Raw genomic sequence first — 144,179 nt, 5'->3', positions numbered from 1 at the left:
TTTAAAAAATCAAATCAAAAAGTCAACACTCCGGTTTAAAATGTTATAAGAAGTTTCCACCCAACCCTGCATCAAAAGAGATTTCCTGTTGTGCAAATAATATTGATTGTATTTATGTGAGGATAAAAGTTTCTCAAATATTCCTTATGTAGCCTTCCTTCCACTGGACTCCATGGCATTCTGTCACACACATAGAGACATGCCCAAGATCATACAGTGCGGAGCCACCTCTCTCTTCCCTCAGGTTACACACATATTTCTGAAACCATTGCTTTCCATTGCCTTAAAAGGGAGAATCTCTTTGATTTAGAGAAAAGAGAGTGAGTGGACAATTATGTTATGCATGCTGCGTCAAGCTAGGCCAGATAATAGCCCTTCTGGTATGTTTGAAAAACTCCTAGTTCAATACACTGCCCCACCTCTTCGGCCAATCTCAGGAAATAACACTCCATTATCCACTTCTTTAAAACCAAATCTCACGTACGGCCACCCCAGTTGTCAAGAATTTTGGAAACGATTGCAATTCTGAATTTGGCTCAGCCACCCCAAATGTTTTTGATTTGCAGGTACAGTTATGGTAGATGGGTAGAGTTACTTTTCTCCTGGAATATTTCAGGATCTTCCTGCAAATTTTCATCAGAAAAGGCATGATTCTCATCCTCATACTTATGGAGGAAGAAATATTCTTTATTTCTGAAAATAATTCAGCAGCACATATTACTGAGACATTGCAATGCATAATAATCATTGGGTAAACCAAGCCTTCTGTTTCTTGGAGTCCGGCCACTCAGAATGAATGCATTGATATGACTGGCAAATAAAGTGGTTGTCTACATCATTTCCCCACAGAGCCTGGCCAAGCTATTTGGCTGCCTGAGAAGAAACAACCATGGCAGTCTACCTCCCTCCAGCCCATCCAACCGACTCCCACCACCCGGAATAACATACATAATGTTCAAAGCTGAGCAAATAATTCTGGCACGATGAGACAAAAGATTCCAAAATGTTTTCCCCTAAAAGTAAACATACACCAGCAGTTATTATAATAATAGTAAATTAAATAACTATGACACCACTCTACCTAATGGTAGGGCCAGCCTCATCTCCCTGCTTTATACATACCAAATCCTAGGCTCTTGAGTGGCTTTTATTTTAATAGAGTTGCATAGGAGAATTTCATCTGGGTTTCTTCTATCTGAAGCACAACTGGGTTTGCCAAAAACTTTCCAGCGCAGCTCAGGTATTCCTCATAACATACAAAAAAGGAATCGTCCTTAGAGTCAGTGCAAGAATGATGCTGTCATCTTAGAGAAGCCCATCCATAGGATCTGGGTAGAGCTAATAATCTATAATCTCTATCTCATGCTGGCTGGGGAATTCTGGGAGTTGAAGTCCACCCATCTTAAAGTTGCTGAGGTTGAGGAACCCTGCCATACAGTATATCCCATTTCATTTGATCTTGGAAGGCATCTTAAATCCATTTTAAAAAACTATGCTATTATTGGTAAGCTGGGATTCATAACTTCTCACCTACCTCTATTGTAATAACCAAATTATTTGGTTTCAGCATCCCAGGTGCCAAGTAGAACATTATGAATACCACATGCATTTGTTATATCTTATGCAAGTCAGTGCATACTGAGTCATAGGCTCATATCTGAGTGTCCAGAATCAACAGCTGAATGTTTTCTAGGTGTGCCCTCAATATTACATTTGGTTTCAGGAGGGGTTTCAATGACACATGAGCCTTAAATTTTAGAAATAATTTGAATTTCCAAATCAAGAGCAGCCATCCAGTTTAGAGATGGGAGGACAAATAAAATTGCTTCTGAATCTTTCTATAACCCCATCCTGTTTTATCATACAATAGTCTAACTGCAGTGTGTCACTGCCTAAACAAAGGCCAATCTTTATCTTGAGTGAAATATTTAAATAGTACCACCTCTTCTCCCATTTCCGAGTCTTCCAGAACTTCAGAGCTTGGTAACTTTTGCGTGGTTATCTAGTTCTGCATCAGGTAATCAGGTGTGTGCATGTGCATTCCAGATGAATTGCAGAAAATTGGATCAAACACGGGATAAGAACCTTGCCTCATTTTTGGCCTTTAAGGCAATTTCTCTTTTGGCTGTACCAATACATTGAAATGGGGATAGTCGGCATACATTGAACCTAAAAGGCAAAACAAACTTTTCAGTAATTGTGGAATGAGATTTCTTCCCATATCTTTGTTACTACCAAAACTAGGAGTCACCAAGGGTTTGGGTTTTTTAAAGAAAAAAACCTATATCCAGAAAAAAAATAAGCAAAATCAGACTTTCTCCAAAATCACGCTTCCATAATATATATAATTAAAATACTGACTTTCCTGCTTAGCACAAAATTTACTCTATTGAACTGGATGCTTGCAGCCACACATTCTATCTTGATGCAGCTTCTTGAATAGCTCAAGACCATAAGCTGAATTCCTAGTTACACCCATTGCCTAATACTGGATTCAAAATAAATATGTACTGATTATTTTCACATTACAGTTTGATTGTGTTCAACAACACAAACAACTCCACATCTCCACTCCCCGCAATAGATTCCTTGTGTGCCATGAGCCCACGACACAAGATGGTTGAGTTTATAGCATAGTAGCAAAGGAAGCTTCACTTCTCTCTCCACTTTCTGCCCTTGGTTTCTTTCCAGTAGTGCCACAGAGTTGGCACTATAGTGGACAGACTTGGGGAGACAATTCTGTTGCTCCCCCCGCCCCACAAAGGTGGCTGTAGTAGGATGCGATGAATACCAAGGCAGCAACAGAAGTGCCTTCTTTTCACACAGCCTCTCTAGGACATCTGTCTAAGTAGTGAGGAGTCATAGGAGCATCTGCAGGGAGGGTAAAAAAAAATTCAAGATGGCATCCACAAACATGTGATCAAAGCACATAAAAATGGTATGGGAACACCCCAAGGATAACTTAACTTAACTTAACTTCCTGGGGAGTAGTTTACACAATACAAGCAAAATTAGTTTAACCTCAAATAAGCTAAATTAATTCTTTAGGTTAGTTAAATGGGTCATTTCTATAGAATTTGCCCCTATGACCCAGTTAAATGTGTTGTACAGAATCTTTGTATCATAGGACAGGAAGAAACTATCCACCTGGAATCAGTTTGTTATAGGAATTGAGCAAAATAATAACTCTGTCAGAGGTAAAGTTGGGGCAGAATATGAGCAGGTCAAGTACTGGAAAATGGTTCGGATTTCTAAAATTATAGATCTGAATCATCTCCATGGGTGACAAAATAGAACTTTCAAAAGCAATTTAACCAAGTGGACAAAACAGAGAAGAATCTCCCAATCAATACCTGCATATATTGGGCTTAAGGGTCTCAAGAGTTCTCCAGCAAGTGTTGAAGGAGAGATTGTGGAAGGAATTAACAGAGAAAGAGGGTGTTAGGCATCAACATGGTAAAGAAGTGCCTAAATGGCAAATCCAGCAGAAGGATAGACAAGGATGAGTTGGTATAGAAATTGGCCAGATCTAAAAGTGTTGGTCTGGGAGGAGGAAAAATAAATGACTTTGGATTCTGGAAAGTCTAGACTGGAAATCCTTGGTCAAAAGAGATGATCAGAACTCCTTAAGATCAGTAAATTAAGGGCAACAGCAACGTTTCCTTGGAAATGAAATATTTTACAGCAATTCTCTCAAAAATATCCAAATACTTTGTATTATGCTTAGCAATACACTTCATATGGAAACATGGGTAAGCAATCTGTAGCCTTCAAGCCCTTCCCACAGCCCTCAGAACTTTCTAAAACTGGTTTTCAACGCTCAGTCAAGTCTCGCTCCCTCTTCTGGTAATGAGGAAATAGGAGAGGACATTGCTGCATAGCAGTTTCATTTTTCAGTGCTTGAGTATATTCCAAAATTTGGATGAACAATTTAAAAGGGAAAGTGTACTGGTCTGCAAAACAGACAAAGCGGTGGCAATCTCATTTCAGAATCCTTACATTCAATATAAACTATTTAATTTTTTTCTATAAAACGTTCTATACAAATAGAGAAGTCAGTTTTGTTAGTGCAAAACATGGAAGCAATTTCTCATTTTTGCATTTAGCCTTAACATAAGATCCGAGAAGAATTAATTTTTACATTGGCATCTCTGTTTCCTCCAGCTAGGTAAATTGATAAGTTTCATTTCTTTAAAAGAAAAAGAAAACAAAAAAGACACGAGGCAACAAAACTAAAGCCTTGGAGGCATGTTTCACTTTCTTGATGAAAATGTTTATTTCTTCCACAGGAATCAGTTGGCCGTAAAACTATTTAATTTTGACTGGATAGTAACACATCTTTGCTGTTGGTTACTAAGACCCAGCACCCAAGCCTATGATTGTTTCGTATTAGCATATGGCAGCCATCCCCAACCTGGGTGCACTCCAGATAAATGGATTTCAGCTTCCAGAATGTGCTGCCGACATGGGCCTCCTACATCTGGAAAGTGCTCAGGCTGGGGAATGCTGGTATATGGGATCAAGTTATTTAGTGCTGAGCATCGACAGTTCTCTCTAGCTATCATCATTTTGACATGGATTGATTCATGCTGTGCTACATAAGCTGCTTTATATTATTGTATCAGGAGATTGATTCATCTAGTCTTCCACTGTTTGCTTTAATTGGAGAAAGATCTTCCACATAATTTTACCAGGTGCTGCTGCAGAGACACTATGAAAAAGATCTGGGACGATATTGGAATATTATACAATGGTGTATCTCTGTGGAATGGCCTTTTTATCTATGAGCATACAGAACACAGAATATTTAATGCATTCATATACTAGGAACTTCATCCTTAAGAATCATCTACCAGAGAAATAATTAAAAAGGACAGGTTAATCCTATGACCTATTCCTACATAGATGCACAAAAACTTTGTTAAACCTGCTATTAATTTATCAGAGCTTAAGTTTCAAGCACATTTCTAACATGCCAAGAGAGCCAACATAGAAGTGCTTGATGCAATCAGCCCCTAGTATTTCTCATCCTGGATTCCTACATTTGCACCATACAGCTAATACTATATTTAACTCATTATCCCAAACAGCTAATAGTGAAAAATATGCTTCATGAAGGCATTAAAATGCCTTCAGAAAGAAGTGGGGACGCACAATGCCTCAGTAGAGAAATGACAGCAAGGATTTCATGGGCTGGCACAAATAAATGGAATGCATTTATTCTATATTCTAATCCAAGAATATAAATACACATTGCTCACTACCATTCTTTTCAAAGGGGTGTACTGGCAAAGCATCTATTCTTGCTGCAAGAAAAGAACGATGCTCCAATTCTTATATTTCCATGAAATACATCTTGCCACTTTTAATTTCTTTTACATACTGGCTATATTAAAGATGCCTAAATGCCACTGATGTAAATACAATTTACTTATACTATTTTCACAGGAGATAGACATGTTCAGCTATCTTCAGGTTGTATCCCATCAATAAATATACAAGCTTTGCTGTGAATCAGCACTAACCCATCTCCAGGGATTCTCCATTTGGTTCAATAAACACACTTCTTCAAATGTCTTCTCCAAGGATATGTAATCTGTAGCCCACAAACTTCCCCTTTTGTACAACTCCCCAAACTCTCCTAGATTGTGCCACTAAAATTTGCTAGTTGCCAAATTAACATAGCTATATTACAGAAACTTCCCCCACAAATTATGAAACGGCCCAACATTTCTGTCCCCACCCTGCCAGGGATGTCACAAGGTGAAGGGGGAAGAGGGAATGGCCTTGAGGGACAGAAGAAAGAGTCTCTACCAAGGCAATGGTCAGTTAGAAGGGGCCTGAGCCCTGGCCAAGAATGTAATGTGAGTAAGTGTCTCAGACAAGCTCTTCCCTGCCTCCATCGCAGGGAGATAAAGGGAGAGAGGGGAAAACACATTCAAACTTGCAAGATTCTGTTACTATAGCTTTATAATAAAAGTAGCACGGCACTGGTTTCCTAGTCTGGTCCACCTTGAAGGGCTGACACAAGCTCGCCTTTCCATCATCAAGAAACTGAAAAACACTGATGGGTGGGTGGGATACTGCCTCATTTCAAAATTGCCCACCCCGTTCTGGCACAACCTTTACGTATAAGAGTTGCATGTTCCACTACAAGACTATACGATCAAGGCATCTGAGTTTTAGATACGAGCACTTGTTCATTTTCACAAAATGTTACTGCCCTGGACAACGACCCATGAAAACAGTACAATCAATACTGTTTACAACTTTTCTTTCCCATAATAATTATGTACAAACCTAGGTCTAGCACATCTTTCTCTATATTTTTCTGAATACTAGTATCTTCCAAATAGATGAAAGCTATCTAAACTCATAAATATTAACCACCACTCTTAATGAAAGTAAATCCATAGGTATTTAAAAGGTTGCATAAAATGCAGAAGGCTGTGTTTTTGGGTGTTGGTTGTTTCAAACTTGCTGACAGCATTTTTAGAAATTATAGCCAACATTCTGGTAAAATAAAGATATGTGACTATTTAACTATGACAGAAAAACAACAAATTTTTATGCAAAAAGTTTAATAATACAGTCATAATTTTAATACCATCCAGTAAAAGTGTCCTGTAAAAATGTTCTGGGTATTAATTCATCTCGGAAAACATTACACTGCGATCCCATCCATTCTGACTCAGAGATAAGCTCTAACTGTATTTAATGGCACTTATTCCTGGGTAAGTATGCAGAGGATTCTTGTGCTGTAAATATTTGAAATAAAACCCAGCAAGATGTCCTGCTCAAAGCATCACTGAAGTGAATGGGAAATCAACCAGAGCCTGATTGGGGAATCTTCCCAGAAGATCAAGCCCTCGCAACATAGTGAGGTAGACAGTAGAAACAAAGAATTCTTCATTAGCACATAATTTTAAATCTTGCAAGAACATTTTAAAGAGAAAAAAATGATGACATTACAGACGTACAAATGAAACATTTGATTAATGCTTAAATCTGTACAGCTCAAATATATTTAAAAAAAAATATTAGACACTTGAGTGCATATAATGCTCTGGGCATTAAGGGAAAAAGGGAAATGTACATTGCTCACCTCCATTTTTGTACTTTGCAGTCTCTTTTAAATAAATATTTACAGCTTCAATATGAACAACACTGTATCCAAACCAAAGTGTGCACTTGCGTTTAAATTATCGCTCCTGGTCAAGGCTTTCCTTTATTAGCATTTTATATTATTTATCTATTTATTTATACACTCATACTTCTTTCCTTCACCCTCCCACCCTTTTGAAGTTCTATGAAATCCTGAATCCACAAGAGAAGGAAATGCCTAACGAGTCTCTTTCCAAGTGCATTTTCCTTCTCTGTAAAGCCTTATTTGTGGAGCAAGGAAAGTCAGCATTTAATGATTGTCTCTCTCAGCATCACATCTGCATTAACTACAGAACACCACTGTACCTTGCCAAAGCACCTGTCTACTTGCCCTTCCTGGAATTTATGGAGACATCTTGAAATCAAGGAACTCTTTCATGCCCATCTAAACCTACCTAGTGTGTCCCTCCTGTAGCTCTTTTCACAGCTTCTAATTTATAGATTTAAAGATCAGCCACCTAACTAATAATTATGGACTGGGGTTTATTATTATTTTTTTTTAGGAGGAAGAAGGGGGTACTTAACCTATTTCAAGATGGAAATATTTGTAAGGGAAACAATAACAAAAAATTCTGGATTCAAAGACCGTCGAACTAATTTTTTCTGCACTTGCTTTTTGTAAACCTTCTCTGAAAAGAGAGCCTGGAAGAGATCACCAGGATCACATTCTAAGAACAGGATCCTGCATTGGAAGTGAAGCACTCTGCCTGATCTATGCCTTCACTCCCTTCAAGTCAGAAATTAGAAGCCACCTAGTGTTGCTTCAACGCAGTTTGTCCGCATAGGCGAATGACACTGGGGCAGGATGAAAAGTAAAAGTCAGTTTTAAAACCTGAATATAAACCCCAAGTTCTGTCAACGAGAGGAGTGCACTAGGCTAGCGCCACTTACGAAAGGAACCGACGACTTGTGCCTTTGCCTGCTTCTCGCAATTCAATTTCTGACCCCAAAACGTTGCCTATCTTAGGGGACGCGGGGAACCTCCCTGATTCTCCTTTTTTATTTTCTTCCAAGGACTACAAGGGCACATACAAGAAGGAAAGGGAAAGGGAATGATCCCAGAAAAGCTTGCGTTTCCGAATTCAAAACCAATGCTTAATTTCTGAAAAATGGGTCACTACTCGTTTGGGTAGCTCCAGCCGGGGAGAGACGTCTGCTGCGCCGTGATCAACCGACCAGCCTTCAGTCTCCCCATAGCAACCTTTGCCACGTGTTTTCTGAGCAAAAACTCCCATCCTACGGATGGCTTTGCCAGGATGCCAAAACATCCAGGCTGTTCCGAAAATGGCGTTGGGCGCGCTCTCTCCCCGCTCTTTAGGCGGAGGAACCTGAACCCCTGAAGCAGAGGATGCGCAGACGCAGTCCGGATCGCCCATTCTGCCCTCGCCTCGTGTACGGGGAGGGCCGCACGCGCAGCGCTGGCAGAAGTGAGCTGCGCCGAGGCGGGCGCTCGCAAAGCTGTCTTGCGAAGGCTCGCCGTAGCTTGCGCTGCGGCCGTCCCCTCACGGGGCGCGCTTCCTTCTGCTCTCCCTCGCGTGTCTCTCGCGTGGGCTCGCTCTCTGCCGTGTGAGTTCCCTGATGCTTCTCTCGTCCGGGGGAGACGGGGAGGCGCGCCGCTACCTGCACCCGCAGGACTCGACCACCATGTCCTCGTACTGTTTATACACGACGTTGTTGCCCGCGTCCGTGTACAGGATGCTGATGGGCGTCAGCTTGGCCGGCACGCAGCAGCTGGGCGGCGTGGTGCCCGGGTCCATGGAGTTCATGAGCGTCTGGATGATGGCGTGGTTGGTGGGCTCCAGGTGCGAGCGCAGGGGGAAGTCGCACACGCCCTCGCAGTGGTAGGCCTCGTACTCGAGCGGGGCGATGATCCAGTCGTCCCAGCCCAGCTCCTTGAAGTTCACGTGCAGCGCCTTCTTGCTGCACCGCAGCCGCGCCTTCTTCCCGTGCCGCTTCCCGTGCCGGCTGCTGTACGCGGCGCGCTTCATGCGGCGGGCCTGGAAGCGCAGCTGGACGGCGCCCGGCGCTTCCCAGGGCAGCGCGGGCGCGTTCTGCGGCAGCGGCAGCGGCCGGGCTCCCAGCTCGTGGCGTAACTCCGCGAAGAGGTTCTTCCGCCTCGACTTGGTGAAGACCACCAGCAGCGCCTTCTCCTGCTGCGCCCGGGCGCCTCGCCCCAGGCCTAGGGGGCGCAGGTCCAGCAGCTGCGGGCGGGGGTGCGCTCGGGTGCCCCCGACGGCTCGCAGCTCCAGGCACAGCTGTGGTCGCTTCTTCCGGGGCCCGCGGTGGGGCTGTAAAGCTTGCCCCACATCAAATACCTCCCAGCCGCCACCGGGCCGGGCCGGCGCCGCCTCCTGCAAGTCCAGGGTCCTGGAGTCCAGTCGGCGGCCCGAAAGGCAGGGCGAGACCTGCAGACGGGCCAAGCCTGTCTGAGCCTTGGAGAAGGGATCGCCGGGGGCTTTCCGAAAGAGACGGAGCTCAGCCCCCACCAGCTCCTCTTTGTCTGAGAGAGTCGATACATCAAACAAATATTTTTGTCTCCTTAAAGCGCTGGGCGAAAGATCGTCTGCAAGATAAAAAGACATAATTGCAGTCAGTTTCACCTCTTAAGGGAGAACTTAAACGGCGGGGGGGGGGGCAGCCTTGCCCAGGTGCGCTGGACATTTTCTGGAGCCCTTGCGCAAGAGGGAATAGGGAGGGGTCTCCAGAAATTGGGTGCTCTTCCCCAGCATATTACTGAAACCTGGAGCCTATCAAAAGCAGTGGGACTTCCTAGAGTAGCAGGCAACCCACAGATTTCCAAATGGAGGGGTTTGCATCCAACAGCTGGTGACTTTTTAATCCAGGGTACAAAGTTTATTGATGCTGCACTCATTTGGCTCCCTTAAAAGTTAAGTTTATCGACATTGTTTTTACTTGCAAGCCGGTTAGAAGGTTAGGGACCCTCAACCTGCTTTATAGTTGCTGTTCAAATTGGATTACTGTACTGTATTTTCTCGCAACTTCCAGGCAGATAAGGAAGTTAAGGAATGTGTCCATTTGTTAATTGTAGTGTGTTTCCAAGGTGACACATCCCTCTCCCAAATCTTTCCATAAACTGAAATGATGGAGAGTTAATAGATACACATATTGACAGCATCTTTTTGACATTGTATGTCCACTTTTCATTGCTTAAAAATCTGATTTCCTATTTGTGGGCTATGGGAAGGTATTGTAATCACCCTGGAATTAATTTTGTTTATTGCTTTGAAACAGTTATGTACAAAATGCAGGCTACAAAAAGCAAATCAGATCACCCCCACTTTTCTACTTTCCAATAAAAAGCTTTATAAACTGGCAAATACAGAATTTCCCCCTGCCTCTAGGTCTCCCCCAAGAGCTAGTAAAAACTGTATGTGTTTTGGTAGTAAAATATCACCAACAAATACTGCAACCAACAGTCTCATACTGAGATGCAAGTTGGGGGGGGGGGGAACAGCTGCAATAGTCCTGGTCCTTTATGGATTGCAAAGTCACCAGAAATATTCCTAGTCAATATATTTTGTAGGCTAAGTGGTCTGGATGAAGCAACTTGGAAAAATGTATCAAAAATATGCTTATGATGGGAACCAAAAGTTCTTCAGATATGCCAACAAGAGAAAGACTGTTTTCACACATTGTGCTAATCTGTCATTTGGTTTGCTTGGTTCTGACTCTGCATATGGGAACCCAGACAATGTTAGCTTCCTCAGCAAACTCTGGCTTTAATGCCATGTACAAATTCGACCAAAGTGCCAGTAACAAATATGTTGGTCAGTTAACAGGACTTTTTGTTTAAAAACATGGTGGGAATAACAATCCTCCCCTTAAGGACAGCAAAGTGTTCTGCAGCTCATTTAATTGGCTTATGGATTTTATCCATCACTGCAATCTGATGCTTTGTTTTGAATTCCACAATCAGCACCTTTGCAATAAGCCTTGAAGCCTCTCCTAAGACAGTGTGTGCTTTACATGCTTGATATTATGTCTTTTACTAAGAAGCAGGCTCCACCGAATTCAGTGGCTTGCTTGTAAGTATTGCAGACTAGATTTTTGATCCCCTACTGATCGGTCAGTACATAATTAAAGGGGCCAATGGCAGCTTTCGTGGCACTGAGGACTGTTGTATTGTATTGAACAAAAGGCCACGTTACCACCATTGAGGCAAAGCAGACCAGCTAAGGGAAAAATATTACTTTTAAGTTGTTGGAGTGATTAAATTTGTTAGGCAATCCTTCTAGTCCTTGACAGTGGTTGGTGGGGTGTTTTAAATGTCTGCATATGGTTCTTCAACAGACAAGTTGACAAATGCTCAGGTTATGCCTGCATAGGTGACAATGCAGCATTTGTGATTCTATGAGTGTCTTGTCAAGTTAAATGGGGCTTATTTCCAGTTGGTGCAGAAAGCATTGCAGTCTTTTTTGTAGTCCTATGTGAATTCTACTGAATTCTAGCAGGAATTATCTCATAGAAACCTGAGGGCCTTTTCCATATCTTTTACTACAATAAAGGTAGATATGGACTGCCAGTTCTTTCCTAACACATTTTGATTGCAACTCCATGCTTGTCACCCTGCGAGTGTACCTTGGAATAAATACACTCAGATGTGCAATATTCTTACATTGATGTCTTGCCATTCCTCCAAGGAAGTCTCTCCATGTTATTCTCACAGCAACCCTGAAACTGGGGCCAAAAGACAATATAATGTTCATATTGTGAACTTAGTGGCTATTCAGAGACTTGTCCCTTACTTGTCCTAGATTGATTTTTTTTTTAAAAAAATCCTGGATTCCTTTATATATACAGTGACCACACATCCTTCATTTTAAAGGACAGTCCTTTATTTCAGAAAGCTGTCCTTTAGATTTATTTTTTAAAAACTCACATTTGCCCTTTATTTTGGTCATTTAACTTTTACCATACAAAGAGTACCACTTAATGCACAGTCTTTCACATTCATGTGAAAAATATGGAAATTGAATTGTCTTTTAAAAATAAATTTACATATACTGTTTGATTTTAGATATTTTTATTAGAATATGCATTTTTGTAAAGTTTTTCTTGGTTTTGCTCTTGAATTTTCCTTTGTAAAGCAAAGTTATAAACAATTACAATTTTTTATCCTTATGAGCCTCTTTCAAAGGTGCACCTTTTTCAGGTTTGTCCTTTATTTTTTCCAAGAAGATATGGTTACTGTACTTATATAGTACTTTCCAAATGTGCTAGGAATACAGTTCCCAGAATCCCCAGGAATTATCGCTAACGTCTGACAAGCATTACTTTAGAGGAAGTTGTTCTAATCACTATACTGTGTAGAGTTACAGAAAAAGTCTTAGTAAGGAACTGAAGCATATTTAGTTCTGCTATTCAAAATCAGCTTTGCATCATCCCCAAAGTTAATAGCCTGGTACTTCTCAGAACCTACTGCATTATTTTCTTGAAATATATCTATCAACAAGAGGATCTGTTGTGATACATGAATGCAGCAGCTTTATTTATTTTGTCCAGGCAAAAATAATAACTGCTTCAAATCTAATCCCAAATCTTTACATTATTTTAGCATTTTCTAGATTTCAGCACTAACTTGCTTTGTACGCAGTGCGGGCTGTGACTGTAGTTAATTTATTTGTTCCTAGCTCATTCAGATGAAACTTAGAGATCTGCCCAAATTACTAGACTCAAACTCTAGAAGTAATCCCATCCTGTCCTTGCAAACATTTGTGCAAAGTAGCATCTGCTTTCAGTCTGATTTCAAGCTGAAAGCTCATAGTAAAATCCTAAACGTATCTACTCAGAAGTAAAGTCTATTGAGTTTAAGAGGCTTTCTTCTAGGTAAGCAGAAAGAGCTAGCCCTCTAATATGACTCAGATAATTTCTCCACTAACACAGTGTCTTCTCGAGTCGTCCAACCATCACTGTGATAAAACAGCAATAATGAGAGCAGGCTGTATTCACTAGTGGGGAAATGGCCTTAAGGAAAGGAACCGTACCAGGTCTTAAGACATTTGCTTGGATTGGTGCTGAAATGAGTAGGATTGCTCAGTCCAAATTGCTGGATATCTATTCACTGTGTAAATATGCTGCTAAATTCTCTTTGCAATCAATAATTGCATTTAGACTGTATTAAGAATGTAAAGACAAAAATTGAACGCAGTTTAGAATGCAGTGATGCTTTTAAATCTTGTCAAAAAGCACCACTGATCTCAGTGAAGCTGATTCCTGAGTGAACACATATCCAAGACTCTTCCTGGGTTCTGCTTGCTCTTTTCTCACTATTGTGGTAACAGAGGAATTAGTGTCTGAAATATTGATGTCTTTTCAGGTCTGAGCACCAGATTTCTAATATAAAATTATGATCCAAACTGACTACTTAGGTTTAATGCTGGGCAGAGAAACTCTCTTGCATTTCTTTATATCCTCAGTGATGAAAGACAATTAGCTTTTGAAATTCTTTCCAACAACAAGAGTATTTTCAAAAAATGCTCATAGATGGCCAAGAGAATTGTGTTCCTTTACACAGTCTTCTCTGTAGCTGTCTGCAGTTTCCCTGGCTTCTCACACTTCAATTCATTCCATGCATAAGCTCTCCCAAAGGCCTTTTTCTGACTGAGAAACATGGAAGTTTCAGAATTACATAGAGATGCATACAAGTGACACCAGTAATAGCACCCCTTGTCACCTCTAACATTACGTTCAAATATACTACCAAGGGAGAATTTTATTTTGGGTACTTAGTTGTGTCATATTTACAGAAGTAAGTTTTAGTCTGTGCAAACTAGAGGAAGACAAATAGAATCCTGCAGAGTCTCTTATCTAATCCTCTTTTAAGTATCCCATACTCTGTAAAGAACTCAAGATAATGTAATCACCAGACTTTAGCTTAACCAAATTAAGGTGTTAGGTTAGTGTTTTCCCAATCTTTGCAACTTTCAGATGTGTGGACCAACTCTCAGAATTCCCCAGCCAGCATAGCCATTACTGAGAATTCTGGGAGTAGAAGTCCACACATCTGGAAGTTACCAAAGTTGAGTAACTCTGCTAGGTTGAGAGAGAGTGATTGGCCCAAAGCCATCCAATAAGAACCCATTTATTCCTGTTCTAAACTTCAACTTGCTAACTCATGCCTTCTCCAAACTGAGACTTTCCAGATGTGTTGGATTGCAACTCCCATTATCCCTGACACTTAATATAGATTGGTATAGACTTTTTTTTTCTCTTTTGCTGCTGTTGAATCAAAGCCTATGCTTGGAAATGAGGTTATGAAATTGAAAGATAAAAGTTCTTGTTCTCATAAGCCTGCTTGGTGTGGGGGAGGAACCCCAAGACTCTTGGGTGTGTGCTTTCTGCTCAGTTGCTAAAATACACGGCAGCCTTCCAGAAAGAAATGGGTAGCGACCTTATATGTTAACCAGCTTGAAGCAGATGACTTCTAATCTTGGGAGGGTAGGTTGGGTGTTGAAGAGGAGATTAGATGGCAGATATTGGCCAGAGCTCCACCAAATGAAAGAGTACAAGCTACATACAAAGAGCTGAAAGTAGTTTTGCACATGCTAAGAATTATTAACACACTGCATTGATAGAAACATCTTCCTCATCTTTCTAACAGAAATATAAGATTAGGACAACATTCTTCCATTTAGCACCTTGTAGATGAATTGTTACTATAAACCCCATCATTCCAAATTAGCATGGCTGGAAGACAAACTCAGACACCCGTTAGTACTTCAGGACTTATTGAGTCAGACCATCTGTCCTCCTGGTCTAGTACTGTATTGTCATTGCAGATCAAGTGAAGCAGAAAAACCCCAGAGGTTTTTGAAGATGCCAGAGCAGAATTTAAGGCTTCTGTCTAAACAAAACTCCTTCCCTGAACAAAAGCATGTTCTTCTGAAATCAGAGGTCCTTACAAGTAATTATAATTAAACTTTCCCTTGTCCATTGTCTCCCAAACACCTTTCTCATGAGCCAGATTTCAGTATGAGTAACAAGTTTGAAATGGGTGGTGATCCAGGCTACAATCTTACATCTGTTCAACTGGGAGTAAGCCCCACTGAAAGCAAAACAATTTACTTTTGAGTTGATATGTAGTCTTCATTCTTTAACCACACTTATATAGGATTACTCCACCTAATTTTAGTCATAAAATGTTTCCCTTAAGAATGAGCTGATGTAAAATTTAGACAAAGAAGTAACTATATAGCTGTAACCATACTTTTATTTTCCTCCTGTTTCATTCTGTTTGTCAAAAGTAAGCAATGCCTGGCCCACTGTTTTTCAAGCTTGGCAACTTTAAGATGTGTGGACTTCAATTCCCAAAAATCCCTAGCCAGCATGGGAGTTGAAATCCACACATCTTAAAGTTGCCAGGTTTGAAAAACACTGGTCTGTGCAGTGAGATTATTCTATGCACAAAGATGGAAAGATTCAGCACTATCCACAATGAAGGAATGGTTGGTGAAGAGGATGGAACTTAATGGGATGGCTAAATTGACTTATTTGATCAGAGAAAAGACAATATCTACGTTTATTGCTGATTGGAAACCCTTATGGACTTTTTCCGTAAAACAGAAAAATGAACTTATGATTTATGGTTTTGAGGATTAGACAAGATAGATTATAGAAAGAACGTTAAGTTGTAACCATAGAGTAAGGTAAATTTATAATTGTACCTTTAACTGCTATAAAGATTGGAAGCTACATCTTTGTATCTTTTTTCTTCTTTTCTATTTTTTCTTTTACTTTTGTTTTCCTTTCTTGCACTTTTAGCTTTCTCTTTGATTTCTTTCTTTTTCTTTTTCATACTTTATATTAGTTTGTATTTGTTATTATCTTCCTTCTTAAAAATCTTTAATAAAAGTTATATTAGAAAAGGAAAAAGAAAAACACTGGCCTAGCCCTTCTATATAAAATCTTGGGGAAATATATTACTTTTTAAACATTCAGATGTGATGTTCATACCATATGGCTATCTCCACCCAAGCTTGGCACCCATTTCTTTGAAGAACAAAATATTACTATAATGTATAGAAAACAAAATGTCCATAAAAATGTCTCTCTCTGTCTCTTTCTCCATGTGTGTGTATGTGTTTGTAGGTAGGTAGGTATATATCCAATGTTCTTCCAACTGCATCTAAACTATATATGAAAAATGGTAAAAGATGGGAGGTTATGATTGTTTGAATGGTTTTAAGCATCTTGGAATAACTATTCACAGGAAAAAAATATTTCATTTGTTCAGGTAATTATTTCAAATTGTCTGTGTCAGCTTAATACTGATTAAATAAGTGATTGAAGATTCTTACGAATTTCTGAAGAATAAATGTTCAAATTAATATGATTCCATGACTGATGGATTGATTGACTGTTATTATTTGTGTGTTTGGGCATACACACACACATTCTAAGAGAGAGACCAGTGTTACTGCCGTTAGACATTAAAAATATTGATGATATTGAAAGGGGAGAGGCAGACCCTCAGATTTTCATTATCTAAACTGCCACTTCTCTATGAAGGTTCTGGGTTTAATTTTCCTGATTTCCAACTTTTATCATAAGGTTTATATTTTAACTTCTATTTCTTTGTAGAATTCTAGTCATTATTGAACACCATTATGGACACAACTAGAAAGTTAATGTATGATCCTTTTGATATCTTGGCAGGAGCTTGGTTACTCTTTCAGACAGAATTTAGTAATATTTAGTCTTATAGGGTGGTTTGCAATATTTTGGAGTAGAAGTTTAAATTTTATCTCTGCTGTCAGGCTTCTCCCTTGCAGGTGGGACTTGAAACAAAGCACACAAGAGGCTGGAACTTCTGATCAATAAATGATACTATAGAAAAGCTAAGAAGCTCTTATAAAAGAATCCCAGCAATGGCTAAATGTTCAGATGCAAGTTATATTTATAATAATCCCTGTTCTCCTTTCTTTTTCTGGGTGGTTTCTCTTTTTAAATAAACAGTTGTAATACAAATGTGTATGTCCTGTTACTTTGAGTTTCCTCCCCCCTTCTCTCTCTCTCTCTCTCAACAGTATTACCGTTAAAATATGTTGTACTACAATTTCAATAATCATAGTCACTGGGGATGATTGTCTAACACATCTGAAGATAGGAGGAGGCTGTCTTATTGTACAGTCTATTCCATCCTTCCCCAACTTAGTGTCCTCCTTTGATCCTGCAGTTCTAGATTAATGAACGTTGTAAGCTAACACACTTGAAAGGTTCCAGCTTGTTTTGTACCACTGCTCAGTTTGTTAAGATGCTCAGTTTCACCTCTGCCTTAAAAGAAAATCCAATACATATATGTAGGATCTTTCAATGATTATTACTTGGCCAGAAAATATACTGATTCACTAACTAGCCAGCCACATCTTAGCCTAGTAGGTTGTGGAAACTCAATCTAAGTCCTAAAAACAAAGATTGGGAACTACCTTCCTCAGGACTGGTTATTCTAATTGGAGAAAACGCTTGTCAGTTCACTTTCCCAAGTGCTGCAGCTGTCAGAGGCTTGCAATGTTTTAACCTGTAGTTAGCTGAGCCATGGTTTACTCAGCCTAACTGGCTGCATTTGCATGATGTTTTGAACCACGAACTTCAGTAGTCAGAAGCTCAAAGTGCTAGATTAAAACGTAGTTGGCTACTTCGCAGTTTATGGTTTGTGTGGTACAAACTCAGTCATTGGAAACAGTCTATAAAAATAAGCGGTCACTTGTGGGTTTCTAAGAGCCATCTGGAAGACCTGCCTTTGGAAACAGGAGGCTGGACTTGATATATCTTGATGGTCTTCTGGACAGACAACCACATGTTGTATTCTGACCTTGCAGGGGAATTATTACATTATTAGAGTAATCCAGCAGAGTATTGTTGGTGAAGGAATTGGGACAACTAGAGGAACTGGTGGAGAAGGTTGGAAGGAAGGGACCGACCTAAAATAAGGAATTTCCTGACTGTGAAAACTATTAAGCAATGGAACAGCCTGCCTCCCGAAGCTGCGGGTGCTCCATCACCGGATATTTTCAAGAAAAGGTTGGACAGCCATTTGTCTGGGATAGTATGAGGGTTCCTGCACTGGGCAGGGGAGTTGGGCTAGAAGACCTCAAAGGTCCTTTCCAGTTCTAAGATCCTGTGCCCTGATCTTACTTCAGAAGTCCCAATGAATAAAGTGAAATGTTCTCTTATACAGATGTGCAATCTCTCCACATGCACAGATTTAAACTTCCATTTGCATGTGATTTCTACAAAATAGTTAACTCAGTATTTGCCAGTCGTTGTTCTTATCAGGGCTGACCCCTCCTTTTCCCTAGCATACTGACATCCATTTTACCATAAGCTTCCCTTGCCTCCCCTTTGAAAATTGAACCTTGTATTGATTCCAGATTAACCCAAAACATTTGGTATGAGCCATCTAAATCCTAGAAGAACTTCTGTTTTCTAACCAGATATGAACCTGACAGTTGATTTGGTAGTTCATATTTTCTTGAAACCATGCAAGTTTGGCTTGGAAATAAATGTAATTGTATGCAGTGGCCTTTGATTTAAAATTAGACTATTAGGATGGGGCAAATAGTAATAGTTGTTACATGAATTGGAAAATCTTACACTGGTCTGGTTTTGAAGAATTAACAGGCTGATCACTGCATGCATACAATTATCAAAAGAAAAAGCCAAAGCATGTAGGAATGGGGCATGCTGACTCTCTCATATTTAGAGCAGCCTGGCCCCAGTGCCTGTGAATGATGGAAATCATAGACTACAGACCTCTGATGGTTTGGAGAAGGCTGATTCATTCTGAATCTGTAACACCTGTAACAACTTAGTGTTTAACTACACTGTCCTCATTAGCATGTGTGACAATATTTCATGCCTGACATTGGGCAATGACTCACCAACGTCCTGGCTAGTATATATTAATCTCCCCACCAATGTTGCCATTCTTCCCCTGAGATTATGTCACCTGTTGGCATGAAAACATGCACAAATCAGGCTCTTACAACAAGGAATGGCAACGCATTGCATCTGTCCCGATGCCTTTTCACAGTTGTGTAACCTTCTTCAATTCCCCTATATGAACAGGGGACACAGTGATGTTTTTCCCCACTGCTCTGTTTCTAACTGTGAATCTCCCAGATTTCCCAATCTCATACCCTCCAAATGCATTATTCAGCTCCCATCAGCCCCAGACACAGGTGCTGGTGGAGTGACGGGAATTACAGTTGATGATGCTTGGAAAGCAACAGCTGTTTATAAACATGCTTCAAAATTAGGGATGGTTAAGTAATAATAACAGCAATAAACAATTGTCAGGTTACTCATGCAATTCACCTTAAAGCAAATCCACTGGAAGGTCATTTGTAGGAATGGACCAATATGGTCCCTATGGAGAACCCTAGAGAAAGGTATTAGCTGGATCCCCAATTAGATCCAGGCCAAATTCTGAGTTTGGAAGTCTAACAGCCAGAGGTAAGGGGACATGACCACATTTCCCCACATGGAGAAGATACATTTGTGGCAACACCCAGGAGCAGGTCATCTGATCTCATTTCCCAGAAAGGAGTGGCGTTCTGTGGATTTTGCACAGCTTGTAGCTGCGGTGAGACTGTGCCAGCTCAAGCAGGAAAAACTAGTTAAATTAAGAATGTGAAGAAATGGCACAAAACTGCTTAAATTCTTGGCTACGAGCAAAATAAAGCCGGAGTCATGTGAAGGATTGCCAGGACAGTCTGATGCCAATGTAAACTGAAAATGAAGCAAGATCCTAACTCTTGAATCTCCTTTGGTTGGCCTCATCTATCCTGATTAATTCACTCCTTTGGCTGTCCCAATGAGTGTTTAAGGAAGTTCAATATTTTTAAAGCGGATTATAAAGGCCAAGCCCATAGGCATCTGCAGCAAAGCAAGATTATCTCAAAACGGCGGCATGCATGCAGGGCCCTGCATTTTCTGTCACTTGAACCCCATGTCTCACCCTGTGGTTGCCCATGGATGAGCCTATCTCAATGATATCAGTTGTTAAGTAACCAGTTTGATTAAAACAATATAACATTCACTAGAAACAAATACTGCAACTTTTTTTAGTCTGTACCAAATTCGAAGGATATTTCAGATAACCTGTTTTGCATCCAGTTGGACTAATTTGAGTTTTGTCTCTCACACGCTAAGATTCATATCTAAATCCATAAATGAGGTAAGACTTTTAAAGACACAGAGCCAAAGCTTTGAGAAAACAATGCAATACAGTAATAAGCTAATTTGTTGCTGGCTTTCGACACAGTTTGCTGATAAAAGGGATAAGGGGAAAGGGGAACAACAGTCTCTGAAAACTTTGGAAGTGTGGTTTCTTTCCTACCATATGGCCACATGACATGAGTGAAATAGCTCTATATTCCAAGACAGGCAATTTTGCTTTAGGCTTACTTCAAAAACGTAGTCACAGGTGACTTGCTTGTATATCTGAAGCTGTAATCCTATCACATTTATCTCAGAATAAGCCCCATTCAAAATAATGGGGCTAATAGATTTTTCTATGGTGATATATATTGGCATTCATTGCAGTGTGGTTCCTCAACCTCTTTATTCAGTTCTAGGAGTTGAAATCCATATATCTTAAAGTTGCCAAGGTTGAGAAACACTGCCCTAAAATTTTAAAGGGTAACACCAAGACCTTACACTGTGCTGAGGAAGCAGTATAGTTTTTTTTTTTTAATAGAGACATCATGTGATCCCTGTTAGCAACCAAACTGACACATCTTGCATGAACTGCAATTTCTGAACACTTTTGTACACCATACAGAATTTGTAGAAACAGTTAAGACAATGGAGGGGGGAAAATGACGTAGAACGCAAAAAGAACAAGAAGGTAGGAGACTTGATGAACATTATGTTTCTGGTCTTCTGAGAAACTTAAAAGGGGCCTGGATGAGACTGCAACTCCCAGAATTCTCAGCCAGAAAGTCCAGGAGTTGGTCATTCTGGTACATGTAGTCCCAACACATCTGGAGGGCATCAAATTGAAAGGGGGCTGGTCTCGCCTCTGTTTTCACTCAGGCGAATTACTGTGATTATTCATATATGGATCTAAAGCTCAGCCCTTGGCTGTAATACCACTGCTGCTCTTCCTTTAGAGGGGGGGGGGAGAGAAATCTCTACTCTTTATTCCTAAATCCACTAAGACAGAATTACATTCCATTTATTTCAGTTGACCCTGCTTGCAAGAAAGTAGCTTAAGGGCGGCTGGAAATACATGTGATTTATTTAGTGGAATCCTAGTTAACATGTTAAATGACATCATAGCATAATTCTCGCCTTGGCGAGTCTCTCCCTCCCCGCCCTGCCTTGCTCCCACCACACTCCCACCCTTGTCAGTTCAACTACTTTGGATACTCTGGATTTTTCTGAAGTTGTGAAGCAATTCATTCTGGTAAATTTAGAATGGCCTGCTGTCCAAACGGGAAGGGGTGGGTGGTGCTGGTTTCTTTTCACCCTTTATAGGTTTAGTCTGAAGTAATTCCTCCTGAATTCAGTGCAGCTCTTCCTACCTACCAGTTTTGTAATCTGATCCTACACAAGGTTGAATCAGCAGTCAATCCCTGAATTCAACATTATGATTGATTGATTGATTGATTGATTGATTGTTGATTGAATATGTGCCATCAAGTTGAGGTTGACCATATAGATAGACCTTCTCCAGAGTGATTTGTCTCCAACCTGGCTCCTCAAGTCTTCCAATAGTGCACCCATTTTTGCTGTAATTGAGCTTATGCTGCTGGTTGTCCTCTTCTTCTCTTTCCTCCCACCTTTCCCAGCATTACAGGCTTCTCCAGAGAGCTGGGTCTTCACATAATGTGTCCAAAATAAGATAGTTTAAGCCTCAAGCGAGTACTCTGATTTATTCTATGATGCATTTTGTTTTCATAGCTATTCATGGTATTCTTAGGAGTTTTCTCTAATTCTAAAGGTCAAAAGCATCAATACTCTTTCTATCCTGTTTTTTTCAACGTCCAATTTAAGTTTCACTGTCACAGAGAATACCAACATACTTACTTCTGAGTAAACATGCATACTCCTTAATTCAAAGAGTAAATATGCACAATTTCTGTGCTTGAGCAGAATATTTTTTTGTGCCAGCATTTTATTTTGCTGCTCACCCATCACCATCACCTTCCATGCAGAAGTAACTGAGATACAAATCTGTAAACCAAGCAGAGTTTCAGTTTAGGACAGTGTTGTCCAAACTTGGCCACTTTAAGATGAGTGGACTTCAACTCCCAGAATTCCCCATTCTGGGAATTGAAGTTCCCATTCTGGGAATTCTGGGAATTGAAGTCCACTCATCTTAAAGTGGCCAAGTTTGGACAACACTGGTCTAGGACAACTCAGTGGTAACAATGAGGCTTAATTTCAAGGAAGAACGTTTGGGACAATTTGCACTTACATTTGTGACCCATCCTTGAAGGACTTGAGGGAAATGTTGTGAGCGAGCCATAGAAGTTTAATTTTTCATGAGATACATTTCAGACCTAACGTGTCCTTCTTCTCCCTCCTTCTCTTCCCTGTAATTTCCGAGGGTCTTCAGACAGATGCCATAAGCGACGACTTGCTAACAACATTTCCTCCTATGCATTGTGAGAACAGAGAAAGTCAACCATGCTATGTTGGGTGAAACTTAATTCTGCATCAGCTCAATGAAGAGTGAACTTCATAGAGTAGAGTCTTTAGTAATAGTTGAGATAGCACCATTAATTACAACTGAAGTTACTCTACGGATGCATCAACTGTAGGCAAATATCTTCCTTCCTTGAACATCTTGAACATCTCAAGAGTGTTGCTGGAATGTTTTTCAATTCCCTACTGGAATCCCTTTTTTTTTTTCCTTCTGCAATTGTTTCTGCTTTCTGGGGCAAGGCAAGCTTATGGTTAATGGAAGGGTGGGGACAAAAATCATATTTCTATAACAGTATTTCCTAAAGAAATTAATCGTTAGTAAAACTTCTCCAAACTGTCTTTTCTCTGAGATGTTCCAGTCCTTCCCTGTATTTTCAACTATTAAAAGAAAAAGGAAAAAGGAAAAGGCTGTGATCCTGTATACACAGTGGCCTGAGAATAAGCTTTATGGAACTTAGTATTTTTTCCAAGTAGAAATACAGAAGATTCCACTGTTAGTTTCTTGTCTTTTTCCCCCCTTTTCTTTACAGAGGAGGTATGGGCAGGCAGTATTTTGCCCCAGTGCTGCCTTCTAAGTACTAGAATTAAACCATTTAAAATATATTAGCTGCACTTCTCTTTGAGTTAATTTGCAGGGTTTCCTTGTACCCTGAGGGGCCTCACCACAACATTTCTGGCTGGGAGCCTAGCTGGCAAGTCATCTCACCCCTGACGCTTGCTTTCTTTTCTCAACGAAAGGCCAGGCAAGGCATGGGATAATTTTATCATTAAATCACTGGACGGCAAGGTACTAACGCTAAAGCTTCCTGCCTCACTCACTCGCTGGCTCCTTCCGTCCGCCGACTCTTTCTAATCAAAGGCATGCAGGCTACGCGATCCCCACTTCCTCAGGAGATGTTAGCATTGTAAGCCAGATCCCCAGACCTCGAGGTTTTACTTCCCTCCGATGATCTCTCTCTCTCTCTCCCCCCCCCCCCAAAAAAAAAGTACTGGAGAATTCCTGTGCTTTGAATTCTTAGCTCTCTTTCCTTGAAGCTCAAAAAGCGGCGGAAGATCGGCCGCCTTTGGAGACGGGCGGTTCCAAGCCTCGCTTCCCACAAGCGCCTCCAAAGCCCCGTCGGGGCCCTTCTTGGTGACAGGCGAAAGAAACACCGCGGCCTGCACAGTAACAGCCGTGACAGGGAGTGTGTTTGGACGGCTCGGAGGAGTTTCTTTTCCGGACTGCCGCGACGGAGAGCGCCCGAGTCTGGCTTTCCGCCTTGGGTGGTATTTGCCTCATGAGGGAAAGGGGTATTCTTAATATTAGTATTGAATTTCTCTCTCTCTCTCTCTCGTAGTACTGTAAGTATTTGGCAGGGAAAAGTCACGTCAAGGAGGGCGCATTTTCCTCCCACCGCCCCATTCCGAGGCGGTCGTAAATCTGCATCCTGATCCAAAAGGGTTTCCCCGCTAGTGGAAACCTCCTCCGCCCCAAAACGCCTGGTTTAAAATGTTGTTTTGAAGGCTGCAATAAGGAGGCCAGATCCAGGACAAAGGGAAGGGAAGGGGGCCTCCTCGGCCTGCAGGGCAGGGCTTCCCAGCTGGGGTGAGACGACAAACGCTCCCCTCTCGGATGGGGCAGAAGCAGAGCAGCCTCGGGGATGAGCGAGAGAGAGCGGGGCAAATATGCTCTATGGGATACACGTAATATCTCCGAACGGGACCGTGAAATATATTTTATCCTCTTCGGTAAAGCTACAGACAGTTTGAGACGAATAAAACGAGACGCTTCCATAGAAGAGAAGCTTAGAAGCACCTTCCTCCGTCCAAATACGGAGGGAGGGAGGGAGGGAGGAAGAGAGAGAGAGAGAGAGAGAGAGAGAGAGAGAGAGAGAGACGCTGCGAATAGGAGGCTGGGTCCCGCCCGGATGTCTTCTCTCCTCTTTCTAAAAATCTCTCGAAATACACAGTGGTCAATCCTGTTTTTCCTTTAGCCTCCCCAGATCCTGTTCAGCTTTGCAGAGAAGTAAGACCTCCCCCGTTTTTAGGCTTTTCTTAGATTCCGAGAGAAGGCTGCTGCTGTCGTCATTATTGTTACTTCTCTGCTGTATGTAGAACCGCCGGCCTGTTGGAGAGGAATCCTCTCCACCTTCCCCCCCCCCCCTTCGGCCCTTCCTGCCAGTAAGTCTTGACGAGCTAAGAGAGAGAGAGATTTAACGGAGATGGAGACCCGCCTAACTAGACAGCTTTAAACCAGGGAAAATCGGATTTTTCAGCGCTATCCAAGACTCTATTCTTTTCGTGTAGAAGACTAGCAGATCAGCGACACAATTATGTTAGCGTTTTTCTCACACGCTTGAGATTTTTGGCCGGGGGTTGATAAGTCATATCAGACAGCATGTAGAAAAAGAAACTCGTGATGTGAGAAGGTGAGTCAGGAATCCTTTCTACCACCGGAGATCGCCTGATGGAAAGTCCTCCCTTTCTTCCGACCCCTGGACTCATTGAAAGAGACCAGCTCGTTCCAGTCTCCTTCTCCTCCCTGGGAATCCCAAACTCTAGGCTTCCAGCCAGCTTCTGGGCTGACCTCTCTCCGGGCAGAAATCTCAAAACAAGGGGACAGACAAGTGCCGGGAGCTGACTGACTCGAGTCTCCTTCCCTGGTGGGGCTTCAGGGCAGAAGGCTGGAGAACACCCCCCCCCCCAAGAGAAGGAGAGGAGGGTCGTCAAAGATAGTAGGCTGCCGGGCCCTTCTCGAGGCTACCGAAGGGTACCGCTGTTCGCTCCCTCCTGTCTTCTTTCTCGCGGACCACCGCACCTCCCCTGGGTGGCGACTGAAGCGTCATTGTCACTTGCCAAAGCAGGAAAAAAGAGGGGGGTGGAATGTCGCATGATTTATCCTGGAGGAGCTCCACTAATGAAGGAAAGAGGGAGGGAGCTTGACAAGTCCATTCGCCTTCCCACACCTGAAGCGCCAAAAACATGCAGCGTTCCTTCATTACGTTTCACGGCCTTCCTTCCTTCCTTCCTTCCTTCCTTCCTTCCTTCCTTCCTTCCTTCCTTCCTTCCTTCCTTCCTTCCTTCCTTCCTTCCTTCCTTCCTTATCTTGTGCCCGAATTTGAGGCACCGAAAGTTAAGGATGGATTAAATAAATCTATTTATTTAATTTTCCCCATCACCGAATCGTGTCCCCCTGTAATAGGGGGTCGAGAACTGAAACAGGTGGGGGAGTTAAAGATGGCGCTTCCTTGATAAAGAGAATCTACAGGTTTTCTCTCGCTAGGCGCGCACGGCGGTAATGTCTCCTATCGATACATATAGCCTTCATGGGAAATGCCCAACCAAGGCCAGTAGAGGCATCAAATAGTAAATGGCTAGATGGGTCGATTTAGAAGGGAAGATTTAAAAGACCAGCTTGAGCCAAAACCTCTGAAATCCCCCGGGGACTCCGCGAGTGCGAGGCAACGAAAGGAGGACAGGCGGTGTCAGACGAGTTCGGTTTCTCTAACCGGAGCCCTGCTGGCCGATCAAAGGCAATCGGAGCAGCTCCCATAAATCCACACCTTTGGGAGAGCAAAAGAAATGCGGGGAGAGTGTAAAAAGAGGAAGGGAACGCGGAGGAATTATGATTTTGGATTAGGTATTGTTGAGTCAGACGACGAAGCAGATGCCTAAGCCGCTTTTAAAAGAAGTTGAAAAGCAGCTGTTTTAGAAAGAAATCCCATCGACTTCGGGCGCGCTTACTTTAAGGAACACAAGTGTAAGGCAGCCCGCAAGACGACCTCCAAGAGTTTACACAGCCTGAATGCAAGGCGGCTGCAGGCGGAGTTAACGTGCTTAGGGATCGAGCGGGGCTGCAGCGCAGAGAAGATGGGCGAGTTGTTTCTGAGCAGCCGTCCTCCTGACTCGGACACGCGAGCGGTCTTTCTCGCCATTTCAGGGAGATGCCCCGGTTCCCCAGGGAGAGCGCCTTGGCTGCAGCCTTGCCTGAAATGAACCGAGAGCGGCCCCAAAGCCGAGCGTTTGGTGCACGCAGGTGCTTCGCTGCCCACCAGGTCCCCCGGGAGAACGCCTCTTTCCTCTCCGCTCAGACAAAGGGAGACGACGTCTTTTTCAACTAAGAAACTTTTTCATTTAGTGGTTTTAACAGACGTGACTGGGGTGACCTATTCTGGCAAAACAAAACTAAGAAAAACCCCCATCATTCCTTCGTTGTTTTAAATCGGCGGTTCTGTCTACAAATACAGTGTACCAAAAGATCTCTTTCTGGAATGTGCAATACTCGCAAATCAGGGGATCGGCGGCTTTCGGAAGCGAGCTATCAAGACGAGCGCTGGGTGGGTGGGTGTCCCCACTGATCTCCTTCTATGGCGTATGTCCCCACTGATCTCCTTCTATGGCGTAGATAAATGCCCACCCGGCATTTAAAAGAAAGGGGGACGGGAGGGGACCCAAGAACAGAAGGGCGCCTAGATTGGGAGCGCTGAGGAGGGGCTGTTCCGCCGGGAGGGAATTCCTCCCGTTCTTCAAAGCGGTTTAAAACGGTGCCGTGGCTTTTCAGGCATACCTGGAGCCAGGGTGATATATGGGCTTCAGGGCGTTCGTCTCACAGTTTACAAATGGAATTGAAGCCCAACGTGGCTCGCCAAGGCCTAACAGGAGAATCAACTTTCTCTCTCTCCCCGCTCCCCCCCCCCCCGCAGTTTGAAGGCTGTGGGCTGGGGCTGATGGGACTTGTAGTCCAACCCTTGCTTGACCAAGATGGTAAATGGCGGTGGCGAAAGGGGTTCAAGTATCCTCTCTCAGCCCCGAAGCTCCTTCGGGAGAGTTGAGCCCAGGTAGATCGCCTGTAGAAGAGGTGATCGGTCAGCGGAAAAGGTCCCCAACCTGCCTGAACCGCCTTTTTCCCCTTAGCAGAAAGAGGATCATTGCGAGAGAAATCCCCGACTGCAAAGAACCCACCTTCAAACCCGCGAAGGGGCGTCTCCTCCGGCACTCGAACTGCGTCTTTACGCTCGAGGGGCTTGGAAGGAAGCGTCCCTGAAAGCCGGGAGGTAGGATCGGGACTATGGAGGGGCTTTGTTTACCACGCCCTGGCTCCCCTCGGGGACCTGCGCAGTCTTTTGGACGGGCTTCTTGGGCACAGTGCCTCGGCCTCCCCAACTCTCGGAGGTGGAGCAAATCGAAGTGCCTGTGAGTCCTACCGCGTTACCACACAGATCACTATAGTGCACGTTGCACAAACGGTCGGGGTTTGGGGAAAAGTAGGCGTTTCAGCGGCTGGGTCCTCACCACGGACTACCCCACAAATTTTAGCCAACCCAAACCTCTGGGATCACTTTCCTCATACAGCACAGTAGGTCCCGAGGCCAGAATACTGGTCTGAGTAAAACAAGTTAACCAGAAGTAACCGCGTCTTGAGAGCACAGGCAGGCGGTCACCTTACACCAGCAACTGTAAGATGTGTGGACTTAAATGCTGGCTGGGGAATTGAAGTCCACACATCTTCTTGAAGTTGCCAAGTTTGAAAAACACTACCTTACACATCTGAGCTCAACATTTCTAGTGGTCCAGGCGGCATAGAAAGGAGAGAGAAAGCCCAAAAGGAAGAAAAAACTCGTTGGTGCAAGTCAGTCCATTCACCGCCCCCCTATTCCTGGAGAAATCGCCCTGGAACGAACCCAGGCACCCCCAACCCTAATTCCAGGCAAGGCTGAACACGCTGGCTTTAGGGCGCTTCTTTTTGCCCTCCCCTCCCAAAAGTAGGCGGAGTCACACGCACTTGCTCCCCAGGGACAGTTGCCCGCTGCCTGCCCGATCCCGAGAAGGATGTGAGGCCTACCGAGTTCAGCTGGGTTATATCCAAGTATAAACGGAGTCGTTTTTTTAGGAATAAGTTCTACCGAACTGAGGGAGGCTTACTCCCAAGTAAGCTACCTTAGGGTTGGTGCAACAATGCCCACACTACAGATCAGCCAGCGGCCCCATGTGGTGCCTAGTCCTGGGCCCAGAAGCGATTGATGGGCAGAGGGAGAGGGAGGACTCTCAAATTATGTTCTCCTCTCCCCGATTTTCTACTTCCTTGCTGTTTGGGGTGTCAAATCTTCTGCACCACTCCAGTCTGCGCTGGCGTTTTTCACAGGAGGTTCTGACCAACAGAGGTCACCCAAGAAGTATGCGCAACCATCACACAGCCTGGAGAGAAGGCGCTGTCGAGATGGGGCTCCCTCGCAGGCACCCCACCAGCCTGGGGATCCACTTAGATCCACTTAGAAACCGCCAAGTTCCAGAATTTCAAGCGGGAGTCGCCTCACCTCTCTGGGTCACCCCGACCATCTTTGGGGGTTGAAGGGGGGGTTGCCAGCCCTTTCCACCTCAAGGCGTCCAAGAACAGCTGCAGGAAAACAACTCCCAGCTCCGTTTAGCTCGGGATGGGACTTAAGAGAGACACTCCAGACTGGGGCTAAGCAGTCTTCTCTGTCCTGGTGCCCTCCAGATGCATTCAATGGGATTTAGCTGGCTGGGAGCAATGGGAATTGAAGTCCAATCCACCGGTGGATACACGGTTGGAAAAGGCTGGTCTAGACTACACTTGCAGACACATCAGCCCCCATGGCCATGAGAACACCAAACCAGCACTGAGCCCTTTTCAGACATGACCCTCGGGCTGCAGAAATTCTGCACCCTCTTCCATGGGGGGAGCCAAGTGCTTCAGTAGGTTTTACTTTCGGATAACCCCAACCCGCAGAAGAAAGGAGCGCAGGGGTATCGATTTCTTGCACTGGTCAAGGTAACATCAGGCGAATTGAGGCGTCACACAGGATTTTAGAGGGGCACAGCAAAAAGGGGCCTCAATGCCTGAGGCACGACCTTTGCACACCCCACAACTGCTCAGCGGGAAGTGGGGGGCAACTTCAAAGGAGCCTGTTTAGCATCGGTTGTGAAATCCTTCCCAGATTCCACACAGATTTCCCCCACACACATGCATACACTTGTTTTGGTGTAACCTGCCATCCTTAAAGGCGCCATTTAACCCTCCCACCTCAGGCCCCATCGGGGGAAGAGCAACACGGGTTGAAGGCATGGAGAGACTAGCAGGTAGGGCAGTTCCGGCCAAAGCAGACTGTCACCCCGCACCTCCTAAGAAGCAGATCCCTTTGGGCTGAGCGGGATCAGAGGATCTGGAGACTGCGATCCTTCAGGCCCATTTGGGGAGTAAGAGTTTGGTAAGAATCACACCCCCCTCCCCCTTGGCTTCCAAGCAAGCCGGCATGGATGCGGGAACTGCAGTGACCAAGGAGGATCCCATCTCTGAGTCCGTCCTTAGCTCTGCTTGCAGCTGTGAAGCTGCCTGCACCGAGCAGAGGGAGCGAACACCGACTTCCTTTTCCTTTTTCCTAGCGCTGCGCTGGAAGGCCTTTGTGGGGATCCATCCTAGCAAAGCTTCTCCCCTGATCCTGAGCCCCCTAACTTGAAGCGAACTCCCAACAGCCATGGGGCGGAGGGGCGGGACAGGTCCCCAACGTGGCTCCCAGTCGTCTGCCTGTCCTGTAGAGCCTTTGCTCAGGTGGTTCTCCCCAGACTTGAGGGCAGCTGGCCAAGTAACCGGCCCACTGACCTGCAGCGCTGCGCTTCTGGCCAGTCCTTGGCGGCTCCCCCAGCGGAGATGAAGGGCGGCGGGGCCACGGACTGACAAGCCAGGGGAGCTCCTACTGTTTTGATAAACATCAGCGACAGTAAGAAGTGTTAAAAAATAAAGGCTTATCTGAGCGGAGCTGGCAAATCTGCTTAGTTTTCTTTGCCGTTGCCTTCGTCCAGTGTGTGCAGGTGGCCTTCCGCAGGTGGCCTTCCCGCTCTAGCCAGAGCCCTGGAATTGCTTAGTGGTCTCCTATCCAACTGCTAACTAGATCTGTCCCCGTTTAGCTTCCCCGCCCAGACAACGCCAACCAGGTGCTGCCACCTGCTGAGGCAATAAACATTATGCATTTATTAATCACGGTGCCAGCATTTAATCAATAGTGTTACTCATAAAGCCGCCTTCCGCGCTCGAAAACTAGTTTGGGGAAGCGCGGAAAGAGGCTCTTGAAAAAACAAGACCCTCCTGGGTGGTGGCTTTTGCTGCTTTCTCCCGGGCGCGCCTGCCAAACGTGGAGCCCGGCGCGGGATCGCGAGCTTGCCTTCCTTCGCCTCTTGCGCCAGGAGAGAGCCGAGCCGAAATTGGGGCCCGGCCTTTCCCCGCGCTGCTTTTCTCGCAGGTCCGAGAGAAGCCTGGAGGGAGGAGTGCCGGCTGGCCGGCCCGTCTGACTCCAGATGAACAGCCAGGCCTGCAGCTGGAGGATCCGCAGGAAGCAGGGAGACCCGACGGGCTGCAGGAAGCGGACCCTTTGGAGCTCTTTTTTGGTTTTTGGTTTTCCTTTTAATAGCAGTGGGCAGTATCGCCAACCCGTCTCAGCAGTTAACAGCTGAAGGGGAGAACCAGGACGGCCAGCCTGGAGGGAGATAGGCTTTCAAAGCAGAAGAGAAAAGGAAGCCGGGAGGCGTCTTCCCCTTTGGAGGGACGGGAGATCTCTGGAAGGCCGGACTGGCTCGGTCTGCTGGCGACTCCCCCTTCTTCACGGGAGACCAGACACTATTTGATCTGTTATGACAGCAGCGCTCACTTAGATCACGGAACTGAACTACTCCAATCAGGGACTTAACGCTCAGAAGTTCCAGCACCAGGTCACAGCCTTGACACATCAAATCAAAATCAGGGGGCGGGAGAAGGCCTTTCCCTCCGGCCAACCAGGAGGCTTGGGCGCGATGCCCTCCCTCCCTCTTCCTGAGGCCGCCCCCCTCCACCAAAAGTCTCCCAGCCCTGAAGATCCCGGGATACCGTCTTGTTTTGCTCACCAGAAGGGGCGTTGGGAAGGGGCGGTTTGTGCAAGCAAGAATGAAAATAAGCGTACCAAAATAAGAGACGTAGGTATATTCTAGGGGGAGAGGGCGGCGCAGCTGTTTTTCTGGCTGAGAAGCTTAAGCCTTTGAAATGAAATTATCAGTCACTAAAGGAAGACAGTGGGCGAGGTTTTCTCCAGGCCAGGCCCTGCAAACCCAGAGCATGGAAGAAAAGCGGGCACTCTTCCTTTCTCGCTTCATTCCGGCCGGGCGCAGCTATCTCTCGCCTGAGCGCAGCATCTCAGCTCTTAAGGCCTTCTTATGAAGTCCTGCACAAAAATGTCCACGTTAAATCCGTTCTTAAAATGCCACTGATGGGCAGCACCAAACTCAAGGCCTGCCAGGAAAAAACGAGACTGCTGGCGCTGCCGGGAGCGCTTAACGCTTCTCAAGAAGGACGACAAAACCAACTCCTCCAAAGTCCCTATTTGCTTCCCCGGACAAAGTTTCCTTACGGATCTTCGAGGAGATGAAATTCAAGGAAAATCAAGCAGTACAGTGAGGCCCCTGAAGAAAAAGTTAATTTCATTCATTCTCCCTGGAAATCTCCCGAATTACTGCAATCTAATTTTGGAGCTGGCTGGGAAGCGTTGTGGGGACGTCGGGAGGGTGTAAAATATGGTGAAGCAGGTAGCAATGACTACTGCTGGTTGACCCCTTAAATGAGATGGGGAAGCAGGTGGCAGATAGGAACATCCACACCTCGTCTCGAAGGAAGAGGGCTTCGTCTCTCTTCTTCCCCCTCAATGGCTTAGGAGTTGTTTCAACGCGCCCCCATCCTATTATAGGATACCTTCTTTTTCTTTAGGCGGAGGCCCAATGACTCACAGAAAACTTAAAGGAGCCACTATTTTGGAAAGATAGCGCTGGGTTTCCTTTTATTTATTCTGAAACTCAATATCCGGGACAGCTCGTCGATCTGATCCTGGACCTCGCTACAGGCACGGAGGACATGGATCACAACTGGGGGAGAGGAGAGAGGTAAGAAAGGGGGGGGGGATTCCGGAAATCGCAACTCCGTTTAATTAACTGATAATTGATAGTTGGCGCAGCTAAGCGTCGCAGAGTGGAGCCCCAAAGGATCGCCAGAGGTTTCCGAGAGAAATCTCCATTCCCTACAAAGGAGAGGCCAGACGGTGAAGCGGCTCACCCACGAAAGAGTAAGGGAAGCCGCAAGCCAAGCGCTCTTCACGCTGTCCCGACATTTGGTTCGCCCCGCGCAGGCTTCCCGCCTCGGGTTGGAGCCTTAGAAACGGTCTCTGATCTCCGCAAGTAAGACACCAAGAGCAAAGGAAAAGAAAGGGAAAGGGGAGTTTTTACACACACACACACACACGCACACCCGGTGAAACCGCGCGCAAACTCCTCTGAAAAGAAGCGCTTGTCACTCCTTCTTCCCCCTTAAGCGGAACCTTCGAAGTCGGAAGGGCCGAAGTCGGGTTCAGTCCTGGTGTAAAGAGAGGCTTGTCTCTTACCGAAGGGTAATAGGGAAGAAAGAGGTGGGCATCAGGATCGGGACCAGGGAAGGACGAAAGCAGGTCACAAGCCGGGACCCTTCCGCGGCTTTCATGGTAACTCCGAAGTACCTTGTCGGACTCACGCTCCGCTACACGGAGCAAACCAGCCGAAAGAGCTCTACTACTACTAAGTGAATGTGCCACCAGGCTCAGTGAAAATAAGGAAGCAGGGGCAGGAAGGAGCGCCCCCGAGCCAGACTGAGCCTTAGTGCACTTGGAGGAACCCTAGCGCTGTTTCTGCCGTCACCCTGAACAACTCAGCCACGAAGGCGCTGCTCGTTTCAGGACCGATAGCCAGAGTTCACCACACATATGCTTATTCCGAAGTAAATATCGCTGTTTATCCGGGATCCCCATTTCCGGTGCACAATTGCTCCTAAGGAATCCCAACGGGGGGGGGGGGGCTACTCCAAAACCAGGAGACCCAGCATATAGGAACATTGCACCCCGCCCCCCGAACAGAGGTTTTTCCCAATTCGTGTTGGGCTATAACTCCCATCGCTCGCAGCCAGCGAAGGCATTGCTGGCTAAAAAGTGCGGATGCTGTTGTAAGCTCACCCCAGCCCGAAGGGGTCGGAGAAAGCAGCTGGGAGTGATGTTGACGGCGGCGCAACGCTGGTGCTGAAAAGAACCTGCCGGATGGCGGTCTAGAAGCCTGGAGTCGGGGAAAGGACCGGTCTGAGCCCTGGGAGAGACGCTGGCGGACGCGACGCCAGGAAAGCGCATTCGAGCGCGCCCAGGTACAGTGGTGTCAAGGGAGAAATGACCGGCGGGAAGTGGGGAGAGATCGCGGATCGATCGATCGCTCGCTCGCTCGGCTGGCCAGCCGGTCGGTCGGGATGGGCAGGGTTGTGGGCAGGGTTGGGGGGCACAGGAGAGAAGAATCCCGGCCGGGTGCTGAGCCGCTTACCTCGCCCCCTGTCCACAAAGCTGGTGATGGTGTTGGCGGCTTTGGAGGACTGGAAGAAGCTGGCGTTGATGCCCAGTTTCTCGGCGATGGAATAGGTCCGGTAGAGGGAGAGCATGTACTCGTGGGGCTCCACTCGCGGCTGGGCTGCAGCGGGTCCCTTTCTGGCCGCGTCTCCAACCGATCGGGACGCTCCGCCCTCCCGGCAGCTCCGCTTGCCCTTGGGGGACTCCCGGAGAGGCGGCGCGGCGGTGGCGGCGGGGATGGTGGCCTGTTGGCCACAGGGCAGATCCCCCCAGAAGAAGCCAGCGAGGAACACGGCGGAGAGCAGAGCCCGGGCCGCATTCATAGCGAGCGAGCGGCTGCCCCGGAGCAAAGCGCGCGCCCGCTCCGCCCAGCCTCCTCGCTCGGCGCCCACGGCCAGCACCAGCCCGTCCAGCCCAGCCCAGCCCAGCCCGCCTCAGCTCCCTCCGGCCGTCTGCAGCGCGGCGCCCCCAGCTCGAGAGGCCAGAGCCCGGCCGGGACCCGCCCCCGCTCCTCGCCGCGCCCCCCGACACACCCCTTCTTTGGTTGCCGGTCACGCCTCCCGCCCGGGAGAAGGGGAGCGGCTGGCAGGAGACGGAGCTGGACGCTGGTTCCCGAAACCAGCTAGAGCGCCAGCAAGAGTGCCAACCAGTACAGGAGAGAAAGCCCTCCCGACTATTTACAGACTTTTCTCCCAACCCACGCATTTTCTTGTGAGAACCAGAACCACACGGGGCTGCACAAGCCAGATCAGAGGGGGCACGGCTAACACATTTGGCTGTAGAAACGACAGGCGAGTCAGTTCTGGGAATGGGTCTGAGTTTTCTTATTTTTCATGGAGAACCAGCCAGGAATGCTCCAGGCCCTCAGAAAACCCCAGCTTTTTTATCTGCCCCAGCAGATCATGGCAACCTGCAGAATTACTCTGTATCTCTTTCTGCACTCCATGCTCCAACTGAAGAGCTGCACCAGTCAAGTTGCCTATGATTTCACTCAGGTTTAATTGTAATCACCAGCAAGGTATCTCTGCTTTAACGTTTTTAAAGGTGTTTAGAAGCCTCTTTGGATTTGAACTACTGTGGCCTACACCAAGCCTCTAGGACAGTGTTTGTCAACCTTGGCAACAATTCCGGAATTCTGGGAGTTGAAGTCCGCACATCTTAAAGTTGCCAAGGTTGACAAACGCTGCTCTAGGATGACAGATACTCAAACAAACCTTGGGGGGAAAAACTACTGTGAACTTCCTGGGAGACTGGGCACTAGGCCTAAAGAGAAAACAGTTGGTGAATGTTGGGCTAATGCACATGTAAGTACCCTTATCAGAGCTACATTTATTCTTTTAAAATCTATAAAACCAACCCTAAGGGAAGCCTGGACATGGAAGAATTGCCAAACTAGTAGTGACCAAGTGCTCAAAGGTTGCCAAGTTAACTTAATGAATATGGAGAGCAGAATGTGGGCAGATGAGAAGTATTCAGTTAGGCCAATGCATTTTTAAATACTTTCTCAACATACAGTAGTCTATCACATGTTCTTAAATTATCCTCAAATATACTTGCTGAAGGCCAACTGTTGGTGACCATTATTTTGTACAACTGTGATGGCTGTTGCACATAAAAACAGCTTTCATGGCAGCATATGAAATGGCATGAGATCTGCATATAGTTTGCTATTAATTCTTATTGCACAATTATGGATTGCCTTCAAATATCAAGGCTTCCTATAGCCTATAGATAGAATGATGGCAATGCATATCTTTATACTTAATTCAGTTTCATATGGGAAATGTCTTCTTAAATCCCTTGTTATGTTAGATTAGATTTGAAATGTCTCAGTAATATAGAAGAGGCACACCGTCCCTGTCCACCCTGTTTCATACATTTATAGGAGGCAAAGCAACTACTACTCATTCAAATACTTTCACACATGGAGAATGTAATATTGGAAAAAAAAGTAATACATCATAAACTAAGGGTGTATGATCCATTCTACCTTACCAAGCTATTCTGCTACCACCTTCTCCCTATGTACCCTAATCAATAGGGTTTCCCCTCTAGAATATAGGGTGCTGTCATACTAAATTAGGCCATTTATCCATTTTGCTCAGTATTCCCCATAGCGGCCTTCCAAAATCTGATGCTTTCCCATAATTTCCAGGTGGAAATTGTCGCAGTTGAAATCCAGTACACAAAGCTGGAGATACTAAAAATTAACCCAGGAACGCTTTCCATGTAAGGCATATGTCTGCCATTGACCTGTGGTTCATCTGTCTACTTTATTCATCTCCGGCCATGGAAACCTTAGTCTTTCACAGCTCAGTGCAGTAGCTAAATCAGTCCTTTTTCCTTTGCTTTAGTTCCTGATCACTATTATTTGGTTCCTATCTTATTCATGAGTTTAATCTGTAAGTGGATAAGCTCAATTTGATATTGGTGGACAAATCAAACCATATCTGATGTAGTCATGTAATGCTGTAATGCTGAGCTGAAAAGAGAAACTGATTTTGGTTGTGAATCTTTTTGACACCACTGAAAATTCCCCACATTGGGATGATTTTTTTTTTCAGGTATCAGCTAGAAAAAGACAGGAGAGCTTATTTTTGGAAAGTGCTGATGAAAATAGCTTTGCTTGCAAGCAGTGATGTCAAACTTGTTTTATTTGTTATTAATGATGTCAATAACACATAAGTGATGTCAAATGATAATATAGCATTGTAACATCCTGTTTGTGATATGACCCCTGATTTATTGCACATTTTGTTATTTCTGAAAAGAAACAACCCAGGATATCTCTGTGCATGTGAAATGAAATGAAAGCTGAGGAGAATCATAGAAAGAATGTGAGTAAATGGTAGTAAACAAGAAGGATATTTGCGTAATTGAGCTGGGGAATCAGGAAATTATTCTGTTCCCCACCACCACCTTCATTTTTTTCAACTCCAAATGAATAGTCTTTTGATTGCAAGAAACAGAACATTGTAATCTGTTCCAACAGGCCTTTTTGATATCTCTTTTTTAGACATATAACTATCCTTTTTAGCATTCAGTATAGCAAAAAAACAAAAAAACAAAAAACCTTTTTCCAATTGAAAGAAGATAGTACAGTAGTGAGATCCAGCATCTGAAAAGAATAAGATCAAAATATAGCCAGCATTTGTATTTATTTGGAACAGTTTTATTTTGTTTTGCTTTTTAAAGAAAAGGTGGTATGTCCCTAAAAGGATACAAATCATTTTTTGAAGGGGAAAGCTGACTTAGCTAGATTTTCTGCACTGCATTGCATGGCTGATTTTAAAAATTATTAATGCAGATTTATATATTGAATGACACAGAGAGAGGAAGGGAGGGAGTATGTTGAAATGAGGCCCTTTTATAGCACCAATAGCTTTCTTCCTGGTAAATTGAGGAGAGGAGACATTAAGCCCACCTCTACTCCCCCCCTCCCAGTTATTCATCTATGTCTGCCTTTCACTTGAATGTGTATGTGTTATTAATGAGAAAAATTCTGAATATTTGTCCTCTGCATATTTCTTTCATTCAGTTAACTCAGAAGATTGTTATGTAAAGCTCCAGAGAGAGCAAAACAGTGACAAGAATTTTAACTGGCAAGGTTCTTTCACCATGTGAACTAACAACATTCATGGACTCTGCCCAGCAAATTTAGTCTGCTTCTGAACTCAGTCTCAGGATTTCATTGTCTGGATTTATCAGTTCTTTACTTCCCAAGGGGAGGTATGAAGTAACAGACCTATTCAGGCCCCAGCATAGGATAGTAAAATAGTTGGAACAGTTCTTGACGGCAATTGTTGGACGTGGTAGTTAGCTCAGCTCACAATTTAGTTAAGACAGAGCTAATCTATTAGCCACAGATTGGTGCAGCCCAGTGATGTGGGCTGAAAAACATTCCCTATTTATGGATCCTTATTATCTGCATATACTATGTATTGTCTATTTACATGTATTGTAACTATACTATATACCTGGGGATGAAGGTTTGGAACGATAATTTTCTATGAAATCTAATATACACATGTCATTTTATTAAAAAAAAATCAACATATCAGTGGAGTTGGAAGGTTATCTACTTTGTAAACTTTAAAGAAGCAATACAAACAGGAAATGTTACACAGGGGATCTAGAAACTGGAAAATTATAAGCATGTGGTTACTTTGCATGAGATCTCCTGTATACTCTTATTTATTAGTACTCTGGGAAAAGAGAGCTTCTCAGATTCAGAGTTTATTTACAAAACGAGAAAATGTCACAGTTCCCATTAATTTGTCATAATTTGTATTTCTGCTTAGAGACTCCAGCTATATAAACTCAACCCCTGGTTTTACTATCATTTGTGACTTACCCAGCTGTTCAGCTAACTCTACAGGCGGTGTGCCTGTTCTGCATTCAATTCCCCAAATAAGGCATTATCTGTAAAATTATGGTGTAATCTCTTCTCCTGAATTTGTTTCTGAGGCCATACTTCTTAATTCATTGGGGATTACAGCTTCAGGCCCTAGACTTACAACCACCTCCACATTTTTGCTCAAAGAAAGAAAGAAAGAAAAAGAGGAAAAAAAGACTCTGTCTGAGACTAGAGCCAATTTTTGTTACTGTTGTTATCAGTGGTCATCTACTGTAAGGGGCACCCCTTGCTGTGCTGCTGAAGTATGGTTCATTAAGGCATACTTCTGTGCATCTCTCCCCTTCTTTCTCTCATATGGTCAGATGACTAAATCAATAAAGTTTCTGTTCTGTTCCTTCTGTTCCTGTTCCCGTCTTTCTCTCTGTATTATATCCCTCTTATCAAAATGTATAGAATTACAAAGTTGGAAATTACCTCCAAGGCAATAAATTCCTAATCTTCTGCTTGGTGCAGGAAATGCAGTACCACAGTATCCCTAGGAAATGGGTATCCAGACTCTACTGATTAAGCCACATACCGTTAAAAATACTAGCATAACTAGATTCTCACTATAATATTATCTTGACACTGCAGTTCTAGGCAGCAAAGATGGCAACCTAGGGCCCTTCAGTTGTTCAAAACATCTGGTGCCAGCAACCCTCACCAATGGTTTTAGTGGCTAGATCCTTTGAGAGTTGTAGTTCAGCAACATCTGGAGAACTATAAGTTCCCCATCCCTCCTGTGCACACTTATAAAGGAGCAAGCCCCACTGAACTCAGTACATTTCCAAGTAGCTGTGGGTATGATAAGGCTAATACACGCACACCCACACAGTATTTAAACTTTATGCCCTAACAGGATCTAGCTTCCCATTGTGTCTCTGCATATTGGTCCTGCCTCTTTAGTCTCTTATCTTTCCATGCTGAGCAGAAGGTTCACTAACAACGTCTACTTGTGTGTACCAGAACAAATGCATCATGCCATCCGTTGGCTTGCTACCTGTGGAAAACTGTTTCCATAGAGGACCCTAGTGGGCCCTAAGCAGGTAGCCACCCTTTCACAGTGCATTCCTGGTGGTGGCTATCTGCTTAGCATTGCATCGCCCTGGAGCCGAAAAGCAATGCTGCCTTGGAGCTCCATTTCTATCAGCACAGCCACCTCACCCCCATGAGTGGAGACTGAAGTGAAAACCACCACTTGCCCCAGGTAGTGGTGAAAAAGAGGGGAAGTGTGCTGTATAGGTGGACTGCCTGCTTACTCCCTGTAGAAAACAGCTTATTTGCAGATCAGGCCTTTGAGTGTCTGCTTCTGGAAAAGGCTGTCTGCCTAGAACTGCCTCAGCTTCTTGGCTCTAGGGCTTCAAAGCAACACAACCCTGGGAGCACTGGGGGGTATCGGGGGGAGGGGGGAAGCCTAGAACAAATACTGAAGTTGTAACTGGCAATGGTGGGAGGATGCAATCTGGCTGGTGCAGGGAAATGAGCGCAGGTCAATGGCTGGACTACCTTTGTTAAAGTCTCAGCCTAACAAAGAAAAGGTGACAGCTTGGGTGACAGCTTTAATTTATTATCCTGCTATAAAACCTCATTATTTCAAAGCTCTGGAAAACCTCCCTTAGCAGTGTAATGTAGATGTGAACAGCAAGGGAGCACGGAGGATCCCCGTGGGACTCCATAGATCCAAGGTCTAAGTATAAAATAATTCCTCAGCAGCATCTTCTGGACATAGCCTGGCAAAAGGGACTGGAAGCACTCTAAAGTGGTGCTCTCGAGCCCCAATTCACAGGTAGTCCAGAAGAATGGTAGGCTTGATGCTTGAAAGCAGCTGAGAAGTCCAGAAGGAATGACATGGCTGCACTTTCTTCCTCTGATCTCCAGGATAGGTCATTCACCAATACGATCAAAGCCATTTCAGTGCAATATCCAGGCCAAAAGCCTAATCGAAATAGGTCCAGATAAGCAATGTAATTCAGATGTACCGTATCTGGAGCTGTGGGGCTCTGCCTGTCAGATTTCTAGGCAAGAAATAGGAATGATAGATTTTGAAGGACATGGAAGCTCAGATAAGTGCCTTTATTATAGGAAACCTAAAGAAGTCATTATAAAAGAATTTCAGTGGCTTCTGTGAATCATATGCAAGCCCTATTTATAATGAAATCAAAGTTCTGGTTCTTATGCCTCCTTCTCCCACCTGTGTGACAGATGGGCTAGAAACTGATCTCTTTCTGGCAGGAGTGGCAGTTTCCACCTCTCTGTTGTTTTATTAGCAGATTAATCTGGTATCAAGCTTGTGACCATCTGAGAACTAGCTTTTATACTACCTTCCTGATCATTTTTTCCCAGAATTGAATATTTGAGACTGTATCAATATCCTAACTTAATTATAACTGGAGATTAATTAAGTTCTATACAAAGAACACATTCCAGAAAATGAAAACAGTGGGAGAAATTTAGATATGCATGTACTGAATTCTCTATTAATGTATTTGTTGATATAAATCTTGTATTATGATGAATCAGAAAGAATTATAATCTCTATCAAACCATTTGGACACAAGCTATAATTTTACAGTGTGTTACATTAAGCCACTTTTGATTTGAAACTCTTTTAAAATAATTAATGTGCACTAGGACAAAATGGTTCTGTGTTGGTAAAGAAATGATTTAATCTCAAATAAATGATAAAAATCCAATAACTCCAATAAACATATATAATGTAGAGCTATATTAATTCATAGTAGACTCTTTTCTTTCCAAAACCTTGTAACAACTCAATCTTGCCATATTTCTAAAGAGTTGTTTCTGAACATGTAATAATTGTTTTAACATCTTTATATCCAAATATTTAATAAGCAAAGTTTAGCAGACATTCTGCTTCTAATGTTCTTAGAATTTTTCACTGGGGAAATATCATCTTAGATCCACTCGTACTGACCTGAATATATCAAAACACCTGCTTTTCAAATAAGCTATCTTCCTTACTTTAAATGCATATTTAGATCTAATATTTAAGATACTAGTTACTAGGTCAAATACTGCAGAGATACAACTGTTGGAATTTTAATAATTTGAAATTTTAATTTCCAAAAACATCACTTCCTCTAATAGCAACCTCAGGTAGATAAAAGACCTGGAGCAAAATGAGCCTCCTAAAAATAAAACCAAAGTATTTGTATGCTTGAGTCAAACCTGAAGTACCCAGCATTGCAATTTTTTAAAAAAAGACTCCAGAACAGGTAATCCTCCTCTCAAACAGCATAATATGAATTGAGCTTGAAAAATATGGGGTGCAAGGGAGAAAAAAGGTAAGAAAGAAAAAGAAAACTGGTGGGTGTAAGTGAACTTATCTCCTTGAACTTTTAATAGATGTTTATTATGTTTTTACAGATAAAGGATTTTATACATGTTTATTAGACCACCATGGTGGAAGTGGACTGATCCTGATGCTACCATTTCCATAGATTGACCCAAAGTCAGTTTGTGTGTGTGTGTGTTTCAAACTTTTCTTCCTTAGCTGCAGCCCTTAAATTCCTATTCCGCCGAACTGTAATAAAATCAGAGCCATTTTCTGTTTTTATAAAGATTCTTGGACTAAATAAACTGAAGATTATTCTCTTTTTTCTAACTGATATGAGACACACAAAGCATAATTCAGTGATTCCTCTCCCAAACTTTGATCCCCATATGTTGTTGGACTATAGCTCACAGAGTTCCCAACTTGTAATCCAACAACAGCTAGGAAACTAAGGTTTGGAAATTCTGTTCTAATGGTTGACTGGAAGGTTCTTATTCTGCCTGAAATCTGGCAGATTATCATTCAAAACTCCAGAAAAATAAACAGATTCTATTGCCTAGTGAAATATTAATGCAGCCAACCCAACCTTTAGGCCAGATCCAAAGACCCCCTTCCTCTGATGGATAACTACAAGCAAGCTTCAAATCCAATGTATAAAGTACACCTTCAGCCCAATCTAATCCATGATTTTTATCATTTTATTTGCAAAACAAAGATGACAATTCTTTTGAATTCATGGATCATTAAATTTTTCAAATTAACTCCATTTTTAGTTTCGAATAAAATTATGTTTTCAAATTTAGAGTCTCTGGTGATCCAGTCTCCAAAGGCACAATTTAATGAGGGAAAAAAAGACATCTTGTTTTGAACATTCAAAATGCAAATGTATGAAACTAGGTCAAAGTTTAAAACTGCAATGTTAAAACTGAAGCTTGGAGCTTAAATTTTCATTTCAAATTAGAATATACGTACACAAACACAATTCCCAATATTAAAAGCAATATTGATTACAGTTTTGAGTTTTGTTTCTATTTTTGTTTTGGAATGTAGGTGGCTTGTCAGTTGCTTTGCCCCCCAAACAATCAAATCTGGAGTTGGTCCCACTTACTACAGGTTAATACAAGGTCAGATGTTACAAGTACCATGTGGCTGCTATTGAAAGGAACAGTGTAAAGTTCTTCTCTCTTCTAAAACTGGTAATGCAAAATACATTGCATATAGCAGCTAATTAAATTAACTTTTAAGGGGGAAGAAGAAGAGACATCACTAAACTTTGATTTTCAGTGGCATACAAAATTCTGATCTGATGCTTCAGTTAAAAGATCACTGATAGGAATATAATCCAGGAGTTCAGATAAATAGGATTTGAACTCTAGATTTAGTAATTTGTGTGTGTGTGTGTGTGTGTGAGAGAGAGAGAGAGAGGGAGAGGGAGAGGGAGAGAGAGAGAGAGAGAGAGAGAGAGAGAGAAAGAGAAAGAGAAAGAGAAAGAGAGAGACTTTGAGTCAGTGTTGACTCTTGACGACTGCCTGGACTAGTCCCTGCAGTTTTCTTGACAAGATTTTTTGGAAGTGGCTTGCCATTGCCTCCTTCCTAGAGCTGAGATAGAGTGACTGGCCCAAAGTCACCCAGCTGGGTTCATGCCTAAACTGGGACTAAAATCACAGTCTTCCAGTTTTTATTCTGGTACCTTAACCACTACACCAAGGTGGCTCTTAGATTTAGTAATTATATTACATTATTTAGTAATAATAACCCCATCATGTCATCTAGCAAGAATGGCTTCCCATTTCTTGCACTTTCCATTTTTAAAATATAAATTCTATTAAAAGTTTTAAAGAGAACATAAAAACAAACACAAACTAATACAGAAATAAGGAAAACAAAGAAAGAAAAAGAGATAGAAAAGTGCAGAAAGAAAACATAAGATAGAAATAGAAAGAAGCAGCTTCCAGTTTCCTTTGTAGCAAATATAAGTATGATTATAAAATTATCTCTTACTCTATGATTACAAAACAAGCTCACTTTTTCTATTATCCAGTTTTTTTTCCAATCATCAAAACCACAAATCATAAATGCATTTCTTTCTGTTTCATGCAAAAAGTCTAGAAGGGGTTTCCAGTCAGCCATAAATGTAGATATTATTTTTTCTCTAATCAAAGAAGTCAATTTAGCCATCTCTGCAAGTCAAACTTTTCCACTTTTGAGCATATAGTAATCTTGCTGCAGTTATCATATATAAGAACAAAGTTCCATGCTTTTTTTTCTAGCTGTCTGCCTATTGATTCCAAAAGAAAAATCTCTGGTTTCAATTGTACATTAGTCTTAAAATCTTCTGAATTAATGTATTTATTTGTATCCAAATGTTTTTTGCTTTTTTATATGTCCACCATACATGATAAAATGTCCCTTCATGTTATTCACATTTCCAGCAAAGATTTGAAGTATTTTTATACATTCTAGACAATTTCTCTGGTGACAAATACCAATGATACATCATTTTATAAAAATTCTATTTAAGGCTGGAACATAATATAAATTTTAATCCTTTTAACCACATATTTTCTCATTGATCCATTTGTATATTGTAACCAAATTTTTAACTCATTTTATCATACATTCTTTCACTTGTTCTGTCTCATATTTCAACAAAAGTTTATACATTTTAGCAATAACATTCATCATTTGTACATAGTTCTATTTCAAACTCAGTCTTGCATTGTTCAAAACCATAAAATCTTTTATCTACTTTAAATCTTTTTGATAACTGTACATAAGAAAACCATTGACAAGTATATCCTTCTGTTATCAAATCTTCTCTTGATTTTATTTTACAATCCCCTTGCACTTTCCATTTTTTAAAAAATATTGCTGTTAAATTAGCAAAAGAAGTGCACAGAGTTTTAAAAACACGTTTATCTTAATTTTCAACTATTTATTAAATGACCCTTCTGAGCTTACACACATTCTTTAAAAATCCTTGCTTGGTCAAAGATTTACTTAGCCCAGCATTCTTTGTAAGATTCCCAGTGACAGAAACTCCCAGCTGATCCAACAGAAATTGGTTGGCAATCTTTTGCAGCATGGTGGATTTATTTTTCTTCCCACTCGTAAGTAAAACGATAAGTAATGCTTTTTAAACTATGCATTTGAGTGCCTTGGCTTTGATATAGAATGTAAGATGCATGCACAGTCTGGAACAATCCCTGATAGCTTTCCCCAGCCTGATGTCGTCCAGATGTGTTGTAACTATACTGCCCAGGATTCCAAGACAGTATGGTCAATGTTGGGAAATCTGAAATCTTAGGATACTAAGTTGGTTTATGAGAAAGGTTGGTCCGTAAGTTCAATGGCAATGACCTTTGTTGCATTCAAGGAGATCTATATAGGATTGCCTAATAAGTATAACTTAAGTTTTCAGAACATCTGTATATAACTTAAATGATAATGCCAATATCTTGCCCCAACCTCCAAGCTGAATATTTCTGATAACTTGTGACAGGGAATAAACATTTAATGGAAGTAAAAAGTCCAAAAAATTGTTTACCAGTTTTTTTGTTTCCTCTGGGGGAAATGGAAAGGAGCTGTTTCTCAATAGCAGACTATATGTCTTGCATGAAGAAGACTCCTGGGTCAATCCCTTGCATCTCCAGTTAAAAGAATCGAGAAATATGTGACCTGACAAACTTCTGCTTGAAAATATGTTTGCTGAGGCAATGCTGAGCTAGATGTGGGCTAGACAATATGGTGCCCAGAAGCATCAATGCATCCATAAGACTTGTTTTGGTCACTATCAAGCACCCGGGATCATTTTTATTTTCAAGAAAGTTACTTCCAAGACTATTTTCAAAAAGAGAAAAACAATTTTGGGAAAGAGATGGACAGTAGCCTGAAATGATCAGCTTCTTGTGATCTGTATAAGAAGTGCATAACTTACATTAAGTTGAAGGCCACACCAGGTTGTGTGTGTCATGTCCAGAACTACACTCCAAAAGCGATTTGAACACAGTAGGATCTTCTTTTTAACAAAGGGATTCAGGAGTTTCATGGTATCACATTTCATCGCATAAGGTGCTCGAGCCCCAAGAGTATATTTTAAAAGTCCAACACTGGGAAAAAGAAGCTGGAAAAACAGTGTTAACTGGTTAATCCATGTGGGAATCATAGGTGCTAGACTGAAGCTCATCTTTTACTATCTTTGCCCTTCTTTGCATCAGATGGTCTTTTTAAAGATACCACAAACACAGTGATTCATTATTTTCCAAGTTAGAAAATGCTATATGGGTTTGTTTCATCACTGATTCCCAAAGTTCAGATGGAATGTGTAAAGTGTGTCACATCTGGACACAGATTTTTTTTTCTCCAACAGCAACATTGCAACTTCTATTGGGTGACAGTTGTTTATAGCTTAAAGGTATTATTAGAGACTGGTGGAGTTACACCGCCATCTTGTGGACAGAAGATAAATGAAACAATTGTGTAAGAATGAAACAAGTCCCCTGATAAAAAGAAAAGTTAAAGAACAACATAATCTGGCTATTATAGTCCAGCACGGTGTTTCTCAACCTTGGCAACTTGAAGATGCTTGGACTTCAACTCCCAGAATTCCCCAGCCAGCCATCCAAGCATCTTCAAGTTGCCAAGGTTGAGAAACCCTGGTCCAGCATAACTCAGAAGGCATTCCTTAATTATGAAAGAAACTTTAAAAATTTATTTGACTTCTTTCTTTGCTTTGGTGAACCCACATTTCTACTTTCTAGATTATTACTTTCTTTCCAAGTGTTGCTTTGGATCTTTAAGGCCCTAAATGGCTTAGGTCAGGTAAAAAAGGGGACCTTTTCTCCAGGTCCCCTCATGAAAGGAGGTGAGGTGGGCTCTACAAGGGAAAGAGCTTTTTTGTGGTAGCACCCCATTTTAGATATTTTTTTCTTGTGCATGAATTGTCCCAGCTTAGGGCTGTTACTCATGACCATGTTAACTTAAATTTTACATTATTGCTTTAGTACAACAAAGAAGAAAAGTAAAACAAGCCATGTGAAAGAAAACAAAATAATAAAGCCCCCCCCAATAGATAACTCAATAAAATACAATTACATATGTTTGCAAAACAACAAATTAAACCTTAACCTCATGAAATCATATTGTACGGTCTTTCTATGCCATTAATAAAGAAATAATGTGAAGTCTGAGAGTGTACACATTTATCAAACCAAGTTTTGGTATTAGGTACACATCTCCCTTTCCAAGAACACTATATATATATATATATATATATATATACACACACACACACACACACACACACACATACACACACACACAAACACAAACATAAACATACACACACGCGCGCCCACACACCCCAACAATCTAGGCTTGGCACATCCAGCATTCTTCATATATAGATACATTTCAGTTTTTGGAATATAATTTCACAACCTATTAGCATCTTTAATTCTTAAATTTTCCAAGCCTTATTCAATATTAAGACTATTCGGCCAATATGGAACAATTAGAAGACAAGACCAAATCAGGTGTGCTAGCATATCTTCAAATGCATTGCATCTCCAACATAGAAACCAGCTCTTTTATATATCCACAGAGACCAATAGACGCCCCCCTGCAATAATTTCTGATATATTGATCTTATCTTGATTTCATAAGAAATATATTTAACATTTTTTTAAAAACCTGAGACCATTGACTTGTTAAAATGGGAAACTCCAATTCTCCATTCTAAATCAATAGTTATCAATAGGTTTTTTTAAATTCTTCATTTGTAGATAAAATGATAATAGTTGGTTTTTGTCAGGTTCAGCCCAAGAAACTCTATGAGACAGTACTGGAACTAACTACAGCTCAGTTATTTTATTAGCTTGCACCTGCTAGACAGAATCTCTCCAGACTAACTCTAACTCCCAAAGTCTGCAACTAAACACTATGAAGTCCTTAGGGTGGTGCCAGTCTCATCCTCTTTGCTTTCCCAGGCTCACGATGTGGGCTGAGGAAATGCTTCTGTCCTTGAACCTCCTCATCCAAGTCCTCCATCACAGTTTTGCTAAAAATCAAACATATTCAAAATATAGATATTTCCAAGGCTGCTACTACGTCCAGTCTAAACTGAGAACGTAAGAGATGTTTTAATTAAATGTCCCATTCAGCAGATACAGGTAGGCTATATTTTCACAACTTTTCAAAAATTTCAGAAATATTCTTCACAGTAAGATCGTCTAACATATAAATCCCATTTTGAATCCAGTCTTTTTCAGGAAAAGCGTTTACCCAAAATTTTTAAATAGGGATTATTCCAAAGGTCAATATCTCATGAGAACAAGAGTTAAAAATAAATTTCATCCCCAATAACATCCAAATATATCTGGCTATGTAACACCAGAAATGCAGTAAGTTTCCAACTTTAATTGTAACCAAGTGCTCACCAAGATTTCAGTGAGAAGTTCCAAATAATCAATCTCTAATAATACTCATTCTGTCTTGTTTTTAGATGAAAAGAAACAAACACATAAATTACTATGTAATATGTAGGAGATTTATGTTCTATTATTAGTTAAGGAACAACCTCCTTATCAGTTCATAGAGGAGCCTTTTTTACTATGTGAAACCTGGGAGATAAATTGAAATCTAAAGGGGGAAAACAATCCAGTGGCTGAGATTTCTGTAACTTGATCCTATTTTCTTTCAATAAATCTTGGGAAAGAGACTCTGAAAAAAAATCTTACTTTCTGTGGAGATGGGGAGAGATGGAATATCAGTCAGCCGTTACAGAAGGAAACAGATGAGATTCCTTAATCCAAGTGAAGAGGGCAAGTGTGAGAAACAAACTCAGAGTAACTGCCTTGAATATGTTAAGTATAAGTTGCGTTGGAGAGTTTCTTTGACAGGCTTTCAAGATTCTATCAGAATAACCTAGCAGCACTAAAGATCTCCTTTGCATTGGAGGATTCAACTAAATTAAAATCCTGGGCCACCAATATATGCTCTACCTTTAAAAATATTAGTAAAACATCCATGTAAAAAAATCTGGTTGGTTTACCTCAGGTTGGACCATAAAAATTAACAAGTGCCACCTGAATATCACCATTTCTAGCAATTATGGTTATGTAGTGGTCTTCAATGACTGAACTTTCTTGTTCAGTTATCAAATGTGAAGACTTCTTAAATAAAATAGCAAGTCCTCTGGCTATTTTCAAAACTCTGGTTTCTCTTCTTATCGTATAGCCACATCCTCTAGTCTGTGAATTGGAAGAAAAACATTTTGACATAAAAGTGCTCTAATGGTTGGGCTGTAATCTTCAGTAAAAAGGTCAGTGGGTGGCACAGTCCTTTCAATTTTGATATGGGAAAAGTCAAGGAAAACAAATTATGGATACTCTAGAGCAGTGTTTCTCAACAGTGTTTCTCAACTTCAACAGCTTTAAGATGTGTGGACTTCAACTCCCAGAATTCAGAAAGCTATGCTGGCTGGGGAATTCTGGGAGTTGAAGTCCACACATCTTAAAGCTGTTGAAGTTGAGAAACACTGTTCTAGCTGTTTTAGGTCTTTGTGCCAGGAGTAAGAAGAAAGAGTTAACTATTAATTTTCAATTCCCTGTTTTCAAGACATGGCTGATTGGGGAGGTATTGGGGGGGCTAAAACTATTCTCCTGTGGTTCCCCTCTCCTTATTGAATGGCGTTCACATGAAATACTAAATCCACCCATACAACAGTTAAACATGTGCAAGCAGGGCCCATCTACTTTGCCAACCTGAGATTTGTGTGCTTGGACTATAGTAGAGATTGTGTAACTAGTATAGGAATTTGGTCAGTTCGTTAATATTGTTCTTCCCCCACGTTTTCCTAGAGTCTGAGAAAGTTTGCCTTGACATATTTCCAGAAGGGAAACATATTTTAAAAGCAAATTAAATGTAACAGTTGAAAAAACATGTGGTCCGACTGTATGGTCAACAGTTTTTTTTTTAACTGTGAATATATTCACTTTTATATATTGAAAAATAATTATTGCTCGAACTTCATTTGTAAGTGGTCACCACTCAAAGTCTTGGGATGAAATCAAGATTAATTCTCATTGTCATTTTTAAGTGCTATAAATTTCTATGAGCACAATATAAATGCAAAGAAAATCCGCTAATGGAAAAATAAATATAATATGGAGCTGCAGTAGAAAAGCTAATGTGACATCCACAAGGACTCCCTTCCTTGAAAATATGTGAATAACTGTAGCCAATAATTAGTGGAATTCATGCCAGTGATAGCAACGGCAATTGCTTTGGCTGGATTGCGCCCATCTCTATGCAGCTTTGTTTCTTTTCAGGGTGGGCAAACCATTTCCATTGTAATGATAATTTTGAGGCCACATTCTGTTCCTTTTCTGGTATGACTGAAAGATGATCTGAATCCAGAGTGCACTTAAAAGAATATGAATGAGGAATTGGTTCTGGAAAAGTTAAGATCAGATCAAATTCTGCCTTACCTTTGTAGATCTTGGCTCTCTGAGTTGTTTCAAGTTACAGCTTCTTTGAGGCAGACTCATTGGCAAAATTCAGTGATAAAACAGAAACCCCTAAGGTCATTATTTCCGGCTTGGACTTTAAATGATGGGAAGGCTGAGTGTTTGGCTGGAATACACTCCAAAACCCATCATCTACTCTTTTCTGGCAAAATTTTGAGACGGCTCAGCCTTAGATACAAAATTATATATATAATACAATGCAGTGTCTGTGTATGTATGTATACAGACACACACTTTCTCACACACACCTATACGACTGCTTTGTTACCAAGTCAGTCATGATCTATCCAGCTGTGTGACTGACAGTCTCTCCCCAGAATGTCACTGCCTCTTCTCATAATCCGGCCCTTTATTGCCTTTTATATATGAAATTCTGCCTGGCTGTATCTCAAGGGGACATTCACAGTGCCATACGTGATGCTTTCAGTAACGCCAGCAGTAGTTGATATGGTCTTTCTCATGTTCTTCCAAAATGAAATGCACCTTATGAACAGCCTAATCTTGACCATCTTTCACCATAACAATGTAATCATTCAAATTTGCTGTTAGATAGTTCCCATGGATCTTATATGGCCTGAATAGCATTGGTGGTAACATAGCTGTTGTAACAGTCAACATGCCCTTAACATATCCCCAAAACTTAACCTACCCAAACTTTGGCCTTGGGTTTCTTCTACAGGCCAGATTCGATAATGATATCCTACCTCAGAGATACAATTAGACATGGCAAACATCTACATGAAAAATATATATTAAACTACTCCAGTACATCCTCATTAAGTATTTGTAACTCTTAATACTCAGACAAGGCATGTAAATATAAGTCTAATTGGAGACACTGTATTGTTACTTTTTACAACTTCACAAATCAATAACACTGTAATGAGAATGCTGGTTTTAATTTAAAAATTACCTTAAGTATGTTAAAATAATAGCCAGGTTTTAACAGTTCCAGATTTTATTCAGTGTTTCATTGACTTATTTAACAGCTAAGCAATAAAGTAAAAGGAAATAACTACAAGTGATTAAAGAACAACAACAAAAAAATCCTGAAACAAGCATCCCATAATTTTTTGCAGGAGATATATTAGATTTCCTTACATCAATATACAACTTAGTTGTAAATTCACCTGTGGGTCATAAATTCTGAAGGTGCTGTCATCTTGCAGAATGTGTGTTTAAAGTCATAGTAGCTGAAGGACTGCTTTGTTGATTCCAAGTATGCTTCTGGCCAATGCCAAAGTTAAGAATGTGTATGTACAGTAAGAAGCTGCTTGTGATGTATTAAAATATGTCATTCCTTATTCATATTAAGTCTTATGATGATCTGTCATGATGCTAGGAAGCCATCACATTCACTTGTCTTTATTAGAAATAATGTTTTAGTAGCTATTGAAAAGTACAGTATAGTTTCCCCAACTGTATTGGGTTTTTTTATATTGATGTTCTCGAATTGTGTATATATATATATTTATATTGATGTCTACCTAGCTCAGTGTTTCTCAACCTTGGCCATTTTAAGACGTGTGGACTTCAACTTCCAGAATTCCCCAGCACTAATCAACTCTGGGGCATTTTAAAACAGAACCTTGAACATACGTTATTTAAAATATTGCTAGAAACATAATACACACCTTATGAAATTATATCGCCACTAAAGGTGCTCAGGGAAGGGGTTAATAATTTCAAAAGCTCCACCCCTTTTTAACAAGTGTTGCATGCATGCAAAAAGGCATGGGGCTTTCACCACCAGATCTGATTGCCATTTTGACTTTGCTGAACCCTGCCGCGGACGTCTCTGCATCTGTTGAGTTATATTGGTGACATGGGCAGCAGTTTTTCATGGTTTTAAACACCTCCCCCCCTCCCCCCCAGCACTATCTGGAAAGGCTTGAGAATCAACCCAGGACTTTCTACACACAACGTGGGTGTTCAGGGTAGCTTACAAGGCTACATAAAACACCACTTTCATGAACCATGGGGCATATTAGAGGTGATTGGTGCAGATATAGGTTTAAACACCTCATTCTGTTGCTGTCAACTTTCTTGCTGCCACAACCAAGACTCCAACCAAATCATTCCTAGGAAATAGTGTATGAACACCAGAAATGTGATAGAAGTTTTTATTTTAGTCTGTGAAAAAAGCAATTTAGTGGGGTATGCAGGGGCCACCTGTTCTGATTTAAAGGTCCAGCCTTGTCGAAGTTGCTTCAGAGAGAGTACAATCCAAGTTGATGCATGATCAGGAAAAAAAAATGTTCCACTCTCACAGTTTAGCATGGGGAAAAGACAAATGGTTGTATTTCCAAATTATACTGCTTTACCTCAGGACCCAGGCTTCTGCTGAATTTGATGCTCACCCTATTAACTCAAAATTAAATTTTGAGTAAACTACGTCAGTCTTATGGCTAGCAACTCACCTTGGAGGCTTCGTATTCAGAATTTCCAGACAACTGTAGAAACACAGCACTGAGTTAGAATTAAATACAATTCCTACACTGATACTCTTCAACATCTAATTGATCATTTGGCATCAAGGTGAAGGAAATACTGATCAAATTTACAGGTAACATAATTTTGTGGCAGATTTCATATTCAAGAATAGCTTTCCCCACTCTGATTGCTCTCTTTATATGGACTTTAATTCTCCATAGAATTTTGGATGGATTCCAGGTTAAGGAAAACTTTCCTAGAAGACAGAAACAAAGTTTGAAAATGTTCTTGGTAGCTTAGAGAAAACAACTGAAAACAAAGAATGAAATCTAAGAGACAAATACAAAGTTCCTCATTTGGCAAAAGAAATCAATGCACAGGAATGGGGGATATCTAGATGGTATAATCTTAGAACTGTAATTGTTCACAAACTATAAACAGGAACTTGACATGGCTGTAGAGAAGACAAATACAGTTTTAGATTGCATTAACATTATTTGATTACATGCCATCAAGTCAGCATCATCTCTTAGTGATCACATAGATACACTTTCTCCAGGATGATCTGTCTCCAATCTGGCCATTCAAGTCTTCCAGCAACGCACCCATCACTGTTGTAATGGGGTCAACCCACTTTGCTGCTTGTCCTCCTCTTCCACCTATGCCAGCATTATGGACTTCTCAAGGAGCTAGGTCTTTGCATAATATCTCCAAAACATGGTAAATTGAGCCTGGTCATTTATGCCTTGAGTGAGAACTCTATTCTATGATCCATTCATTTATTTTCTTGACTACCCATGATATTCTCAGGATTCTTCTCCAACACCAAAGTTCAAGTGTCAGTAGTCTTTCTATTCTGCTTCTTCAAAGTCCAACAAAGTCCATAGTTTCAAAATCATGAGAATAGTTCCATTCTGTTCTGAATTGGTTAGACCTTTAGCACCTTAGAATATAAATTCAGACAGCAGCATGCCAGGAGGAATCAAAAGCATCCAAATAGTGGGTGTGACTCGGCAAAACCCCGGCCTTTTTACATGCATTGCACACATCACACACATGTAAAAAGGAGCAAAGCTTTGATTGCTTGGTCATGCCTGCCATTTTGATGCTGTTGACCCCTCTGCAAACATCCTTGATTTCAGACAAAATAGATGCAGAGATGAATGCTGAAAAAACTCTTATTGATAGACCCGTTCAAGACCTTATGCCGTTCAGTGACTACAGAAGTATATACATTAGGGATAAGTAAAATATTTTGAATGAATCATTTTGAATTCAAAACACTAAAATGCTAGATACCTCCTTTCATGCATGAAAAAGCTGCTTCAAGCATTTTGGAAGTGTCTCAAGCAAAACGGCAGAATTTCACACTCAGAGCAGAACTACTGAACTCAAAACTCTCCTGAACTTCTTTGTTTTATATTCAGAATAGTTATTTCACACTCAAACTGGAACAGTTTAAAACTGAAACATTTTGCTTATCTCTAATCCAACAATTTTAACCACGCCAGCAGTGGGACAGAAATAAGTTACCCATCATCTCAAACTGGCTTGCCTCAGTTATTTTCCTCTTGGCGAAACTCCAAAATCACACCAGAAACCAAAAAGCAAGGGAGAACATTCTAGCTATTCCTTTCTCTCTTCTTTAAACCACCATGTCTCACATGCTTTGTATGAAGTCTGGATCACCAGAGTGAAGAGCTACTGCCCCATTATTCCTTCAGCCAGTCCTGAGAAAGCTGAAAAAGGTCATGAATTATATTCTGCAATTTCCATTTCACTACCTCTATTGGGGCAGTACTTAATAGGAATATGGGGCTGCTGGGTACTTTAAAAATATTTCCCCTCAAGCAAATATCTTCTGACATACAGATAATTTTGTGATGCAAAGGAATTCTGGTATCTTGGGCATTTGGAAAGAAAAAAATCTTACATGATTTCTTGGTAGTAGTGCATTAAAGAAATTGTGCTCTGAAAACCATGAAATTGGAATGCAAAGGCCGCTATGTGGATGATCCTATTTTTGGAGAATTGGATCTCTGATGTTTTGTTACCTGATTTAATAGAATTGATATGCCTTAATGTGTACATTGGTAACACTATTGCAGGATCTAATTCTGCAATTCCTCTCTTCATAGGACAAAAAATTGAGTCTCTATGCAGAAGAATAAACTGACACAAAGTTGATGTCCAAATTGGCAATATTAAAAAAACAGCAATATATTTCAGTATGAGGTTATTCTGTGACTGATCTTAAATAAGTCATTCTTGAACAAAAGACAGTCACAGATTACAATGCAAAACAATTGAACTCTAATTCATCAGCTCTATTCTCCCACAGATTAATCACAGGATGTATCACTATTCAACTCATCAGTGCAAGAACATGCTTTGTGAATGACCCCTAAGGAAATCAGTAACACCTATATTCTCTGGATTTACTTTCTGACATCACTTACAACATTTTTCCTCCCTTTGCTTGCCAAGAAACCCCTTGAGTAAGTGGTTACAATTCATGAAAACTCATACTAAACTAGATGTAACAGGGCTGAGTAAATCTTTGAGGCAACAGTAACTTTTGAAACTGCCAGTCAACTATTGGAAGTCACTTTGGGATATTCCAATATAACAGGAGATTGAGAGATAAACAAGCAAATCCTTTGTTTAGGCAAATAAAATCCAATTTATATAAGCCTAAAATAATACTTACATTTTTATAGCTAAGCAGTATCAGATATTTCTCTGGAAAATAAAGATGGTTTCATAACCCAGGTAACTCTTGGAAGCATATTGCAATACCTAATTGCCAGTTTTTACACAAGTTGTTCTGTAGTTCAGAGATTCCAAAAAACTTGGGGATATTATCCAGTTAAATGAAAATGTATTTTAATTAAGATACATGAATTTTGATGGATGTATGTATACCCACTGGATGAAAATTTGTACCCTCTTCACTATAGAAGTAGCTCCTAAACTGATGGGACAGTCATTCTGTGTCTATTTTTTTTAAAATAAAAGGAGTATCTGAAATAGCTTGTCTGCATAATAAATTCATGCATAACCAAGGAGCACAAAAGTAATTTGTACTCTTTTTCTGCCAACAGTGGCAGAAAAGTGGGTGCGACAGTTGAAGGGATGATGTTATTGTTGTTTGACCGATATGTAAATGCCAAACTCCATCTGGAGCTTGCTAATTGTAATGTAGGCATTAGAGGAAAAGTGGGGAAATGCATTCCTGTTTTTCTCCCACTTAACAAGGAGTCTCAACAGAAAAGAAATATTTTCATTCATGTTTACAGTTAACCCAATGCAAATAATAAATTACTGCCAGTGAGAGACCACCATCCTTTATACAGTACAAATTTCAACTTTCATAGCCAAATTTTGAAATTTTCAACACCAAAGTGGATTGAGTTTAATGGGATCTTTCTCCAAAATGAACCCAAGCTGGTATATTTAGGTAATTTGTCAAGGCTGAAGTTACATTCAACTATTTAGTAAATTCATCCAAGTGACTAATTCAGATTAAATGAGGCGATTGGCTTTATTTGAAAATTGGCAGGAACTACACATTTCAAAAACATATATTAATAGAGCATTCCATTTTTCTGGTTAGATATGATGGGAACTATGTAATCCTGATTTCACATCACTGTTACTGACCCAACTTTCATGCCTCTATTTCCATCTCCAGGAACAAGATATATACAATCATTCTGCACATGAGCACCTCTTCTTTTAAAAATGAATTGGAATAACAGAAACAGAAAGGAATAATTGCTTATCTATCCTCCCAGCTGCAGGAAACATCTGTATTATGACAAAAAAATTACTCAAACAACTGGAATGAAGATCACCATGTCAACATGTAACGTGGCTGAAAAGGCTTGCACCAGTTCTTTGCAGTTTAGGAAAGAGGATTCCAAAAAGATTTGGTAACATTTATTTGAACTGGGTGAACAAATATTACTAAGCAAAGAATTTTTTGCTCAGCATTCAAATGTATTCAACATCTCTGCCCAAACAATTTAAGTTCTAAAGAAGACATTTGCTTAAATAAATGACAGAAAGTTATTTATCTCTTAATTCTTGTTTTTCGCGTCTTTCACGAAGGACTTCCTCCACATGTGGCCAAAGATAACGCTTATCCTAAAAAATTAAGACAGAGAAGACAGCCATCTAAATTTAAAATGATTGATACGAATTGCATTAATTCCCCTCCTCTGCACAGATGCTCATGACTAGGGCGACTTCATAGAGCGTATGCAATAATACAACTATTTGTCTTTTAGGGTATCACAAGATAGGTTTAAACTGTAAATGATTACCTATTATCCTTATGGAAGTTATTTCACTAAGCGCTGGGCAGCTAGTAAGGGACCTCTTTCATGGCTCTCTTCTTGTACCGTATTTACTATGCACAAGGCACACTACCTTCCTCTAATCTAATAGAATATGTATCAAGGGTTGGACTACATTATATTGGTCTTCCATGTCACTTTTTGTTATACTGCTGGCGGGGGGGAGGGAGAGGATCTCATCGCCGGATTCTTGATATAGGGTGACAATGTTTAAGGCCAACTTTGCTCTTTATCTCCAGCAACTCCAGGATATAAAGTAACTAGATCTTATTCCTTCAGCTGAGAACAAGATTGCTTTTCATTTTGTGGACTAAACAAAGTAAACAAACTTTGCTTTTATCCATGCAGCTTCATATCAGGATTCTGCAATTCACTTCTGTTTTAAGCATGATGCAGTACTAAGAACCACTTTTTATAAAGCAAGATAGAGCTTTATTATGACTCTTAAAATGGAATAAAGGGAGTACTGAAAGTCATGTATTAAGCTTCATGCTGCTAATATCTGAGTTAATTCTACACCATGTTAGCTTATTGACACTACTGGATCCTGATGATGCTAATGGGCGGAATGACCCCAATCTCTTTTTGGGGTCAGACCACTCTGTGGCTGGCTTCACACACTGCATTACACCATACCCTGATTTACTGACTAAGCCCAGTGGCAGAATTCAAAACAGCTAGGTACAACCATAACTGCGAACAGTAAAGAATGCCTTTACTTCAATGTCTTTCCTAAGATGGATAAGGCTCCTTGGAGATGATGAGCATTAACCAGTAAGTAGAATGGAGAGACCTCATGTACTAGAGAATCTGATGTACTACATTGGATGATTACTTGATTCAAAGTTTCTCACATAATCTTCTCTCACACACATGCATTCATTCTATTCAGATTAGCAGAAACTCCTTTGGGAGGATTTTTACTATAAATATTTTAAACCAACTAATCTCTACAAGGACACTGGAATTCCTGCCTGCTGAGAACCAACCTTCCCTATAAAATGAAGCTTATTCCTTTTATTAATACGAATGCAAGAATTCATACCTCTTCATATTTTGTCCACTGATCTTTAGGAAGGATTTCATGCATCAGACTCAACTGGACTGCTCTCTTGATGCGAAATATTCTTTCATAATATACCTCTTCTGGAAGTCTCTTTATTGCTTCTTTGACAACATCAGTTTCATGTATTACATCATCACGCATTAATCCTGCAATGGAAAGATATTTCTCACATTAGCTAAAATACCAGTCAATCAATTAGATGAGAAAAATGTATTTAACATTTAAAACAGTATTTAAGAATACTAAGGCCTTCAAGCTTGCATTTGGCAACTCACTGCACAATTAACTGCTGCATATGACATCAAGAAATTAATTTTTGTAGCTCTGTTAAAAGTATCTGGACAATGGATCACAGATGAATCACCAAAGCATCCCGCTTGAAACTCCAGCATAATAACTATAAACACCCTTTTAAATGTTTTCATGATGGTCGCATGACATCACCATTCTAGAGTCCCTTATCTGGAACTTCTGAACCATTCCTCTTGGAGTAACATTAAAATAAAACTACTAAAACTAAAAAAATATATTAATATTTCAGTAGCTGTTTCTAATTTGCCAGCCTTATCCTCTCAATGAGTTGGATATAGACTAAAGCAACAATTCTGAATATACTTATATGGTAGTCTGTCTTACTGAACTTAACAGGGCTTATTTTGAATAGGCATGCATAAACCTATATTATAAACTTTGATCTAGCAGAAATTATGAGAAACATTAGTAACCTGAATCCATTTCTGCACAGGGAGTTACAGAGTAGATAAGCTCATGAAGAAGAGGCTACCATTACTGCAGTGAGCAATAGATGCTCAGTGATCTTGTTACTGATGACTTTGGTTATAATGTGGGCACACGCATCTTACCCTTTAATTGTAACAGGATTTATTTCTGAATAAACATGTACAGGGGTACATAGTTCACCATATTCTTGTTTCTCTTCAGTGATGCCTGTAGCTATAGTTGGCAGTAAGACATTTATATTTGATTGCTTAGAAGTCAGCAGCCTTATATCCATCCTAAGTGAAATTGATGCCATAATGAAATAAAAAAAAATTGGGTTGATACCCAAACGGCTGGAACACTTCACTGTTTTACATTAGACAAATATATACAATCCATTGACACTGTTTGGTCAAACTGACTAACATAAGCTATACCTGTTCCTTTTTTTAGTTGCAAAATAAACTAAATAATTTAAAATAATATATTTTAATTTTTTATAATCTATTTTGTGACTAATTAAATAAACAGCAACCTTCTATATTTTTATGGATTGCTTGTTGATCGAGATTAAAAATATTATTCTATTTCAATAAAGAACTTACACACCAACAAGTAGTAGATTAGCAAATAAAGTTTATAGCTTAAAAATATTCACAGAAAATGCCCACCATATTTGTTGAATCCTTGTGCATTGTAATACCACTTGTAAAATCTCTCAAGCAGACGACCGCTGGCTGCAACTAGAAGTATGAATCAGTTAGATTAACAGCAGTACACATGTTACGTATCCAGAATCCAACACCCCCAAAACTATAAATATAGAAAGATGCTGCAACACTGTCAATAAGAAAATAGGATTGTCAGCCCAGAAAAATTCAACAGTAAAAACATGAGTACAATATTTTTCAGAAAGAAGAATTTGTATATATGTATATCAACTCTGAGACCCTTACTAAAATTCTGGGTGTAAGCAAAAAGGGCTTTTTGATATACAAGTTCAGACAGATGCTATTAACAAACTTTGTTACACCTATTGACCATTACCTTGAATGAATGCATAGTTTTAACTGTATTCAGAAGAATAAAATTGCTGGCTTCATCCAACAATTGCAGGTAACACATTTTATAGATGAAAAAATATTTTCTTCCACTTTGTATCATATAATTTCAAATGTATTAGTGGTTACAGTTAAAGACCAGTAATTCAAAGGATTAGACTTCATTATGCATGTGCAGAATGATACCTTAAAAACTTTAAAATAATGCATCTCCAAGAAAAATATGAGAAGTAAATACTCAATTTACTGCAGTAGCCAAAAAAAAAAAAAAGTATAACACCTCCTGTAATGCTTTTACTGTATTCTGATCTGAATATTGCTCTTCTAGCTTCCTTATCCCTTTATGCTGAAATGGAAATACGTGGGTCCTCCAGATTTACAATGAGCTAAGTTAATGATCAGCACTAAGCCACTACGAGGCTGGACCTCAAGAACATATGCTCTTGATCATGAACTAAATAAAAGAAATACTAGAACACATAATTTGAGGGCCATATAAACCCTAACTAATTTAGGTTCCTCTTACCAGACTTCCTTTATATAATCACCCACATAACTTAATGAAGATATTTTTATTATATTTTTGTGCCTATACAAAACATTAACCACACTGGCAATACTGCAGAATATTTGTTTTAAAACTGTAGGGGATAAAGCTGGAATTAGAAAAGGGAATAAACTTTGGGAAACAAAGAAATGTAGCAGCATCTTTGCATTCTCCCATTTAGGAAACAGTTAAACAGTTGACAAAAAAGCCCCTTTGGTTACCGACTGATAAAACAGATAGGGTTATCATCTTTTTCCCCTGATCAGTAAACTCCTGTGGCCACTAACAGCAATATCAAGACCAAGTGAAGTGAAGCAAAATGTATACTCCTGCCCTGTTCCCTCTTCTTCCAAGGTTGATGTATACCTTTTCTTCAAACCATCCTCCACTGAACAGCCATATAGCTTTCAGAAACCACTAGAAACCTTACAGATGGCTAGCAATATAGGCATACATTCTGAGCAGAACAGGAGACAGGAATGTGTAAGTTAAAAACGGCAGGGCAGGGATGACAGCTACTAGTTGGTGTCCTAGAGATCACTTTAGAGTTCCCTTTCATATCCAAGTGTTTCAGGGGAGTCCCAATTAAGGTCCAAATTCGTCATTTCATCAAAGCTTGACCGAAAAATCCTCTTGGAGCAGTGTTTCTCAACCTTGACAACTTTTAGATGTGTGGACTTCAACTCCCAGAATTCCCCAGCCAGCAACATTACTCAGAGCCTATCTAGGCGCCTGCAGAAAAACCATCAACCTACTAGAAACTCGCAAGATACAGGAGACATAAACGAACAAGCTTCTCCATCAGCGACGAGAAGCGGTTTTACTTACTGCCCTTCGGCTGGCGAAAATTTTATTTATTTATTTAGATTTATATAGCCACCCATCTCACCAACGCTCTGGGCGCCGCAGAACAAAACAAACAGTTAAAAAGAAATATAAACAACTATTAAAAACAATCAGACATAAATAAAAAAGAAAAATAAATAAAAACCAACACGCAGCAGCCTTCCCCAATCCGGCGACGGGTATTACCATTGGGGGGGGGGGGGAGACAGCGTGTCTGCCCTTTCCTATATACGGCCATTTACTCTCTTACCAGAGTTCAAAGCACAGCTAAATTCAGTGGGGTTTTCTTCGAAGGAGCCACGTACCAACTGCGATGCAGCCACACCTGGAGGCCGAGAACCACCCTAAGCCCCTTATCGCTTCTTCGTTCTCTTACCATCATTATCGATTAGACCAGGCCTGCCTGGGTCACGCAACGACACAACCGCAATTACACCGCTTTCTTTGGCGGTTAAACTGCCCAGATTAAATTTCCCCTTTACTTACGTACCTGGAGCCCTCCCCGCCATCTTGACCTCTACAAAAATCGCATTGCCTCTCGGGAAATGGACGTACGTCTTTAGACCACGTGCCCACAGCACGTATTGTCACGTGATGCTGACGTCTACCGCATGTTATTAACAGTTCTGGCTAAGTCCAAGATGAGTTTGGAAGGTTTCAGCAACGTGTCTTTTCCTGCTGCGTAAGAATGGGCTAAGAGAGTAGCTCCAAGCAACCCTAAAATGAAAGCCAAGGCTATTATTCCCTTGTATGATATTATACAATTGGCATAGGACAGAAAGACCCTTTCTTTTTTTATTTAAAAATGTCAAAATAGTGATATGTGTTACAGATGTTTGAGAACGTTTAAACATTGAGATTTCCAATATTAGCCCTTTTATTAATCTTCATTCAACTCTCAGGCTGTGGAAGCTGGAAAAAAAATCCTGTCATGCAGCGAAGGCCGTGAAAGCTGAAAAGAGGCTGAGTATTGCAGCAAGTCAACAATCTGAAACTTAACTCCAAAGCATCCAAGAAGAAGGTGGTTTATCAAGGCAGGACTTATTCTCCAGGAGCTAACTTCTATCATTCTAGTTTGTCTTTTTATCAGAAGCAGTTATTTCAAATTAATTCAGTGACATTCACATCTCACACTAGATCTTGGACATCATTTGGGATTAAATTCAAGTTACTTCCTGCTCTTAGATCCTGGCTGTTGTAGAAACCCATGCATATACTGTATGTGAAGAAGGTTTTCTCCTACAGACATGTACGTTCAATATATTAATGTCTTGAAAATATGCCATTTAAACTGTTCTGGTGGAATGGGTACTATGTGGTAAAGCTTCTCATAGCTTTTATAAAGCCTTAACAGGACTCAAGTTGTCCTAAGTAATTTAAAGTGATTTTTTTCTTTTCCATTTTTGTTTTGACAAGACATGCCTTTACCCAGTTTATAATAAAGGGTAATTGAACTCATCCATTATTGCAATACATGGTGGATTTCATTCTCCATTTCAAGAACACCTTGCCATTTTGGTCAGGGAAACGGGATACAGCTATCAGTGCCTTCTGAAAGTTTTAGCTTATCATAGATTCATACTAATAAAAAGGGCCATTTAGCACAATTCCCTGTTTTGGTGTACATATCTAAATTAAAAGGTGCCCAATACCTGACTGCATTGTGGGATGGAAGTACTTGAGTACTTAGAGTGCTTCATGTGCTCTCTATCTTCTGAAGGCTAAATATTTCCAGTTCCTTAATTATCTTTCTACAGAATTAATTTTATGGGTTCCAGTTCATCCTTTTTGTCCTTCTCTGAACCTGTTGCTGTTTCTCTGAACCCTCTTTAGAAAGTGACATCCAAAACTGGACACAATATTCAAGGTGGGATCTGACCAAAGAACAATGGAGTGGGGAGATTTCTTCCTATGATTTGAAATGCAAATCCCCAGCAGCTTCTCTGAAACATCAGAGAAGTGCCTAAATATTTGGGATTTGGACTGAGCATTTTAAATATTGTAATTGCAATACTGTATATCCAGAAAGTGCCAGCTTTACTGGCTATTTAACTGCCTCTAAAATTATCTCCAGCTTTGTTAATATAACATTCCGCCTCCCATTTTCTGTTTTGATTTTCCACTTACCAAAGCACTTATGTTTTTAACATAAGAATAGGCCACATTTAAATTTAACTGCAAGACTTTATATTTTACACAACGGAATGATCAACTTTAAAAAAAAAAAATTCTGGCAGTGTTTGGAGAAATTCTAAGCACAATTGGACTCCCCATCTGTACCTTATAAACCCACTTGGCGTGCTTGCAACTTTTCTTACATTTTTATTTATTTATTTATTAAATTTGTATGCTGCCTATCTTCCCTGGATGGTGACTCTGGGTGGCTCACAAAGTAGTCATTCCATTCAAGAGATGACATTTGAAGAGATCTTCAGAATATAGAAATTTGTGCAGTATTTTGCAACTCAGAGTTGACATAAAAAAGGTATGGTCTTAATATGGAATTTAGATTTTTTAAATGTTCAATTATATTCATAGGGTGGAATGTATTTATAATCAACTAAAGAAATTTAGTACTTTAGAACTTTACTTTTCTATAACGTTTCAGTGTTAGAGGTGTTAAAGAAGTTTCAGTAATAGAGACATTCCAACACCTGGGATGAGCAGAATGCTTTATTTTTTTATTTGCTTTATATAGCTGCCATCTGATAGCAATTATACATCCCACATATCATAGAATAAGTGCCAAGTAAGATTGCCTAGAAGTGATCCAGTTTATAATCAAGTTGAATGCTGACAAAATATTCCCATGGAGTGAATCAGCAGACTGAAAAAAGCACACATTCCTTAGTGCCTCTTTGTACTATGAACCAGTGCTAATATGAAAAACTGAAAAAAACCCAATTCTTCAGAAAATATTTATAAAATCTTCATGCTATATTCTGGAAAGTGCCATATCCAAATATTAGGTTTCTCCTTTTCCTTCTGAGTTAACCTTCCCAATCATTTGGATTACTATTAATCAGAATAGTTTAATGTGAAAACATACTTTGGAATTACAAGTTAAATCCAGACTGCTTGTAAGATGCAGAATGTCTTACCATGGTGTCACTCACACAATACTAATACCGAGTTCCCTGTTTGAACATGATTTCTTAAACTAAATAACGGAAAACATTTTCCCATTTTGGACCCACGCTGCTTTAAGGAGCCAATCCAATCATGCAGCAGAATGAAGCAGCAAAAACTTTGCTACAAGACACCTTACCTCTATGGTATTTACCCACTAGCAAGAAGGGATGTATATCAGCTTCAGTAAGTACGTCTGCTTGGCTCCCCTCAGACTAATAATAGTACTGAGGAAATTATAGGAACTTTGGAGAATTTGACTACTTAATTGTGAAGGCATCTGGGGAATAAGAATTAAGGAAAAAAGTCTGTGAAGGTTCTGCTTTTCCATTTAAAATACAGATGGTGACTTTGTACACCACGGACATCCTAGGAAGCAACTCAGCTGCAAACAGTTACAATTTCTGCATTGGACACACAGCTCTATTCTGCAATGGTTCCATTGTGATCCTGTTCTAAGACCATATTATCAAATATGACCTAGATTAGAACAGCAGATACAGAAATCATTTGCATATAGACCAAGGCCAGTGAATCACCCATGCAATGCAAAAGTTGAGAATGGGATGGAAGTGCATCGACAAACCCAACGTCTCTAAGACACTTCAAGTTATCATGAATTGAGCATTCATATTGGCAGGATGGTCTCTCCATCAATGGAAACCATACCTTAAGTCCTAAAGAATACATAAGGAAATTCTGCTAAAGGTACTTCTAACTATCTTACAGACCTGAGCTGTCAATGCATAAACATCTGCTTTGGGAAGCTGGGGTGATATATCATGCATACCTGATATTGCTAAATGCTCCAGAGAATATCACACTTATATTCACTGAAATCAAGAACTCTCATTAATTATCAAGCAACCTTTTTTTCTTTAAAAAAAGAAATGTTTCTGCAGTAGAGTTTGGAATATGCTACAACTAATTATGCAATTGTAGAATGACACTACAAGCATGCAAAACAGACCTGAGATGAATACAGTCCCTAAAATAAATGAGAAATTATGAGACTTTTGGTTTGGTGTGATTTATAGTGATTATGGTTACAGAATACCTTCAATTTGATAAGGTATTTTTAATTTGTCTCACATGTAACCTGTACCTGCATAACCATCCCTCCTTCTCCCACCTTATGCCAGTTTAAATCTTACATCAGTTTCATCAGTCTAGTAACTCCACTGCGTCTGATGAAATGAGCTGTATCTCACAAAAATGTATGCCTTCAAATAAGTTTGTTAATCTGAAAAGGTGCTACCCGACTCCTGATAAGACAGCACTAAAAATAGCAGGTTTTGAATGTAATAATATTGACTTGTTACCATCACTGTGGAATAAATCTAAAACCATATACTCTTATACTTAGGTAAACATTACATCTAGGTCATAGTTGGGAAACACTGGGGACCGCACATATAACCGTAAATGCTCAAATATCCGTTTGTTTGGTTTAAGATGTTTGGTTTACTTATCTACCTTTTACCAGCACACCAATGTCATTTTACGTATTGACATAGTTTTGTTATTACTTTTACCACAAAATTTGTAGTTATAAGACACACTAGCAGATGTATTTTATAATAAGGTTTTTTTTTTATTATTCTTTACAGTGTTTTCAGAAATTTTTCAAAGTCCTTTACTTCTGCTTTAGCAACGTCAGCACAAAACACATCATCTGGCAAGACTACCAATTTTTCCAAGGAGATGTAGCTTGGCTGCCCTGGATCATATTGGGCCCTTCCCAGGAACTTAAGAAACAGATGTCTTTCTTTGATTCGTAATAACTTTGCATTAAAAATCTAAAATGGAAAAGAATGAAATGTATACTTATTTGGGAGTAATTCATACTGAAATCAGCAGCATACAGTTCTGAGTAAATATGGCATTGAACAACATGGTGTTAAAGTTAGTGACATCTGCAAATAATTTTCATAAATATGGGCAATTTCACTTACATTTTAAAATACATTAATCAATCTCCTTACATCATGATAGTATGGGTGAGCCTGTTTCTTGGTCATGATTATATTAACTGAGTGTTCTTGGCTGCTATGCTATTTTATGTTATTTCTGTTGTTTTTACTATCTTTTTATTCCGTTTTTAACTCTTAGCCACCCAGAGTCATGCATATGAGATGGGCAGCCATATAAATCTATTAAATAAATACACTGGGTTGGTTTATAATCTGCATAATTTCCCCTTAAACTAGTTTTCACATTTTGTGCTCCAATGACTGTAGTAATTAGATAAACTTCAAGATTCTCACCTGAGGAAAAAGTACCATAAGTTTGTGGGGAATGCCCATTACGTTATGCAGATAATCAAACATCTGTGTTAACTTTATTTTGCTTGTACTTAAGTTCTTAGGGACCGTGTGTGCAATGTGACGGATTTCGTTCTTACTAAATCCAAGTTCAAGCTCATATACCTGAAAAACAGAGTGATTGCAATGAATCAATTTTGAAGTTTGAAAGAAGTCAGGGAAACAGGTGATATTGGGATAATATCTTCAGGTACAAAAAATGAGGTATTTGATGTTTTTTCAGTTTGAATACGTACTAAATCTTCAACACAGCTCTGTAGATTGCCAAAAATAAAACAAGTTATAGTATCTTTCCAAAATCCTTGTGTGATTTGTATTCTCAGGGTCTTTAGAGTACAAAAGCTGAAAATAAAGTCCCAGCTTTCAACAGACACACAATCTTAACTACTTTTTTTGAGCATTCAAAGATCTTGTTTTAACATATGGTAGAGAATTTTCTAATGTTCATTGATTGCACTTGTTTTCTTACAAAATACTGTGTAAGGATTACACTACGGGAGTTCATACATAATACAACACCAGGATTTTTTTAAACAGTAAAAAAAAAAATCAGTAGCCTAGTTCATATATAGTTAACCCATAGTGAGTGGGTTCACACACATTAAAACATATAGCCCCCTCCTTCTGTGGTTTGTGGGCAGCAACTCAAGTTCTCATACAAAGGACTATCTCATACTAGCTTTCTATCATACCTCTGTATAAAGACTTCAAGGAACTTACTTGTTTCAAAGTCCCAGGGCTTATGCAAAATACCTTACACGTACTAGGGCATTATTCATAAAGCACTATGTTATATAATGTGTTGAATAGAACTGGAATCTGTGAAAATTGTCCAGGTTGCTATCCTGCACGACTCTTTACGTTTAACAACTTTTCTGAGCTGACATAATGATTTTATAATAATGCAAAATCTTACTTTAAGATTTTCTTTGATTGGTTCAAGTTTGCCAGTCAGCAACCTTGGAAGACGGATTACCAGATTTCTGGTCTGTATTTTAAAAACAAATAAATATATATTAATATATATATATATATATATATATATATATTTATATATGTAAAAATAAACATTTGCATTTTCTTATATGTAGGTAACATGATTCTAGTTGAAAAAAATATGGACTTTTATCATGTTGAGCAACGACCATCTATATCTGACGTTTTCCCTACAGAGCTATGTGTGTGTGTGTGTGTATGGTTAAATCACATCTGAAGATACCATTTAATTGCAAAAGCAAGCAGGGATATATCTTTTATTTTTGCTTACATTTGTGTAAAGAGAAGTTATATATGGCAGCCAGATATGGGATTATAGACACAGATTTTCTTATCTGGGTATCATGGTTGTGTAAGGAAAAAGCTGTCAGATATACAACACACAGAGTGTGAAAAATGTATGAATATATTTTATAATATATATAAAATATCAACAGGATTTCTGTCTCAACAATTTATACTCATATGTCCAGCTGAGATCATGCAACTTCCATGTCAATGGATTTCTTTGTTAACCTATGACAGTATTATGCCATATACATTCTTTTCAGAAAACTGGGTATAATGGCTATCCAACATTAGATAAATGTTGATCTAATTGGAGCTTTTACGTTCTTGTAATGCCAGAGATTCTTCTGATCTGTTTATGATATTTGCTGAATTCTTTCAACTATATTTTCTCAGAATGTAGGAAAATATATAATCAAAACTGAAATGATCAATATGTATCTCCCAGATGTTGCTGAATTCCCAGCAAGCTTGCCAGCATGGCAATATAGTTCACCAACACATGGAGTGCCACACAGTGCTCATTTCAATCTAAAGTGCTCCTTAAAAGAAAGCAGAAGGTACCTTTCTTGGATTTAATCCCAGTTCATTTTGGAAGTAACCCAATCTATTATCCAGTCTTTCCACAGAGAAGAGGAGTAAATATGGAGCCCTAAAGACCATCTGTGTAATTGCTTCTTTGGTAAATTTTTTTGATATTAGATAGTTGACCCTGGAAAAGGAAATGCATTCATTTATAATAAAAGAAATCAAAGTAGCTACCATTTATCCAAATGACTAAGTTCTCAGCATTATCTATCAAAACAACAGATGTTTCAATAATATGAACAAGCAAAGCAGCCAGAATGAAGGGTGGAAAAGTCTGACTTAAGCAAAATACCATGATTCCCAATTAATGGGAAAGGAAATAAACACCATACTATAAAAAATGTTAATAAAGAGTTAGTTAATCATTTCCAGCTGTATTTAAATAAAAATTCTGTCAGTACTAGCTTAGTGTTGAGAAATGATCTTAGTATCCATATGGCTTACACTAAAATATATGTGAAAAGGGACATTTTTGCAATTGAAAATTGGATTTTAACAGAAAGGTCTTAAGAACTTAAATGGCATATTTGAATTTAAAAAAAGAGGTTATCAATAGGTGGCTTACATTCTTTCTCTGCCCAAAAGAGATAACCGTACAAAAACTGCTGAGAATTCATCTTGGACACTGTTTGTTCTTCTAGCCTGCTTTTTCAAACAGAAATCTTAATACTATTCAGTTTACCAAAATCTGTTTGTGGGGGAGGCAGGCTTTCTGGACAGAAGGGCAATTGTGGATCTCAGAAAGCAGTGAAGATAAACTCGCCACTCAGACTTGGACAAACATTTCTACTGTAATGCTGTAGCTACAAAATGGGATAGTGAAAAAGAGTTGACTTGAAAAAGATCGAGAAAGTAACAAGTTCTTGGCACTGCCAACTGACCCATAAGGATCCAACTATAATGTTCTTTTCTTTTTGTTTTAATTAACCTTCCCCAAATGTAAGCAGCATATTCTCCAAATATTACATAGAAACAATCTACAGGCTTTTCTTGTTCATCAAAATTTGGGAGAGTGGGAGAGAAAGAAGGTTATACAGTGGAATTATCATTTATTTCATTTTATTTCCTTCTACGGCCTTATTTTTTTTAAAAATAACATAATAGTAATAATAATAATAATAATAATTAGTAGTAGTAGTTAAAAGGAGTCTTATAATTAATTTTCATCCTATTTCTGAATCTATCATTTCACCAGAACCTGTTCTGACAGCATTCATAATATGATTCCATTCAGATATAACAGAAGCCATGGTTTTAGCAATTACAATGATTTTTAATCTTTCCTTCTCTTTTGTGTGCTACAGGGAAAAAATTAAAGCTTCTTTAGATTTTAACATTTCCTTGTGATGCTAAGAAACCTGGGACATTATTTTAAATTATGTATTTTAAATTATGTATTCTTTGCACAGTAACAATCAATTTAGGGCTTACAGTCATAATTCAGCAGCAACTGAAGGGGCTGTAAGTTTCTACACTGTATCTTTTTAAAACATAGGTATATGAGGGCCTTTGGAAACTTTGATATACTGGGTCTTGCATCTGAACCAATTTAAAATCCCAGGTCTTTTTTACATCCTTCATTAATAAGACACACAAACATTGTAGTGTGAAGTTAAGCTTCTAGGAAGCTTTTCAAGTTTTCTGCCACCAACAGCTAACCAGCATTTTAGCACTATTAAGAATACTCCATCTTCACTGGGCTATTATAGCATCCCTACTTACATTGTTTTTAAAAAAATACTTTCTAAAATCCTAGTATTTATTAAAGCCTCTTACGTTAAGAACCCACACATGGAGATTCAAATGTGTTGCTTGCTATTACGTGCGTGTGTGCACTGTGAATGTATATTTATATATATGGAAAATATCATAATCTATTAATTGCTTTCTGTTGTTTTAGGCAATCATTTCCCTTGAGCAGGTTATCACAAAAAGTCTATCTGGGGTCTACAGAATTCCTCAGTTGGTCATAAAGCTAACTTTTAATAATACTTAAGTTTGGATTCTCTTTCTGAGATATTGTTAACTTCAAGAATGTTATTATAGCCTAAAGCTCTTTTCATTCCATTTTAATTACATTACACTCAAGATGTAATTGCTGAAGTATTTCCTCTATTGGTAAAAGGTTGGGGTTTCCTTTCAGCCAGAATACATGAGTAATAATAAGCCTCTAAGCAGAATGGCAAGTAAAACGAAGTGAATCTCTGATCAACCCTGTGTTTCTTTCATTTCAATCTGTCAAGAAATTTTAACTTTGTTGATGTCCCCATAATGAAAAACAACAGAATTCTGTTCTCACAATTCAGAATGTATTACAAATTTTACTGAAAATAATCAAAAGTATCTCTCTCTTCTCCAGCTTCAGGAAAAACCCCATGAAAACCCAAAGTCATATATGCAAAATGCATGCCTTTTATTGGATTCTATTTGGGAAGTAAACATGTGTAATAACGAACAGAACTTGGCATTCTTTCTGAATAGCAGATGCTGCACTTGTTTAAGCAGAACATTTAAAATTACAGATACTCCTTATTTACCGACCACTACTGGGACCAGCGATTTGGTTGTTAAGCAAAGCGGTTGCTAAGTGAAACCATGACTGTGCTTATGATCTTACTTCAGCTTCCCTTTGCTTTACAGACTTGTGATGGTTGTAAATGCAAGAATTGGTCGCAAAGTTACTTTTTCATCACCGTCATAACTATGAATGGTTGCTAAATGAGGCAGTAGCTAAATGAGGACTACCTGTATATTCAATTTGTGATTGGAAAAACTTTGGCCAGCTACACAAAATTCCACTGGAAAACAACATGCTTGATAACCCTCCTACCCAAAAGACTGTACTCTTTTATGAATAATCTACTGTCCAATGCAGGCTTAAGAATTCACGAACACCTTCCTTTCTCCTCCTCCCAGCCTTCTTTCTTCATGCCAGCAGCCCTGCTTAGAATTTCTCAGTTCCTGCTACCATACAGAGTTAGCACTTTAAAGCAGTGTCACTGGAGAGAACAGGAAGCGCAATGGCTTCCAACCCAATGCAGCTTTAAATTGCTGAGATTTGGTGGATGAGGGAGCTGGAATGCCCAGATGTGCTTACCTTGTTTTTAGATCTTCCACCTCTTCATTGAGAATATAAGGATTTTTAGTGAGAAATGCCCCAAGCTGTGTATCTTCCAAACCAATATCCTTAAGAAATAGAAGGATTTTTTTAATATCGTTTTCAAAGTCTAGTTTTACAAGAAGCTGACCTGCATTTGGACGTTTTTCCACCCTGGACAAGTCGACTCCTGCAGGATATTTAAAGATACATTAGACAGTGATTCAGGGAAATAAATATTTGTCCTGTAGCATACCCAATTTTATACATGCAAACACTAAAAGCTGTGTGCTCTACTTTGGATCCAAATATGATTATACTTGGAGCAGCCCCACTGAAATCAATCAGACTTAAGATACATATTGCTACCTTAAGTCACATTGATTTCAACAGGTTTACTCTAAGTCTGATCACATCTGAATCCACCCCTGGTGTTAACAATTTTCTGAGTTTCACTGCACACTCTTTCCTTTGTGGCCATTTTTTGATGTGATTGAGTAACATGGAATAGCAACTCTAAATCATTAAAGATTGTAGTAGAAAGAGCTCAAGGCTCATTGATTCCTATCATTCTGGTAAACTCAACACATCAGTTCCATTCTTTAGAAGTCTCAAAAGAATACTGGTTATTGGCCCCAAATAGTTTAATATGATACAGATACAGAAATTTTAACATGATACTGATTATAAAGATATAAATCCTGAGGTACACATAGATAAACAATAACTCTAAGGAAGTTTTTTTTCCAAATTCATGAATTTCTTCCATTTAAGGACACTTCTAACACAAAGAAATTGTGTAAAAAACCCTGGTTTCTGCCCTCAAGGAACACAAATTAGATTTCTGCAATAGTATTAACCTTCCATCTCCCACCTTATGATATGTTTAGCACTGAACTTCCAATACATTCTGCAGACATGAATCTGCTGCATATACAAAATCATGACTGGATATTATGTGGTAAAAATGGTAATTGCAGAGTTCCAACATATCACAAAGTGTCTAGCAAGTGGAAATACACTTACCTAGAAGCACCAACTTGCGCAATGTTTCTGAGTGATCAATATAATCTCTAAGTGAGAAAGATTCTAATGGAGGTGGTGGTGCAGCTTTGATTTGAAGAGCCTCATTTTCCGAAATTTCCTCCAAGGCAGATAAAGGCAACTCATCTTCCAAATCTTAAGTTCATTAAAACGAAAAAAGAACTGAAGTGAAGGAAGGGATAGAATACTGAACACACCAATGGATTTTATATAGTCAACACTATTCCTCTGAGCTGTCTTAGCTACTGATAAATAACCCTACAAAATTAATTGCACATTATGACAATTCTTTAATTATCCTGAATTAAGTTGATTATTTAATCCTTTAATTTCATTATTTGTTCTCAAAATATAGAAGGGAGATTCTACCCTTTCAATAGACTGTTGAAGACTATTATTTTTTAAAATGAGAAACCAAAAAACAGTATGGAATCCGTGAGGATGGCAATGCATGATTATTGAAACTCACCCAGTTTTTATTAGATAATTCTGTTGTTACAGCATCCTATGAAAACTGAAGCAATAAATCTGGTGCACTTTAGAGTCTCAAAGATTCCCAATGGTTTTTGCCATTTTGCTTTAGAAGATTATTAGTGGCAAGCAGTGTTATTCATCTTCCATTTGTATACTGCAATATTTGCCCAATTTAATATTATTTCCTCATTACTTACGCTAGACAACAAAGACTGCAGTAGGTACAATAACCTCAATTCATGCCCAACATCTAGCAATATACAGTAGTAAATTGTGGTTTGATTGAGTAATCAGATTTTACTTCATTTCCAAAGTTGTGGTTCTGAAGTAGAGATCTACAACTCAATCTTTACTGCTATTGCACTAGAAAAGATGAATTATCACATCCCATCACATCTTTGCTCAAGGCTACACATATTCAGCTCCTTTAAACTCTTTCAGAGGATTAAGTTTCTAGCTCCTAAGATGTGGTCACATGACATCATGCTTTTCTGGCCCCAATTACCATCATTAACTAAGGACTACCTGTATAAGAATTACCCTCAACTCTACTGAATAATTTTCTCAGGCTCAGTTAAAAAGTGTCATTTAATACTATGACAAACAAATTCCAAGCAATTTTTGAGCAGAGAAGGCAGAGGAAATAAAATTTGAAGATTAATTTTAGACATGATGCTGCAATATGTCAAGTTCAACATCATATACATGTAATTTGTTACTTACCTTGAAGCAATACATCAGTATCTAAACTAGATACTATCTCAGTTTTTGGCTTGTCAGTGAAAGAAAGTGAGGTCTGACTGGTTCCAGAACTTGAACTGCAGAACAGCATGTGATTATCCAAATGCAAAATTCTAAAGTTCTTTAACAGCATTTGGCAAAAGTATCTGTTAGGACAAAGCTGCTGCAAATCCGGTGGTTCAAGAAAACATCTCCATGTTTTTATTGATTGTTTTCTCAGTTCTGAACTCTTCATAGTATTGTATGCATTTAACAAAAGGCAGTATCTGGATAACTGTCGAGTCCACAAAGCCATCTTACTGATTAAGTTCTGTAACAAAAAAACCAAAGGAACATTTAAACTGATATTCATTAGATAGAATAAGGGTTTGCAATGTTGGTTTGCAATGGCAAAGTGTTACAATGTTAGGGATAGAAAACTTTGAATGCCCTCAAAACTTGGTTTTGCCGTTGGGCATGGAGATCCCATAGAAGTGTGGAGCTCATCAAATAGCTGGTGTAAGTTTAGACTGCATTTGTCCCTGTCTTTTTCACTGTTACATTTTTTAAAACTGTTTTTAATTGGTTTTAATGGTTGAATTATGTTGATTGTTTAGTTTGTTTTAATTGTGTACGCTGTCCAGAGTCACACGCAAGTGATGGGCAGCTATATAAGTTCAGTCAATCAATCAAGTGATAGATGACTCTACACAGAATCTTTTGCTGGAGGTGAAGGAGCAGCAGATAGGGCAGTGAAGGAAACATGAGCCTGCAATGAGCCTGCAATTATTTCTTTAACCATGTCCAGTCAAAGAGTTGATTTGGAATTGGGCAATGCCTAAATCGAATGAATGAATAAATAAAACAGTGGGAAACCATGCTGCCAATATCACTAAAATTCAGTGACATGATCAAAGGAAGCTACAGTGACTGCAAAAAATAAATAAATAAAGAGTAAAAGAAAAAAGAAAAAAAAAGAAAGAAGGCTTGAGGGGGATGCTATTCTACCATCAGTATGAAAATAAGAACCAGTCTGCTTTTGTACACAGATTGGGGATGATCATCTTGTCTTTTGCTTTAGCCTACCTCTGGGGTAGTAATAATATCTGATTATTTACAAAGACTGAAATTAATAAGGTAGTTTTCAGATTGAACAAGAACTAAAAAGCATCCAACACTGTTTTTCAATACTGCAATTCTTCATTCTGCTGCCTTTGTAACAAGAATGAGAACAGGGGCCTTCCTTCAAACACTACCAGTGGGACCCATCAGAGTTGCCCATCAAGGCTGTTATGATTAACAACCCCAGTAATACATCCCTAAAGTGTTTTTCCCCCAAGAAAACACTGTTATATCCTCAGCCAACGTGACTGGAATAGTGTTATACACCAGGGAGGAGATCCCTGTAAACCTCCAGATGCTGTTTGGAGAATAATTCCCCCTTACAGTTAATCTAACAGCAGAACCAAAACTAGGTGAACTTGGGAACATTGCAGAATTATATAGCACGCCCTTTTCTCTCTCTCTCGTTTTTACAGTATGGGCATAGAGGGTACACAATCTGTGGCCCTCCAGAGTTCCTGGACTAAATCTCCCACCATCCGTCACCAAAACGCAGGATCCCAAATTAGGGAAGATGCAATGGGTGTCCAGCTAGAATGCAAGCCCCCTGATCTTTACAATATTTACTCCAACATCGGCCTGATCTACGTTTAGGCTGATTCCCACATTGGCGTGTATTCGTACTCTGGCTCTCCCTCCGAGGAGGCATTCACGGGCTCCCGCCGCTCACCCCAGGAACGGCGAGGGATCCCCTCTTCACCTTTCCTCGCAAGCCTCCCCAAAACGTCTTGCAGGACACCCACCGAGCCCAGAAACCCGGGGCGGCGCTCACTTCCGAGGGAGGACGCGCCAGAACGACCCGCTCACCCGGCCGCACGCAGGGCCAGGGAAAGCTGCAGCTCTCGCCCTCGGGGGAGGATCCTTGGAGGCCTCCTCTTCGGCAAAAGAACCCGCCCCGAGGCTCCGCGTTCCTTTCGGGAGGCTCCGCTGGCTTGGAGCGCCTGGGGAACAGGGCCCAGCGCCCACCCAGCCGCAGCGAAGCGCCGTCGCTTCCACGCGGGCGACCTCTCCCAGCGCGCTTCCGACCAGCGCCGCCCCCTGACGCAGGAGCTGGAGGCCAGGCTCCGAGGGGCCTTTCCTCGTGGCGGCGGCGGCGCGGCGACGTCGAAAGCGACGCCCGCGCCGTCCGCCCGCCCGCCCCCGCGCCGTCGCACCGCCCCTTCTTCCATCCCGCTCTCGTCTCTTCGCTGCCCGCCCGGCGCGCGTCCCTCCGCTTTGCCTTCCCTCTCGCTGAGACGCGAGGGGTGGAAGCGGCGGGAGCGAGCCCCTGCCGCCGCCGCCGCCGCCGCCGCCGCCGCCTGGGAAGGAGGAGGCGAGGCGCTGCAGCCATGGCGTCGTATGTGGGGAGCCGGACTTTGAGCAAGGACGATGTGAACTATCGGCTGCATTTCCGCATGATCAACGAGCAGCAAGTGGAGGACATCACCCTGGAGTTCTTCTATCGGCCCCACACCATCACCTTGCTGAGCTTCACCATCCTCAGCCTCATGGCCTTCGCCTTCACCAGGTCTCCGCGGGGCGGGGGCGATCCGTTCAGGGGCAGGGTGCGGTGGGAGCCCGGCTGTCCTGGGAGGGAAACCCGTAGAGACCACCGGCTGGCCTTTCGCCTCAGGAGGGCAACCCTGACGGGCAGCCGCTCTGGGGCAGGGTTTTTCCAGCCCTGCCTAGATGTTGGGGAGGGACCGCCGGCAGGCTGAGCAGGTGCCCTGCGCGGGTCCGCTGCCGTGGGGAGCGTCACCCTGGTAACCTCTGGGGCTTGCGGCTGTCCGAGCGTGTACTTTAAAGCAGGGTTTCTTAAAGTGTGGTCCCAGGACCCCGGAGGTCCCCCAAGACCCTGTGAGGGGTCCGCAAAATCGAAATGATTTGCCGGGTATTGAAGATACTTGCAAAAATCTAAAGTAGTGTCTTTCTCATTATTTTTTTTTATTTGTTCAAAAATATAGGGTCTTTTCATGAAAAATAATTTATTCGTTCGTATCGAATGGGTTTAATATTGTTTTTACACGATCGAATAAATAACTGTTCTACAAATGCGTCAATTTTAATTTTTAATATGGTAAATATTGATAAAGATAACCCATGCAAACAAAAGCTCTTGAATGGGCGTCCGTAATTTTTAGAAGTGGGAAAGGATCCTGAGAGCAAAAAGTTCAAGAAATGCTGCTTTAAAGGAACATGGTGTTTCAGCCTTGCAGAAGTGATACAGTTTAGATCTGGCTGATGCCAGATTCAGAGATTGGCCACCCTGTGTTAGTCGCCTTGAGTTTCATTAGAGAAGAAGGGTGGAACAACAGTAAAAATGAAGTGCTTTTTCTAAAAGCACCCTTCTGGGTAGCAGCACCTGTGCTGATGTTTGTAGGCCTTAAATTCCTTAGGTGCAAGAAGAGTACTTATAGCAGTATTTACATGCCCACTTACTGGGGTTAGCTGATTGTAATTTATTTACTTCTGAGTATACAGACATAGGCTTATACGTTAACTTCTTTTAAAGCGGGAACTGTCAAGATGTGTATGCTTAATTTACTGCTTCATGGTCAGACAAAGAGAATGAGAACTTCTGTTCTCTCTAGTGGACTAGATAGGGTGGAGCCAGCAAGATGGTTCTGGAAAAGGTAACTGCTGAAATCCGTGGGGAGAGATAAGGAAGGGAAGTTTGGAAGAGAGAAATGCAAAAGAGCAGTGTTTCTCAACCTTGGCCACTTTAAGACGTGTGGACTTCAACTCCCAGAATCCCTCAGCCAGCCATGCTGGCTGGGGAATTCTGGGAGTTGAAGTCCACACATCTTAAAGTCACCAAGGCTGAGAAACACTGCAAAAGAGAATGGCCGAATGCTGTCTTAAACATAGGCATTGAGTCTTGGGATGGGTTTAATTGCTTAATATATGTCACATGGATAATATTGTAAGGTAAAATATTTAATAAAGAAGGAGCTGTCTGGGATTTTCCTTCCAACTCTTTTCTTGCCAACAGTTGCCTGTTAAAAATTACTTCTCTCCTGGGTTCACAAAGACACTTCTGGAAAGGAGAGTTTTGTTTTGTTTTAAAAGTCTTGACAACACCAGCTGCCAGATGTTGTGGAACAGTTTTTCTGGGAAAGTGTATCTGATAGCTCTTGTTCCTGTTTTGGTTGCCACTAGTGTTAAATATCTTGTCCCAAAAGTTTGTGCCTGCTGCAGATGTAATCAGTTGGTGCAATATGCTTGTTGTGATGACATAAATTTGTAGAGATAACTGTCAACCATTGATCAATAACCCTAATCCATTTGGAGGGAATAAGCACAAGACAGCTGAAATAAGCAGACAGAAACTCACTGGTGGGCAAAAAAAGGAAGATTCCTGATAGCATTCAGCAAACATATTGGTTGTTTTTCCTACAGTTATGCAGACTTGTAGATCTCTTGTAACTCAATGCACTTGCTGGATTCGCTCTTATTGCTTGTTATTTAAATTTAGGAAGATTTTCATGGCCCTTATAACTTTACAAATTCTTATATAGACATGTCTTCCATACTTGCATAAATTGTGTTTAGTTGATCATTTACACAATTATGCATGTGTGTTTTCTCTGCATATGTGCATGTTCCATAAGTTGCTACAATCTTTTACCAGTTTTCACTGATGCATTATGAAATGCAGATCTATCAGTGCACATCGTCATTTATGCTAATCCTTTGGTTTATCATTGTGGTAATGAAGTAACAGCAAGTAATAAATATTTACAGGAGAATTGGAAGAAACTAAATCATAGCAGTCTGTTTTATTTCCAGTAGAAAATAGAAATACTAAGTATGCTAAATAGAATGGTTAAATAATGAAAATGAACATTAATACAAACTAATGTCCAAAAGTAATTAGCAGAAGATGCAAAGTCAAATTCCATGTGCTGGACTTCTGGGGAAGCAGTGGCAGACTGCCACGGAGCTGATGGCTGCTGCGGAAAGAGGAGCCAGTGAATGGATCGGCTCCTTGGAACCGGATCAAGGAAAGGATTAGGATCACTACAAGTTTGCTCCATAAAGAGGCTCTCTGCAAAGAGGTCATAAAATAGTGGTCTCTGGCAGGTTTTAGAGCTCTGGGAGCCAGGGTGGGGGGAGGGAATCATCTTGCCTAAACCACGGTTCGGCGCCTTCAAACAGACACTGGGTTCACCCATTTCCTCTCTTAATCACCTTAGGAAATTGCTTGTTATTGACTTTTTGGATGTTAAGAAACCTTCAGAAGGGCAAGTTTCATTATGCTGGGAGAGTTTCCTTCTATCCCTGATGAAAGAAGTTCCATGTAGGTTTAAGAATTAAAAAGAAAAAAAATTACTTTTGAAAAACAGCAAAAGGGGGACTAGAACAGTGAGTTTGGAAAGTCAAGGGGCCAGATGGACTTGAAAGAATATTTCCTTTGGGTTGTTTAAAATTTTATAAAAATATATATGAAGATTTTGAAATTAACTGTAAGAAATCCTCCCATGAGAAAGTTTTGTTGATTGGAAAATAAACATATGATAAGGGGACTTTGAAGACTGACTAGAGGGAACCAGAGAGAACTAAAGATTACAATTAAAGGAGAAGAGACCTATTAATACAATGGAGCAATATTATTTGACTTTGGAAGAAATCAAGGACATTTGGGAACAATGTACCCAGAAATTATTCTTAAGATTCTCTGTCACTATAAAAATGGATTTAACACAGGCTACAGAAGAGGAACAGATTTTACTGGACAAAATAGAGACTGAGGCTGATCTGAATGTGGATCTGAAAATGGACTTGAAAATGCTAGATTACAAGAGTGATATGGAAGAAGATGCCACATTGGATTTGCAAATGAAACCAGCTGATGTCTTAACAATTAAAAGGGACATACAAATAATAAATCTGAAGACTGACTTGGAAAGCTTTCTTATCTTGGATTTACAAAAGAGACGTGTTAAACTAGCGAGGGAGTTTCTGAAAGAAAACAAAGAGAAATGATAAGAAATCAACTTGTGGGACATTATTTGAAGGGATTAAAGGTCTTTTTCCAGCTTTCACTCATGTCTACTAGCTTTTTAAAAGTAAATGGAAGCAATATAAAGTGGATTTATTCGATCAGGATTAAGGTATATATGTTGTGGTTTCTGGCAGCTCTTAATGGAACTTTTTTTTAACTAGGACCGAATGACAAGGCTTTAAAGATTTGTTTATATATAACAGATAAGATATGGGGAGAGATTTCTTTTGCTTTATTAGAGATAGTGATAAGTTGGAATATTAAATGGATTTATTTGATTAAGGTTAAAATATATATGTAATTATTTCTGGTAGCTCTTAATGGACTTTTCCTGATTAGGACTGAATAAGGCGTTTTTACAATTTGTTTATTAAGGGATGAGATATGTGAAGGAGAGATTTTTTAAATTGAAATATTAGGGAAGGTGTTAGGTACTGAAGTTGTTTAGACTTATCTGGAGGGGGGGAAGCCACTCCTTTTTATGTCTTTTTTCCTTTTTTTCCTTTTTTTATATTTTTTTCTTTTTCTCTGCACCTTTTATTTTTTATTTTTATATTCTTCTTAGTTTGTATTCATTTTTTATTTTTGTATTTGTAAACTTTAATAAAATTATTATTTAAAAAAATTCCATGTGCTGAAGGGCTGATTCTTACAACAGTGTGGTCAATCTTTTGGGTAAGTACATATCATCCAGTATGTAGGAAAGGGTTACTTTTAAATGTGCAGAATTGTACATGTGCAGATTTGTCCAGTGCACCAGAGCTGGATTTTTGGATTTTCCTGCCACTGGCCTTAAGGGGGTTAAGTTCCATTTGCCTCAACCATTATGGTACCAACTCTTAAGACAGTTTGCTCCTGATTCTAGCTTGTGTGTTACAATTATCTCATTGAATTTGCCTTGCTTGAATATTGTTGCTTGCTGTTGTACATACTTTGGGATAGAATTACTTACATGAATTATTCCAACTTTCACTCATGTCTACTAGCACCATGATTCAAGTTATCAGAATGTGGTCATTGCCTCTCTGATAGTTATCCAGTATAATCTTCCATACCTTTAAACTGAGGCAGAGAGAAAGAGCATCCTCTTATCTACAATAAAGTCATTAACAAAGCTAATCCATCCTTTGTCACAGTTATCTATATTAAATCTCGCTTTCTACTCAGTACACACACATAGCTTCAGTTTTCTTTTGTCTGAAATAAGAGGGCAATATAAAGGATTTTCTTTTTAGGCATTGGCCGATCATGGTGTTGGTAAAGAGGTTATCTGTATCCCAGACTGGATAGTTGATTCTTTATTTTGGCCAGCAATGCTTTATTTTTTTACATATTAGTTAAATAGCAAATGTGGTAAATTTTGGGGAACTAGAAAAATATGAATATGTTGATTGTATGATTAGCTTTGCTTTCTTAACACAAAGGCAAACCAAGTTACTGGGCTTGAAAATAGTTTAAAAAGCACTTTTTATAGCAGAGATGAACAACAATGTTTTAATCTTGTGTTTTGCTTTTAAGCATCATTTTTATCTTTTTTTTTTCTTTAAAGAGATGATACAACCCCCGAAGATAATATTTGGAAAGGCATCCTCTCTGTGATATTTTTCTTTCTAATCATCAGTGTTCTAGCTTTTCCCAATGGTAAGTAACATTATTACATGTGACTTTCATCAGTATTAATTTACTGTATTTTCTATAATTATTTTTATGGACTGTGGTCACACTGTTCTTTTAAGAATTACTCTGGGACTTGGAACTACTTAGATTGAGCTTGGAGAATAGCTTGATAGAGGTATATTTCCCAGTGTTGTTTCTTTAGAAGCCATGTTCAGACTCTGTCATTCCAGTTATATCTTTTTTGTTTTTCCTGCCGATATTCAAGTGAAGCAGACTCACCTTAGTGGGTATAATGGTACCTGTGTTAGCTTCTACATGGTCCAGGGGACTTGAGGATCCAGGCTCAGGTGGTAGACAACACAGTGCCGTTGTACCCACAAAGGCTGTAGATGCCACTGCTGAAAGAAAAAAGAGATTACTGGGGCTACACTGGCTACACCTGAACAGGTCTTAATTCACTTAGAAAAGGGTTTCTGTAAAGGCATTTGGAGTAGGACCAAGCTGCAGAACACGGCAGTAATGTAAACTCAAGGGTCACACATCATGTTTTTCTTGCCTACTATAATCCTGTTTGATTATGAAGTAATATTTTTGGAGATGAACAAGATCATTTCCTAAATAGAATTTCCCTGTTGTCATTGGTTAATATATCTCAGTTATAATTATGTAACTAATTACTTGCTGTCAGAGGTGGGTCAATAAATAGAAAGCCTCCATTAATATAGCTGCTCTTTGTGGTCTTCTAGAGCAAGTTGATAGAGAAAGTGTGTTTCCTGGCTAAGAAAGTATTTGGCATGTTGCCTTCCACTCCATCCCACCAGAAGCTCATTTGAAGTATCATTAAACAGAAACATCAGTGAAGTGCAACTTTAAATAAGTTTTTCATTTCCAGATCCCGCCCCCCCCCAGAAATAGAAAATACACAGACACAGAAATGCACACATATAAACACAGATTGAAAAGAGAGTAGAGGCAATTAATCAAGGAAGTTAAATGTTGAGTTCAGCAGGCATATTTAAAGGAAATCTTGTTGAAATCTATGGCACCTCCTCCAAGAAAAGATGTTTAGGATTCCAGTTGGGGCACATTTATTCTTCAGTGTTTGTATGTGACAAAAAACACCCTCTACACTAAATTAAAATATGGGGCAAAGTTCTTGCCTATATTGAAAATTCTAAGGATTAAGCAATTGCCATTTTACATATAAAGTATATGTAGTAATGTTGAACTGTAGCAGTTCCTTGGTTATAATTAAGACTTAGGCCGAGTTCCTATTGATCGTGGAAAGATTGATTGATTTTACACATATTTACTCAGGAATGAATCTTACTGTTTCACAGGAATTAAAACTGAAGCTTTTTCTATATTTTATTTTATACTTTATTTTATTTTTATTAGACATTTGTTTAAGGCCTGTGTTCTTCTTGGAAGATTAATACTTTTGGGGCTTATGTATTATCACTAAATAAAAATCCTGTTCATTTGTTCTCCTGAATGAATCATGCTAAAACAGAGGATGGAGCCATGCATACCAACCTCTTCCAGCCTGTTGGACTGCACTTGATCTGCTCCCTGATATCCCCAACCTGAATGTGTTAAGTGGCAGGACCAAGCAGGAGAGTTCCACATTTGCTTGAATGCACATATGACTTTCCGTGTGGTTGGAGACTTGACCCGAATTTTAGCCCTTATGTGTTTGGGACAATGCCTGAAAAAGGCTTTTGAGTCATGAGCTCAGATTTGGAAGGGACATGCATTCAGTAAATCTTGCTTAGCTGAACCTGCTGTTCAGTATTTTAAAATTCCTGCTCTTCTTTGAATCACAAATATGATCTCATGGTGTTTAGTATGAGAATGGGTAGCAGTACAGCCATTATTTTTTATAGCAGATGGTTGCTGCTCTTTTCCAAAAAAGCAGTGGAAGGTAGAAACACATGGTGCCAGCACAGTATATTGCTTTCTCTGACCAAAAGCTATAACCGGTCATTCTTGGGAACGGGCTGAATTCCAGATGGTGCTTCACCAGGAAGCACCTGCTCTTAAGTGCCCTTGTTCCAATTCCTCTGCAATTGGCTGGGTTCCCTTGCTATGATAGTTGGTACTTTAGTGATTCTTGGCCTTGGTAATTAAATTGTAGCATAAGCACTTTGCAATACTTCCTCAGGATAAAGCTGTGTCTGAGAGTTTATAGAAGCATTAGGTATTGTTCAGATTGTTGGTTATTAAATCATGTCTGGTTGGAATTGTACAACACTCTTTTTACAGGGTGAGCTCTGAAATATATGTTGCAAAACCAGCTACCTGATTATGGCAGACATAAATAAATCTAAATGAAAGATGATAGAGATAAGTAGATGTGTCCCTTCAGCAGTTCAGGGTATTTGTAGGTCAGAAACTCTTCCAAAATTTAAATTAATCTACTTTGGGCCATATAATCTGGATCTATATTTGATCTTGGTGGTATCTCTAAAAGGTATTGATTTCAGGTCTATAGCCAAGAGGAACAATTTTCCATATAAATTCAGCCTATGTGCATGGTATTTGATATCCTCCTGGATATCTAACGTCCAGCTTACTGGGAGTTTAGCTGGTTCATCTGACTCCCTTGCCCTTCAGTCAATAGCATCAATCTCTTGGTGATTTTCCTATCTGATGGCATCACTGGAACAAAGTAAATAAAAGAGAATTAAACCTCTAAAAATGACTTGAAAGTAGACATCTAAACCCAAGGGAACAAACAATAATGAAATTAGCTTGACATGAAAGTGCTGTTTCCTTTACTGCACAATCCTATATTTTCTCACAGTTTAGTTCCAATGTGTCTAAGGGTTTGTTTGTTTATTAAGTAAATGTGTTAAGGATTTCAACCTTCAGCTAGTATATACTATGAACACATCAAAAGGCCCTTGTCTCTGAGTCCTGCTGAGAGTCATAGCTGAGTAATTTGCAAAGAACCACCCTTGTTGTTTTTGCTTTGTAGTGGCTTGTTCCTTCTCCCTAGTTCTTAGCAGGTTCTAATCTGCTCAGAAAATGCAGTTCTAGAGCCAGTGTAATGCTCTAAGTGTTAAGGTTTGGGACTGGCACCAGAGAGACTCAGATTCAAGTCCACGCTCAGTTATAGAAGCTCACCGGGTGACTTTGAGCCAATTTATTCCAGTGCAACTTACCTCCATATGATTGCTTTGGGGAAAAATAGGAGAGATTGCTATGCATGCTGTCTTGTATCCTTGAAGGTATTGCAAGATATAAATCATATTTATGCAAACATATTGAAAATTAAATAATTCACAAATTTTTAAGAACCACTGTAGAATATAAGTAGCCTTTCTTCATACAAAGAAATGGAATGTTTGGAGGAGGAGTAGAGAATCTGTGTCCTACAGATGTCACAGAAGTTTTATTTCCAACATTCCTTAGCTGTGATCATGCTGACCAAGTGTACAGAGGATAGCTGAGCTTTAATGGAGTTCCATAGGACAAAATTAGTGGGCTTTAGTCAAGCTTAATGCCTAGATACAGCAAGGTCAAAATCTGACCACTATATCAAAAAAGTAGCACTATCACAAGCATGTGAGTGAATGACTTTGGCAAAAGTAAAATATGGCACAGCCTTTCCCAGTCTGGCATTCTCCAGATGCATTGGGATTGCAATTTCCAAAAAATTTAACCAGCAGAATTCCAAACATATATGGAAGCTACTAGGTTGCAGAAGGCTAATGTGCCATTCATAGAAACAAGTATAAGACTGGTAAACTTGGCCATATCTCTTAACACTGGAAATATTGGCTAGGGACTGTATACAGAGTTGTACAAGATACCATTTTGTATGAAGCATACCAAGAAGTATAGTATGTGTATACTGAGGTGCTCGCATATATATATGCAGGATCCTTTTAGTGTATGTCTTACCTCAACTTATGCATATGGACCCCAGTATAGTTATAGATGCTTCGTTAGTAAGTTTCTTTGATGGTATATCCTGATCAGCAATTAAATGTGTTACTGAGGTTATCTCCTCTACATTGCAATCCTCTCTGATGAACATTCACTTCCTTGCAGATTCTTGCCTCCTTTGTGGAGGAGAATGAGATCCTAACTTGTTAATGATTATTCTCAAGATCCAAAAGGCTTGGATTTTAGTTGCCACAGTAATTCTTAGAGGTCTCTGACAAATTCTAAGGATATGCTTAGTATTTTTTTAGTGGCTTTAGTAAAAACCTTAATTTGCTGTTAAGATTTTGCCATAGTTTCAAACTAAGGGCTTGTCCAGGCAGCTGCTTTAATATGCTTTCCACCCATCCTGGAGTCATGAGGAAGGTATGTCAGCATAAATTATGTTGCTGCCACAGTCTTCCTTAACTATGTCTCAGGAATGGGCTGGGCACTGTTGTTTTTGTTTGTTCAGCGCGAGACACTGAAAGCAGTTGGTGGTAAGCAGTACATTCCCAGTGTTTCCTGCTGGCGGAACCCCCCCCCCCCAATTTCTTTCCAGAATATATAATGAGGTGATGGTGGGAAACCACAAGTGTGTTTACTTTTTTGCTGTTGGAATATCAAGTTCTCAGTCTCCTGGAAGATATGGAAGATTGAGTGATAAGTGTTCCTCTCAGAGTGAAGTCAAGGTCAAATATTAAGCCATTCAAAATCAGCAGCTTCAAGGGAAATATGCCACTTCTGGTTGCAGATATATCTTAATTCCTCATCTCTTAATTGGAACCATCTGTGGATTTGCCTAGACGTCTGGAAATTCAGAAGGAATTGGAGCCCAGAACTGAGCTTTCTAAATTCAAACTTGAATTTTTCTCCCTATAAAACTGTTCTTGGTTGTCTTGGCTGCGATTTACCCCCTCCCATGCTCAATATAATTGCTCTTGTTCCTATCTCACCAAAAGAGAAAGGGAAGGAGAGAAATGACAGCTAATTGAATCGGATGGTGGGATTTTGCTGTCCAACGTCTGCACAACCAAGACAAAATGGCAGTAAGGGTACAGTGACCAGGAATCGGGTAGGAAGGCAGTGATCCCATAGCAGTTGGTTGGCCAGTTGTAGGTGAACAGGTTATTGTCTGTAAGTCTGTCATCTGAAGATTCCTTGCCTAGGCATCCTAGATTGCCATGGAAACTTGAAGAGAAGGAGGAAAACATCACTTCTAAAGTTTAACAACCAAGGATTGTCGTAGGGTACCTCAGTAGTGGGCTGAAGATGACATTGGGTGACATAATGAGGATATGTCCCTGAAAAATGGTTAGTAAAGTGTCTTTGCACTGAGGCAAACAGGATGTGAGGATGAGACTTAATCTTAGATATATTATTTTAATGCTTAACCATCAGTTCATTTTCAGTAATCACGCTTTTCTTTTTACAGGCCCTTTCACCCGTCCACACCCTGCAATATGGCGCATGGTATTTGGTAAGCCATTTTCAAGTTATAATTTTCCATTATTATAGGTCTCTAGGTGTCTTCTCCTTTTAACAATTCATTTTGTAGTCCAGTATATTTTATGCTCTCTGTGTCACTGCAAAGGTATGTTATAATGTTCAGATATTGTGAAAAAGATTTTCCCATTTAAATTCTTAAGAAAACCAACTGGAATGTTTTAGAATAAGCCAATAAGATAGTTCATTTTATAAAAAATAATATTCAGGTTGGTGTACAGGGTGATGATAATACCTCTATTTAAGGAAGGATAGTAAAAATAATAAGGAAGCGTGGTAATTTAAGGAAGGAATCAAACTGTAAAACTCTTCCAGTAGTTTATCAGAAACAATTTGCAGGCTCAGAGTGTGATAGAACTTACATACTGTGTTCACACATTAAATTTCTATTGAATACTTTTATAGATTACAGTAATAATTTGCTTGTATTCTTTTTTTCTAAAAGTTCACTGAATGGCATGCAATGTAATCTTTAAAGCAGAACATAATTTGTTAAAGTGTAAATATGAAAAATTACTGTTTAAAGGAAGTTCCCAATATAGCCAATATTTAAAATCAAAAACACAGCTAGCAAGGAGTAGCAAGGGTTAAAAAATGTAGACTAATTCATACATTGATGGTTTTGATTATAACTGGTCTTTTCTTTTTTTAAATTAAGACACCTCTTAAACATTATCGGCTTTTACTTGTTCTAATCCTATCTTCTTTCTATCTTGTAAGCCTCCTGCAAAGAACTTTGTATCCTGAAAGGGTCCCTAAATATAACTTTAGGATGTTAACATGTTAAATTGATACCAGAGAAACTAGAGGTAGCAGATTAAAGCCTATTGAAATGACATGGTCTTCAGTTTATCATGAAAGGAATATAGTGGGGAGCCTGGTAGGCAATTCAAATGTATGATATCAGCATACCCACACATGCGTACGCATGTGCATGTGCACGCGCACACACAAACACAAACACACACACAGAGCTGTCTGTCCTGCTCACTTGCCAAATTCCCTGAAATGCCAGCAAAGGCAAAACTTCTGACAATAATCTGAAATTCTAAATAATTATATATTTCATTGGTAAGCACAGACCACTTGGTATTCCAACCTTCTTGCTCTACTGATTTTTGGCATCGCAACTCCCAAAATTCTTAACTGGTATGGAAAATGCTAAGGGCTGTAACATTTGGAGGGCACCAGGTTGGGTAGGGCTGCTGTAGTCCACATTTGGTTTCAGTTTGTACAGTAGTCCTCAAACTAGATAAAGAAACCCCAGTTAAACAGATGAGTCAAAAACTTTATACTTGTTAATTTATTTATTGAGGAAAACAGTCCAAAGCTGGACCTGGAGGCAAAGTGGCAACCAATGTAGCTCGCACAGCAGAGGTGTGATGTGCAGTTCTTGGAGCACACCTAGCTGCTTGTGCTGCTGCATTTTGCAACAGCTGAAGCTTCCAAATGCTCTTCAGGGGCAGCCCCATGTAGAATGTGCTACAGTTGTTCATTACAGTTTATCTAGTTTTAGGACTTGTGTGAAGAACAGGTCACATTTTAGGTCATATTTATGCAGAAATATTGAAAATTCAAAAGGATTCACAAACGTTTAAGCACCACTGTATGTGAGCATGTTGGATTTCTGAAAAAGGAATTCTGGGCATGCGATAATAAGATAGTGGACATGATATGGGGCTAGTGTTAGATGGAGAGATGGCAGAGCAAGCCTTCCTTTTATTGTCACCTCAGTGAGAATTTTGCAGTGGTTTCTTATTTCACCTACCAAAAAATCTGGGAGAAATTCCCAGGAGTGCCAGAAATACTTTGGAAAACAGGACTTGACCTACTGAGTGTCAAGTTACTTTCAAAACAACATAATCTTCAGGCACATGAAACAGCTACAGCTGAGTTATATCTCTTGACTTCTTTCCTTCCAAATGCTTGTATGTGACCCTTCTCACCTTGTTCAGTCTCTCCTTGGTAATCAGTTGGGTAGCAGCCAGCAGAATTGTCATGTGCTTGAGGACTATGAGCAAGCTATATTACTGATTAGTTATACAAATAATCAGAGTAGTATTCACATTCCTATACCTTTTGTTAAGCTCCCTTTTCTTTCTTATTTTCTTTTTCTTTTTCGCAATACATATAGAACTAGACAAAAAAGAAAATATGCGATCTTGAAAGTTGGTATAAAAATTCTAGAAGCTTAATTTACAAGCACTAAGAAAATAACATATTTTAATCTTTTTTTCTGGCATCGATACATATGAACATTACTTGTGCATGTTTGTGTATTGCTTTTGTAAGCAGTACTTTAAATACCATTCACCACATGTATTATTTTCTTTTAGGTTTGAGTGTACTTTATTTCCTGTTTCTGGTATTCCTGCTGTTCCTTAACTTTGAACAAGTGAAATCAGTGATGTACTGGTTGGATCCTAACCTACGATATGCGACAAGAGAAGCAGACATTATGGTGTGTACACTGATAGTGTTGTAATGAACATTTTGGTGTCTTGATCCCAGTAGTACCATATAACTTGGCAACCATAGTCAAGCGAGCTACTGGTTTCATGTTGCTGCTAAAAACACAAATGCTATTTTGGGGTAATTAACAAGAGTATAGAGTCCAGATCACAGGAAGTAATTACTCTGCTTCGCCCTGGTGAAACTCCACTTGAGTATTGGCTCTAATTCTAGGCACCACCATTCAAAAAAGACAGTGACAAATTGGATCAAATTGGATCAAATTCAGAGGAGGGCTACCATGGTGAATGGTCTAGAAACCAAGCGCTATGAAGAATGGTTAAAGGATCTGGGTTTTAGTTTGCAGATTTGTCTGAGGGGAGATATGATAGCAGTCTTGAAATATCTGAAGTGTTGTTACACAAAAGAAGGAATGGATTTATTTTTTTATTTCCCCAAAGGGCAGGACCAGAACCAGTGGATTAAAATTACAAGGAATGAAGATCAGGCTAGACCTGTGTTTCTCAACCTTGGCAACTTTAAGATATGTGGACTTCAACTCCCAGAATTCCCCAGCCAGCATCTTAAAGTTGCCAAGGTTGAGAAAAACTAGGCCAGACATTAGGAGGAACTTCCTGACTTTATGAGCTGTCAGGCTGCACATAAAGTGGTGAATTCTCCTCAAACAGAAGTTGCATGGTCATCTGCCAGAGTGGATGCTACACTGAGCAGGTCATTGGGCCAGATGACCTTTAAGTTTCTTTCAACTCTATGATTCCGTGGCTGTATAAGAAACAAAATATCATGCATGAATCTGTTGGAAGAACTAGATTAGAATTCTCATATCAGCTCATATATCACATGTTGACTTTTAATCATTTGATCAAAAGAAAGAATGTAGTGAAAGGTACAGAGCTTCTAGACCAGTGTTTGTCAACCTTGGCAACTTTACGATATATGGACTTTAACTCCCAGAATTCCCCAGCCAGCTGGGGAATTCTGGGAGTTGCAGTCCACACATCGTAAAATTGCCAAGGTTGATAAACACTGGTCTAGACATTCAGTGGTATTGTTTTCATGTAAAGGGATACCAGAAAGAATAACTAAAATCAGAGCAAACAGGAACTTAGGAGCATATTCAGAGGGCCGAGCTAAATATTTCCTCTTTCTCCAAAACCAAAATGAGGTTGGCTTTTTTTGTTTTTTTGATGGAGAGAGATAGATTGTAGAGTTGAAGTCATGCTGTGTCTAATAAATGTAATAACTAAGGCTTTTGGCGGGTGAGTGAAGCACCCCTCTGAACCTACTTCTTCAAGTATTGAAGTGTTGCATCTTCTCATCGTTCCACTGTGGCTTTCTGTGGCAGCAGTTCCATCTTCTTTGCATCTGTAGGAGTGCACAGATGATTGGGATGGCCTTTGAAGCAGCTGCCCCCACCCTTCAAGAGAACCAGGCATCTTAGTGCTTCAGGCAGCAGGTTTGAAGGGAACCTCTTGCCCATCTTTGCTAAGCCCTAGTAGCAGCATTCCACTGGAAGCCAGACTCCTGGTAGCTGCAGCTTCAATTCCTTTTTTGTTTGTTTGTTTGTTTAAAGACTGCCATCCTGATAACAGGAAAAAAAGACATTTATTGTAGCCAGTTTGGTGCTTGTTTATTTGATTTGATTTACAGGGCTGCCCAACTTAAAAGTATAACTCTGAGTTGCGTACAATAAGCAAACAGAAAAAAAAAAACCCATACAATGTTAAAAAAACACTCCAATATATAAAATGTAAAATAGTGACTAGATGGAATAATTAAACAACCAGAAGGGGACTCCACTCAACTGGACCCAAACACCAGATCTTAACAGCTTTTCTAAAGGTGAGCAGAGTTGGGGCCTGTCGTATCTCAAAGGGGAGATCATTCTAGAGAACAAGGGCAACCACTGAGAAGGCACGCTTCTTAGGTCCCATAAAATGGCAATGCTAAAATGAGGGAGCATGGAGCATGCCCTCCCTATGGGAGCATCTGGACTGGGCAGAAGTTCTTGGGAGCAGGTGGTCCTGCAAGTAACCTGGTCCTATGCCATGTAGGGCTGAAAAGGTGATTAGCACCTTGAATCACACCCAGAAGCCTTTTGGGAACCAGTGCAGTTCATGGAGTAGCAGTGTCACATGGGTGTAGCAAGCTGTGCCCATAATTACCTGTGCCATTGCCTTCTGGATGGTCTTTAGGGACAGCTCCATATAAAGTGCATTGCAATTGTCCAATCAGGAGATGATTAAGGCAAGAGTGACTATAAGCAAGCCTCCTGGTTCAGGAATAGGCATAGCTGGTGCACAAGATGCAGTTGTGAAAAGGTCCCCCTGGCTATAGCTGCTACCTCCAAGAGCTTTGAGTAGGAGCTGTGAGTCCAGGAGGACCCCCAGATTGCACACCAAGTCTGAACGGGGCAGCACCACTCCGTCCAGAACCAAAGATAGAAACTCTCTAGTTCCTGGATCCAGGGGACTCAGAACTCATAGCCGCTCAGCCTTGGCAGGGTTGACTTGCAACCTAATCTTATCCAAGAATAAGAATAACTGCTTTTGGTGCAGAATCTAGTTTATCTTGCTGTAAATTTTGTTAGTCATATCCAAAATTATTTGGATTAACCCTCAAGCTTTTCTTTTAAGGGCATGTTTCTATTTAGTGAGCAAATGTGTCAGTTAATATTGTGTGAAGAAGCATCTTAGCCAGTCTTGTCTAATAGTCCATGACTGTTATCCAAATATATAGTTTAACTTCTGAACAAGACTGAGTTACAGAAAAAAAAGTATTTTAATTCTGTATTTTATTAGAGTACAATTTTATTTCATCTAAAATTATTCCAGAAGAGATTTCAGCTTCTATTGCCTTATTTGTTTCTTTTCTCTACATCCTTTCCCTGTAATCATCAACAGGAATATGCTGTGAATTGCCATGTTATTACCTGGGAACGAATCCTAAGTCATTTTGACATATTTGCTTTTGGACATTTCTGGGGCTGGGCAATGAAGGCTTTGTTGATCCGCAGCTATGGATTGTGTTGGACTATTAGTATCACCTGGGAGCTGACAGAGGTAGGTCGAGTAATGGGCATTGGAAAAAGATGAATGCACAGCGCACCTGCTCTGATTTAATGTATGGTATGTGCCAAAGAATGCTGAATGCTGAGTTGCAGCTGAGATTATAGACAAGCCTTTCCCAATGGTGTTGTTGCAGAAAGAAAAGGTATATCTTTGGAATGAAATCTATGTCATTCAGTCTTTGATCGGGCTTTACTAACTATGTCAACATTGTAAGCAAACTCAGGTTCATTTTTTGCTCATTAAGTTTGACCTAAACACTGAATTTAATGGCTTCTCCTGTATACACATCTTGGTGTGCTCAGGCAGTTTTATTTGGCCCTTACTTAGTTATATATACTGTATATATTTGGATGAATATAAGCACTGATAGAGAGCATGTGCACACACTATTAAAAGTAACACTGAGATTCATATTTCTTTTCTGCCTCCTGGTGAAAAAGTATCATTTGTAGTCTGTAAGCAAACTTACATATTACTCAACAAGAAGTCCCTTGATTTTAGTGGGATCAGTCTTCAGGTCAATGTTTGTAAGATAGCCGCCTTGAATTGAGACTTTAAAACTGTCTGCAATAGCCTGATCTTTGTAACATCTTTAAAGTGCTCCTCAAGAACCAACAGCTGCAATGAATATGAAATGCAGAGTTGGTGTGGGTTCTATTGTTGTGTCATCTACCCTATCTTTTAGGAGGGACAGATATCTGGTAACCTGAGTCAGATGTGGCAAAATGTGTCCACCTTTTTATTTGTAAGGGAAAATAAAACATATGTGATACTTAAGCATGTACATGCCATAAGTGTGAAGTCCCTACAGCTAATTTATATGGCAAAATACAGTTCTGATTCTTTTCTGTAGAATTGGCTCTATATTATGAAAGAATTGTCATTCTTACATGGCCAGATTCGTTCATATATAGGAATAATGGGAAAGTTCAGCATATATGGAATTTTGAATTCTGCTTATCATTAAACATTTACAGTTTAAGTCATTGAGCAGCCCAAGATCATGTGAATTTTAAGTCCAAAGTCATCAGGAAATTGCTATGGTCTTTTTTTTTCTTTGTCATATTTTATATAAGTTAAACATTATATTACATTGTTAAGAAATAAGTTTGCTTCTGTGATACTTATTAAGACTAGAACGTTTCAAATGATCTCCATTATAGAACATGGCCTTAGAAAAGCACCCATTTTCTTCATTTATCTTCAGAAGACTCTATGTTCTTGAGTCAAAAATATGAGGTTACCTAAGAGTGATCCTTCAGTATTGGACAGGAATTAAAGTAATGTATATTTTCATATTAGATCAGACTAAACCATTTAACAGGTAGGAATATAGCTTAAAGCCATCTGTACAATCCACAATAGAGACAAATAACCTATTGAACTGTGTTTTCCTAGAATGCAAAATTGATAGAAGGTCTCATAATCTTAGATGAAACAAGCTGCTCTAATCATTCTATGCTCACTAGTTGCCTCAGGAAAATCCCATCCCATATAATAATATTGTTATAGTCCTTTCCAGTGGCATCACAGAACTTTCTTAAACATTAAATATTTTGCATATTTTCAGCATGCTTTCAGCAGTGGATGTATGCTTGCTATATTATGAAGTGAATTAATAAGTCATGCTTTTTTAATGTTCAAATATGTTGACGCCCACTGGCATTTTCTGCTTAAGAAAGTGTGCAGTTTTTGTTTCTGCTCGCCTTAAGTGCCCTGTTTTGGACCTTAACATCATAAAACTCCTCACAACCTGATCCCAAGTCATAACCATACCAATACAGGAGTGTTCGATGGTTCGACATGCTTGGCAAGCACCTCAGAGGAGTGCAGCACACTTGCTTAACTCTGCACTGACAGTTCATCAGTGCCTTTACAAAAGTAGCGTGCCACAGCAAAGGGTTACTTAATCTAATTTAATCCTACCATGTACAAATAGAGTCTTGGCTTGTAGTAAATTATTAAATGCTGTACTTTATTTATCAAGCTCTAAGTCAAGGTTTCTTTTCAAGGTCTTCAGGGTCTCACCTTGAGAAGAGAAAGTAAATAATCCCTTTATCTGAATCAATGGAGTGGTGAACTCATTGACTTAGTCAATTTAGGGTGGCATATAGTTAAAAATGAACTATAAAGCTATAAAACTATAAAAGCTTTAAAAAAAAGCTTTAAAAACTTTATAAAAACTATAAAGCAATTCAGGGTGGCATACAGTTAAGAATGAACTATAATAAAAATAATAAAACTTGTACAAGAAAATCTGTCAAGGCAGTTCAGGAAGCAAACATTCACAATGGATGGAATCCCAAATCCTCCAATCCAGTACCTGTGTGTGTGTGTGTGTGTGTGTGTGTGTGTGTGGTGGGAACAGGTCTTAAAAGCAGACAGGGTTGGGATCATCTGGATCTTGGGGGAATGCTGTTCCATAAGGCAGGCACAGCAACAGAGAAGACATTTCCTGGGTTCCATAAGATGACATTCTTTAAGGGATGGGACCTGGAGCATGCCAACCCTGTCAGATCTTATTGGACAGAGATTATGAGAGACATGAGTGTATTGAGGTATGGCCCTGTCTAATTGCATTTTGGACCAACTGCTACCTCTGGGTGGTCTTTATTTTATTAATTAATAAATTAGTTCAGTTTATATGGCACTTATCTCACATAAGTGACTCTTGGGGCTGGTTCCAGTTGGTGTTGAAAGGAAAGAAGAGGACCAGCCCTCAGCCCTTGCTTTGTGCTGTGCCTTAGGGCTTGATTATCTTCTTGCTCCTGTTTAACATCTATCTGAAGCCACTGGGGAGGTCATCTGTCAGCATGGGATTAGGTATCATCAATACCCAATTACATATCTCATCAGAGACTATTGAGAGATCAAGGAGAGCCAGCATAGGTCCACTACCCCTGTCCTGGTCCCTACAGAGGTTATCCATAAGCATGATTAATGCTGTTTTGGTACTATGCCCAGGACTGAAACCTGATTGAAAGGTTTCCAGATAATCTGTTTTCTCCAGAGCCCTCTATAGCCATTGGCATACCACCTTCTCAACAACCTTCACCAAAAAAAGAAGGTTGGAGACAGGTCAGAAATAATCCAGCACCATCAGGTCCAAGGAAGGATTCTTGAGGAGGGATGGACCACTGCGTTCCTGTGCAGGTGGAACTGCCCCCTAACTCAAGGATGAATTTACCATTGACTGGACCCAACCAACTGTCACCTCCCAAGATGCCTTGACCAACCAGGAGGGGCATGGATCTCATAAATAGATGGTTGCATTCATAGTTTCAAGAACTCTGTCCACTTCCTCAGGATCATCAGACTCAAGCTCTTCCCAGGTAACCATGCAAGATTTATTTAATTATTTAGAAGCTGCCTGACTCCAGACTAACTCTGGACAGCTTACCCTTAAAATAAAACTAATAAAAGGAACCTTTGCATCTGGACAAACTCTGCAACAACCAGGGCTCCACAAATATCCTACTCCAAGGCCTGAGAGAACAGTCAGATTTTTAAAAACTTGGAAAACATTATCAGGGTGGGAACCAAATGGATATCTGGGGGGATATTATTTCAGGGGGCAGGCGCCACAACAGAGAAGGAATGCCTCCTGGGTCCTGATAGATGGCACTGTTTGATTGAGGAGACCAGAACTACATCAACTCTGCCTGATCTTACTGGATAGATAGAGACCATGGAAGATAAGCAGTCCCTAAATAACCTGGCCCTATCTCATGAAGGGTTTTATAGGTGATAACCAGCACCTTGAATTGTACCTGGAAGCCTACTGGCAACCAGTACAGCTGCAGTTCTGAGTAGTCTTCAAGGGCAGCTCCATGTTATAGTGCATTGCAATAGTCCAATAGATCACACCAAGGCCAACTCAACAGGTTCACTCCTGAGCTCAACATTCCAGCTCAGAGCAAATCCAAGTGATTTTATCCAACATGTCTCAAAAAATCTCAGTGGCCCTTTAGATTATTTTCTGACCCATCCCTCCCAAGTGCCTAATGTTTTCTTCTGAATACTTGTTACAACCTTTTCTCTAGAGCAGTGTTTCTCAACCTTGGCAACTCCAAGATGTGTGGACTTCGCACATGTGTGGACTTCACACTTGTGGAGTTGCAATGTTAATCACTATTCTGTATTATCCATCTGCATGAATCTATATGAAATTAATTAGATTAAGTCCAGTTCTACACAGATGCTAGCCTTCAAAACTTTTCTATGCTAATCAGTGGGTTGCTGGTATGCCATGTATAAAAGGTCAGAACCTTATTGAAAATACAATACATTTTTCTTTAAATTGGGCCATTAAATAAATAGACTATCAAAAGTATCAGTGCATAACTGCCATATGAAAATGTATGACAAAATTTAACAGTATATATATTTCAGATTACTGTCTGTAACATTATTTTGTATCTGTTGACTTTTTACCAGAAAATCAGTGCATCACTGAATACAGTATTGTTATTTTCTTTTTAGAATGTAGAATCTTTAAAGTGCAAATAAAATAATGTTTCCTTTCTTTCTGAAATCATAGGCTGGACTTTAGTCAAACTCAGTTATTAAATATTAAAAGTATTTTCCATATTTTCAAAATCTGTTGTTTTTTTTTTATGTTAAAAGGAAACAGAATGAATTTCTTACCAAACTCTCTTTGTTGTATTCTGTAGCTGTTCTTCATGCATCTGCTGCCGAATTTTGCTGAATGCTGGTGGGATCAAGTTATTTTGGACATCCTGCTATGTAATGGGGGTGGCATCTGGTTGGGCATGGTGGTTTGCCGTTGGTTGGAGATGAGGACCTATCACTGGGCAAGCTTCAAGTAAGTCTCAAACACCATCTAATAAACACTGTTTTAATGAGATGTTATATTGCAGAGTTTCATACTGCAGGTATATGGTGAAAATTGCCAATTACAGGAGTAATCTAATTGTAGGCCACTTAAATAGATGTCTTTAAGCTCATATTTCTGAATTCTTTATATTACAGAAAAATGCTACATGTACGCTTTTGTGCTAGGAATTGTAATTTAGAATGATCTTACTTCTCCAGTTATGTCTACCAATGTGAGTTAGGAATCATATGGACTCACCTATAGACTCACTTGGATGAATAAGCCAAGAAATTTTGAAGGAGGAACCTTTGTTATTAATTTTTAATTTACTAGCATTTAGCTGATTTTGGCTGGTCCTGATAAAAGCTAAATAGCCATGAAACCTGAATAGTAATTGGATGAGAGGCAACCAGGAAATCTCAAGGATATAGCCTAGATTGAGAAATTGAAAATTATTGCAGAAGATGGTAATGGCAAACAATTTCCATTTGTTGCCAAGTAGCTGGACTCGAGGGAGTCTTTTCTTCTATGTGATTAATTTTGTGGGATTGGAGCATGAAAATAAATTGTTTCATGTTGTTTGTTCTTAAGTATTACCACTGAGGGGTGAAAATGTGAAATGGAAATTTGTCACATTTAAAGATTTCCCATTTTCCCTGTTTCCTTCCATGTTAAAGTTGGTGTAAGAGCATTTTTATCCATTTGCCTTTCTGGTTACAATCCTTGCTTTTTTCTCTGGCCATAGCATTACAAAAACGGGACAGTCTTTCTTGATATACCTCTCAGCTTTGTACACTATGCACACAGCCATGTATCCATATAACAAAAAATCCCACAGAGATTGAAGTAAAATAGATTTCATGTTGTAGTTGCTAGGATGCAGAAAGATCATTTTCAAATTAGTGTTTGAAGTTTTATTACCGAGAGTGATCATGTCCTGCTAGCAGTGAGGGGGAGAAATTTCTCCAAATGCCACTGTGACATCTAAACAAATAATGGTAGATATCCTTAGTTATTCTTGTGCCCCAGATGTAGCAAAACACATTAAGAAAGAATGTTTCTAAGCTTCTTATCCTAGTAATTTAGAGGAGATTGCATTTCCTTCAGCCATACTGTGGCTGCTCCAGAGGATCTCATATCTTCAAGAACAGAAATGTGGGTGCAGTTGGAGCTGGATGCTAAAGAATTGAAAGACACTAGACTGGAAGATGCTGCTCTAGAATAGAAATGAAACATCACATATGGGTTTAAAATCTACTTGGAAACCATGTTCATATGCATAAGAATCAAATAGAAACATTCACAAAGACACCTTTTGTACTGACACTGACATTGATGTCATCACTGGTGGCTTTTTGTTCACTTACCCTTAATTCTAAGAACATCTGTTAAATGATAAAAATTGCATGGGAAAGCCTAGAATCTCAGAATTTTCAAATCTTTTTCTTTGAAAACAACTTTTAAAAAGCGGTAGTGTTTAGTAAAATATTTATCTGAATAATGTAGGGAATCATTCTTTCAGCTTTGATACATTAGGGAGCAAAGCCTTTGTGTGAAGAAGTGCTTTAGAGCAAATTTCTTTTGAGAAAATCGTTTGCTTGCTTAATAGATTAAAGGACTTAAGTCTGCAATATCCCTCTTGGGAATCACAATGCAGTAGGGCCATTTTGAATTATGTTTGTTATGCAACACTGCAACGTTGATCTCCTTATCTGCTTTTAGGGACATTCACACCACTACAGGTAAAATCAAGAGAGCCGTCTTACAGTTCACTCCAGCAAGCTGGACGTACGTTCGCTGGTTTGATCCCAAGTCTTCCTTTCAACGTGTAGCTGGGATATATCTTTTCATGATTATCTGGCAGGTAAAATACAAATGAAGACTTGGGACCTCTTGGCTGATGTTTTGTGGGGAGCAGATTATACTTGTTTTGTTAATGCATAACCAAATGAAATAATATCATATGCTGGCTTGAATTCCAGGCAGAAATGCCAGATATGAATACATTTTTTAAGAAGCAGAAGTGCCATAGATGTGCATATGAGGAATGGTTTAAGTGTAAGAATTCTCTTCAGATAAACAAAAGAGAAATGTATTTACAAAACAGATAAGAAGATTATGGGCTCCTTGTGAGATGGTTTGCTAGCTTGGTCAGTTAAGTATGCAAATTCTTCATACAGGGACCAGTGCTACCTATGTCACAATTCTGTACTTATGTAATATTTGCAACTACTCAGCATTTTTCTAAAATGATTTAATATTTTTTCTTTTTCTTTTCTACAAGCTCGTATTTATTCCCACTTTTATTATACAAAAGTTGAAGATTTACACTCTTCACTTCAACTGATAGATACCTTTTATATTTTCCCCCCCACAAAATATCTCCTGCCCTGTTCATTGGTTACAGCTAATGTCACATAAACACTTTCCTAGCCATATCCAACATTCTGAGCAGGTTTGCACATTGGCAAAACATGCAGTTGCTTAATTTCATTGAGTCTGGTTTGTAGATTAGAGTTTATGGTTTTGTGTGATGGATGAACTAAGTCTCTGTGGTTTATTTATCATATCTGGCTTAATACAAGCCACGGTTTAACACATTGTACAAATCTAGCCTCTGGCTAAAAAAACTAATAACATCAACCAATTTTTGTCTTGTTTCATAACATCTATAATTTCAAAACTCTAGAATAACAAAAGAGAAGAATGAATGTTTCCTTTTATCACTAAACACATTTAAAATCAAATAGTCTTATTCTGCCTGTGGAATTCATTCGTCACTCACTCCTAATAGAGAGAAACATACTGCAAATACTTCATTCGCTGCTACATAAATATGTGTTTATTACCTATAAACTATATATTAGCTAACTACTTAACTATATAACTAAATAGCTATTTATTTATTAACTAACTAGGTATATATTCATTATCCTGGAATAAACCATAAGCTCTTTATGCATCTTGTTTGTCCAGATGAACATGTTATTGATTTTTTTCCCCGCCTCTTTCTTTTTAGCTGACCGAGCTGAACACCTTTTTCTTGAAACATATCTTTGTTTTTCAAGCAAGTCACCCTTTAAGCTGGGGTAGGATTCTCTTCATTGGAATTATTACAGCACCAACTGTGAGGTAATTTTTGGCTGTTTCATGTTCATCACTGTAAATCTTCAGCTAGTTCTTTAATTTGTAGAGATAGAAGCCTGGTACAGAAATAACACTAAATGATGGTTTAGTGTTACGTGTACAATCAGCAACAAGCCTCCTGCTTGTGTAATCTGGTTCTATGCTAACCATAATATTTCCACATTTAGCCGTTGTTTTCTGTTGCATCCAGACTGGACCAGTGCTAGTTTAAACAAGCCACAGTTAAAATCTGCCTGAATTGGAAAAAAGAGTTTAAAATAATTCAGTAGTTTATACTCCCTCCCAGGTCATGCATAATAGTTATGGACCACTAACCATAAAAACTCACTGCTAAAAGCTAACCCTACAACTATATTTTATCTTAAACCTCAAAGAAGCCTACTTTATTATCTACCATTTTCCTGTTGCCAATAGCAATTTTCTAATTTTCAAGTTACCCTGGCAGGCAGTTCCTACTGTGTTCTGAAAATAAGAGGACCACTTACCATAAAATTCACTTTAGAGTAAATGGCAATTCCAGCACTCCCTGTTGCCATCGTTAACCAAATCCCACCGGTCGTTAGGCAATCCAAGCCATTCCTGGCTTGGTCTCTCCCAGCCCCAGGCCCTGGTAAAGTAAGGGACTGCCTCTTCTGCCTCCTCTTGAACTGCCCCCCCATCTCTGCCCTTTTGGCCACCCTGCACAGCGGCACTTTTCAGCAGCAGCCCAGGGCCTTCAGCAGTCTCAGCTGGCTGCTGCCACCCCCCAGGCCTCAACTTCAGCCCCAATGCCACTACGAAGGAGTGGCGCCTCAAGCCCCATGCTGCAGCCAGCCACCCCAGCATAAAGCCCCCACTGCCCCCACCACCCTGCACTTCACAGGTCCTGCCATACCCAGCTGACCTTAGCCATCATCCTCCTGCTGCTGAAGAGGTGTGCCAGGCCTGGCCCTATGTGAGGCAGCTGTTGGCTGCACCAGGCCTTCTTCCCAAGGCTTCTTCAAATAGTGTACTTCATTCTTACAATGCTTTGGAAGGCCTCAGAAGGTTTCTGAAGGCTTTCTGAAGCATTGTGAGAATGGGGCGTGCTATTTGGAGAATGGCGTGAGTGGCTTTGAGAAGAAGGCCTGGCATGGCCAGCAGCTGTCTTGCATAGACCCAGGTCTAGTGCACCTTGTCAGTAGCAGGAGGAAGATTGCTAAGCTTAGCTGGGCACAGCAGGGCCTGTGGAGCGCAATGTGGCAGGGGCTTTGAGCTGTGGCGCTGGGGTGGCTGGCAGCAGCATGGGGCCAAAACAGCAGATATGGGGGTTGATAGGCGGGTGGGAGTTGAAGTGCCCCTGCAGTTGTAAGTGTGGGCAGGCTGCCACATACCCCAATTTGGATCACGTGACCATGGGGGCACTGCAACAGCCATAACTTTGGGGACTGGGCGTAAGTACCATTCGTTCAGTGCTGCTATAAGTACGAACAGTCACTGAATGAATGGTCATAACATGAGGACTACCTGTAAAACAAATTTACAGGCAACAAGCTAAATAATTCTCACTAAATATGCCATCGTCTGTTTTACTGAAAACATTGTTTTTGTTGTTGTTACAGACAGTACTATGCTTACCTCACAGACACACAGTGCAAAAGAGTAGGAACTCAATGCTGGGTATTTGGGTAAGTTGTTGAATACAGAAATCTTGAAATTCTTGTTATCTCATTTAGTGGCTGGGTTCATACATTGTGTTAAGCCATAAGGTGGTTTGTTTGGTTTTGGCTTAGCATACTGTATAAGCTTGGCCATTCTAGTTTGGAAAGTTTGTTCTTGCTTACTCTCTTGTAATCCCGTCCTCTCCAATCTCTCCACTCTGCAAGGAGGGCGGGGAATGGGCCCGGCACAGGAAAGATTGCCTACAGAAATTGCTTGTTTTTTTTTCTTTTTCCCTCCCCTTGCAACACAGAGAAATTGGAGAGGAAGGGATTACAAGAGGTTGGAGGGGAAGGGATTACAAGCAGACACATAATGGGGAAGACATCTGCTGTTTGTGTAGCGCTCTCAAGGCTGCTGGCGTCACCACATTCCTTTCAATGTGTATTCCCCATTGTGTGCCTGCTTACTTTCTTGTAATTCCTTCCTCTCCAATGAATATAAATACAAACATTAATTCCCTTCTTGCTAATTAACCCCTTCTTGCTAATTATCCCAGCATCAAGGTGAACACTCCAAAGGGTGGGGGAGTGGAGAAAGGGAAACCACAGTCACGTTCACCTGATTTCCCACTTAGCGAACACTTTGCTTAACGACAGACCTGCCAGCCCCAATTGCTAAGTGAGGACTACCTATATAAGTTAAATGACAATCCATGAAATCTATGTTTTTATAACGTGTACTTTAGTAAAAAAGAAAAGAAAAGCTCCAAGGGATGCAGTAGACTTTTGTACTTGCAAATTCACATACAAATTGAAAGAGAAGAAAATAAAACTTCAATCTAAACTACAGCATAAGAGAAACTAGGATCCCTATAAATCATGCAGTTTTTTTCCTTAATTTATGCTGCCATTTATACCATTTTATTAGGCTTAATGATAGGCAAGAGTTCTGCACACCTCCAGTTACTGACAGCTATATCTCTGTTTCCTGAGATAATTTCAACTATAGGTTCTATTAACTTTTAAAATGAAAACCATGATCTTGCTTAGTGTCTTACTCTTGTCCTATAGAATTCTAGATTAGATATAGCTCCTAGGACTGGCTGCATGTTTCTTTTTATCTTGCTTATAATTCTGTATAATAATTAATATATAAATTCACATGTTGCTTTTAATGTTCAGTTTGCAACAGCTATTCTTCCCCCCCCGCCAAAAAAAAGAAATCACACAATAACACACCCTTTCTCTATCTCACACAAATCCCATAATTCCCTTTGGTTGTGTTGAGTGGGAATTATGGACATTGTAGCCTAGCATAACTGCAAATCACTAGGAATGACAGGTTTTTACTTTTCCATATTTGCAGATCTTCTGAAAGAATAGACGCATAGTTTCAGGGTGCTCTTAAAATCATTACTTTGGAATGTTCTACAGTACCTCAGTGCTTTTCAACCTCAGCAACTCAAGCTGGCTGGGGAATTGGGGGAGCTGAAGTCCACACAGCTTAAAGTTGCTGAGGTTGAGAAATACTGGTCTACATGACCAAAAGTGCCTATTACTAGCTATTGGCAACCTCACATTTTAATTATTATAATCTCTTTGTGTATGAATCTCCAAGGGTCAAGTAAAACAGCTTGTTGCTGGAATAAAATGGTTTTTACAACAATAATCGCCTTAAAAATGTCATCCCTTTATTTTTCTTCTTAAAGAACTATCCTCCATCCAAATTAGGAATATACAGGTTCAGGATTTCAATTGACCATTCCCCAGATGTATTTCATGACACTCATTCTCCCTAATCCCTAGTCTGCTTTTTCCTCTCCAACTTTAATTTTCTATGTAACAGTTGTTGAACATTCTCAGTCCCCTTTCAGGGTTTTGACTGTAGGTGAGGTTGTCTTCATTTGTTTTTTGGGTTTTTTAAGAGAAATATGGGTGTTTCCTCAGATATACTGATACTTTTGTTTTTTATTGCCTTTGATTTATTGCAGTCATGGCAGACTTCATCATCAGGAGAAGTAACACATTGTTTATATTGGCATCTGTTGATAATTCAGGAAGAGAGGTTTTAAAAATGGATATGAAGATTCTGTCAGTTTAGTTTCATTACATAGCAAGAGGACATCAAATAGTTAAAACATTTGAAAGAGGCCAACATAAAGTATCTTATAAGAAAGGATATTGGGGAAGGGAAGGGAAAGAGTAGTGTTAGCTCAAACACTTGTGATATACTTTCTGGATGATCCCTACATCTTGCTTTCTGATTCATAACATGACAGTAATGATAAACTCTCTCTCAAAATATGCCAAAAACAAGTGGAGATTATCAGGTTAAATATAGGTTTAAATAAAAACTCAATTTATTTTAATTTTGTCATCCCTTTAGAGTTATTGGTTTCCTTGAAGCTATTGTGTGCATCAAATTTGGTCAAGATCTCTTCTCCAAAACACAAATATTGTATGTTATATTTTGGCTTCTTTGTGTGGTAAGTGTCTCTGCTCATTTATGTTGCAAACATTTGTATTTTAACCAGTTTCCTAATTTGGCATCTTGCAGAAGTACTAGGATTACACTTCCCAGAAATCACATGCCTGTTTAAGGCAAGTTGTTTTTAATTCCTTGGTTGTTATAACCAGGAATAACTGCTAGGTTCATTCTCTTGCTATTTAGACATGGGTAAATGTTAAATCAAATTCTACTAGGATAGCACTAACCTATTTTAGATAGGCGTCCCATTGCACTGAAACACTTTTTTCTCAATAGCATCTTTCTCAGTTGCCTTCCTTGGTTAAGATGGCTGAATGGGAAAATAACTAGATTTTCCCCTAAATATATGCTGACAAATTCCTAATAAGATTGTAATGTTTAATATAGAAAAATAATTACGATGGCAAGTTCTGTCATCAAATATTCATTCTGTCACATAGCAGGGAAGGACTCTTCTGACATGATGTGATCTATAACAGGCATTGCACAAAGGCAATCAATCCTGTAGGTATTTTATACTTCAGCTCTGTTCAGCTCCAGGCAGCATAGGAATTGCAGGAGTCCAAAACAGCCAAAGGGCAAAAACCTGCTTATCCCTGCCATAGCATTTAAAAACAAACAACTGTTATATTATTTATATGAGATTTTATTTATTTCTTTATTATTTATATATCATGTTTACATCTTACCACAGTGCAGACTCTCAGTGGCTTACAACTTGAAAAAACAATAAATAAGAATAAAAATTAAAAATGTAACAGCCTACAGTCCAAAATACAAACTTTTATAATGAATAGGGGAATCAATTATTTGAATAGAAGTCATGATCAACTCAATTTTTAAAATTTAATCACAGCCCTATTCATAATTTTATTATTTTAAGATAATAACATAAGCAGGACTAATAGAAATTGGTGCTATTGAAAGCTGATAAATCTGTGCTTTGTAACTGATTGTTTCCTCATGATAAACTCATCCCGTCCTGGTAGCCATTTTATGAGAACATTCACAGCATAATTCCAGAATTCCAAATATCCCCTCCAGCATCAAAGTCAGCAGGAGACCAGAATGAAATGCCATCCACTGGAAATAAGATCTTGCCTTCTAGTTTCCAGTACAGATGTCACAATCTGCAGGTTTGCTTCTTGAACATCTGCATAGAAAGCTTCCTTTATATTGTTGTCCATGTGAAGGCTCCCTGTAGTATTCTTCACTTCAGCATTTGAGCATTCAAAGCACAGAACTCTCAGCATTGTGAATACAAGTAGTCCTTGGTTAACAAGTGCTTCGTTCAGTGACTGTTTGAACTTTACAACAGTGCTGAAAGAGTAGATTTACAACCGGTCCTCAAACTTGCAGCCATTGCAGCATCCCTGTGGTCATGTGATTGCAATTCAGGCACTTGGCAACCAGCATGCATTTATGATGGTTGCAGTAGCCTGTGGTCATGTGATTGCCATTTACGACCTTCACAGCTGACTTCCAACAAGCAAAGTCAATGGGGAAGCCAGCAGGAGGTTGCAAGTAGCAGTCATATGACATTGTGCTTAATGACTGTGGGTGATTCACTCAACGACTGCGGCAGTACTGACATAAGTTGGATGCGGTCATGTGATGTTTCACTTAACAACCGCATTGCTTAGTGACAGTTGCCAGTCCCAATTGTGGCTGTTAAGTGAGGACTGCCTGAAATGCCCACTCTCCATCCTTAATACATAGCCATAGAAATTTAGGGCTAGGTCTATGATAGTCTCTTGAATCTGCTCTCACCATTGATTCTGACTAACTTATTTCAAAAGCTAGCTGTGCAAATTTATAAATCAATGCTCATAAATCATCTGAAAATATTGAAGTTTATGTAAAATGTTTCATTATAGTGTCCTGTATTTGTTTCAGTGTTTTAAAACTGAATTCGAACATAAATTCTACACATACATAAGAAGTCTACACATACATAAGAAGCCTTATTACCTGGTAAAAGCCAGGTCAGGCAAGGAAAAGTGTACAATACTTAAAAACTGTTGTAACATTAGCAGCTCTTATGACTGGTGTAGAAAAGACCTCCATTTTTATTACTGTCATTGTTGTCTCTTTTCACAAGCCAGATTATACCAACACCATACCATGAGAGGTTGGGTATAAATCTCCTTAAAAATAAGTAATTAAATAGCAACCAATAGGCATCTTTTCTTTTCTTCTGTTCCACTTTTATAGGCGGTTACTACTTTTCTGTGTTTGTATGGGATGGTATGGTACGCAGACCATTATGGACAACGAGAAAAGGTAATGCCTATAGAAATGCTAAACTTGGCTCAAGAGACTTCTTGAATTATAAACTGTTGGCTTCTGGGTAAACCGTATTGAAGTATTTTGGCCATGGTTTGTTGACATTTAGGTGAACTTGCATATAAACACATGATTTGTAACGTTATGACTAATTTGTTTTAATTACTATTTTGGGGAAGGGGAACTAAATTATACATTTATTAAATAAAAATGTTCAGTGGCAATATACAACAGAGGAGCAATAGTGTACAAGACTATTGCTCTCATTCTCTACCTTTAGTTTCCTGAAGACAGCTGGTTCCAAGCATTACAAAAGTGGAGGAAAATGGGAATTTGATTAGTATGTGAATGTGCAAATTCATCTTTTCTGAGCTCTCTTGTGTGATCAAAGCAGAACTCTTAGGTATAAAACTGTTCTTGGTTGTCTTTTTCTGTATTCCATGCACTTCTTCTTGAAGAGTAGGATTGGAGAGGGAATGATCAATGATCCTGTATTTGAACAGAAGGGTAAATGGGGATGTCAAACATGATTGCATACACTAACAGAGGGGAACAAGGGTTCCTTTCTCACATTGATTAAATTTGTATAATTGAAGGAGAAGAAAAAAACTGTATTGTAGATATTAGCTTAGTTATCTCAATTACTAAACTGATATTTTTGATAAAACTTGTAGCAAAGAAACACTATCTGATCCCTTTTATCTCAACAGACATTGTCAGAAAGTGAAGATGGTTTGTACATCCCAGATGCTTCCTGGCGTAACTCTAAAATCACTAGAGGTACTGTCACCTGAGCTGGTACATCTATCTCTGTCTTGTCAATAACACCAAAATTCCTTTTAGTTTTTCATATGCTATATACCAGGCCATTGAAACACCTTTAGGGGACTATGATTGATCTCTCGTTGGCCCTTCCTTGCTGCACATCCAGCGTAGCAAGTGTTGTATTTGCAGACCGCAGGGTGGTATCAGGAAGGAAAATTGCTGTTTAGCCTCCTCTTCCAAGATTTAACCACACTTAGTAAGTAAAGGCCATTTACTTTGCACTTTGCAAGATTGTGGAAAGCTTGGTGCCTGGTCTGTATGTGTCAAGGAAGCTATTCTGCTTAATCAACCGATTCTATGCACAGGCACACGTGGGTACCTATGTGTACACATACACATGTCCTTTCTGGTTTGTAAAAGAAACCTGCTTTTAAACAACTGAACTGATTATATGAACCGGTAGGGGAATATTTAATTGCAGTATGACAGCATTTCAGATTTTCTTCATCAAATGAACATGGTCAATAAGAGCTGGAGTCTGTGCTGAAACACTATTTTTTCATAACATTCTCTAGTTTTTGGTTAAGTTGCTTCTCTAGTCCAAAAGAATTAAATGTCTGTGTGCTTTGTGAATAAGAAGAAACTTCACAACAGCTGGCAACATGTAGTTCCAGAACAGCCTTCCCCAGTCTGAATGGCTTTAGAGTTCCTCATTGTGGATCCTGCTGATTCACAAATATGGGTTCATTCAGTATGTCCATTTGGAATGTTCTAGAACTTAAAATTTTTTTGGCAGGAACCCCAATCCTGCATAGCACACATAGCTAGGTATGACTTCTGCTGAATTCCTTCAGGTTCTTTTCAGCTGCCACAGCACTCATCAGTTCTCCTAAAATACTTCCCTTTTTTCTCTTCTATTATATTTAACTTTAGTTTAATTATTTTTTTCCATACATGAGGGATTTAGGATGCAGGATTGCAGGATGTAGGATTGGTCCTGTCCATGCTCCCTGTGACCTGGACCATATGGCCTGAAGGCCCATTCCACAAGTGTCTCAGTGCTGTGGTAACAAACTTGCCACCTCAGATGGGCACCAATTTTTTGTATCTTGGGGAAAGTGATATAGTAGACTCTTGTAAGTACTGCTAGGCATTTATAAAATAGGCTTGGCATGCTCTTCTCCCTGGGAGCAAGGAAGCAAGCTCTTAGAGAAGCAGATTCTGAGGCTAATGTCTTTGTCTTCGTGCCAGGCTGCTACTATGCCTCAGAAGTAGTTGAGGACTTCTCACATCCCATCTTGGACTCTGCAGGTTTGCCATTGTCAGCATGAAAAACCCTCAATATGTGGCCAAAATCTGTTAAAAGATATGCCACCCTCAGTCCTCGTTGGAGGAGGAGAGGAAGGGAAAAAGGGCTCCCAGTGGCCTCTGCAGTTGAAAGTCCTTCACTCTGCTAATTCCCTCCATCTTTCATCTCACTGGCATCTCCTTGCTGGATTCAGACCATGATTTTTGGTATCCTTTTTAGGTTTAAGACTATTTCAGAGAGAAAATTTTGTGATGGATCTCTGTGAGATCTCATTTCCCCACACCATCTCTCCCCAGTTGACTGCAACCAAAGTATCTCCCTTTCTTCTATCTTGAGTAATCCAAACCAATGCTGCTTGCCTCACCGTTTTTCTGCCTTTGGGAAATTTCTTTCTGTTCAGTTTTCCTGTGTTCCATGTCCTGCCATCATCTGTTACTCTCTACGAGGACTGGGCACTGGATGTACATCATCAGGTTTTCCATGGTATCAGTTAATTCTTTGATCACCTTATAAGCACTAGACCCACCTCCAGGTAAAAAGTCAGCTACTTAGTGAATGAGTCTTAGAGACCACAGTGTAAGTTACCTATATGTAACTGAAGTTTTCAGCAGTCACCTGTGAATTCACACAATCTGCTTTCATACCCGTTGCTACTTAGTGATCTCTGTATTATTCTTAGGATCTATTGTATATCTATTGTATTGTATATCTCAGGAATTAAAGGGATTTAACAGGAGCTGCATCTAGCCATGTATTATTTTCTTTAACTCTTTAAAAGTTGAGAAGTTCTACAGGACTAGCTTGGTTAGTCTGTTCCAGAAGATTTTGAGGAATGTTAAAGGCTAACTTATTATTATGTAAATGTTTGTGGCTCCCAGGCAGTCCTGCGATCTGCATGGAAACCCTGCCCCATAGCCTCTGGACCTGTTGAGGTGGACTGTGATTCACAAACTTTTTAAAGTCATTCATCTTTAAAGTGCTACAAGATAGTTAATAATTTAAATAGTTATTATATCCCCATATTCAGTAGGTGGAAGGACCTGTGTTCAGCTGTAGGCTTTTGGACCAAAACGGGATATGAAAACTCTCAGGAAAAAAAGAGCCTTCTTTGAATGATTAAAATAGTTTCTCTACTTCATAGCACTCAAGCATCTTCCATACCTACGTTTACTCTAACAGGAGCAGGGAAGGGACCACCCAGAATTCACCTTTTGCTTCAGTCTTTCTGGGTAGTTGAAAGATGCCAATGGCCACTCTCCAAAGGTGCTCTTCTATATATGTGATGGAATCAAAGTATCCTTAACATGAGTAACCTGTGCTAGAGGTGTTTCCAGTATACCTTCCATCTGATCAGAGAGTCAGGCAAGAATCCAGGGAGACTGGGGTGGGCCTGCCCTCTACTGCATGCCCTCTAGCTTTCGTTTTCCAATGAGGGTTCTATATATGTATCTTAGCAAGATGGACAAGCCTGTTCTTTCCATGTAGCTCCTTGCCATTCCTTCCTCCTGTGTTTTAACCAACACTAACATTTCACTGCCCACTGTGTCAGCTAGGAAAGCAAGGGAACTTGTTGTGGTTCTATGATTACGTCAGGCCTGGCCCAAGGAACTCCAAGAGACAATGCCAATTCAGTCCAGCTATGTTTGTTAGCTACAACCTCTAGCAAGAATCTTCCCAGACTAAAACTCCAGTTCCCAAAGTCCTCCAGCCACAACAGTGTGAATTCCTCAGGGAGGTGCCAGTCTCATCCTCTTGTTCCTCCCATGCGGTTCTGGCAAGCTAAGAAAATGTTTATCTCCCTGAGCTTGGCCTTCATAATTCCATTCCATCACAGATTAGCGGAGTAAAAAGTTCATTCTGATCACATTTGTGCTCAACCTGTAGCTTTTTCCTCACTAGCTAGGTTCTCTCTTTGCCCCTTCCTCCTTCTTCAGGGTTCCAGAGATTCATAAACAAGTTAATAAATGTTGATTCAAATCCTGTTATTTTTCTTCATATATCAAGATTTTCATACAAACCTACAGATTTTTCTGTGTACATTAAATCCTGAGCTTTGCTCCATCCTTTTTTTATTTTTAATCCCCAATATATTCATGTGCTAAATGCTACTTTACTGATATAATGCAGTGAAGAGAACTACTTCTCGCAGCATCCCTCATCATTGACTGTGTTGGCTGGAACTGTGGGTGGGATTATAATTCAGTATCATTAGTAGGAGCACTGGTATTCTCCATCCCTATTATAAAGAGTGATGAAAAAATGAAAAAACTAATTGTCACAAGTCAGTTTATTGCAGTCTTAGGCCAGTACAAGAAGTATGCCCATACGTGATCTGTTTATAAATCTATCTTAAGAAATCAGTAAATAAAATTTGAGATAAATTTAAAATACATCTATAAAACAACCTGACTAGTACCTGTGAGTTATGTCCAAAAGGAGCAATATACGTCTAGGCTATAAGTGAAATAGTGTCTAAAATTACAAAAATGTGATGATAACTAAAATTTATGTAGAGTGTGATATTTAAAATTATGTAAAATTTGATAATATCTAAAATTATGTAAAGTACATCTGTGTAGCAGGGGTTGGCCTATCAAGGTCCAGCAGATCTTGCATGCTGTTGCCTAAAACCTAGCCACGTGCATATTCCACAGTAATTAGCTCACTTAATGGTATGTAAAATTAGATGGTGAGCAGCTAAACCACTAGATGGCATGTTGATTTCAACTAAACTTTCAATATGCATTCATAAATCCAGAGTTTTCCTTGACTGAGAAATGAAACAAAACAATAAATTAAGTAGATGTCTCTCATGTGTTTTTGTGTATGTACAAATTGCTTGTTAGGAATGGAGGACAGTCCACCCAAACACTCAAGTAACAGTGACAGCCATTCATCCAGGAGGAGAAATCGCCATTCAAAAACAAAAGTAACAAATGGGGTTGGCAAGAGATAGAGAGAGAGAGAGAGAGAGACTGTCAATTTCTAGCTTTGTTCCAGAATCATGCCTGAGAGCAAAGAAGGAAGACGGCCTGGATCTGAATTCCCTACACTGAAGGTCAACAAGAAAAGAGGAGGAGATTGAAGGGAACAAACTCTTCAGTAATCAGAGGCCTTGGATTTTGTTAAGAGGGAATTCATCTGTGTATTGCAAATCATTAGCTGCTGTCACCTGCCATTAATTGGCTTGACTCTCTGCATTTGATACTCAAGACAGTTGAAAAGTATTCAAAGGCAAAGCAGTTGCTTGCTCTGGAGACGCCTGTGATGATGTTCAAGTAGTGTGAATGCCTTATGAAGATCTTTGTTTAGCTGAGAATGATAATCCAAAGTTAACTGTCAGCCAGTTGGTTTATCTGCCTGTGGCTGTGAGGTTTTACATTTGTTTTGCATTTTTGTGTTCTTTAGCATAACTTTTTGATTGCTATGCTGCCTTTGTTTTTGGTAACTAAGCTCTTCCGTGCTATTCAGTTTTAAGAAACAGCGCTTCCATTTTTGAGTTTGAGAGTGCTGAGTATTACAAAGCATATTCCATGATTTTTGTAGTGTTTTTTAAAAAATAATGTTTAATTCTGTTGAATGCCTTGAATTTACAATCTTATTATGTATGGATTGTGTCCATACTTATTAACACAGAAACAGATATTTACGTAAACATATAGGCCTTTATTTTCTGACGGCTACAGCGTTTCCATACGACTGTTCCTACTTTGAAGTATGTCATGTAGGCCCTGTGACCAACAGTGGTAAAACCTGACCTTAGGTTTAAAGCCAAACACGTTTACAGTTTTACAACTGTAAACCTGGCCTGATAAGATGCTTATTCCAGGAAAGTGCCATTCAGCACTGCTATTTAAACAAAAGAAAAGAAAACAAGAACCACTCTACCCAGACTCATTTGGATTCCTCTTGGGATTTTTCCCCCCTTTCTGTTTCTTAGGAAATAATCACAAAACAAATCTTTAATGTCAATTCTTAGTCATTCCCTGAAAAGGAAAATGGTCACCATAATGAAGTATTAAATGTTGAAACTTAAGGTGTCAGAACTGAAATAATTCAGTATTTTCTTTGTTTGGCTTGACTTCCATTGTGTGTCCCATGTGGGCTGTGGGGCAGATTATGCCAAGAGGCTTGTCCAAGATGATCAGTTAAATAAGAACCCACATCCTTGGCATTGTCTGGAAGGTACTGCTGGCTTTGAGAACGCCATAGGCTATGCGCCCCAAGGTCTGATCAGTTGTAAAAGCTTCAGCATACAAATCAAATGACTGTACATAGAAAAAGGCCGCCATAATCCATACCGTCTTATGTGCTGCAGAAGATCTGCTTTTTTAAATACAATCACACTGCAGCTGCTAAGCTGTGGAAAGCTCCATTTTTTTTCAGTCATCAGTGTGCGAAGCCTTGCATTAAAAACGGCTATAACCTATTTGCTGCAACTCTGCTAAATCTGTGCATGTTGGGGGTGGGGATCCAAGTGAGGCTGGTTTCTCATTCATATTTTGAAAATTGTGAACTGATAATTCCATACACACCAATGTTGCTTAATTCTCAAATGTCTGTTCATTCGCCAAGTTTCACTTCTTCATTCTTTGTCAATTGCAGAAAGACAGACCAGTCATTTTACCCCCTTTTTATTCAAGACCAAAGCTGGACGATTTTACTATCCTTAGGAACATTTAAAAAAAAATACTTTGAAGTTAATAATTCCCACTTTTTCAAAGAGTCTTCCTTGTTTTGCAGATACTGGAACATGCAGAATCATAGCTCTGCTAAAGTCAATAATCAGATTCCTGTTCACCTTAACAGAGATTGGGCCTTTACAGTAAAATTTAATATGCAAACATTGTTTTTATAGATGGGGTGATGTATGCAGATATCTTTACTGTACAGAGGTTGGGCATACATACCTATCTTGCAAAACTAGAGCTCATGTTAATATTTCCTATCACTGGGATACAGCGGGCTGTGTATAGGGAGAGGTTTTTCAACCTCCTCATGGTAATTCCGACAGCCTTGGATCAGGGGAGATACACCAACTCTATCTTTCATGCAATCTTTCACACGCACACTTTGGATTCTGGCCTAAATCCTTTAAAAAATATATATATAAGGCATGACAAAAGACGCATGACTAAGCTCAGTAGATGAGCACTCCTTAATTAACCTTTTTCAGGGACAGGAAGGACGTCTGTGGTCTGACACTTCATGTTAGTTTTTTTCCACTTTTCAGAAATCCAATAAAATCTTCATTTATGGCATTTCCTGTATTGGTTAGCTTTAATGACGTACTTTGCTTCAATGCATTGTTAGCCTGCAGGGCTGATGTACTTGTGCTTTACTTTCCATGGCAATTAGACCTGGGCTGCTAGAAATAGAGGAAGCTTTGCTTTCTGAATCAGTTCTGTCAAATCCAAGTGTTTTCTTCCATTACTGTCGTCTTTATACTGAGAATTCTGGAAGATGCAGAATTGCTCCCATTTGTAGGTTTCTGAACTTGCTTTCTGACTTCCTTGTTCCCTCATTCCACTTTTAAAGATTTTAGATTAGCATACAATCCAGGTTGTTGTGATTGTTTTTTAATTAATTCTCTAATGTGGGGTTATTTTTTTTTTAAGTCTTGATTCCTGTGGAGATGACTATACTGCTCTATCTGGGGCGGGGGCGGGGGGGTTGGCTTGCAATTTTTTTTTTTTTTAAGGCAAAGAGATTTCTACAAATAAAATGAAGGCTAAGAGGGACATACAGTAGGAACCAGTCTGAGCGAAACTTGCTACTGTCAGTATTAAATCTGAGTTGAGAGCACTGCTACGTATAAAAGATTATATAAAATAAATATCATACATACAGTTTGGTTTCAATTATGCTTTTGTTTCTCATCTGTGAAAAATAAATTTTGACTGCCTGGGATTACCTTTCTGTTTCTTTTGTTAACATTTTGTTTTAGATCAAAGACATTAGCACTGAATAAGTTGTGATGCTGTGAGAACTGCTATTGTCCCTGGTTTTTATCTGTGCCTCTCTTATTCATGAGAATGATACTTGAGGCACTATTCATATCTTACAAACTAGAATATAAATGTCCATGCCCAAGTAATCTTACCTAAACTGATTTTACTTTCTGCTCATTAGGGTAAATAGATCTTTACCAACTGAGTTGGATTCTTTTCAAGTTTTCTCTAACTACTGATCTCCCAAATGAAGGCTTTCAGTTACCAAAACAATCTACAAATTCCAGTCTAACAAATGATCTGCACCTCTGAAAAATGTTTATTTTTAAAGTAAATGAAATTTAATCAGTCTCTTTTTCCTTCCACTGATTTTTATGCATACATGACATAACAATCTTTAAACGTAATTTTTTAAAAATTAGAAAAAAGAACCCCCAAACAAACTAAAAATACAAACTAAGAAAGAAGAGGGGGGAAATATCTAATATTTATACTCACTAATAGTCACTGGTTTACTAATGAGTACACTACTATAATATGAACAGTGCAAAATATGATTGTAAAATATCACAAAATCTCTGCCGTAGTATTACATCTTGCTGCATTGTTTGATTAGTAGAAAATACTGCCTTTTCCAAAAGAGAGAGATCACACATTTCTGACAACCATTCCTTAACATCTGGAATAATATCACTTTACAATTTCTCAGTATGATTCTTTTAGCTACCTCTCACCCCCCCATGCTTGATACAACCCTAATTCCTGATAAAAATAATCAAATTCCAAACATATTTAACATTTAAGAAAGTCAGTCTCATTGCAGCTCTATATTGTAGCTCACCTCTGTTTTTTCCTCTTGCGTTCTTTCCATTCTCAAACGCTGGCTTTCTGTTGTTCTTCTGTAGCATGACTTAGTTCACCATTCCTTCTCTAGATGGCACTCAACCACTGCTCGAATCAAACTCTTGCCAAAGCACCAGTAAGATTTGCTTTTATCAACTTTTATCAACTTCAACTGAAATAGATTGAGTAACAGGAGCTGGCTGTGGACTGTTTAGCTAAAGATACATAGATGCGATATGGTTCATGGGGTCACGAAGAGTTGGACACGACTTAACGACTGAACAACAACAACAATTGCCTTACATATGAGGTTGCCTGCTAAAAGAAAATGGACATGTTGGAGCATAGCGCATAGTAAGATGCACACACATATCCTTGGATGAGTCTGATCTGAAATGAGTATGCTTTGAAAAACCAAATGTGTTTGTTTCTTAGTGCAGTCCTCTAGCTTCTGCAACATTCAAAAGGGAGTTTCTTACTGAAATGCCATGACTTCCTTGGAACCACAGAAATGCAACCGGCTTGAGTTCCTGCAGTTACATCAGTACTCTGTGAATTATGCTGGGCATCTCTCTTTGACGGGGCGTTCTCAGAAATGGCAACATTTATGAACTAAGCAGTGGTTTGTTCCAAGCTGTGTTCTTGGTGTTATTTATGATGGCACCTATCAAATGATAGTAATCGAAAAATGATTAAAAAATTAAGCATTCATCTATTATTATTGTAAATCATATTATCTGGCAGATATAGGGAGAGAGTGAGTGATTGGCTTACTTATGTAAGGAATACATAGCAAAGACAAGATTTATCCCAGGACCCTTCGGATTCATAGTCCTGGTCTTCAGTCTCTAAACTGCTGTGCTACACAAAAGTTTGTGAACCCATTTGAATTTTCAGTATGTCTGCATAAGTATGATCTAAAGTGTGATCTGTTCTCCACACAAGTCCTACAATTAGATAAAGAGGATACTGAAAATTCAAAAGGGTTCATAAACTTGGCAGTGTAGAGTTACAGAGAGTTCCATTCCATCTATCTTTAGCTAAGCAAAATTATCAGTTGCTGGCAAGAAATAAAGGTAAGGGTTTTTTTGTTTGTTTTTTTTTAACCAATGCTGGCAAGAAACTAAGCATGCATCCATGGTCAACCAATCACTTGATCAGCTTCATTGATGTGCTGTTCATGGCAGTGAAAAAAATATATTTTGGGAAAAAATGCATGGTGAGGAATGACAAGTTTCTCTATTACAGTCCAAGTGTCAGCCATTACTGCTTTGCACTGAGTTATTATTAAAAATGATATTGCTCTAGTAAGGAAAAACCTCAGCTATTGTCAGCCTTGTGAGGTAGTCCAGACAAGAAGCACACCCAGAAGTTCTAACTCTAATTTTATTGTAAGGTTACATTAACAGAATCTTGCAGGTCTGAAAGTATATCTCTCCCTCCCTCACCTTTAAAGTCCAAGAAACTAGGGAGGTTTCCCTTCTGAGACATTTGCCATGCCCCATATTTCTTCTGTGGGCTCAGCTGCAGCATGTCTGATCGTTGTCTAGTCTGTGGCTCTTCCTCCTGTCTCCCAGGGTCATTCCCACATATCATCACAACTATATATTTGCATGATATGAAAATACCTGAATAGGGCATATTTTGCTAGTTACGAATAAATACTTCACTAAGCGAGAGGTAGCTAAGAAAATAAATCTAGGAAATGGACAGAAAAGATTATAACAACAGTTTTACTCATTACAAAATAATTCCATTTTTTAAAATACCAGTCAGGATGAAGCACAACTATTTTGTCTTTTTCAACAATATGTTATAAAAAATGGTTTTTTTAAATTATTAAAAAATAATTTAGTTGGGTTAGTTGTTTTAGACTGTTTTAACAAAACCAGCAGTCTCATTACTATTTGGCATACTTTTTTGTAGGATTTATTGGAGACATCAAATTGACCTTACTGGATGATCCTAACTCTGACACTCTCCAAATATGTTGGAGTAAATATTCCAGAATTCCCAGCTGGCATTTTGACCATGTTGGATTGAAATTTGGTGAACTGCCCTTCTGACCACTGGAGGATACCAGTTAGAGAAGCTCGTTCTAAGCAACAGGAACCTGTTAGTTTGCCACAACATCCTTTGTTTTAAAGCTGTTTTTCTGACATATTTATGCATACATACATGAAGCGCTGTTGTGGGGAGAAGTCTCCAATGTCATGATTTATGGATATTAATCTTTATGGATATTAAATCTTTGGTCAAAGATTTAAAGTGCAGTTTAAAGTGCACCAAGGGCAATTAGTGTATATAAAACTTAACCTTAATTAGCAAGAATGCTGCCATGTATGAAATAAAAATGAACTTCTAGGGAGCTTCATCCCTTTATGAGAAGCTCAATGTTTACTGCCAGTTGGGCGGTCTGCCTGAAGACTTTCATTTGTTAGAGGAAGGGTTCTGCGATCCTTTGCGCAGCAGTAGGCACAGATAATAACTTTGTCATTTTTAACAAAGCCGTAAGAATAATATATATGTGCAATTTTATTCTAATGCTATATATTGTATTGTATTGTATCTGGCCTTGCTAGATCAAGCAATGTTTAATTTTTTTTTAGTTTTTTTTTTTTTTTGAGTTAGCAAAATGAAAGTTAATTGAGTTTTGAGTTTGATGAATGGCCAGTTTGAGCCCCAGAAAGTTAAGAGGAACTTAAAAATAAGCAACCTGTCTTTCAGTTCAGTTCTCTGGCAGGATGGATTTGTATTTAAAAAACTTCAGCTGTATATGTAAAATCAGACCCTTTGAAATTTACCTTAAGGATAAATCATTGTCGTCGTCATCATCATCATTATCATCATCACCGTCTATTTTCAAGACAAATCAACTGTCTTACGGCTACCAGATTTGGACTACAAAAATGAAGACAAGCACTAGGTGGCATCAAAGCATTAAGGGTTTTTCTGTATCCATCATGAGTGGTCCAGATTTTTGCAGCCCAATCCGGTGTCCTTACTCTAAGGGGTTTAGAATGGAGAACATAACATATAGTCCCCCAATCCTTTCTTAATGCTACTGTTGCAATGTAAATTAATGAATCTCTTCCTGCTGCAGGATGGTTTATATCTGACACTATGAATGTGTGTGCAACTGCGGGAGGTGGCTACGATATCACAAGAGTTGTCAGTAAACAATTTGGGAGGAGGAACTAAACCATTTTTGTGAACAGTGAAGTGGATTGTATGGTCTTCTACATAAATCAAGATCTAGAAAAATAAGGAGAGGCAGGGACCTTGTAGGCAGTGATGAGGCTAAAAGAAATTAAGTGAAAATTTGCCTGGGAAGGCACGTCTTCTACCCCTGGACTAAAGAGTAAAAATACAGCCAATGAATTTACAGAACATGCAAAATCCTGACTCCCATAACAAAATACCATTGTTGTGTTCACATGACCTGCCACGTCTAAGCAAAGAAACCATGTTGTGGCTTAACAAGTTGGCTGAGTGCACACAAGATGAGAAAACATTATGTTGTATGTTCTCACGGTAGGTTGAACCTCAAACTTTGTGTTCATCACAAAGTAGGATATGATGGCAATCATTCACACAAACTCATCTTTCCTAATAACTGGTATTGAGTGGTGTAGTGCTTTGGCTATTGGAGGTAGTCTATACAGAACATGACATAGAACCAGTGATAGCCTTATACCCCATCATTTCTTTATCCCACTGTAGAGGCATCAAAACTCTTGACCATCACTATAGCTTTTTAAAAAGGCAGATAAACAATGATCTGTCTGAAGAAATATTTCCTTCTGTTTGTTCAGAATCCAGGATCTTTGTCAGGACACTCCACTTGAGACTAGAACCGTTCCTACATTCTGGTGGATACAATGCAAAAGTCTTAGTGCTGTAAGCATCTGCTGCTAGCCACAATGAAGCCAACATGACAGAATGTGTGCCCTGACATCATGATGCCTTTTATCACACACACATACATAAGAGGCAGAGTGACACATGTTGTGATACTTGTTCCTTTGCCCCCACCCCCTGTGGATTCTTATGTTTGGGGGTGCTACTAGTAATTTGGGGGAATCAGGATCTGCATGTCAATAGGAATTTCTCTGCGTGACATACTACTACTGGAAAGGAAGCAGTGATATACGCTTGGAATGGTTCTGTATTAACTGTATGTTCTGGTTTGAATGTTTTCTTTCTGTTGCATGTGCTGAAAAACCTAGAGATGTCACCAGTGCAAAAATAGTCCCAAGGAGGGGAATGTGGTAGGTTCATACTAATTTTTGCATATCTAGTGTGTTTCACCACATTCGGAATGTGCCGGGATCAGCATATTCCCCTTGACCACATGTGAAATAATTTCTCTCTCTTCCCCCTTCCCAAAGCTATTAGGGAAATAAGGGTATGGTAGGGGAAAGGAGAACCTAAGAAGCAATAAAACAGTTACCAGAGTCCCAGGTAACTTTGGACTGAATCTGCAGCTGTAGCCTTTGAAATGGATTTTTTTCCCCCTTGCAAATGCAACATCCCCTCTCATGCTTTTGTGCCTCTGGGAAAAGTGGCTTGTTGAATCTCCCATACATTTCAGTTCTCCAGAGTTTCATCAGTGCACCAAAGCCAAGTTAACTTGAAAACGAAGCTCTGCTTTCTGCTAGTGTGTTGTGGCTTTGCTAGGTCAGTCACCTGTGAATAATGAATCACCTGGAAAGCCCACCCCACTGGCCGATTTCAGGAGAGGACCTTAAAAGACTCCAGCAAATGACGGCTTTCGTTGCCGAGGAGGTGATGAGAAGCCTTTGGAGGGTGACCCAAAATGAAGATGCTTGAAGTCTGGGGCTAACGTGAAGTCATGCAGAGGAGAAGGCAAAAGAGAGGTGAGTTGTTTTCCCACTGCTTGCGGCCAGAAGGACTCTCTTCTGACTTGCCTTGCTGACTTGGGGAGAGTCCCCAGTGGTGCCATTAAGCTGGACCTTGGGGCTAAATGCTGGGCCTGCAACCCAAGCGGGGTCTGAAAGAGTAGCCAGTGATGGAGGTGGTGGGATCAGCCTGGGTACCCATTGCAACACAGGCCTGTCAAGACTGACACACTTCCTCACTGCTGTTTTCCTTCTGATTTTGAAAAAGGGTTATAAACAGGAGACGGGCAGACAAGCATGTTCAGCATTCTTGAAGCTTTTATTTCTTTGACTTCTGAAGCAGCATTCACCCTTTTCTATAACAAAATGCATTCCCCATTAGGGCTGCACAAACAGACTTCCTTTCTTTTTCTGCAGTCATAATGGGAGTGGAGTTTCAGGGAGTTTAGAATATAAAACTGAGAGTGCTCAGGTATTAACTGAAAACTCATTTTGGCAAGGGATCTAGCTTTCTCCTCTCAGTAGATCAGGAAGGGAGACACAGTTATAAAGCATGGCATGGGAAGGGGGAAGGGGGCATGGAGAGAGAAAAGTTAGTTGCATGCTTCACCACTGAAGAGATACACGTGGCCACCCCAAGGGCTGGAGGCATAAGACATGAGATTGTCCATGTTTTCTCCAGTTTCCTGGAAGTACAAGGATGCTATTAGTTTACATGGGAATATAATTGTCTTTGGGTCATAAAAGCTAGTGGGAAGCTGCTTCTGGGGGAATAGATGGATTATAAGCAGGGGGTGGGGTGGGATGGGGATAATGGGAGGGGAATGTGCAGAGAAGGAGTGGCAGGGCCCTCCCCGAAGTGCCAGGACCATTGAGGAGCTCTCTTTGGTACTGCAAGAGAATGAGGTAGCTTTCCTATATTAAGGTAAAGTCGTCTTCCACTCATGTTCCACTTCTGGTGATTTCATAATCATACCCATGTAGTTGTATTGGCGTCAGCGCAGAAGAATGGTTTGACATGGCTGGTCTTCTGTCTAAGAACTAGGCAAGCCAAACCCTGCTTAGCTTCCAAGCCCAGACAAGGTCAGCTAGATGCTGCCAACTCCTGAGATTTTCAAGCATTACTGTTATTTAATGACATTTGCTTATAGAATTCAGAGAATAAGGAAAACAAAGGCTCTCCTTTTCTTTGATGGTGGGTGTCTTCTTCAGGCAGGCGGGCAGTTTAAAACAGTGTCTTTGTAGCAGTTCAGTTGCATTTCTCACTGGCCTAGAAGATGAAGATGGAAGATGGCATTTCCTCTGCCGAATAACTTTTCTGAAAGCTCGATGTATAAAACACGCTGAAGAATTAGATGCCAGCAGCATCAGTGGAACTCTGTGGCCCATGGTGAGCCTAAGTGGGCACACCACTTATCTTTCACACACATGTATATGAACACCCTCAGAAGGTAATTCAGTTATGACATTGTAGGGGTGCAGAGGCAACACAAGATCCTTTGACACTGCTGGGGACTGACCTCCAGTTCTTGTCTCTCCCTCCCCTCTCTTTGGGCCTCAGGGCTGGGAGTAGAGCATCAACCCCACCCTTGCTTTCTTCCTCCCACCTCACTCTTTCTTGGTCTGTCTGACTTTTGCCAAAAAATGGGACAGTCTCCTTCTGCTACTGTCCAAGCTGGCCTCATTCCAGAAAGGCACAGCATTCTGTATGTGAATTTAGGCATCCTGCTGGACCCTTAAATGATTTATTTGATTGTTGTTTGTATACCATGGTTTATGGCTTGCAAATTGGGCCTGCTGGCTAATTATGGTTGATTCAAGAAACCAGGGTCAAAATAACTGTAGCTTAGTATGATATGGGAGCCAGGTTTGTTTCTGCTTCTTGCGGGGCTGTGCACCTTCTAACAAAATAAGTTGCTTAGTTTAACATGAAGCAAAAGGGATGGTTGGGGAAGCTAAGAAGTTCTACAACCTTCAAATCTGCCAGCTTTCATGGCTTGGTGAATCAGGATGGTGCTTTTGTCTCATGCTCACAAATCTATTTGTTTTAGACTTCGGTCTTGCTTTCATCTCCAGTTGTGTGATGTCTCAGGTTCTGACTCTGCACTAATGCTATAGATGTCCCTTGCTATAACCTGCCTGTCAAACATCCCAGACCTGTACAGGACCTAACTCTAGCTCAAGCCATAAGCACTGTTAGATGCTGAGCTGCCCTCAAATTACTTTTAGCTGGTATGTCACTCAGGCTATTAAATGTCTTATCTAGCCTACTTTGCTCTATGGATAGCATGGCTGTGACCAGTTTACCTCACAGCCACTGAAATCCGGAAATCTTCTGGCCAGGCCTGTTTGCAATCTGATCCAAAGAGAGCCCTGAGGGATCTATATATACCAGCCATCCTGAGATCCTCCATGACCCAGATGTGATTTCAAGGATTAATAGCTATCTGTTGCAGCTAAAATACAGATTTTTAAAAATCTTGTCATTTTTTACATTTGTTGCAAGCTGTTCACTGTTATCATCTCTCTCTCTCTGCTTTGAATTGACATGATCTTTAGCTGCATTTCCACTGTACTGTGAATTCACTGCCTTTAACTTGTGCTTCTTCCTATTAAAAAAAATTGGACTGTAAGGAAACATTGAAAGGATATGAGTTTACACTGTCTGAATAGTGAGATTCTGTATATCAGAATCAGATCTGCATTCTCAAGGTTCTGATGACCAGAGTTCTGAGTCTTTGTGTTGTAATTCTCCAGAAAAACTGAAATTTCATTTCAGCTTGCAAATGTATACTCTCAAATCTAAGGCTGAGGGGCACTTGCATTAAAAGTTGGCAAGTGGGTTAAGAAGGCTTAATCCATAGAAGCCACACAAAATCTGGGGCTTCCCAAGACATTCCTTATCTGTGAATACTTCAGTTTTCACTTTCCCTTCCTCCCTGGCCATCCAAGGGGTTATAAAAGGAGCAGAACCAGAGTGGGCATGGCTTCCCTGATCCTTATATACTGCCCATGTTGAAGCAATTATAGGAGTTTTTAACCACATTATGCCTGAACCTAAAAGGGGGTTTGTAATCAGTGTTGTTTCTACAGATTAATCTCTCTTTTGGTTCTCTATTGCACAAACGAGGTGCTGTTGAAGAAAAAGATAAATGTATTTAGTATACATACAGTATATCTCAACATACAGATGCCCGGACAGAGTTTCTGTAATCGTAACAGCTTATTTTGTCTGTTCTTGAAGTGACATTTATGTACTGCATTGGGAAAGGGAGCCATGTCTGACTTTGTGGCAAGAGAATGTGCGTGAAAAAGTGAACATGAAAATTCTCCCTTATATAACTTCTTTTTTTAGAAATTACCTCCCTGCCATTCATTCAACTACCTCTGAGCACTCACATGCATATTTCAACCAAGAATTCTAGTACTGAACAGTCATTTCACAAATGTGCTGGCCTGTGTCCGTGGTACTTTAGAAATTGCCTGAATGATCCCCTTTTTGCAATTAATTCTGTGGCTTATAAGTGGCTCTCACAAACAGATTCTGTTTGCTCTTTGCACGCATGGCATGCCTCCTGGCATTTGCTTACAGCAAACGTTTACGTCTGTCTGCAATTTGGGTGGGATCCCATCTTGCCATAGATACAAATGATTTAAGACTGTGTGTGTGTGTGTGTGTGTGTGCATGTGTGTGTATATATAAACAAACCAAGTACTCCTTATGTGAACCAACTGATCTTTGCTTCTTTTGACTGAATTTACAAATTGACTGAATTCCAGGCAAACAAGGACTGAGTGACTTTTTCCAAGGTCAACATGTTTACTAGAATACAGAGCAAGATTCAGGCTTTTATTTTTTCCTGTGTATTTCATGAGGGTATTGCTGAAATCCATCGCTTTCCTTAGCTCAAAGTGGTGTCTTCAGTGAACTTCAATTCTCATAATTTCCAGACAGCTTAAGCGCTGATATCCACCATAACTGAAGTGCGCTGAAAAAGGGGAAAAGCTGCTTTAGTCCTTATCAAGACAATCTCAGTCCCAAATAATTCCTTTATTATTAGAAAAACCATAGTTTTCTCTTGCACTAGGTTCAAAGGAAGCTCTTTCCTTTTTTGTGAAAACTTCTAACACAGTGGTGGGCAACTTGTACGTTACCTTCAGTCTGATTTTTACAGCCCTGGTAACCTCCAAGATCTATGTGACTGAATTGTGATTTGTGCCAAAACCTATCTCAGTGATGTCCCCACATTATCCTTGCATACACTCTACATGCCCTCAAAACATAAAAATGAGCTTTGGGTGCCTCCCAGCCAGAGTAGCTCAACTCTATTCTAACATTTGGAGACAAAATGGCAGAGCTCAAAACTGGCCCATTTATTTCGGTGAAAACGAGCTGTTTCCATCAACAACACATCAGCAAATTGATTATGCATTTGTATGCATGGAAGATACAAGAGGCCACTGGAAGAAATGAGAATCCTATGTGTGCTTCTTGTATCTGCATTAGACCCATCATCTCTGCAACTTGCAAATTATTTGCGCTATTGATCATGAGTAACTCATATTTCATTTGGAGAATGGGGAAATCTTGGGATGAATGCATTTGCTGTGATGCTCCTTCTACTGCATTTTGGTGGTCCAGTAGTGAAAGCAAGTCTCAAGACACATGGGATTGCTTTTGTGTAAAGGCATTGTGCTTATGCTCAACTGAATTGGATGATTATGTCAGTGGTGGGTTTTGGCAATTACAGAACAGGAAGATGCTCAGGTGGCTATGGCTACGGAAAAGACTTGAAAGAGAAAGAGTGAATGTTGTGTTACAGCCTGGAATGCCTGTAAATTGGGTTCAGGGCATTAGTAAGCAGTGAAATGATAACCAGCAGCAGCGCCAATATTCTGGCTAGAAAGTGTGGTCAGAGAGATGTCCAGAATTGCAAAATGGATGGTGCATTTTGACCAGGAAATAAAGTATTGGTGCAGTTATTAACCTTAGGATGATTGATTGATTGATTATGTGCCATCAAGTCATTTATGACTCCTAGTGACTAGATAGATAGATAGATAGATAGATAGATAGATAGATAGATAGATAGATAGATAGAAACTTAGAATATTTTTTTTAATTGTTAGCCCCCCAGAGTCCTGTATATGGGATGGATAACCATATACATTTCTTAAATAAGTAAAATCTGCTTCAAGTTGGAGTCTCTCCAGATATGTGGACTTCAGCTCCCACAATTCCCCAATATACCTAGCTACTGCAAAGAATTCTGGGAGTTGAAATCCACACATATGGAGGACATCCACACTGAGGAATGTTGCTCGAGCGAAACAATTAGATAATTTTAGGTTCTGAATGCATTGGTTTTATGAGCCACAAATACTTCAAAATGTGATATGCCACTTGGGGAACCTCCTGTTCCTCCTACATGTCTGCCCTACAGTCTTATCCTGACGTTTAGTTTTGACAGAACTGCAGCTGGCAGCCTATTTTTCGAGCAATGATCTCCCTGCTCCTGATTCCCCAGTTCAGCTGGTTTGCCTAGAACACTCAAACTGACCTGGGGACAGAGAAAGATAAGGCAAGAAGAGGAATGGGATCATTTGCCAGTTATGTTATTCCCACTCTCAACCTTCACCAGAGACTTGAGAGAAGCTGAGGGATATTTACTGTCCATAATGTGTGAAAGTGGCCCTTTCAGATACAGTGGCAGCTATTACCCCACCTTCATCTCCCTCATCTCCTTTGCCTGCCTGACCCACTGCTTGGCAATGGTGGTGGTTCCAGGGTCCAGCCTGAGCTGAGCCTGTTCCTATAGCTGTCACCACCCCAAGGGAGTGGAACTGATGTGGTGCACCAGTGCTTTGATCCCAGGAAATAATATTTAGAGTTGCAGCCTGACTCAGTTAAAGGTGTGCAGCTTTATATAATGAATACTGAAGATGTATTGAGCTTCCTGCTAAGAACAGGTTAAGGGTGCTCTGTTCTTTCACTGTGCCACAGACTGACAGTTCTAGCAGGACCAGTAAATAATGTTTAAGGTCCACATTTGCCTAAGGAAGAACTCAAGATTTTCCCTCCTTTCCTCCTTTTCATTTTGCTTTTTACTGAAGAAACAGAAACTAAACACATTACAGAGATAAAAGAAAAATAAATGAGAGACAAAAAGGAAGAAAATAAAGAATAAAAATGTGCATGTAAATGTACTTCTGAGAAAATATGAATAGAGTTGTGCTGTACAATTATTAATTTTCTGAAGCCAAATATGGAAACAATTTGTCTTCATTAGGCTGTTGACAATTTTATGCAGAGAAGACTGTTAAACCCTCTTGCTAGAAAGCATGGAAGTTTATCACTGTGGAACAGGATTAATGGTGACATAACCCGTTCAGAAAAGCTACTGATCATGTACAAACTACGGTGCATGTAAATAAAGAAAAAAAAACCCTGCGTGTCATTCTTCTTACTTTTAATTCTAGACTAGCTGGATTAATTCATTAAAACATTCATTTTAAAGATGCTTAGAACAGTAGAAGATGCATCATTAACTAATCTTAACTGCATTATTGTTGTAATTGGTCACTTCCCCCTTTTTGGTAAATTTGTTTTGGTTTTTCAAGCAGAATGGATAAATCAGACACCAGCAGAGTACAATAATTGTAGTACCCTTGCTAGCATGAACCCCTGAATTCTTCAAAACAATGGTCAGAGCCTAGTAAGATATAGTAAGTTAGTAAGTAAGTAAGTATATAGAATTATTAGTTATTTTAATACGGATATTTATATTTTTATTGTTTTTATTGTTTCAGATTTTAATTGTAAACTGCCCAGAGTCACCCTCTGGGAGAGATGAGCAGCATATACCTTTAATAAATAAATAAATAAATAAATAAATAAATAACAGTAAGATGAAGAGAAAAGTCACTGTTTTTGTGTGCCTTTGATCTCTTAGGAAATGCCTCGTTCAAATCTAGGTTTAGCAATGAACTTGTTGCCGCAGCCTTCCTTGGCCAGCCGTCCACCCAGTGTGTCATGTTTGAACTCTTACAACGACCATGCTTAGCGGAGATTATGGAGTTGAAATCCCAAATGGCTGGGAAATAATCTCAGGCAATTTAACAAACTGCAGCTTGTGAAAGGACTGATTGGAAGAGAATGGGCAGGTTGATTTGCCAATGAAAAAAACCTTTACCTTATTTCCCATTTACTTCACCACTATTCTGTCTGCTCCTAAAGCTGACCAGGTGAAGCTGTTTCCTTGGGTATTTGGTTCTCTTTGTGTGTGCAGCTCCTAAAGGAAAAAAAAAGCCATCTTCTTCTTTGAGTTTCTCATTAACAGCCGTAACAGGCGCATCTGGGTTTGTAGAATGAAACAGGCAGGTGTTGAAGAACCAAGCAACCCCTTTGGGTTGTTCTCTGGAATCAATTAAAAAATGGCTTCTTATCAGAGAAAGCATATCAATTGCATTATTATAAGTATTTACTTCCACTACCTAAGCACAAAGACCCTCAGTCCAGAGCTATTTATACACTAATTGTCTTCGACAATTAATTGTCCCTCAGAGGTGAGGATTGTAGCCATAATAGAAAAAGAGTCAAAGTAAGGGAGAACAGCATGGTATCCCAGACTCCAGGACAACCACTAATCCCTCAAGCGGTGTGTTCCCTCCAAGTAAAATAACATAATTGTTAAAAGTCATCCAAACTCACAAGACTGCAAAACTGACACAAAAGTATCATATTAATTTAATGGTTGCATGGGGGACTGTGTGAGATATTGACAATATTGCATACAATTTCACCCAAAAAGCAATATTATTTGGAAATTTGAGGGAGGAAGGAACTGCTCTATTTCTTGATTCCAGCAAGGTTCCTGTCCTATAGATGTCATCCATTCAGAATGCAATAACCTTCTAAGGAGAGGTAGTTAGCCAAAGTTCACACAGTAAACTTCACAGACGAGTGAGGATTAGATCCTAGATCTGAGATCTGAGATCCTAACTGGGTTTTCTCCAACCTGCTACCCCCAGATGTGTGGGATAATTCCCATCACCACACCTCAGCTAGCACAGTTAGGACATTCTAGACCCACACATTTTGAGGCACTGGGGTTCTGGGTTAGGAAAAACTGTTTTATGAACTGCTTTGCCACAGGAGGTAACTTCTCATTCCTCATCAGGTCTAAGTTGGTTTAGCCCAACTTAGAATATGGTGCCTGTTATGATTGCTTCTATTATATATTTAATTCTGTCTGATCCAAATGCCTCTTTTGACTGACTTCTTTGAGGCCTTTCCATCAAAATTTCCCAATGCAAATAAATTCCCTTATTGTTATTTATTAATTTAGGGAAAATTGGCTTAGACTGATATAGTTTCTTTACCACAATAGATTCGAGGGTCATATTTCCATTCTTGCATTTTCCTGGGCTCAAAAACATGAACCAATTGTTCCAAGAGTTTACACTGGCTCTTGCTTTAACCTGTACATATTAAATTTGTCATAATTATTGGATTTGCAGTGCATAAGGCTTGTTTCCTGACCTTTTGCTTAAACTCTTTGTCAAATGATAGCTGAACGTTTGTACTACTGACATTTGAATATTAATTCCAGTTCCAAACCGCTTAGTGGTTGTGCAACAAAAGTGGGAACGTAGGGCTTGCAAGGGAGTGTCTAGAGAAATGTAGGGGAAGATTCTGAAAGAGAGTTCAAAACTCTGACAATTTACATAGACTGCGGTCCAAGTTTTAATTCTAAGACCAGAAATGTTATACTTACTCCAGAAATGGGAGAAATAGAAGGCTTTGCTTTTAGTATGTCTACAGTCACTGTGCATTCACAGTGCTACACTAACTGTGCATCACAGCTCCAAAATATGGTAGGCTTGGGCAAATCATATGATGAAGCTTGTCACTTGCAAGCAACGTATCCCTCTAACCCAGTGTTGTCCAAACTTGGCCACTTTAAGATGAGTGGATTTCAACTCCCAGAATTCCCCAGCCAGCATGGCTGGCTGGGGAATTCTGGGAGTTGAAGTCCACTCATCTTAAAGTGGCCAAGTTTGGGCAACACTGCTCTAACCCATCCTTGAAGCTGCAAAACAGCTGCAGTTACTCAATATTTTTGAGCCAACTGCTTCAAGACCCTCCCAAACAGGGTCTTTTGGAATAACTGGCAATAGCTTCATCAGATGATTTGCACAGGTTTAATTTGTGAATCTTACACTCTGGTATATCATGTCATAGTCTGCACACACAAGTCTGTTTTGGAATTCCTTTGGGGTTTTTTTTTTGTTTTGCTTTTCCTATTAGTCCTGAAATTTTCAGTAGGGAGTGCTACAAACCTAAAAACAAATCTTTTTAGGTGGCTGACAGTTACATAATGTCAGCTTACATTCTCCTTAAAGAGATGGCGCAGTGCATGTAAAACAAACAAACAAACAAACATGGTTGCTATGAATACAGGGAGCCCACCCAATGACTTCATAGCAAAACTGGGAATTTGGCTCTCTTTGTTCGACTACTCTTCCTGCTGAATGACTCGCTCTTCTTTTCTATATGAGGACCAAACATTTGTAGATGGGATGATCTCTGTGTCCTGTTAATTTTTCAGTCCATGCACACTCTTTCTTTCCCCCCACTTTGTGCTTTTTCTTTGGCCTTATTTTGCAAGTGGCAAAGAGTGAACACTGACACACATCCACACCCACTAGAACACATGACAAATTAATGGAGTGACCAGAGGAAGTCGCTTATCATGGAACAATCTCGTGGTACTAGGAAACTAGAGGACAGTCACATAACAACTTGTGCCCAGCTTGCCTTCCAGAGATAACGTGCCTGCCAATATTTCCAAAGGTAATGTTGCCCTCCAGATATTTGCAGGTTGGAGCACTTCATGGTCCTCGTGGCTTTGCCCAATCAGTGGATTTATATGAGCAAAGCAAATGCTTTTGTTAATCTTCTAGTAGCAAAATGATTCTCTTTCTGACCTCCAAGGTGAAATTGGGAGAGGGGATATTTTCTACATCCTGCTCAAAGAATTTCTGATATAGAAGCACAGAAAGATATAGTCACCCTAGGAAGGTTGGCAATTTGAAATGGTTGAGCCAATATAAACATACTTTTCAAACTGCCAACTATTTAAAGATACAAATGCCAAAACACCGTAGGGGGTATTTACTCGGGTATTTGAGATTTGACCAGCTTGACACAATGGTTAGATATGGGAGATTTCATCATATTCCTTATGATGAACGCATTTGTATCTGTGAAGCGTCAGAGATAGAAGACTTAGCACATATATTATTTGAATGTAATTTGTATAAGAAGGAGAGAGATATGTATCTTGGACCACACATTAAACAAATGACACATTGGGAACCACATATTAAAACAACATATTTTATGTGTGGTCAGAATTCGAAAATAACATAATACAGCTCGGTACTTGAGTAAAACAATACCGTTGAGATCTGCATACATGGGGTTGATTGGGGCAAATTGTAGGGGTGACATGGGAATACGATTTGTACTCTCACTCATTTGTTTATTTAATCACCGTATGTTATTTCTATTTTATTTGTTTTTACATAGGGTTTTACATAGGGTTTTGTCTGAAATTTTGTATTTTGATATGGCCTAAGGGCTAATCAATAAACTTTGACTTGACTTGACTATATCCTGTGTGTGTCTGAATATTTTGGAAGATAGTAGTTGCTTTTCATATTCAGTTTGGGGTCTGCTATTACAAAGAGTCCTTGTTTAGCAACCACAATTGGGACCGGCAACTCAGTCATTAAGCTAAGCAGTCACTAAGTGAAACCATGACTGGGCTTACGATCTTACTTCAGCTTTCTTTTGCTTTACAGACCTGCAAAGGTTGTAAATTTGAGGATTGGTCATAAAGTTACTTTTTTATCACCATCATAACTGTGAATGGTCACTAAATGGGGTAGTCACTAAACAAGGGCTACCTGTACTTTCAAACCTTTTCTCAAACTATTCTTTATTACAGCTGGCCTTCTACAAGTATAGCCACGTTTTTGACTTTCCCTGGAAATCTTCGACTTCCAATCCTAGGATTGGGTAAATGTAGGAGGCCATTCCACTCCTGCCCCTTCCTTCCACTTCTGTCTATTCTGCTGCATAAAAATGGATAACAGACATTGTTGTTTAAAAGATCAGGTTGTCCTACGTTTGACAGGGCCTAGAAGATTCCTTACATCACAACTTCCCCCCAGGGATATTGAGGAGCCAGAAACAGATGTTTTAGACATGCTGTACCGGTTTCCTTTTCTGGATGGATTCATAACATCTCCTGCCTTCTGGAAAATATGATGAATTAAGTGTAGTTCCATGGTGGGTTTATTGCTTGGATTTCTGTTGGACACAGTGGAACAATACCTTTTTCAAAATAAGGTACTGTTATAAAAATACGCCTGCCCCTTGACCTTAAATTGTCAGTGCTTCCATGCATCGTGACAGGCTTGAGAAAGGGAGGGCAAGGGTATTGTGGCCAGGCAGGGAATCAGTAAATGCCCACAGAGAGGCCTTTGCACTTGTGTGCTCAGCCGCTGCCAAAGCTGGCCTGCAGGGAGAGCTACTAGGTAGGTGGGTGGACCCTTTGCATTGCCAGTTCAGGGAGACGTTGGACAGAGATCCCCTGCTCTGCCCAGTTGCTAGAAGGATACAAGTACCCTACTCTGCGGAGAGAGGCAGAGGGGGCCGTAATTAGGATTTCCATGGAGCGAAAGTCCAAGTGTAAAAGCAGTGTCGATGCCCAGGAAGTTGTTCATGGAGAAAGTGCCACAGGGAGGGAAAGTGTAGAAAAGGAGCTCCTGACGAAAGCAGGGCTGGAGGGTGGGTGATTATTATGGAGCCATTAAAATAATAATAAAAAAATCTTGGCTCAACAGAGCCCTGTACTGGCATTCCACTTGGTTGCTTGGGAAGAGCTCAGCTAATTCTGCCTTGCATATATGATTCATCTAGTTGCTTGCTTGCTTATGTATTTATTGATTTGATTTATATCGCTACCCAATTTGCAAGAGTGACTCTGGGCAATTTACAGTTTGAAGAAACATGAAATTAATTAATAGGGAGAAGTGGGGGCTCAAGTTGTGAGATGGGTGGAGGCTATTCTTCATTTCCCACCCCCCACTTCTCCATCGGTGAGTCTTGGGTTGCCATACTAACCTCTGCCCCCACCTATTAATCAAAGCCAGGCCAGGCCAGAGTAAGAGAGTGCTCATGTATGATCTGAATATAGTGAAACTAAATAGTTGTCCATTTTGAATTGCCTTGGAAGTTTTTGTGGCTTCAGAGATGTGCTTTTATCTGAGCTATTTCTCAGTCTCTTTTTGTTTCTCATGTTTCCAAGGAAGTGTAACTATCTTCCTATTGAAATTCTACAAGAGTCAGTGTGGACCTCATCATGGAGGATGTTACCCTGCTGTGATCTGAATATGGAGGAAAGGGCTGACCTGATTTTCTTTACTGAGACCCGGGGGATGGGGAGGGGAGAAGGTTAGTCCTGAGCCAGCTTGGCTCAGCAAGGTGTTTGTGAAGGAGCACAGACTGGGGAGGAGGGACAAAGAAGCAAGTTGCAGTCGTGTCTCAGAATTTATCTGTCTCACCAGGCACCAATTCACCTAGAAGCTGGCTATTAAGGTTAGTTCCCGGTGTTGGGTTGAAGAACTAGAACAAGAATCTTTGCCCAGCCTGCCACCCTATGTCTTCCTTGCTTGAGCTGATAAAGGAAGTCTCGGGAGTGTTTTGGAAAATTCCAGGACAGTTCTCCTTGAAGAGCCCAGTGTCCATGCTGAGGCTGCTCACTCACGTCTTGCTCAGGATTTCAGAACTCTTCAGTAATCATGGGGCTGTTGCAAAATATCAGAGGCCCAACACATATTGCAGAGCATATTCTCAATCAGATTTCTGGGGTCAGATGGATTTTAGGGGACGGGTGGTTGGTAGGCATTAGTCACAGATGGATTACTTCTCTGTGAAATTTGAGCTAGCTCAAATTAAGAGGATTCACCCTTGGAGACTAATGAAATCAAAGAGATTCCTAAATGTCCTGCAAAATTTTCTAGGCACAATGAATAGTGATTCTGTTTAGGTCTTAGTGTTGCTATGGTTCCTGAGTTGCAAGAAGCCGGGATACCCCTTAGTTTAACTGAGTAACTCTGACCCATTGAGTGATCCAATAGAAAGCTAAAGCACAGATGATGCCAATATTGTACTGAAATATTGGTTAAAATGTTGAACTCAGACTGGGGAGACCAAGGTTCAAATCCACCCTCAGCCATGGAAGCTCACTAGTGACTTGGGCCCATTGCTGTATCTCAGCTCAATCTATTTTACCAAGCTATTGCTATGGGGGAAATTGAAGGAGGGAATGCTATGTACATTGTCTTGAATTTTTAGATAAAGGTGGAATATGAAACTAACGAATAATAAAAACTAAGCTTAGGTGAGAGTGCAGAACTCTATCTGCTGCCTGTTATCTGTGGCAATGACCACAGCAAATATAGCTTGTTTCTCTACCATCACTGCATTCTTAGCAGGACTTTCTAGTCTGATGGCCGGGGTGCTCAAAACGGTTTCTGTGGCAGATTAAATTGCCTGCTGTGACAGAATCATTCACATCTGCTCCAAACTTGATGCCACAGTTCTTGAAGGTCCTGTTCTGTGTATGGGGAGTGGTATGGTCAGCATCTATGTAATCAATCTGTTATTGTGATCTGGGATAATAGACAAAATACTTATAAAGATTAGTTGTGCTCCAAACCCTTGTCTGTTGTGGCTGCTAAGGGTTTTAGTTGCCCTCTCTACTGGAGGAAAGAAATTGGGAGTGCTACCATGCTGTTGATTCTCCTCCATCTTTCAATGACTTTTAACAGTTACTGATTAAGGGTTATGGCTGTAGCATTACAGTTGATTGAGTGTTGGAGGTACAGTGGTTCCATTTCTACCTGTGAATGATGGTAGGACCATCATTTGAAAGTGGTACTAGGAAATTTTGGTCCAACCACACTGTGTTTGAGTTATGAGGTCCTCTGGGGTTCTATTCTTTCTTCTCTGTTCCCCTTTATCTGTATGAAGCTATAGGACACAATCCTCTGAAGAAGCCCTGCTCATGATCTTAGTAGTGGGTTCAGCTCATGTTGTTGTAGTCAGGATAGGCCCTTCTTACTGGCAGCATCCCAATGATAGAATTCTCTTCTAAGAGATGTTCAGCTGGCTCCACGCTGTCTACCTTCAGAAAACAATTGAAGACATACCTGTTTTAACCAGGCATTTGCAGAATAACAAATATCCCAGGATCAGACTGCCTTTAAGCTTACTTGTTCTTTTGCTTTTCAGTTCCTAAAAACGAGCTTTGTTTTAATGTTTGTATTTATTGTTACTAACCATGGTTGCTTTTATTGTGATTATTTTATTTTTAAAACTTCTCTCTTGCAAACTGCTCGCAGTCCTCTGGGAGGAAAGATATAAATATAAAATAAAATAGAAAGGGCCTTGATTTGAGAATCTGAGGAGCTGTATTTATTTGGATAAGAAAAATGTTTAAGTTCAGCCTCCCCTGTCAATTATTTAAAATAAAAGAGCAATAAATATTCATTGGTTCAGTGACTGTTACACTTCCCAAATTTTCTTCTGCTCAACAGCCATCCAGTGCATTGTGTCTCATGGCCAATCGTTTCTGTCCCATACAGTATTTTGGCTTCTCCTACCACCTGTCCCACTGATAACGCCATTCCAGAAGTCATATGGCAAGAGAGCACCTATAAGAGTTGTCATTTCCATGTGCACAGGAAGTAAAGTGTATCCAGTCAAATGAAGAATGCTATCATTTCCTGCATGTATCCTTGTATTTCCAGCAAGTTGGAAGGGGTGTGTCAAGCTTGCGTGCCTTTCAGTTGTCCTGTTGTTTTGATAAATAGGAGCTCCCACAATGGCTAAGGTATCTTTTCCATTGTTCTTCCCATTAGAAGCTAAATAATGAACCTTTGCATTTTCCTGGACAGGTTTTCTAGTGGAATTATTTTCCCCAAGTCATGACTGTTCCAAATAATCTGGCACAACTGTGTCAGCCCTGCAAGGTAGACCAGACTTGAACACCAAAGTTATGAATATTAAAACTACTTTTATTATAGGGTTACAGTAACATAATCTTGCAGCTCTGAATTGCCTCTCCCCTCTCTGCTTTTATACTAAAAAAAACTAGGGATGGTCCAGTCTGAAATGTTTTCTCAAACTACATTTCTTCTTTGGCCTCAGATTTCTCTTATCTGACTGTTGCCTCGGCTGCAGCTTTTCCTCCTATTCCTCAAGGTTATTCTCCCAACATAAATGGATTCTCCTTGGCTTTACTATGGCAAAAAAACCTTATATTGCAGCATTGGAAAGGTAAATGTATGGCTCCATTTACTCAATGGATTGAAGACCTGATTGCGCTTGCCACTTATGAGCAGATTGCCTGTAGATGTAGACTTTGTATGGATAAGTACAATGAAATATGGGACACATTTATACAAAATACAGTAGGTTAAAAAAAAGCATGACAGTTATATAAGTGTATTAGAAATATATATATTCATACTTGCATCATGTATGTGTTAGAAATTATATATAGAATTGTAACTGTTTATTGTTGTAATGAAATTATATTATATATTCTGTTGTATTCTTTTCACTTATTTCTTTTTTTAAGCATTTGTTATGTATTTTTATTTGACAATGTATGTATTTTTGAGTTTTGTTCCCTTTTTTTCTTTTTCTGTTATTTTAAAAGCAATTAAATAAATAAATAGATAAATAGTTATTCTCCCAGCCCAATGCAAATTAAGAGGTATGCAAGATTGTTTCCACTCCTTCACTCTATGTGTCCTTTCTGCTTTCTTTATACTATCGGGCTGAGTCACTTTTTATCCCAATCCACTGTACCTTTTCTCACTGTTGCTGAGCCATTGTTCCTCACAGATAGACAGACAGACACACACACACACACACACACACTGACAGAGGTATAAAGTCAGAGGAGGCCAACAATCAGTGGGGAGGAAATTTTGTGTAGTCCAGAAAGTATGACTAATGTATAGTAGGATATACGTTCATAAGACAAAATGCTAGCCCGCAGAGAACAATTAACATGGAATGCAGAAAGTTGCAATAAATTGGGAAAGGAATTAATCAGGTGCAAACTGGTTGGAGTTTGTCATGAGAAGCAAGGAGGACATTCACTTGGACGCTAAGAATTTGGTTGTATGGGCCTGTCACTGAAAGGAGTCAGATGTAGGGAATCATTGGAAATGCTAAGGCAAGTTGAAAGAAATAGAGGTAAATTAATTGTAGGAAGAGGTAGGGGAAGATATAAGGGGCTTCTTAGCAGACAGAGTGGACCCTGCAAGAACATCACGATTGGGGATTTCCAGAAAGGAGGTGAACATTGTCCTGAAGAGTAGCAAGGGGAGAAATGACACTGGAGTTTGAGTAAGTGTATTAAAAGCTGTGGAGTTATGGATATAAGATTTGACACATACACAGTTGACCCAGACACATGCACAAGGGGAGAGAAGATGGAAAGAGAAGGCATGGCAAGGAACAAGATGAGTCAGAATTGGGAATAATTCGCATAAAATAAGAGGCATCTTAAGGAGATAAAGGGAGTATCAAAGCTAGTTTTGGTCGGGAAGCAGAGTTAGCTCAAAACATATATAGGACTCCAACTTTGGATGTTGTGGAGCAGAACAGGGAGAGGGAGATAGAAAAAAGAAGAGCCCCCCCCCCCATGTGGCAGGAAGACTACTCATGAGGAAGAGGTTAAAAAGAGAAGGCATGAGGCTTTGTGCAAAGAATGGCAGACATCTGTGAGAAGCTCATCTAAGGTGGGAACATGAGGAGCTAGAAGTTTCACCTGAGAGGGGATCACCCAGTGGATTAGGCTAGGGGTACACTGTGGTTTGGATAGCTATGAGGAAGAGAAGCTTAAAAAAGCAGACTGGAAGCCTAGCCTAGAAGGAGGGCCCCTAGAAGAGATGAAGAAGTTAACTGCTATATGAAACTCTATGCCAAGAGGAATGACCATGAGCATAATTGCAAGGGAGTGGGGGGATTTGATTTGGTTTAATTATCACCTGGGCTTTAGAAATGTACTGCACCTTTAAGGAGACTGATCATTCAATAGCTTACAGGTATGACCACAATAGGAACTGGAAAATTTGTTGTTAAGCGGTTTGGTCGTTAAGCGAGGCATCACACGACCGTGACTTGCAACCTTCTCTGCCAGCTTCCCCACTGACTTTGTTTGTCAGAAGCTGGCTGGGAAGATCGCAAAATTATTATTATTATTTATTATTATTTATTTGATTTGTCCCCGCCCATCTCCCCAAAATGGCGATCATGTGACCACAGGCTGCTGCAATCATTGTAAATGTGCAATGGTTGCCAAGCACCCAGTCATGATAATGTGACCATGGGGATGCTGTGATGGTCATAAGTGCAAGGACCAGTCTTAAGTCACTTTTTTCAGCACTGACGTAACTTCGAACTGTTGCTAAACAAATGGTCGTAAGTAGTTGTTTAAAGTTCCTGTTGTACCTGTCTTAAGCATTGTTCATGCATCATTATGCTATTTCTTGATATAAGTAAAAGCTGTAAAAAGTTCACAATTTGAGATGGAATGTTGTTTCTTATTAGATACCCTGGGAAGGAGATATATAACCCTATAAATAACCCTATAACCCTATAAGTTCTTCCTACTGCTGGCAAATGTAGCAGACAGTTTAATGAAAATAAATTCTATTTGAACTGAAAAAGACCCTGTTTGGGGGATTTTGGGGGGGAATCAGTTTTCAAAGTCAGAACTGGCTTCAGTGTTACAACAGAGACTACATATACTTTGTCTTGGGGGCAAACTCCATAGTGCATGTCTATTGCTCAATTGTTTTTCTGCCCCCCCCTCCCCAACTGAGACCAAATGCAAAATGTACAGATTGCAAGAAAGGGGAGGAGTGATCCTTTTTCCCAATGTGTGTTTAGAACTTTAGAGCAGATGGGGAGGAGGTGGGCATTAAAAAAACATTGTCTTTTTTTCAGAAGCTGGGTGGGGGAAATAAACAAGGAGCAATTAGAGGCAGATGATGCAAGAACATTACTGCAACTTAGGGGAGGTAACCCACTGCCTTTAGGGCCAATTCTTAGTTCATCTTTCTTTTAGCACCCCCACAGTACCCCTAGCATGGATAGATCTGCAGCAGTGTTTTTCCAACTTAGCAGCTTTAAGATATGTGGACTTCAACTCCCAATATTTATTTAATTAATTTGTCGCCGCCCATCTCCCCACAAGGGGGGACTCTGGGCGGCTTACAACATACTAAAAAACATGAATACAGTTAAAAGTTATAAAACCAAACATTAAAAAATAAAAAAGCTAAGAAATCCAAGAGGCCGCTGGGGCCACAGCATACCACTAAGGGGCCAGCCAACCCCAATTCTGATTTCTTCCCTCCCTGCCCCAGGCCAGATGGCAGAGCCATGTCTTTAAGTCCCTCCGAAAGGCCTGGAGTGATATGGCTGGCTGAGGAATTCTGGGAGTTGAAGTCGACACCTCTTAAAGTTGCCAAGTTGGAAAAACACTGATCTACATTTTTTTGTCCATTTGGGGAGTACCAGTGAGATTTAATGGGCAAAATGGGCACCATAAAGTTGCAAAGTCTTAAGGCACCCTTCAAAAATGCTTATCCCTTCCAAAATTGGGCCAATTCCTCATTTGGATTAAGGGACAATATGGGGTGTAGCTGCTTTAATTTCAGAGAGCTTTAAAAATGTAGTTCCTGGCCATAAAGAGGTGATCTAGCCATGCCTTTAATTAGTTAATTAATTAATTAATTCAATTTGTATAGCCACCCATCTCACGTTTGTGACTCTGGGAGGCTTAAATAATTAAAAACAACCATAAACAACAATAAACAAAATCCAAAAATCAGTAAAACACAATAACCCCCTTTAAAACTCAATTAAAAAACAAAATTACAACCAAGAAACAGAAAAAGCAGGCATGTTTGTAGCCATCAAGTAGGCTCCAAACCGTAACAGATCCCCAAGTCCTATGTCAGCCTTACCAGCTAGACAAGACAGGAAACACGACCAGATAAGCTAATTCTACTTTATTGCAAAGCTATATTGGCAGAGTCTTGCAAGTCTGAAAGTACAGTTCTCCTTTACAGCCTGAGAAACTAGGGAGGCTCCCTTCTGAGCCTCTTGTCCCACCTACTATCCAGTTACAGGCTGTGCTGTCTCTTATCTGACCATTCCCTAGGCAGCATCTCTTCGCCCTGTCTCCCAAGGTCTTTTCCACATATCATTACACCTGTTGACACAACCATGTCTTTAGAACCTTTCAGAAGGCAAGCAGGGTTAGGGTCAACCTAACCTTTGGGGGGGATGATGTTCCAAAGGGCAGGTGCGGTGGCAGAAAATGCTGTCCTCTTAGGTCCCATCAGATGACAATCCTTAATAGATGGGAGCTATAAGTTGCTTCTTCTGCCGGACCTGATGCGACAGGTAGATGTAACTGGGGAACGGAGTGAATAGAATGGAACCTGAATGGGAATGAAATTATTAATCTTGGCCATGGAGATTACCCATTACTACTATTACAGGTGATATTATCATATGGCGCCATCATTGTAACGTCATTCCAGCTAGTCATGGAAAACCAATGCCTTGGGATTTGTAAAGACCCATCTATCTTTAGGGAAAGCTACAAAACTGCTCTAAATTCTTCAGCAAATGCTATAGAACTATAATAAAATTAATGCTGAAGCAAAACTTACACATGTTCTGACAGCAAGTTAGGGGTGTATTAAAAGCACTGGTTGATATATCCTCCCAACTTTTATGCACCGTTCAATTGGTCTTTTGTCTCACTCTGTTGAAAATGAAAATTAGCTCTAACTTTCTCCATTAAAAAAGATATAATGCAGCCTTGAATGAGGTCTAGAGAGAGAAAGTTTTTTCCCCTTGTATAATGGTGACAATTTTGCAACAGGAATGATTTATGCTAACCACGAAATGCTCTCAGCTGTGTCATGCCGAGCGCTTGGAATAATAAGTGGCAGGCAGTAGAACGAAGCTTGATTGCTAGGGAATCTTAAAGTGATTGAAACTGCTGTGCATGTGTGTGTGTGTGTTTTAATTCTTGCTGCTGATGGCAATAACCAAAGGAGAGGTTATCAGCCCTGAGTGCAGATATCCTCTTTGGGAAAGTATTTGAGATCACAGGAAATTGCTAGGTCTGAAATAAATGGAGTTATTATCAAAATCTAAACTCTTCCAAGATGGATTACCTGTTTTCTGAGAGTTTTTTTCCATTTTCCCCCTCTTCCTTGACATTCATGGCCCTCTTCAAAAAGGAAGTGTCTCTCATGGCCAAACTCTAATCACTCTATCAACTTCAATACAGTTGTGATTACCGTCTAGCACAAGGGTGAGCAAGTTTTTGGTAGCCTGGGCACATACTTAACTATTTTTGGGAAGGGCAACAATGGGTATGGCAATAATGCAGAATAGTTAGGGCTGGGATTTTCTGTTTTTCTTTGCTTGGGGAGGGGTTTTCTTTTGTTTTCTAATTCAGTCTATTTTAGCCTTGTTTATTATCCATCCATCCATCCATCCATCCATCCATCCATCCATCCATCCATCCATTTTCCCTCCTCAAAATTGTATGAAATTTAAATTCAGCAGTCCAGTGAGGGGTTGTTCCAAAGGTCTTAGAACAGTGTTGTCCAAACTTGGCCACTTTAAGATGAGTGGACTTCAACTCCCAGAATTCCCCAGCCAGCATGGCTGGCTGGGGAATTCTGGGAGTTGAAGTCCACTCATCTTAAAGTGGCCAAGTTTGGACAACACTGGTCTTAGAAAGAACTAGGGACACATATGGCCTGGGATGTAGATTATCCAATCCAGATTTAGAGGAATGCTGCAAAATTGAAGTGGTCTCTTCCTGCAGCCCTTCTCCTTAGCACTATAATATACATTTTGGTTGTTTTTATCAGTAATTATTAAAGATTGGCATTCTTGCTCCTGCTTTTTCTGTAATCAGTTTGAAAGTCCCAGGGATCTGTGAGAAATTCTTTAGTTTATATTTTCATATGAGCTTACCCAATTCACACTTTTCAGTGAGATTTGTACTTTTCCAGATGTTGTTTGCAAAACAGTGAATTACAAATGAGGGAAATTTTCTTACCAAACAGTGTATATTAGACAAATTCAAAAGCATATAATTAGAAAATGGGGCTTCCAAAAATGTTGTACTGAGAGAAATGACATAAAAATCTGTGTGAATTTGCATGCAGCTGTTTAGCCAAACTGATGCTGCAATGAATTCAAGGATGAATAAGTTTTAAAAAAAGTTGCAAATATCGATTCTGGTAGATTAAAAGCCCAAGTAAAAGATGCCACAAAGACCTTTCTAAGACTACCAAACAACTGCTAAGAAATGTTGTTTGGGAAGAATAGGAGAGTATGGGGAGATTTGCAAATCTTGTGTTTTGTACATAAATATTTGAACTATCTTTCTGGTCCTTTCTCTGGCTTTGTGGACTCAGTGACTGAACATTCCTTCAAAACTGTCCAAAAATAAGTAAACAACACAGCCAGGTGAGTCCTCTCTAGCTCATAACCTGTCTGTGGAGTTCTTGGTATTCTCTGAGCTTGGTGGTTTGCTTGCAGACGTTTCATTACCCAACTAGGTAACATCATCAGTGCAAGTCAGTTGGGTAATGAAGCACCTGCAAGCAAACCACCAAGCTCAGAGAACACCAAGAACACCACAGTTCAGCCCTGAGCTAGAGATAGCCACTTCTGCTGGTCATACCCTGTCTCTTATTTTGACAGTCTTAGCCCTTTCCTGGCCAAGTGCCAGCCAAGAATATTCATACTTGTCTGTTTTGTCCTTTGTGAATTGGCTGCACCCAGCTCTTGTTCTTTGGCAGTTGGTGGCAAAAGTGGAAATTCCTTTGTTTCTCACTTGTGGATTTGTGATAAAGTTGAAAAATCTTAGCTGCTGGGCATTGCTGATGATCAAGTGAACAGAAATCAAGTTTTGAATTATGCTGCAACTAGTAAGAGTTACCTCAACATTGGATTTATCTTTATAGACCTGCATTAGTTTATTCACTGGAAACTGATGGATAAAAATCTCTCCTTAAGCACAAGTTGATCCTGCTCCTGTCTCTTTCCTCATTCCTCCAATATACCAACAGCCAAGTACAGTGGTACCTCGGGATACGAACGCCTCTACTAACAAACATTTCGGGTTACGACCAGCTTCGGCAGGGAAAATTTGCCTCGGGTTGCGACCAACTCGGGATACGTCCAGAGTCACGGAATGGATTAAGTTCGTATCCCGAGGTACCACTCCTTGAAAATTGTTCTACTTTCCATGTCTGCAAAAGAGAAAGAATACAACACATATCTAGAGGTTAGCCCACTAACAATCCTATTCTTAAGATTTTCCATGGACAATGGAGATATCTTGGTTGCTATTCATAGACAACATAGCATCTGAAAGAGGACCAGTTTTCTTTTTCTTTTTTTTCCCCTGTTGGTTGAACATGTGAAGAAAAGTGAGAAAAGGGCTGCACACTGTTTCTTGGAAGGAATGGCATTTAAACAGGAAGACAAAAAATTGAAAGATTTTCAGTTTAAGCACCCCTAACACTTTATTGTTGCTATTGTTTCTGAAAACAGGAGAAAAATTTGACAAACTCCCAGGAATGACAAGTACTGCTTGATTTAAATGTATAGATACTTGAAAAAGTTAGTTTCATTGTTTGAAAAAGGGAAGAACATGATTTTTCTTCGTTCACTGCATTTTCAGAGAGAAAGGAGAGGGTGGACTTCGTAGAGAAGTGGGCGGAAGTTTATTTCCCTAGTCACATGAAAGGACCATTTCTATTTGAGATTCAGTAACATTGTCTAGAGTTCTAGTCTATATTTTGATGAAGTCTCCAGAGTTGTCATCAGCTGTTGTCCAGATGTGGCAACTTTTCCTAAATTGCCCTCTCTCACTGCTAAGGAGTTGGATTTGGGAATAAAGAATGTTATCCTGCCTGCCCAAGTATTCTGAGTTCCCAGGAACTATTTGTTTTTGTAGCTTAAACACATGCATTTCATTACAAGTAAAACTGGGACAAATGCACTGAAAACCTCTTTTGTCCACAGGGCACCACTTTCCTTGGCT

At 40.0% G+C, this 144,179-nt stretch overlaps 4 protein-coding genes across 9 annotated transcripts; 1 reads left to right on the top strand and 3 right to left on the bottom strand.

Moving 5' to 3' along the window:
- Positions 1 to 6,580: 6,580 nt before the first annotated feature.
- Positions 6,581 to 34,908, bottom strand: GDF6 (growth differentiation factor 6). Its single transcript, XM_007428883.3, has 2 exons — positions 34,183 to 34,908; positions 6,581 to 9,727 (listed from the first exon to the last, which is right to left on the bottom strand). The coding sequence occupies exons 1-2, from the start codon at positions 34,526 to 34,528 to the stop codon at positions 8,781 to 8,783; spliced, it is 1,293 nt and encodes a 430-aa protein (XP_007428945.2). The 5' UTR covers positions 34,529 to 34,908; the 3' UTR covers positions 6,581 to 8,780.
- A 21,468-nt stretch (positions 34,909 to 56,376) lies between these two features.
- On the bottom strand, positions 56,377 to 62,069 carry UQCRB (ubiquinol-cytochrome c reductase binding protein). The gene is made up of 4 exons (XM_007428877.4): positions 61,949 to 62,069; positions 59,676 to 59,747; positions 58,264 to 58,430; positions 56,377 to 57,006 (listed from the first exon to the last, which is right to left on the bottom strand). The coding sequence occupies exons 1-4, from the start codon at positions 61,965 to 61,967 to the stop codon at positions 56,929 to 56,931; spliced, it is 336 nt and encodes a 111-aa protein (XP_007428939.1). The 5' UTR covers positions 61,968 to 62,069; the 3' UTR covers positions 56,377 to 56,928.
- Positions 62,070 to 66,156: 4,087 nt separating this feature from the next.
- MTERF3 (mitochondrial transcription termination factor 3) lies at positions 66,157 to 76,296 on the bottom strand. Of its 6 annotated transcripts, none has more exons than XM_025167058.2 (8): positions 75,911 to 76,295; positions 74,122 to 74,449; positions 72,907 to 73,059; positions 71,881 to 72,070; positions 68,760 to 68,907; positions 67,828 to 67,899; positions 66,855 to 67,016; positions 66,157 to 66,386 (listed from the first exon to the last, which is right to left on the bottom strand). In XM_025167058.2, exons 2-8 carry the CDS (start codon positions 74,432 to 74,434, stop codon positions 66,192 to 66,194), a joined length of 1,233 nt encoding a protein of 410 aa, XP_025022826.1. In that variant the 5' UTR covers positions 74,435 to 74,449; positions 75,911 to 76,295; the 3' UTR covers positions 66,157 to 66,191. The 6 variants fall into 6 exon arrangements, with proteins under 6 accessions (XP_025022826.1, XP_025022822.1, XP_025022823.1 ...); XM_025167054.2 differs by having other exon boundaries at positions 76,013 to 76,295; XM_025167055.2 differs by having other exon boundaries at positions 76,048 to 76,295.
- A 67-nt stretch (positions 76,297 to 76,363) lies between these two features.
- Positions 76,364 to 115,181, top strand: PTDSS1 (phosphatidylserine synthase 1). Its single transcript, XM_007428880.3, has 13 exons — positions 76,364 to 76,747; positions 81,774 to 81,865; positions 87,207 to 87,251; positions 89,614 to 89,738; positions 92,653 to 92,811; positions 97,494 to 97,645; positions 99,380 to 99,521; positions 100,677 to 100,789; positions 102,385 to 102,450; positions 104,810 to 104,909; positions 107,126 to 107,194; positions 107,908 to 107,977; positions 112,118 to 115,181. Exons 1-13 carry the CDS (start codon positions 76,569 to 76,571, stop codon positions 112,225 to 112,227), a joined length of 1,422 nt encoding a protein of 473 aa, XP_007428942.2. The 5' UTR covers positions 76,364 to 76,568; the 3' UTR covers positions 112,228 to 115,181.
- The last annotated feature ends 28,998 nt before the right edge of the window (positions 115,182 to 144,179 follow it).

This window comes from Python bivittatus, unplaced genomic scaffold (genome assembly GCF_059951505.1).
Source record: "Python bivittatus isolate LINGU-HERP-01145 unplaced genomic scaffold, Pbiv_v1 ctg000590_np1212, whole genome shotgun sequence".
NCBI lineage: Eukaryota > Metazoa > Chordata > Lepidosauria > Squamata > Pythonidae > Python > Python bivittatus.
The sequence above is the reverse complement of the archived record's forward strand: the minus strand, read 5'-3'. Positions and strand labels throughout refer to the sequence as shown.

Coding starts and splice junctions, on each gene's coding strand:
- GDF6 (XM_007428883.3), bottom strand. CDS start 34,528: ATGAATGCGGCCCGGGCTCTGCTCTCCGCCGTGTTCCTCGCTGGCTTC. Junction 9,728..34,182: donor CTTTGTGGACAGGGGGCGAG/GTAAGCGGCTCA, acceptor TTTATCTTGCAG/ACGATCTTTCGCCCAGCGCT.
- PTDSS1 (XM_007428880.3), top strand. CDS start 76,569: ATGGCGTCGTATGTGGGGAGCCGGACTTTGAGCAAGGACGATGTGAAC. Junction 92,812..97,493: donor TCACCTGGGAGCTGACAGAG/GTAGGTCGAGTA, acceptor TGTATTCTGTAG/CTGTTCTTCATGCATCTGCT. Junction 99,522..100,676: donor TTTTCATGATTATCTGGCAG/GTAAAATACAAA, acceptor CTTTCTTTTTAG/CTGACCGAGCTGAACACCTT.
- MTERF3 (XM_025167058.2), bottom strand. CDS start 74,434: ATGGCTTTGTGGACTCGACAGTTATCCAGATACTGCCTTTTGTTAAAT. Junction 68,908..71,880: donor GTGGAAGATCTAAAAACAAG/GTAAGCACATCT, acceptor TTCCTTTTCCAG/GGTCAACTATCTAATATCAA. Junction 67,017..67,827: donor CAATCAAAGAAAATCTTAAA/GTAAGATTTTGC, acceptor TCTGTTTTTCAG/GTATATGAGCTTGAACTTGG.
- UQCRB (XM_007428877.4), bottom strand. Junction 58,431..59,675: donor ACAAGGATTCAACAAATATG/GTGGGCATTTTC, acceptor TTTCCATTGCAG/GATTAATGCGTGATGATGTA. Junction 57,007..58,263: donor AGTGGACAAAATATGAAGAG/GTATGAATTCTT, acceptor TTAATTTTTTAG/GATAAGCGTTATCTTTGGCC.